Source organism: Eptatretus burgeri, chromosome 15, assembly GCF_056783735.1.
Source record: "Eptatretus burgeri isolate ZD-2024b chromosome 15, Ebu_testis_v1, whole genome shotgun sequence".
NCBI lineage: Eukaryota > Metazoa > Chordata > Myxini > Myxiniformes > Myxinidae > Eptatretus > Eptatretus burgeri.
In genome coordinates this window covers 31729788-31859363 of record NC_140975.1, presented here as the reverse complement: position 1 = coordinate 31859363, position 129576 = coordinate 31729788, and the positions used below count along the sequence as shown (strand labels likewise).

Sequence of the window (129576 nt, the reverse complement as noted above, 5' to 3'; positions counted from 1 at the left end):
TTCGATTGTTATAGAATGTCGGGATGTTGTGCCTTGGCCGCCACTTTGTTTCCATTCACTGTGAATTGGTCGGTTCGATTGTTACAGAATGACGGGATGCTGTGCCTTGGCCGCCATCTTGTTTCCATTCACTGTGAATTGGTCGGTACCATTGTTACAGAATGTCGGGATGCTGGGCCTTGGCCGCCATTTTGTTTCCATTCACTGTGAATTGGTCGGTTCGATTGTTACAGAATGACGGGATGCTGTGCCTTGGCCGCCATCTTGTTTCCATTCACTGTGAATTGGTCGGTACCATTGTTACAGAATGTCGGGATGCTGGGCCTTGGCCGCCATTTTGTTTCCATTCACTGTGAATTGGTCGGTTCGATTGTTACAGAATGACGGGATGCTGTGCCTTGGCCGCCATTTTGTTTCCATTCACTGTGAATTGGTCGGTTCAATTTTTACAGAATGTCGGGATGCTGTGCCTTTGGTTGCAATAATCGGTGGGAAAAGGTATTCAGAATGTACAGATTCCCCACAAACGGCGAAAGAAGGAAATTGTGGGAGAACAGAGTGAGGCGGCTGGGATGGAAACCGACTTCGTGGTCACGTCTGTTCCCGGTAATTCGTACTCGTACCCTGTACGTATTGATGTGTGCTGTTTTGTTTGTCATTTCGAACTTGAGATTTTAACCTGGAATTAAAGAATCACTGGTAGGCAAGGATAGGTAGACATACTGTCAAAACGGTGTTTCACAGGCACGAACATTCATCAGTGTGCCGGGTGTCCCGTCTGCCGTCATCAGTTAGTGGATGTTAAAGATCCCCCAGGGATGCGAAATACCCTTGCCCTGACTCAATGCACAATCCCAAAAAAATCATGTACAATTACCATGAATCCACAAATGACGAGCATGGCGTTTACGAATCATTTCGATGTAACTAAAATTCCAAGCAGGTGTTTATCAGTGCGAAGAGGGGAAACCGTGTGAACGAGTTCATTGAGTGTGTGCAATAAGTGGGCGTGGCCCGGGGGTTAGGAGGCAGAGCGAGGGACGGTACCTGGTGGCGGGGACGGCCGACGATGGAGGGAAAGACGGCTCGGGGGGCGTCGTCTCCCGCAAAGCCCGCCTTGCACAGGCCGGACCCGTTGTCGCACACCAAGGCTGTTATTTCGTCTTCATCACACATGATGGGCTTGAGCTTCGCGTTCCTTGTCCGACACGACAGATGAAATAAATAAATAAATAAATAAATAAATAACTTGACACTGGCGCTGACACTTATCGAAACAGAAAAAAAATTGAACAATGAAAGTACAACGGATAATTCGTTTTCGCTTTATGTTCACCACCAATCAAACTCAGAATGAGAAAGTTTTAAAATAATTTTTAACACCCTAATCACGAGTTGCTTGCTCAATGTGCTACACGTCTGGAGTTTGTCATTTAAAGTCGACAGATGAAATTGCACAAAGTTCGTTTATTAAATAAACGCAGAAACAAAAGTAAGAATTCAAGGTTCAGGTGTTGCATTTTCGGGGTCTCCTTCATGTGCACGTTCAACAGCCTTGAAAGATCATCGCCAATACACTCGATGATACCTGTATGTGTTGTAATGTACATAGTCGTATATAAGGTACGCACCTGGGATGTCCTTGCTTGCTGTCCGAGCACTCCCACGCAGGTCGGTCGGTTGGTCTCGGTGACCGGAACCTCTGTTCTTATACAAGGGGAGCTCCGTGGGGTCGCACCGCAGGTCCCTTCGTCGGTGATGAACACCTTCTCCATATTAGGGATCAGCAACCAGACATTCCATGTAAGGAGAAAGCAGTGGGGGTGGTGAATCGTTTGTGGGGCTGGGGTGGTGCGGGTTGGCGAAGGAAGGAAGACGTGGTGGGGTGGGTGGCGTGGGGTGAAAGGGTTGCGCGATGACTGAAGGCCTCACAGGAGGGTCCGTGGCACGGCCATGCCGTCACGTGACGTCGAGGATTACTTTTTATGGCCAGAGATGATCGACGCATGAATAGTTTCCCCTTTGCTGCACTCCACTCGCAGGGACATCATCATCCTCGAGGCTTCCACTGATTTTAATAATTTAATTTAAACTGGAAACCAGGGATGAGAAAAAGTTCACAAAAACACAAGACAACAAACTTTCTTAACAAATAGCTCGGACAAAAGATCTCCTTTGATCATGTTTTTCATGCTCATGGAGGTTTCCAAAACGACGGATGAATTAACCCGTGGTAGAAAAACAATGATTCTGATTTACTGAGACGAGTTGTTGGGAATTGGGGTCAACATGACCTGACACATTCCCATTGAGAGGGTAAAGGACAATTCTGAACTTGATGGTTTGTTTGTTTATTTTATTGATTTTGAGGGATTTTAACAACAAATCAAAGCTTTAATGGTCGAATGGTCAATTGTTTTAAAAGTGTTTGTATGTTTTTAGAGTGTTTTGTCTGTCCTCTACCCAAACCTGAGATTGAAATCTCACACGATGTGGAAAGGTTTCGGTGCAGGATGTGTGTGTGGGCTTGAACTGGGACAGGCTAGGCAGGAGTGTGAACTAAGACGCTTCTGGAATGATGTGGCAGAACATGGAGGTGATTCCAGCAGCGGGATGTATGGGCTTGAACTGGGACAGGCTGGGCAGGAGTGTGAACTAAGACGCTTCTGGAATGATGTGGCAGAACATGGAGGTGATTCCAGCAGCGGGATGTATGGGCTTGAACTGGGACAGGCTGGGCAGGAGTGTGAATTGAGATTTTTTTTTCCTCCAGAATTCTGTGATGGAGCATGGAGGTGATTCTGGCTACGGGATGTGTGGGCTCGAACCAAAACGCGATGGATGGAGTGTGTGAACAACTTCACCTGCAAGGACAGAGCTGAGTGCGGAGGCGATTCTGGCTGCCAGATGAGTGGGCTTGAACCGGAATTGCACGTACGAATAAGAATTTAACCCCTAGTTTCACGTCTCCAGACGCATTGGGCTGCCGAAGCAGTTTTTTTCCTTGGCTGCAGGGTACCATCCTGGATGTGTTGCCACTCCTACACAGGATACTCGAATCACTCATTCTTGCCAGTTAGCTGGTACTCGTTTGCCAACCTCAGAAGGATGACAAGCTCAATCAACCCACTTGTTGTTATTCTAACAGCATGACAGGAGCTGGAACTCAGGACTCTAAGATCCTAAGCCAGCCACCGAGTCAGGTGGCTCAGTGAAATTACCGTTACTGACCGGATAAAAGTATCAAATTTTGCATGGACTCAGGGTTCAACATAACTTCAAAATCTAGGGTGGGTACCACGCTAAACGACCTCAGGAATTGTCATCCAAACAGGCAACCATGTTCCAGACTCCTTAACCGAGCCAAAATCTTGGGTGGGGGGGGGGGGAGGAACCACTTGAGTTTCTGTGCTGGTTGTCCAGATTCCTGCCTGGTATATCCCTCGTCGAAGATGTTGAAGCAACGCATTCTGAGTCGGTGGTAAACGATGTATTGAAAGATTTCTCTTACATAATAAATCCTGTCTTATTTCATTAACAGAGGTCAGTGGGCTGCTTTTGTCATACAGGACAACAATAATTCTCTCAAGGACTTGGAAGTTATTGGAATCGGTGTCAAGTTGCAGAAATGGATGTTCTGCAATATGGACGAAAGTTTCTGTTCTATCTTGATACGCGTGCCACGTCTGCCACACTGACTTTTTTTTCCTTTTCCCCGGAAGGCAGATGTAGTGTCGCACCCAGATATTGCATGGAAGACAGGCAGTGAACTGATTTTTCTGGTCCAAGATTAGTGCTGATAGAGTTTTATGCTATAGTATCTGTAATTCCTGCCCATACCAAAGGCAACCCAGACATCCACTAAAGGCTGCATCCGTGTAAAACAGTGGACTTGGCCAACAAGTATGACAATAACATCAGTATCGACAGTGCGTACTAAAACACTTTTGCTGCCTTGCTTTAGAACATGAAGTATGCGAACAACAATCCGTGTGTCCGCTTCCTCATGATTACATTTCCCCATTTGTAAGAATGACCCGAGTGACAAAACAGACTCATCCGATGTGATATGGAGAGATGTTCCTTCTGGATGCCTGAACTGTGCAACCTTGCCAGTTAGAAAGCTGAAAAGCTCCTTTTTATTTTCTGGATCATGTAAAAAGCCTAATCAATTCCCTGGGAGCTTTGCCTGATCTGACACCTTCCTGCGAATACCATTTCCTCTTTTTTTCACAAGTAGATTCTTTTAAACTGTCTGAAATATGTGTCCCAAACTATGTCTATCTGCCTTGTATCTTGTAGATGCTTCTGTAAGTGAGGAATAAATACTTTGTCAGCGTACTCACTGAAGGTAGCAATTCCATGAGTTGGAAGACAGTGAACAATTACAACTCCATCCAGTACCTTACAGTCAAATATTCTTGGTGGATCCATTTCATCACATGGCTCAATACATTTCAGTAAGTTCGATTTACTGCCCGGTAGATGAAGCTTTCCAACATCTGATAGTGAATGTGGGAATGACTATCTCATGGGCAAAAACTCTTCCAAATCGGATTCCCTGTTTTTGCATAGCAATGTATAGCTGACAAAACAGAGCTACATTGTTTTGCACCACCTTCATTTTCTTCCCTTGCTTTGACACTTCCTTTTTATCTTGCCAAAACGAAGTTTTTGCAAGATCTGTTACTTGGTAAGTTTTTTTTTTTTGTTTGTTTGTCTGTAATCATTAGATTTTTCACCTTTATATCACTCTGCAGAGCACAATTCTCATCGGAAACTCTTGTGAGTACACATATCGTAGTATTATTACAATACCCTTCAGCACACTAAAGGTCAAGGTCACTTTGCGGTAAATCATGGAGGTCGGCAAAACCCTTATTTTTTGAGTAATTTTAATCGAATCATCTCCAAACTTTATGGGAATGTAGTATATGGTCTGGTGCTCAGCTGATTAGTTTTTGGTGGTGATTGGCCTTGACCTTCATGGTTAGCACCTGAGGTCAAACATATTTGACCCCAAGGTCAAATTTTAAAGTTTTAGGAACCATATCGTGTCGTACCTCAAATTGAACACCTCGATGAGTCCTTTCTAGATATGTCAAGGTTGAGACATTATGATGTCATTTGGTGATGTGATGAGGCAACCGCATATTTTTCATGGTTACTTTGTAGAACGATTCTCATCGGAATCTCTCGGAGGCAGATATTCCTCAAGGAGTCGCTCCTCGTGGATAGCAGCTCTGTTCACCTCAGTGTGAACTTAAAGAAGTCACACGTAGTCACCTTTTGGCAAGATACGGGTCACCCTGCGGATGACATTGGTTTATTCTGAGGTTTTCTGAACAAAGCCAATGAATTCTTCTTGATAGTATCATGAATGGAATGGGTACAGTCCTCAAGAACACATTTCACATAGTTCTGGTACTGCTTTCTGCATGTTTCCTCAAGCGCATACAGAAAGGTTGTCACCGATTCATCTGCACACGTGTGGTTGTCCAGTGAAACAAGTTCTGGGAAATCATCCAAAAAACAAAAATTACATTTCGAGACTGATTTAAGACTGGCTGTGCCTGTTATGTCTCTCCAGACTGTGCATTAGTGTCTGATTGTTGGCCATCTTGGATTTCCATGTGTCACGTGACTTCCGTAAGGCGTTGAAGGTGGTACCTGTTGTGTTCACGAAGCAGGCGGACACAGGAGCCAGAAGCAAATCTGATTTATTATGCTGCGCGAGAGTACACTGAAAAGCCTCCGAGCAGACGGGCCATAATATAAAACCCAATCACGTGACTACAAGCATCCAATCCCCATTCAGCACACTTCCTCTCCTCTAAATGGCAGAGATGAACAGACAAAATCCTCCAAGTACCGCGGGCGCTTCCTGATCCGTCCCGGACGGACGGGGCAGCAAGGTGACAGGCTCAGACTCCTCCCGACTTGGTAGAGGTGACACACCAGTAGGACTCGCCCCGTTTTTAACATCAAGAGCCCCAGGCCAACAAGCTTGTTCATTTTCCTCGGGCAGGACTGATTCAGGTAAACGTCCCGAGTCTGCTTGCCCAGTCGGCGTTGGCATGTCTGCCTTGGCGATTCAACAGAAATCAGAGGTGGGGGCACCACTTGCCCCGTCCCCATGTCACTCGGCACAGGTGGTGATGCTGAACAGCGATCATGAATTTGGTCCACGTGCCTTTTCCACACTTTCCCATCATCAGTTTTAACCAAGCAGTTGACTGACCCGAGTATCACGTAGACTACTGCCGGCACCCATTTCCAATCGTGGCAATAATCACGCAACATTACCCACTGCCCTACTTCAAAAGTGCGGACCAGTGTTGGACACAATACCACCCCAAGCACCGAGCTCCCAGGCCTCAGCAAATCCAGTCTAGATCTCAATGCAACGCCCATACAGACGCATCGCAGGTGTATCTCCGGTGGTTGGATGAACAGCATTCCTATAATACAGCAAGAACACATCAACCATTGCTTGTAGATGCACCCTCCCCTCGACGCAACGCACTCTTCAACATTTTAAAACGATTCAGCCTGGCCATTTGTTGCCAGATGGTATGGTGCTGACTTTATATGTTTTACACCGTTCCGCACCATGAAATTATCAAAAACACCAGCAACAAACTGTGGACCATTATCAGACACAAACACTTCGGGTATTCCTTTGTTTGCAAAGATTGATCGCAGCTTTTCAACTGTGTTTTCCGCCGTCGTGCATTGCATGACCACAACCTCCAGCCACTTGGATAACACATCATCAACAACAACCAAAAACATCTTGCCCTTAAAAGGACCAGCAAAATCTACATGGATTCTCTGCCATGGCCTGTCCGGGATAGGCCATAAGCACGATGCCCGCTGTGGGTTGTCGGCATCTGACTGACATGTAATGCAATGCTTAATCATCTGCTCAATGTCCTTGTCCAGACCGGCCACCACAAGAGGCTACAGGCTAAACTTTTGGTTTTAACGATGCCGAGGTGACTGGCATGCAACTCCTCCAGACAACGTCGCCTGAACTTCGGGGGAATCACCGTTGTCATACCCCACATAATACACCTTTGAGCCAACGACAGCTCTGACGCTTTAGACGCAAACGGTTGATATTCAGGTGTCGAAGGCAAGGTCGTTCCAATTCCCAGTGGAGATCGCCTGTACGACACGGGCGAGCATGGGATCGTGGGCTGATTCAACAGCCACCTGCTTAGCCGTGATCGGCCCACACTGGATTTGGCTCAGTATAAACACATCAACATGATCGGATGATTCAGACGAAGGTGGGTCCCCCTCGCAAGGCAAGTGAGAGAGACCGTCACAGTTGGCATGCTTCTCGGTGCACCGGAACTGGATAGCGTAGCTGTGGGCAGCAAGGAACAGACACCATCGTTGTATCCGTGCCACCGTCGCTACTGGGACACCTCGCTTTGGTTCCAGGATGAATTTGGAGTGGCTTGTGATCAGTCTGCAAGGTGAAATGATGACCAAGCAGGTGTTGATGAAACTTCTGCACTCCCCAGACGAGGCTGAGAGCCTCCCGCTCGATCTGGGCATATTTCTGCTCTGCTGCTGACGGTGCGGGATACAAAACAAACAGGTCGCTCGGACCCATCGTCCATCTTGTGTGATAGCACCGCTCCGATGCCGTACGCAGAGCTGTCACATGCTAAGAGCGGACGGTTATGCTCGTAGTGGACAAGAACCGTGTCCTCTGTGAGTAGCAGCTTGACACGATCGAACGCTGCCTGGTGGTCGGACCTCCATGCCCAGCGTTCCTCCTTGAGCAGTCGTGTTAACGGGGCCAACTCAGAGCTCAGGTTGCTTACGAATCTCTGGTAATACTGCGCCATACCAATAAAAGAGCAAGCTGAGTCTTGTCCCGTGGTGGTGGCATGTGCTGGATCGCCTCCACCTTCCGTGGGCCTTTCAACAGCCCTCCGGCATGATGACGTGCCCAAGGTATTCCAACCATTGTCTGAAGAATGCACACTTGTCCCTGTTTAAGCGCAGCCCACAAGCCTCCAACTTCGTCAGCACTTTGTCAATGTTGTCGAGGTGCTCTCCCGCTGTTTTCCCTGCAATGAGCACGTCGTCCAGGTAGGTCTGAGCAGGCAGGCCAACACAAACCTGATCCATTGCTTTCTGCCACAGAGCGGGGGCCGAAGCAATCCTAAAACAGAGCCGGGTGTATCGATAGAGTCCTTGACATGTGTTGATCGTCAGACGGTCACTACTCCCGGGGTCCATTTCCAGATGAAAATACGCATCTCGCAGATCAAGTTTCAAAGAATGTACTCCCTGCCAACCGTGCATATATCTCATCGATCGATGCTGAGACCCGGGTTGACCGTGGTCTTGAAGTCCCCGCATAATCGAACGTCACCATTCCGTTTCAGCACCATGACGACCGGAGTGGCCCAGTCCGAGTATGGCACCCGTTCGATAACTCCACAGGCCTCCAGTCTATCCAACTCAACCTTCACCTTGTCTCGCAGGGCATATGGAACTGGTCTTGGCTTACAGAACCATGGTGCCACCCCATCCTTCATGAAGAGCTTGGCTTGCATGCCCTTGAGTTTCCCAAGCTCGTTGCAAAACAGGCCTTGATGCTTTTGAAGAATCTCCTCCAACTGATTCTCTAATCGGCTTGGTATGGTTTGTACAAGGTGAATGACTGTCCAGTCAAGCCTGATGCAGGTCCGCCAGTCCCGACCGAGGAGGAATGGCCCCCTCCACCGAACCACATACAACTTGAGAGCGGCGTCCTGGCCTTGATAGGCCACGGATACGTCTGCCATTCCAACCGGCGTTATCTTCTCGCTGGTGTATGTGTACAGCGTGAGGTCTGACCTGATAAGCTTCAGACCGTTCAGCTTACGCGTGGTCTGTTCGCCTATGATTGACACCGCCGCACCCGTATCAACTTGGAATGTGATCGGCGTCTTGTTGACCTCCACTTCCACCATCATCGGTCGTGTTGTTGCAGGGCCAACCGAATAAAGACTCATCATTGGCTGCAGGTCTTGCCCTGGGTTGTCGCGCACATCACCGTCCATGACTCCAATGGTGGCCGATGCCACTTGACACACGCGTTTCAGGTGGCCCACCTTGTTACAATGCAAACACACGCTGTTCTTATACGGGCACACACCCCGGAGGTGTCGACCCTCACACCCCCAACATGCCTGCATGTTCACTTCGCCACCTGATCGGACGTGTTGTGAAGGCTGATCGCGGTTCGTACCTAAGGTCGCTCGCGGGGCCCGAGGCGAACGAGACATCTCATTGATCCCCAAATCATCTCCCATGGTTTGACCGGCGATGGCTCGTACATCCCTGAGGGTCCGTTCGATTGCTGACGCGGTTTTGACAGTGATGAACTCGAACTTTGTATGCAGTATCGCTGAAACCATTTTTGGGTCCTGTAAACCGGCAATAAATCGATCTTTGAGCCTGGCGAGACACTCATCCGGCATGAATTTGCAGGACCAGCAAAATTTGAGATGAGAATTTGAGATAAGAGGAGTGGGTTTCCTATTATTTACTGTTTCCATCGTGTGCAGCCTTTTTGCCTGCTGATTGCATTATTGGTGAGGGGTGCAGCGATGATGCTGTTGCAGTGCTCCTATCACCAGTGCACTGGCGCTCATTTCACCGACAGGCTGAGTCAACTTCCTGGTGTTAATTCAGTGGGAAAATGCTCGAACCCAGGACCCGAGGATCCCAAACCACAACCCTAATGGCAAAGCCAACACCAGGTGTTATCATTCACTGTTCGTGTTAGTACATTCTAGTAGTAGCAGCCATGGTTATAACACACACACACAAACACAAACGGATGCTTTTACCAATAGATGCAAAAGTTGAGTGTAATTTATTTTGTGGCCCCAGAACCAAACAAAAAATACATACTTATAATGACACTCACAGCCCATACAACTCTCAAGCACACCTCTCCTCTCCTCCCAAACACGAATAACGACTTTTTACACTTACCATGTGCAATATCAAGCCGCAGATATGAAATTCCAGTCGGTGTTCAAAAGCACAAAGGTTTGGTGAGAACACACACATCGACGAACCTTTGGCTTTTCAGGTCGTTAGGAGTTTTAATTTGGCCAACCTTTATTTGGCCAACATGAGCTTCCTTTGTCTATCTCAGAAAAGCACATCAAAAGAACTTGAGAAAAACTCACTTTCAAGGAGGAAAAGCTGAGGCCTCACAATGCTCTCATTGCCTCTTTTTGTCTTGTCCACACGTTTGAGGTTGAGATTTAATGTTTTAGCAAGCTGCTATACATATTTTCAATGTTTATAGTCTTGCTATCACTTTAAAATGGTGATTACCCATCGTTGAAGCAAAAGGAAGGTTTAATGGCCAAAACATCAGCTTCTTCTTGCATCCCATGGCAGTGAGAATACCTTGATAAACATCTGATTCCATCCATTGTTCTGCCTGTCCGCTGACCCAGATCGACACGAGGTCTTCACGAGCAAGACTCATTCTTAACTCCATGAGGTACATTCCACTTAATTTTAACTTGCGTTGATGACTCATTTATTCTTACAATGGGGTTGCAGCAGACCTGGTCCACAAAGACCAGCCTTGCGACAGTGGATTCATCGAGCATCTCTTTCCCTTGTAAGGCAGCACCTGCTCAGCATTCGATATGGGGGACGGATGACAACACCCTTCCAGATTATAATTCCATGCTTTGCGGTTCTCAGTTGTATTTCATGCATTCTTCTCTTGTACGCCGCAACATCTGTACATCTGATGGAATGCAACTTATAGGTAATGGCAGGAATGTCACCAGGGTGCTTGCAACACCTCGCCCATTCCTTATCAAGAGATGTTGTTGACACAAGACAGGATCTTTAACATCCATGTGCAGCTGACATTTCGCAGATGGATCTCCAACGTAACGTCCTTCCGAAGGACGGTGGCACCCTGCCTGCGAAGCAGACAATCTGACATTTTATAGTTGGGTCGAGAAGGAAACCCAGACTATAGAGTTCAGAGGTATGCACGTTACCTCTGCACCATCCCATAAGGTATCAGCACTTCATATGGCAGTCATCCTTAAAATCACTTGGTCTTTCACCAACAAGTGCCTGTCGTGCGAGACTGCAGAGTGGAAGACGGACGTGACACCTGCAGAAAAAGGTGCATGTTCAATGTGCCGATATCCAGTGACTTGTTACACATCACAACTTCCCATACTTGCAGTATCTTTGACCCATGACATCAAATCCTCCTTTGGTTTGATTGTAATATGATAATATCTAATTTCTTCTCACTTGTGGCTACGCTGGCATCGTGGTGGAATGTGCTCAGCAGGATGTGAGTTTTGTTCATTTTTGGTACTTGGCTCAACACCGTTACATTCCCTTCGAGTCCAAATTCAGATTAGCGAATAACTCGGCTTCATGTGCCAAACATAATTGGTGGAAACTCTGGCTTTGCTTTTTGTATTCCTTTGGTGCAAAGTGCAGTGACATACTTTCAGAGAGGTTGCTCCACCAAATGACTAAGTAAAAGAGTGGACAATTGTCACATCGATTACTGAGCACCAAAGGATTCTGCACAAGTTCCTCAGAAGGATAGACCCCCAAGAACCACATTGTGCTCTTCAGTGACAACAAACAACAACCAGCCTGCAGCAGATCAACGAATGCTGACCTTCACATGATTGCCCAAAGTTTGTCAAATAACCAAAAAACTGATAAAGCATCACAAACCAAACTACAACCGCACTTGGGAGAGTGAATACCTTTTGCCAGGCTGAACAGGTGACGTTTTGTATCCCACTGATGGGCCCGGACCTAAACCAAAATCGAATTGGCTTGTTCTTATCACGTAACCAACTCATCCAAGTGTTGTCCGAATCTGTGCACAACTTTTTTTGAGATATCGTGCTCTGTATCGGTTTGGCCCAATCTCTCAATGGTGAAGTCACTTTAAAAATGATCGGACCCAGATCTTCACCAAAATCGAATCAATTCGTTCTCATCACACACCCAACCTGTACACCAAATGTCAACCAAATCCATTCACAACTTTTTGAGATATCCTGTATTTTTTTTTCATATATTAAGAGAAAAATCAAAATAAATTTGAAGTACCAGATGCCGTGAGTTTTCAGCAATTTTAAAAACACTTTTGAAATAAAAAGGCAAAACTATTGCACACCATCTCATGAGAGTATAATCAAGTACCAAAGGTGTGTGGGTAAAGGCCATGTGTAAATAAAGGTGGAAAAAGTCCGATTTAATTCCAGGCTGCAAGGCAACAAAAGGTGAAAAATTTGAAAGAGGGTGTGGACTTTTTATAGGCACCGTAGCTAATCGAGCTTTTTCCGCATGCCCCTCGTTCCCTACCCTGTTACAACACGACAAACTGGTTTACAAGCAAGGAAATGGGTTTAAAATTGTGCAAGTCCTCCACGCCAATCTTTTGTAACCGAACTCCGAAACCTTCTCCACCATAATATCTGAAAAAACAAGTAAGAAACCAGATGAGTACAAGCTTGCTTCGAAAGTGAGACAATGGCTGGCAACACTTTGCTCGGCCCAAACCAAACTTCGTTTCTCAGGACATCCATGTGAAGTGCAATCATATATGTGGTCCATGGCTCTTGCATTGCACTAAAACCTTGGTGTATTCTGTCTATTGAATAACTACCAACATCTGAGGACAGACAGCAAAGGCACAGGACCTTTACCAACAAACTGTTTTGTGGTCCCTGTTGTCCAATGTTGCACTTTTACTTTGTTCTCTGCTCATCTACAAATAGCCTTGCAGGGTTTTACAGAATTAAAAAATCAATTTGCATTCACAAGTCCAAGCTTACCATCTACATTATTAACCTCCGCCATCGAAGATGGACGGAGGTTACTGTTTTCACCCCTGTCTGTTTGTTTGTTTGTGAACGGTATTACGGAAAAAATTCAACATCATGAATATGGCGCCATTTTGCATTTCTTCATTCATTCAACATCAACATTTGCAACATTCATTCAACATTCAACATCAACATGTTGAAAAAATTCAACATCAACCGCCGCTATGGCGGCCATTTTGAAAAAATATTTGAATTTTTGTTTTTGCATTTCTCCATGTTTTAAGAGATTTCCAACCAAAAATAAATGAATTTGTTAGAGAGAAAAAAAAACAAAATTTTGCAACTTTTTTTTCAAAAAAAAATTCGATTTGAAAAATATTTGAATTTTATTTGCATTTCTACACGTTTTAAGTGATTTCCAACAAAAAAAAATGTTAGAGAAAAAAAACATTTTGCAACTTTTTCAAAAAAAATTCGATTTTTTTTTGGGCATTTCTACATGCGCGTCTATCTAGTTTAGTTTATTCAATCGTGGTTCAGTAGAGTCTGATCCGTTATGACCTACAATGAATAGGACATCAGGTTCACTTTCGTGACCCAGCACGATTGGTGGCGGAAGTTTTGCACTCTACCGAGTGCTCCCCCTCTAGTTAAGGGTTTGCTTTGACAATTATTGCCTCCAACTTGATGGTACCCCAGAGTTTTAGACCCCTAGGGTTACAAAACCACAATTGAGGTTTTTTTTTTCCTGCCAATTTCCGAGCTGTATCTCAGAGAGTCAGCTGGAACTTTCTGAATTAAATTTTGCATCAATAATGGGAATAAAAACTATTCAGGGGTTGGCATTTGACATTGACCTAATTTTAAGGTCATGACCCAATTATAGGCATTTTAACACTTCACCATAACTCCAATAAGAGTTGTCTGATCAGAACATTTCCCTTGTGAGATAGCCGAGAGCCAGACACATTTACCCTCAATTTACATCATACTCCTCTGGGTTAAAGGTCAAGGTCAAATGGCAGTCTGAAAAACAACAACAAATCACATTTTTTGTCATCACTCAATTTTTTGCCAATGTGGAATCTCAAAGAACGCTCGGTCTTCTGAGATGCTCTTTCATCACAATCGTATACCTGCACTGAAGTTGTGCAGTTGATATTTGATTAGTGCTGCGCTTGACCTACTTTTTTGGATTGTGACGTAATTAACACATCTTTTTGATCATAACTTGAATAATTTTCCTCTGATTTTCATGATGTTGAATTTTATGGATAGATTGTACATAGGGACCCCTTTTTGTTAATTTACGCTCTATCCCGAAATGTTGAAGGTCAAGGTCATATGGCAGTCCAAACAAAATACGGCCATCATTGGATCATGGGAGGCTTACCCTTGGCGATTGCAAATAACTAGTTTTTAATTCCTTTTTCTCAAATAAATAATAAAACTGCCAATCTGTTGTCATCCCAACCTTTTTAAACCCATTTAGTGCTTATAGTTTCAAGGTTGCCCTCGAGTAAATAAAGTTATAAACCTTATTGATTAATCACAGGCAGTATTACAACCATGTCCGAAACGAACACATGGATGATGCAAACCTTATAGAACCTTCCCAAGTTCAGAAATATAAAGTCTGATGCAAATCTGACCAAACAAACAAACAAACAAACAAACAAAAAAAGTTTCAAAGACCTTTTGAGCCATTTCTTTGGAAGCTGAGAAAGCATGTCACCTATTGGTGAAATTAACGGATAAGTTCAGCGGTCAAAGTCCAATTAACCTCCAAGATTTGCCCTCCGTGACACCGACGGCAATGCAAATTCTCAAGCAGCATTATACAGCAAGTACAGGAAAAGTTTATTCTCAAACTGCTTGAACAAGACAAGCATCCAAAGATGAAAAATAAAAAAGAGAAACCTGGAAGTTTAGGGGGGGTTTGGTTAAAAAAAAAACTTCAAAACAAAAAAAAAAAAAAAAAAAAAAAAACTTCAAAACAAATAATTTTGCTTTTCAAACCCAGAACACCCTGGGAATGACTGACAAGCCATGTCTTGCTTTGCGACAAAACAGGCAAGGCTGATGACACAAAGTTCCGATCTTGGGCACTATGTCTGTGAAGCGATCGTTCCTCTTTTAATAAGAGTTTTTAGGGTCTTTTTCAAAGGATGGACAATGAACAACAGGATCTCACACGGTGTCGGTGGTGGCAAGGGAGGTGGAGGAAAGCAAAGCTCTCTCTGCATAATGCTCAAAGTTGGCACGAAGCAAGAATTCGAACACCGGATCCCGTGCCAGGTCACGCAGCTCTGATGCACCCAGAAGCACATTCACGTGGGGAAGGAACTCGGGCAATAGCATGTCTACAGGCGCGCAGCAACATTTCGAGGATCAGAAGAGCACAAGCAAGGTGACCCAAAACACAATGATGGGCAGTACTATTTAGAGATAATGTTGATAATCAAAATAAATTTGAAGTACCAGATGCCACGAGTTTTCAGCAATTTAAAAAACACTTTTGAAATAAAAAGGCAAAACGATTGCACACCATCTCATGAGAGTATAATCAAGTACCAAAGGTGTGTGGGTAAAGGCCATTTGGCTCGTTATACCTGTGTTACATGCATGATCCAAGAGTAATGCATCTCCAAGTGTCCAGAGTGAAAGATCAAAACTTTACCAAAAATAATGGGACAATAATGGAATATTCAAGGATATAAATTCACAACCACATTTCTAATAGGGTGACAGTTTGTCTTCAGTAATGAGCACATGTCAAACCATGTCACTAAAAATTCTGTCCGAAATATTGGTAAATATTGCACCGTTCTACGTTTTCTGGCCTAAACTGTCAGTAATTTCACCGGCCCATCCAATTGCCAAGGATGGCGAGAGGAACAGCACCTTCTGGAAAGGAAATGCTGCTTTAAATTACTGGAAAATATGCACACACAGGTCAGAACAAATCATTTTAAGTGTGGTTGGCGTCATCCCAATTATTTTGTATACATGGTTTAGCCACTTGTAAACTCAGTGAACGTGTATGCTAACAGTCCTGCATTTTCAAACGGACCAAGGCACTGCACCCACCGTCATGCATGAGCAATTCGAGGAGACGACCAAACACGCTGCCATTGGCGGCCTTCACCGGGTCATCCGCACGCTTGATGGCTCGCCAACTGGAACGAGTGCAAAATTATGTACAAATAAATAGAAGTTCAAATGCAGTTGGGGAGAAAAAAAAAAAAAAAAACACACACACACAATGCGATGATATCAGATTAATTTTTTGGAATACAAATGTCCTTTGTGTTCAGCTATTGCAATAGTCTCATCCTTGTGGTGAGAAAATAGAGAACAAATATAATACTGTTCCGCAAAACCAGCACGCCTCTAAGGCAATGACATCCAACAATTAGTGATCCTCAGACGGTTATCTCATTATTAATATTTGCTCAGTTAGCCCTTTCCATACGTCTAGGGGGTAAATGGGATAAGATGTGTTGCGTTGCGCAAGGCTTTTAGTTAGGTCTTCAACCCTTGATGCTTTAATCGCTTCACTTCCTTTTATTTCACATATCAAGCATGCAAGCACAAACGCCAGATCAGTGAAGTTTATACAAGGATCACAAGGACATTATGCGCAGGAGGGGGCCATTTGGCCCATCATGCCTGCGCCACACCAATACCAAATTTCATAGATCCATCAATACTCCTTCCCTTCTTGTGCAGCCTTTGGGCTGCGAACACTGGTACTCATTTTGCCGACCTCAGAAGGATGACAGGCTGAGTCAATCCCCTGGTGTTAATTCAGCAGGAAACAGGGCTTGAACTCAGGACCCAAGGATCCCAATCCACCACCCTAACTGCTAAACCAATACCAGGTTACTCGCCAGTAGGAGGAAGCAGCATCCACAGCTCATTCGCATACACGCGCCAAGTTCCTGTTCAAACGGCACGCAACAAACCAACCGACGCCTCACCTCTGATCCTCACCAAGCTTATCACCACATCACAAACACTTTCTAAAAATCCTCACACCACCTCATCACCACAAATTCCACGACCACGACCAACCACTTTTCTCCTCACGACAATTGTTTAAACCACTCCCAACGTTTCAACACCACCACCACAAATGCTACAGCGTTTCCTCTTCCTCACAACCACCACCTGGGGGCTCACCACAGTCTCTGAGGGTGCCAGAGGAACGAAGGACATTGCGAGCCGGGGAACTTTGGCATGCAACTCGAAGCGCAAACATACATTGGGGTTTGTCTGGGGTAGCTTTGGCGTGCTGCTAAATAACCATGCTCGAACGGAGCTCAGCGCACGTTGAGGGCCGGAGAGCACTCACGAAAACCCTCGGCCAATGTTAATTGTGGAGCTCTGTCGCATGGCCCGGCTGAGAAGCAACTGAAGCAAATTTCGACTCCAGAGTCTGGCGGGGTGTGGCTACGCGCCAATAGGGAAGCTTAAGGCCCGGTCACACCTTGACGTTTTAGCCAGCGATGGCAACGTATTAAAATGTATGTTAAACGCTGGCTTACGTTGAACTTTTGATGTTTTTTTTTTAAGATTCGGACGTATTCATAGCGACTTGGTCTGATGTATAACGCATTGGTAACGGACACAGAATGTTTCGTTGTGTTATAGATAACTTGTACCAACGAATGCTGAACCTGTTGTCGGCCTACACACCCGATGCCCAACGATAGTCTAACTTAGGCATAGCGCGTTGCACGCATCGCCGACGATGTCGTGACGTAGCCTATTAAAAGGCTGACGCACAACGATTCGAATCATAACTGCCGTAGAAATGGAAGTGTCAACATCGCGGTCACACCTTGGCGATCTTGCCAGCGTATGCCGACCTAAGAAAAAAGTGTCTAAAACGTTGGGGCACGTCAAATACGGTATGATTAAGTTTGGTATACGTGAGTAGAACGCTAAAGTACGCTATCATACGTCGTAGTAAGTAGAGTACGTCAAGAAATTTTAAACATGTTCAAAATTTTACGACGTACTTGCCGTATGACACACGTTCTGCATGCGATGGGGATAAGTTGTACACACGATATGTGGACGCTTACACACGTCCACAAAGGCTACTTATAAGCTACTCATAAGTCGAAACACGTCGCGGTAATGTCTTTTTTACGCGAAACTTATTTCTAACTTATGTTTGACGTGCTTTGAACCAATTCTTTACGTAGTCCCAACACCCATCGACGTATGTAGACGTATTCCAATGACGTCTTCCGGTCGACAAAAAAAATAAATTAACGTGTTTCTAGCTTACAACTGCCATATAAAGACGTGTTCCCAGCGGTTTTGGGAATTGGTATATAAAAATGGTGTTCATAAAAGGGGAACCCAACAGTGTTTTCGAGTCCTTTTTGAGTCGATGTCCATGTCAGCAGTAACAGTATCAGTATCAGTATTAGTATTAGTAGTAGTTTGTTCATGTTGGCAGTAGTAGGTGAGTGTGAGGGGGAGGGTGTGGGTTATGATGGATCGTCCTTGCGTTTAATGATTTAAATGATAAACTCAACGATTTAAATGGCTGCAACCCCACTATTGAAAGTAGACACTTGCGCTCAACAATTGGATTTTTTTTACACTCAACGACTTTTACACGGTACCACTCAACTATTTTCATTGTTTACAATGAACGATTTAAATTGCTGTCACTCGCCTTTGTTTTTTGACGCTGGGGTTTGGAAATTTGAAGCGTTTCTTCTGAACATGTTAAAACGCTCAAACTCGACTATTTTAAATAGACGCTGCCGATGGACAATTGGAATCATAGCCAAGCTAGACATCGAAGTGTGAACATCCTCGTCATGCCGAAGAAAAGTTTGAAGAATGCTGCAAATAAGTGTCCTGGCCGTGGCCGTGGACGCTGACGCAAGGACGATCCATTATACCGACGTCTTTCAGCCTATGAGTAACTTAAAAGTAACGTCTGTCGACGTGTGGCAACGATCGCGTAACGTGCCAACAACACGTTAATCATAGGTTAGAAATAAGTTTCGGGTACGCTAAACATTACCTCGGCGTGTCTCAACTTATGATTAACTTACAAGTAGCATGTGTTGATGTCTGTCAACGATCGCAGACCGTGCATACAACTTGTGGCCAGCGTAGCGGAACGTGTGAGTCATACGCCGGCATACGTCGTGAAATTTCAAGCATGAAAAAATTTGAGGACAACCAAAAAGTACAACGTTTAAAACCAACGTACAACGACGTATGGCAGTGTTTTTCAGCGTGCTCTCAATGTTATCAAAACTTACCCATAACGTATTCAACGTGTGCCAGCGTTTTAGAAAAAAAAAAATTCAAAAATCGGCATACGTTGGCTAAAACGTCAAGGTGTGACCGGGCCTTTAGAAACGCCGACCAGGTCTCCTGATCTGCTTTCTGGTCCCTCCTACACTCTGGGCTCTATAAAACACAGCAAATCAGGCTCAGTCGGACTTTCGTCCAGGCTCCAAGCCTAACCTCTTTACGGAGCAGAGCGCAACTGAGCTCGGTGAGAGGGGCAGAGCGAGCAGTTATATAGATGTGCCAGGGTAATCGACGCTCGGCTTTGGCTGGGTTCCACAGTCAATATTCATAACATTTTTACAGACTCTCACACGTCCCTGTTAAGTTTTCGCTCACGCATCTTTTCTCAGTCTGTACCTCATTCACTAAAAGAGCATGACCGATTTGCACCTTTCGCACCCATCACGCTGCAACACATTTTTGCACCTGCCACTCTTGCACTGTAGACACCCCAGGTTTCTTCCCTCCTCCCCATTCCTAAGCGATTGGGTTATGTAGGTACCTGGTGACCCAATTCCGAAGACTGGGTCACCAGGCACAATGAGGTTGCCAACACCTCAACTGCTTCTCTTTCTTGGCTAAATCCAATTTCCTCAGAGGTGTGTGTGTGTGTGTGTGTGTGTGTGTGTGTGTGTGTGTGTGTGTGTGTGTGTGTGTGTGTGTGTGTGTGTGTGTGTGTGTGTGTGTGTGTGTGTGTGTGTGTGTCATAAGTAAGATAGGAGAAGTTTATCGGGTTAACTCTGCACTGTGTCTTTTGCAAATAACTATTTTCTTTAACCACACTGACAAATTCCTTGCTTTTCCCTGCTGTACGTTTTATGAATAAAACAATTGCTGTGCCACATAACTCTTCTCATGTTGCTGTAATAAATTGCTTTGTTATAAATGTACCCAGCTTATTTTCGTCTTTTTCTTCATTGGTACAATATGCTCCACACATTAGTTTAGCGAGGAAGTTAAACTCCAACAATATATTTATTAACAGGTACATACTTGGCAGCTCCGCACGGCTGCACCTGATATGGTAAGATTAACGCAAGTATGCATCGAGGGCATGTGACCCGAATTGGCCGGCCATCCACAGGTAAGGTATCACGTGAAGTCATGTAACCCTGCCTGGATAGGCCGTGCCAATTGGTGTTCGTGGTTGCCTAGCAGCCTGCCAATGCGCAGCGTTATCTGTGCCCCGTGGCCTCAGGACCGGTCGTTCGAGAGAGACCCGAGCGCTGACCCTCGTGACGAACCTTGAACCCATAGTCCACAACAATAGATCAATAAATAAATTCAGTGGCCATTTGTAATGGCCTGCTTTACAAGTACATGACCAATTTTGCTTCCCCATGTCGACAAAAACAGTAAAATAACTTGCAATCATGATTAAGTGATTAAGCTCGACCGAAAGACAGCGGATATTGTACGACGGAGTTCGAGAAAGAGCGACTACATCCCGAGTAGTAATGGAGGACAACAAAAAGTCGTAAATAAAATGAATGTGCACGAATCGAGGATGGCCTAACGAGGGTTATTGAGTTTGATTTAGTGACTGGACGTCGGTTTTTCATCAATCCAGAAACAAACAAACAGCAGTCAAAACAACGGCAGCAAGTGTGAGGTTGTTAAAGGTGAGCGGAGTTTGTGGAAGGATGGTGTGCAGTGAACAGCAACAACTTTGATCTTCCATAAGTAAACGTGATGGCCTCATTCTTGTCACCAAAAGAAAACCTCACTTTTACAGAGCCAAGTGAAGTAGATTTCCTCAGGATACTGAATTGAATAAAGAGCTTGGGTTGTTTATATCACACCAGAAGATAGGCCATTTAACTATTAGGTATATTGTGTGGGGAGTGGGGGTGAGCTCTTGAAGTTAAATGTGGGGAAAGACAAAAAGAGAGGAATAAAGAGAGAGTGAGAGACGAAATGATCAAAATGTAACAAAAATTTTTTTTTATAATGGGGTTGCATAACAGTGAGGACGAAACAAGTAAGATTGGGAAATGGATGAGAAGAAATAAAATTAATGACGCGATTAAAGTGGCATACCACGTCTTGCCCACAAGCAAGCCCGAAGCTTCCTACCGAAATCTGTGTGAGGCCTTGTTTGGGAAAGGAATTCAATGCAAAAGTGGAGGTTGAGTGCACATGTGCCATCACATTCCCTAACATGGGGTGTTTTGTGTTCGAGACAGAAGGTGGGTGTCGCTGGCTACTCCCCCCACTGTCAAACACCACACTGATTCACTGACCAAACTACCCCCAACCAGACACCCACCCACTCCCTCAGCAGACATTTGGAGCATGGAATCCTATTGCCAACCCTTCTTTTATATAATCTTTCAATTGCTCTCCAGCTCAGATGAGGATCACAGTAACAAACACAATGCGAGGTCATTCCTCAAAAAGACAAAAATCATATCACTTTCCTCACAAATCATTCACCCCTTCATCATAATTCAAGTTCAAAAGCTGCTCTTAACTGCACGAGTCATAGCATTCAGATAAAATGAGCGGCACAGCTCTTCTACTGCACTGCTATTCGTACACAGGCAGAACCTGGCAAAGTGCATCCGAACCGGGCTGAAAGAGGCGCGAGATGGACGGTAAAAGATTGTGAATGGACACGTCGATCGTCCAACTCACTCGTCTCGGAGTAAAGCTTGGCTGAAGATCTTTACCTTGAGCTCTTGCTCAACACCATTGGAATCATCATCCTAACGAAACAACAAAAAAAAGACAAAAAGCCCTTGCACGTTGGCTGCAAAGCAGTTTCTGAGACCACCTGCTTCACAAAATCAGGGCAGAGCTTATGCAGACAGGGAAGGACAGCTGCAGATGTATCTGGGATGTGATGATAGACAATTAAAATAAAATGTACTTTTTTGAAAGAGAATGCTTACCAGTTTAACGTAGAGCAGCAGCTCGAGTGCCTTCTTGAAATCAAACTCATTCGCTTCCTGGTTGTCTTTATCAATGAACAGCTGGGAAAAATAATTAATTCAACCTGTTTTTGTGCAGCAAATTAAATAAAATAATTACATCATTAAGTGGAGGGGATGCAGGCAGCACTGCCTTTTCATAGGTAGAATTTTGATGCCCATCTCAAGTCACCCTGAGGCATTGAAGAGTCAAGCGCAAGGTGTGGACCGGTGTCACGTACAGACCCGACCCCCTCCCCTCCCCCTAACCCTTCCTGAATGTCGTTAATGAACCACGTGGGGTTTACCGACCACCAAATAGCAACACGGACATTTCCCTGACACTAGCTCAGTTTGCAAATTCCGGTCTGGCATCCTTTCAGAGGCCACCACCCTACCATCCCACAAATCCCCTCACTAGAAACAAAAACAAAAACAAAAGTCGATACCAGCCAACCTCAAAACATTCCTATGGTTCGTAAAACAAAACAAATAACTTTACAGAAGTATAGACTCTTAAAAAAAAAAAAACGCAAGGATGAATAGGGATACGATGAGAATATTCAACCGAGTTGTTTTGCCTGCAGAGCAGGTGTGCACAAATACCATTATAAGTTCACAAGCTGTGAGAACTCCCATGGTGTCGACATCAATGTCCTTTTTATCCAAGAGGCTCTTGGGAAGGGACTCTTGGTACAGCTGAAAGCCTTGTTCTGACCGGATTTCTGTGGGAACACACACGTTAACAAATGAACACAAACACGCACACGTTTGTTACTTGATGGAATTATTGCGTTATTTCTGGAAGGTGATATTTCTGCTCCACATCCCTCGGAGGATGGTGTAACCCAAGACAGCTCCCTGGGGATCTATCGTGTTTTTGTTCTACTTCAATTGATGACCTTTCTGCTTCCCTGGAAAACTCTCTGTATCACTTTGCAGACGACACTGTGGCGGACAGATCCACCCCCACCAACTCCATCGTGACAGACAGGCTGCAGCTGCGTCGCTGTCCACCGATCAGGACACATTCGAAACGGTCAACCATCTCGGATGACATTAATTGCTAGAAAGTCCCAAAAACTCACTCGGTGTCTTCACAATGATGATCAGATCCTCCATTTGAATTCTGTAACAGCCAAGGTTCAGTCTTTGCCACCCTTTCATCTTGGAATCACCTGCAACCACATCTTCAGACTTGCTTCCGGAACCACTTATTATATTGGAGACTTCCTGAGAACAAAGTAACTTTCTGTCAATGCACAGCTCTCTGAAGGCATTCTTTCACTGCGCCATAGAGAAATACCTTCATGATGCCCTCCGCACCCATCCTCGAGGCAATGGACTCCAAGGCCTGAAGAATCATCAGCAAATGACCCTCTCTTGTATTGCAGATAAGCTTTTTTTGTTCGAGATAACATTCTGTGTAAGGTAGAAATTTAATCTCGTTTCTTTGGAAAATCCTCCACATCACGAAACCTACTCTCCGGTCATGCTCTCTTCAGTAGCCCCTGCTCCTCCATCCAGGTCACATATTTTATCCCGCAATCCATTTCCTGGCGCTCAACTTCAATATAAAACAAACTCCAATCTCAAAAACTTGTATTTTCACGAATGGATTGATAGATTCCTTGTATGACAAAAGAAAATGCACCCCCAAGTACAATTTTTATGAATTTCCCATTCATTTATGAGCAGGAAGCAATGTATCACCTTTGCGGGCCCCCGGTCGATGATAAATGACACATGTTACTGGGAACGATCAGTTTAAGTTGGGGATACGTCGCTGGAAAACACGACGAACTGATATGACGTTAACGGATCAGCTATTTCACACAACAATCAGCTAAAATACAGGAGATACGTTCCAGTACTCCAATACACAATCTGCAAAGTCTTAATCAATCACAAATTATACAATTTAATGAGGAAGAGCAATACCAAATAAGTACTGCAAAAGATATATTTACACACAACTAAAAAAAATAAAAAATAACATTACATAAAACAATAAAATAAGATACCTAATAGGTACGCGTGGTTTCATGGGTACATAAATATTTATAATAGGGTATATTTGCTCACATTTACATGGGGGAGTGATGTGGCTTGAATGAGTTGAGGTAGGAAGAGAGGTGAGTGATGAAGTTATGGAGACGAAGAGGTAGAAGTGACCACCTCATCGTCTGATAGCGATTTATCGACTCAAGTCCATATTAGGGATGACAAAATGTAAACCCGATGACAGGTTGAGGTTTCCTCATTATTTTGTAGGTCACATGATCGGGCAGCAATGAATCTGATACAGAAAAACTGTGAATCAAGAAAGTTCCTGATCAGGTAGCTTGCTTTTTCCGGAATACCCCAAACTTTCCACTCATGCCCCTGACAGGACCATACGGTGAACAAATACACAACTCGGTGAGTGATCGCACAACTTACAAGCGATAATGGAAAAATGATCCACGATAAACTGATAATAATTTGCCAACATTAAAACAATAAGATGTAAAACTGATCATTAATTGTATTGGAATATATTTTTGAACAAAAGTTGTCCTCTACCATTTGAACAAAAGATGAGGAACCATTGAAACAAATACAAACTAATTAAAGTTAGTCACCATGGGTTTACCAAAGGTAGTTCCTGTTTAACAAATCTATTAGAGTTCTATGAAGCAGTGTCTCATTGGGTGGATGAGGGAAAGGCAGTGGACATAGCATATCGAGACTTTAAGAAGGCATTTGATGAGGTACCACATCGGAGGTTGTTAGCCAAAGTGAGGACTTGTGGAGTTGTTGATCAGGTAGCTAATTGGATTGCAAACTGGCTCAGTGATAGGAGGCAAAGAGTGGCTGTGAGTGGGAGGATGTCTTGCTGGGAGGATGTAAGTAGCGGGGTACTTCAGGGATCAGTGCTCGGACCATCACTTCATTATTTACATCAACGATTTGGATAATGCGGTAAAGAATAAGCTTTCAAAATTGGCAGATGATGCAAAGCTTGGAGGTGAGGTGGATAGCAGAGGGGGTGGTGATCAGATACAGGAAAGTATTGATACTTGCATAGATTGGGCAAAAGACTGGCAGAGGGGATTTAACCTGAGCAAGTGGAAGGTGTTGGGGATGGGAAAGAACAATGAAAATAGAAATTACAGGATGCAAGGGGTAATTTTGGAGCGTGTCACACAGAAGGATCTGGGGGTGGTAATAGATACGGGAGGTAAGCAGGCAGCACAATACCAGGCAGCTTCAGGTAAAGCAAAGAGGGTTTTAGGCTGTGTTCGGAGGGGGATCATTTATAAATCAAAAGAGGTGGTGTTATCATTGTACAGGAATTTAGTGAGGGCCACATCGAGAATATTGTGTGCAGTTTTGGTCACCACAGTTCCAGAAGGACATAGATGCCATAGAAAGGGTTCAGCGCAGGGCTACTAGATTGATTCTGGGCCTAGCTAGACTCAGCTATGAGGAGAGGCTGAAGGAGACAGGGCCTTTTCACTAGAAAAGAGGTGGTTACGAGGAGATATGATGGAGATGTTTAAGATAATGAAAGGTACAAATAAAATAAGAGCAGATGAATTATTCAGAGTAGACAGTGATAGAACCAGGAGCCATAGCCTGACAGTAAAGAAGAGGAGAGTTAAGACGGTAGTAAGGCAGGGAATTTTCACTCAGAGAGTAGTTAATGCATGGAATGGTCTTCCTGGAAAGATAGTGGCAGCAGAAAAAGTAGATAAATTTAAATTAGAATTAGATAGGTACGTGGAAGTTATGGAGATAGAGGGGCATGGGGATGTTGATAAGACTTTTTGGTAGTTTGAGCATTGATGGGTGATTGTGTACGGAGTGCTGTTGGTTGGAATCTTGTCAAGGGGGGTTGGGTGGTTTATGTGTTTTTAACCAAGGCCATGCCCCCTCCCCTGAGGGGGAAAAAAAGTAAATAAATAAATCCCAAAAATACAAAAATATATATTTTAAAAATTATTTTTCATTAATTAATTTTTTTTTTTTGCATTTTCTTCCTTGGATCTAGTGTAGATGGGTTAGTGTGGTGTTCGTGCAGGCATGATGGGCTGAATGGCTTCCACCTGTGTTGGATTTCCTTGTTATTCCATGTGAGAAATAAACAAAAGAGCTTCAACAAGTGAACCTGTAGCCACAACAAGAGCAATGAATCGTGTAAATCTACTGGGCTCACCACTTGTTGGCAACTCACCTGGAGGCAGACTCAAGCTTTTAACAAAAGCGAAATACAAAGAGTCAATTTTTTTTTTTCCAAATGCTTTATCAAAACTGGAACAAGGATTCCAGGATTAAAGCGTTTACACAATCGGATGGGAGCTTGGGAAGGACAGAAAGACTATCGTGATAGCTATACTTGCCCTGCAATTTCCATACCCTCTAAGGTTTCATGGAGCTCCTCTGGAGGAAGGTCAGAAGCAAGAGCTGTCAACTTGCCAAGGCTTAAAAGAGTTTTCTTCCGTGAGAAGAACTTCTTCTCTTGGCTTGCCATGTTCCGGAGGGTTGAGGACGCCTGGGAGGGCAAAAAGATCGCTTGCATCAGCTGGAGTGTGAAAACTGCAGCACCATAGCCTGCCATACTTGCACAATACAGAATAAACATTTCACAAATCGAGAGAAGGCTCACTGAGTAAATTGAGTTCACTCAAACAGACACCGTTAAAAGTCTGGGAAGTGCATGTTCAGGACTTTCTACTCGTAAGAATGGTAGGCACACCTTGCCAAATCTCTGAGTGTGGATGTCGTGGAGCCAACCGATGTGCTCGTGTGCCTGAAGAAACCTGGCGAGTTGGGAGTGCTGAGCGATAGGCTGGTTCAACAACTTTGATCGCTTGCCCTCTTCCATGTACCAGCGGAACAAAAACTCAGAGAAATTCTGCAACAAAGCAAAATTTGCACATAAACTTAGACGTATATCACAAGATTGATACTTGCAAAGTTTAAAGGTTTTCTCCATCTTTGGACACACACACACACACACACACACACACACACACACACACACACACACACACACACACACACACACACACACACACACACACACACACACACACACACACACACACACACAATTAATTACAACATACAAATAGCCAGAGTAAGACATTATTCTTAGTAGCCCGGTTTGTCAAGAACCTCTTGCCTTCGACATACAAGACCTCTATCCAATTTGAAGCAGAAACATACCATTAAATTGGAGTACAGATAAGGGATCTAATGAGCGTCTATCGCACCTTGTCGGCAAACTGGGTCATGTACCGCTGCAGCCTCGTTTGGTCATCCGTTTGCTCACATAGCCGGACAAGCAAATCAAAGTCGCAGAACTTTTCTGCCAGCACCGCCACCCTTTCATGCTGTCCCAGAGCCACTGAAAAAAAACCAGGCACATCATGGCATCACTGCACGGGAAGCAATCTGCTGATGATATCACCATGGCATAAAAATATTGGAAATTACAACATACAGTAGGGCAAAAGTAGCTCCGAGCGGCGTCGTGAAAATTCCGCCTCGACCGCGACGTGGCGCTCCTGGTTCAACGGCAGGGACTCTGTTAACCATTGCAACTGGCTCACATAGCCCTCGAGGCAGATGTCGACCAGGGACACGAGCTGGTCAAGGAGTGAGCGTCGAGATAAGCCATCCACCTCAGGGTAGATCTGCCCCAACACCAAGTCGTGTTGCTTGCAGAGGACATTGCGTATTACCTCCATTTCTGTCAGGAAAGAGTAAAAAGGCAAAATTGTACTTTGATTCATGGGTTAACGATTATATTATTGCTGGGAATCAAATAAGTGCTCATATAATCACCAAATGATAATATGAACACTCGGCATCCGGTTCGGTAATTTTCGAACATACTGGTGAAATCGGAGCTGCCCGTTTTCACCTCACGAAAGCCAAGTTTTCCGAACCGGATTAATCGTGTTCTTCTGTTATATCATCATCGAGGTGTTGCTGTTACATCCCATGCAATATTTAATGCTAAGTTAAACATTGTTTGTGCTATACTGTCGGACCCCAACGGTCGCAGGGGATAAGTTCTTGAAAAATTGCGCTTCAATGGGAAAAAGGGGAATAGGTTCCGGGCGGTTTGTGATTCATATGGGAAAAATCAAAAATCCAGTAAAAAAAAAAAAAAAAAAAAAACCCATAAATACGTGAAGCACAGGGCCGCAAATGTAGAAGCAGGTCATATTTTATGAACCATGAACACACGAGGTCTATGAATCGCAGAACTGCAAATATCGGGGTCTGACTATCTTGAATTTGTTTCATATTGTTGTGGTTACCAAATTCGCAAACCACCATTCAGGTCCCTTAGGTGAGGTATCTCGGTAAGTATATGTGTAGTTAGGCCCAAACCCGTTGTCTAGTGGGAATACATGTCATTTATGCGTGCTGCGACTCTTCAGGATAGCCGTTTTTCTTTTACTATCTTTATTTTGGACCAACCGCCATTGTCACCACCACCACCACCCACCACAACGCCGCTTCACCACAACAGCCACGACCTTTCCCGTCACACCTCGCAACCGTCGCATTGCCACCGTTCTTGCGCCGCTTGTGGGTACCGGTGTTGGACTCGTGCAGGGCGCGCGCCGAACAGCGTGTACAAAACCACAGATTTTCCACTTCAAAAACGGATCAAAAACGACACACGCCCACTTTTGTTCCGTCCAATCGGTGAGCGAGGGGCGATTTGGCCCCGCCTCCAGGGCGTTGGAGGGCGATCGATATATGCAAATTTATGGATCAAAAAGCATTCACGCCCACTTTTTCTCGGGCCAATGGGGAGCGAGGTGAAAGGTCGAAGGCAGGGGGTCAAAGATGAGAGAGCGAAGCCACGGGGCTTATATAAGCGACCGCGTTCGTCAGTCAAGTGGATGAGAGTTAAGACTTCGCGGGCGGTGGGGTTGGGAAGAAGAAGAAGCAAGAAGGAGTTGGTCGTCGTCGTGTGCGTTGGAGTCGGAGCAAAAGGGGACGGAGCTGTGGAGAGGCGGCGAGGGCAGACGAGGGGGTGCTCGCGTCGTGCAGGGAGCTGCACACCAGGGAGGCCGACGGCGCGACCTGGCCGAGGTGGAGACGCTCGTCGCGGGACTCGAGGCAGAGTGGAAATCCTCTATACCCCGAGCATCAGCAACCCCCTCCTGTTTCCCCCGCGCTGAGATAGTGCGACCAAGGGGGCCCCTTTCCCACCCCCTACCAGACACTGCCCGCGAGGCCCGCGGAGTTGAGGCACCATCGCCGCTCCGCGTCTCATCACCAGACGGGTAGGCCCGACCCGGTCTCGGCCTCAGGCCCGCCTCATCTTTGAGGGTGTTCTTTTCCTTGGTTTTGGGTATGTGTTGTCGGCGCCGTCTGTGAAGTAAAATTGTATAAGTGTTGCCGTGTGCTCGCGTAATCGGTATTAGATCTGCATTGTCGCATTTGCTTTTTGTGTAAATTGCATTGTGTTTCTTTCCTTTTCTATGTGCTTTTGGTGGAATTGAATATGTGTGCTTTCCGTTCATCGCGAATAAATGTGCTTTGTGTTGAACTGTCTCCCGCTTCGCTTCATCTTTTCCTCTATTGAATCCTCATCTTGCTTCACGTAAAGGGTTGGTGGTGGGCTGAATACGCCCGATAATTAATCGAACCGTCGAGGTCGACAAATAACACCGCTCGGTTATCCCGATAGTACGGAACGGGTCTCTTAAGTGGCCCGTGTCCGAAGTCGACCTGCGGCTTGGTGCGATCGCCCGGTCTACCCTCCGTGTGGGTACTTAGGTAGGTCGAATTTGGCGAGCAACCCTATCCCACGCGGGGGCTGATTGGCTCGATCGCGGTGAGACCGAAAGGTCCACCCGTGACTGGTTCCCGGCGTTAGTCCGAGAGGGTCACGACTGGATTGTCCGTCCGGTGGGCGACGTGCCGCGATTCGAGTTACGTGGCCGTCAGCACGCCGGCGGGCGCGAATCAGTAACACTGGTGTCAGGTCGTGCGATACAAATTCATCGCCCTCCTCGCGGCACTGGTAACGGAGAACGGGAAAACGGGCTGTCCTGTCTCCAATTAAATTCACGGGAATCGGTCCAGGGGTGAGAGAAGCGACCCCGGATTCCCTCCAAATTACGAGCGAGCGAAATTAACCCTTTAAGAGAAGCAAGATGGCGTCTCAAGGCGAGCGGGAGCCGGGGGTATTAGAAATGCATATTTGTAGTAGTGTAGAATCCATGGTCCAGGATGGAATCCCCGTGCAGGAAATGTTGATTGTGCAGGAACACGGACTCGCCCAACTGAACCCAGAGCCCGAAATAGGTGCGGCAGCGGCCGCGGTGTATGACACCTCCCCCCCCCCTCTCCACCAAAACCCTTCCCCAACCCTTGCCGAAACGGCTCAGCTGAGTGCATCCGACATGACCCAGCTATGCGCCATGCTGGCGGCAATGACAGCGAAGATGAATGCGAACATGAACAAGCAAATGGACGAAGTAAAAACGAGGATGGATGCGAATACACAACAAATAAATGCGGATATGAAAGGCATGAACGAAAAGATGGATGCGAATACACAAAAATTGGATGCGAATACACAACAAATGAACGGAATGGAAACAAACATGAAGGAAGAAATGAAAGAACTACGGGGTGAGACGCAGAACATGGGCCGATGCCTGCAGGCGGGCATGAAGGCCGTGACCAGGGAGCTGGGAATGGCGACCCCACGTGTGGGAGCAAACGAGCTGGAAGGGGGTGCAACGGCTGACAGGCCCGCGGTGGAGGCGGGTAAAAAAATAATTCGGGGGGCGTGTTGGGCGAGGGTCGTGACAGAGGAATCGACGGTGACCAAAAGGGAAAAATTAAATGGGGAGACCAAAACGTGTGAGACGAGACACGAGGTGACGACGACAGAAACTTATAAATGTATAGAGACACGGGAGACAGAAAAAATAGAGGAGAGACAACATGATGAAGACGGGGTAAGTGACGCGCACACACACACGGAGGTAGTGGAGGATAATGGGGGTGAGCTGGTGGACTGGGTGGAGACCCAATGCGAGCACCTGGATGGCCTCCTCCAGGAACGAGGGGAGGGAGTATGCCCCCTTGAGGCGAGTCACGACCAGGTGAGTTCGGTCGTGCTTTGCGAGGTTGAGGGGAGGAGTGCTGTGGACAGGTGCACGGAGAGCTTGGGGGGTATAGAGGCCCCGGAGACCCTGATGGGGACACGAATCCCCAGTGTGGTTGTCCCTGTGTGTGTGGTGCAAGGTGTGAGTGCGTCCCCGTGTGTGGAAGCGACCCCGTGTGCGAGTGGTGTGGTGGCGATGGTGCCAGAGTACGTGCTTCCCAGCACGCCGTGTGTGGATGAGGCACCGTGTGTGGAAGAGGCCGTGTGTGTGGATGAAACGGCCAGTGTGAGTGAGGAACCGCAGTTGAGTTCCCCCGCGTGTGTGAGTGAGGGACGGTGTGTGGATGAGGCACCGCGGATGAGTGCCCCCGCGTGTGTGAGTAGTATGGTTTGTGTGAGTAGTGAGGCACGCGTAAGTGAACGGCCGAGTGCAAGGGAGACCGTGTGTGTGAGAGAGCGGTATGTGAGGGAGATGTCGGTTGGCATGCGGGAGCACGCAGCCGCGTCTCCCGGGGTGAATGTGATGGAATGGAGTGTGTGCGTCGTAACACGCAGGTATGCGTGGGTTGAATGGCGACGACGGCGACATGGGAAGAAAGAAAGCCGAGTAGCGGCTGTAGTTGTTTCGCGGACCGTGCCGGGTTCACCCAGCAGTGAGCACGCGGTCCGTGCTGTGCAACGCACGAGACCACCACGTGCTCGCTTGCGAGAGTGAAGTCCCGGTCCGGAAACGCCAGCGGTGGATTTGCCGATCCCGCGGACGGACAAAGTTTCGGCAGGTAAATGGATTTGGACCGGACGGGTTCTCCACGCAATCGTGTGTGTTAACTCCAACGGGCAAAGCACATGTGTTCGCGTGGGGAACCCCTCGAGACGTGGGGCTTGTGTTTTTTTTTTATGCGCACGGTGACGTCATGGCTGCACGCGGGGTTGGAATCCGGCAGGAGGGGTATCTCTGCCGGATGGTACCGTCCAAGGAGGGACGAGGAACACGTGCAGCTGCATGACGTCACGGGCAGGTGTAAAGTGCGCGAGCTCTGAGTTGCCGCGCAGGTGCTGCGCATAGAAAAAAAAAAGAAAAAAAAAAAGCAAGCCTCACTTTCGGGTGCACAGGATTCCTGGGCAAGGGGTGGAAGACCCCCTTACCCGGGGCACAGGATGGAAACTAGTTAGGGGGAAGGGTTAGCTTAGCTAGACCGACTCCATGGGGCAGGGGTAAGTCCTCATGGAGTCCGTGGAATGGATTAGTTAGAGGGATTGTAGCCAGATTTAGGTGGGGAAATTGATTAAAGAGATTTGGAGACAGTGACAGACAGTGAATGTGTAGAGGGGATGTAGTTTAGCTACGTAGTGTTAAAAGGAACGTGCTATAATTTAAGGGACGACGTGGGAGCACGAGTTAGTTAGGGGAGGTAGTTAGGAGGATGGCAGAGTTCAGCGGTGAGTGTGTTGAAGAGTTGGAGAGTTGTGAGGTGAGTACATGTTGAGTGAGTGAGGCCAGCGGGTCTGTGTGTATGGAGTGAATGGGGAATGCATGGTGCGATGAGTGATTGGGGGGAGGAGTGACTCCCGCCCAAGGGACCCCGGGGTCAGTGTAGAGTGAGTTAGGGGGCTAGTCAAATTAACAAAAATGGAGGTCGTTTTGCTGTTGGTGGGAATGTAGGCTCGAAACCCATTTGGAGGGGTGCAGGAGCCCTGTTGACGGGCTTGGGAGCGTGGCTGCGAAAGGTGAGTATCGCTGAGTGGGTACCCCGGGCACCAGGCTAGTCGGCCGTGGTAGGCCAAGGGCCCATGGGGGGCCGGGATAGCGTAGTGGGCACGGGTGCGCCTGCTTGGTGCGGGGGCCCGGGGCGCCATTAGCCGCGTGGGCAGTGTTGTGGGCACGGGTGACCCTCGGAAAGGGGCCTGGGAGGCCGGCCTGCCACGTGTGCGTTTCAGGGGAGGTGCCATGGGGGGCACTCCCCGGTGTTAGGGAGCTGGTAGGCTCGGAGGCAGTGTAGTGCCCGGGGGTGCCATAGCGGGAGATTCGGCAGAGGGTCGTGCCTGCCAAAGGGAGCCACGTGTCCCAGCCAGGAGACCGTGTGAGGGCACGGAGAGAAAATTGGGGGGCGAGGCCCGAAATTGTGAGGACACCAACACAGGCGACGGGAATCTGGGTTGTTAGAACCAATAGTTTAAGCGAGAGGCGCTTGTTGAAAGCCCCGGGGTAGTTTAACAGTTAAATGGTTAGGGTAGATTAGGAGATGTACCCCTCCGCACCATCCATCCCCTCGCTGTCGTTGTGGGCCGCTGGACCCACTTGGTGTTAAGATCGCCGAACTCTGGGGAGGCCACCTGAGGCTTCGTTGGGCCTCGACACAGGACGTTAGCTCTCCCTTATTCCCCTCCGGGAAGGGAACGTAGGGGTTGGGAGTAGGCTAGGTGACAGGATAGGTTAGCCGAACAAGGACGATAAAGGGGGTTAGGGGACGATTTATAGTGGGGAAGTAAAAATAAATAAATAAATAAATAAGTTGGGGCTAAATTGGGGTTTGGACAAATTAAGGGAGTGGGTATGTACAGTGACAGGCAAAGGCGATAGGTTGGGAGGGAGACAGGTAGGTAGGTCCGAGCCCGCCTTCCAAGTGGCCAGCACCACCGCACTCCCTCCACCAACCTCCATTGAACGGCAAAGGCTGGCCAACTTCATCGGCTGGCAGTGTTTTGCTTCAAGGCGGAGGCCGGCCAACTTCATCGGCAGCTGTGTGCTGCAAGGCCTGTGCCGGCCAGTTCATCTGCTGGCTGTTTTTCTTCGAGGCCTGTGCCGGCCAGTTCGTCTGCAGGCTGTGTTTGCCTGCAGCGGCCTTCTTCTGCGGGCTGTGTTTGCCTGCTGCCTTTGCCATGCCATGCCCACTGCCCACGTTCACCAGCCCCGTTCAATTTTTGCTTTGCCCCCCCCCCTGTTCATTTCCATGTGCGCCAGGATCAGAAAGCAACAGTTTGCAAGCTGCGAGAACTGCCCTGTTGGCGGCTACAACACGGGCCTGCAGTGGCGGCCCGTGCACCGTGTTTGTGTCCATCCATCCATTCGTTGTGCTCATTGCGTGTGCCACTTGAGCTGGCACGGAGACTGCGTTTGTGCAGCCCATGCACCGTTGTGGTTCACTGTGTTCAGTTCAAAAGGGAAGGCCTTGGACTGCGTGTGAGCAGCCAGCCACGTTCCCTGTCACCTGCATTGTTTGAGCCAGAGACTGCATGCGGGCAGCCTGGCTCCCTGCTAACTGCTTTCTTTTTGCAGAGTTCAATGATCCTGGGCCATGGTTTAGTGTAAAATTTGTAAGTTTAAGATGTACTGTACATATGAGTGCGCCCCCGGCATGTCTGTCTAGCGCCGGCAATTTTATTTAAGTCGTCCGTGTGAGTGAGTTTGTTGAGGTAGTTACGCAGCCCTCAGGTTATTTATTTTGGGGACACGAATACCATGAATGTCGCACTCAGGGATCCGTAGGTAAAATGTACTAGGGGAAAACTACACATGATGGCACACGAGAATTTGACGACTCGGGACGAGTCTGTAAAAAGGGGAGGGGGTAGTGTTGTGGTTACCAAATTCGCAAACCACCATTCAGGTCCCTTAGGTGAGGTATCTCGGTAAGTATATGTGTAGTTAGGCCCAAACCCGTTGTCTCGTGGGAATACATGTCATTTATGCGTGCTGCGACTCTTCAGGATAGCCGTTTTTCTTTTACTATCTTTATTTTGGACCAACCGCCATTGTCACCACCACCACCACCCACCACAACGCCGCTTCACCACAACAGCCACGACCTTTCCCGTCACACCTCGCAACCGTCGCATCGCCACCGTTCTTGCGCCGCTTGTGGGTACCGGTGTTGGACTCGTGCAGGGCGCGCGCCGAACAGCGTGTACAAAACCACGGATTTTCCACTTCAAAAACGGATCAAAAACGACACACGCCCACTTTTGTTCCGTCCAATCGGTGAGCGAGGGGCGATTTGGCCCCGCCTCCAGGGCGTTGGAGGGCGATCGATATATGCAAATTTATGGATCAAAAGCATTCACGCCCACTTTTTCTCGGGCCAATGGGGAGCGAGGTGAAAGGTCGAAGGCAGGGGGTCAAAGATGAGAGAGCGAAGCCACGGGGCTTATATAAGCGACCGCGTTCGTCAGTCAAGTGGATGAGAGTTAAGACTTCGCGGGCGGTGGGGTTGGGAAGAAGAAGAAGCAAGAAGGAGTTGGTCGTCGTCGTGTGCGTTGGAGTCGGAGCAAAAGGGGACGGAGCTGTGGAGAGGCGGCGAGGGCAGACGAGGGGGTGCTCGCGTCGTGCAGGGAGCTGCACACCAGGGAGGCCGACGGCGCGACCTGGCCGAGGTGGAGACGCTCGTCGCGGGACTCGAGGCAGAGTGGAAATCCTCTATACCCCGAGCATCAGCAACCCCCTCCTGTTTCCCCCCGCGCTGAGATAGTGCGACCAAGGGGGCCCCTTTCCCACCCCCTACCAGACACTGCCCGCGAGGCCCGCGGAGTTGAGGCACCATCGCCGCTCCGCGTCTCATCACCAGACGGGTAGGCCCGACCCGGTCTCGGCCTCAGGCCCTCCTCATCTTTGAGGGTGTTCTTTTCCTTGGTTTTGGGTATGTGTTGTCGGCGCCGTCTGTGAAGTAAAATTGTATAAGTGTTGCCGTGTGCTCGCGTAATCGGTATTAGATCTGCATTGTCGCATTTGCTTTTTGTGTAAATTGCATTGTTTCTTTCCTTTTCTATGTGCTTTTGGTGGAATTGAATATGTGTGCTTTCCGTTCATCGCGAATAAATGTGCTTTGTGTTGAACTGTCTCCCGCTTCGCTTCTTCTTTTCCTCTATTGAATCCTCATCTTGCTTCACGTAAAGGGTTGGTAGTGGGCTGAATACGCCCGATAATTAATCGAACCGTCGAGGTCGACGAATAACACCGCTCGGTTATCCCGATAGTACGGAACGGGTCGCTTAAGTGGCCCGTGTCCGAAGTCGACCTGCGGCGAGGTGCGATCGCCCGGTCTACCCTCCGTGTGGGTACTTAGGTAGGTCGAATTTGGCGAGCAACCCTATCCCACGCGGGGGCTGATTGGCTCGATCGCGGTGAGACCGAAAGGTCCACCCGTGACTGGTTCCCGGCGTTAGTCCGAGAGGGTCACGACGGGATTGTCCGTCCGGTGGGCGACGTGCCGCGATTCGAGTTACGTGGCCGTCAGCACGCCGGCGGGCGCGAATCCGTAACAATATATTTCAAGGCCAAACAGTCTCACGTCGGATAGAAAGTGTGAAAATTATTTGTCTTTGTGTACTTCGTTTTGCTTCTTTCTTCCAAAATATATCTTACTTGTGCGTTATATATCAACGTTATCAGACTTCCCCCCCCCTCACTTCAAAATTTTTTATTTTTCACTCTAACGATCTCATTTCCACCTCATATTTCCCTCTGCCAACTCATGGTTATACATCCACAACCCCCCCCCACCCCTTACTCAATATCTACAAACTGATTCTTCATGAAATATAAACACTTCTCCTTCCTTTAAAAGCATTTTAAAATTGCATTTCAACCCTTATATCTCCTTCAGAAAAGCGACATATGTTGTTCTTCACCACTTTTTATTTTCTTCTTCTTCAAAAATATTTTCCAAAAGTGTTTGGCAGCTTCGTGATTGGTCCACCAAACTCCCACTTTCCCGCTCACCCTCACACCCTGCATGTACAGCACATTTCACATGCCTTCAACAAAAGATCTCATCTCCCATCGCATGATCTTTATCTCCGCTGGTCAAAGTTGGGAATTTGGAATCGGAATAAGCATTCAACCCCATCCCACCTCCTCAGAGCTTGTTACTCCATCTGCATCTCAAACCTTCCCCCTCACACCACCGCCCCCCCAACATATCTAACTGTGGACCTCAAACATTTCTAATCCAACCTGACATCCTGTAGCTGTCAATACAGGGCACTGCCGATAAAGCAGACATAATCTGTTTAAAAGAATCCTTCCTCCCACAGGATGTCCCCGAATCCTTAGTGTCTCTCCCCGGTTATGGTCTCCTCAAATTTGATAGGTCTGAAACACGCCCCGGGGGTGCAGTTGCACTTTACATCAAAAACTCCATTTCTCACTGCCCTTGAACTGATCTTACACCTCCCAACCCCCAGGAGTACCTCTGGCTGTGGCTGTGACTTCCCTTCTGCCCACACCTCTTGTTTGTCTGTGTGTTGCATCGTCCTCCAAACAGTGATGACTCCATATTTCTCTTTCAAATAACATGGACAAATTTTTAACCACTCATCCCAACTCTCTCTTCCTCATATGTGGCAATTTTAGTTATCACCATGCAAATTGGATGGGTGTTGGTAGCTCTCTCATCAACCATGGCATGACAGCAAAGGACTTCTGTGAGGACATGGGAGTGACTCAATCTGTGAACTTTCCAACCTGGATGTCTCTCAATGCTAAATCCTCCCTTCTGGACTTGGTGATGACAAACTTCCCCACAAATGTCTCCTGTTCTTCCTCTACTCCAATTGGTTCATCTGATCATATGCTTGTGAACATCATCTCTCTGGCTATTCTCAGAGAGCTGCCTCAATGCCGGCAAGACTGGCAGTTCACTCGGGCAGATTGGCAGGGACTGCAAGCAGATATCTCTCTTCAGGATTGGTCTCCCATATCAACTGCCCTGATGTTAACTCAGCCTGGTAATTCTTCCACAGAAACCTGCTCTCTCTCATGCAGATTCATCCCATCTCGTCTTCAATTATCCTACCCTTCTTCCTGTCCATGGTACACTGAATCCTGTTGTGAGGCAGTTGCAATGAAACAACTTGCTTTTTCTTCCTGGAGGGCAAAGCCAACCAAAGAATCTCACTGCATTCCAAAAAGTGTGTATCCACTCTCAGGGGAGCCAGAAAACAACAAGCAGCAGCTTCTTCGCTCACTGCTGATCTGGATAAAATCACAAACTGGTCCAACACGTGGAACATGTCTTTCAATCCAGACAAATCTCACACTCTCACTATGTCTCTTCGAAAGGACTGTTTAGAACCTCCCCCCCCCCCCATCCACTTTCTCAACAATCCTCTGGAAGAAGTCCTTCCTTTCAAGCTTCTGGGTCTCACTATCTGCCATGACCTTTCCTGGGAAGCCACATTTCAAACCTCGCCTCCAAAGCCAGTCACCGACTGGGAATCCTTCGTTGTGCAAAGTCATTCCTCGGCCCACCTGAGCTCCTGACCACTTACAAAGCTTTTGTCCACAGCCTGATGGATTACTGCTCTCCCCTCTGGGCTGGTGCTCCTGCCTCCCACCTTTCTCGGCTTCACGCTGTATAAACCAAGGCATTTCGGATCATTGGCATCTTCCACAATGAGGCTGAGTCTTTGGGCCTCTCACTCAATCACCGCAGGTTGGGCGGTGGTCTGTCTTCTATAGTCTACTCTCCAGCCTCGCCCCCCCCCCCTGCTCTCTCTCTGCGATTTGTCCCCACCACATTTCCGCAGGGTGCTCAAGGTCCCCCAACAACCCCCTTCTGGTAAAACTACCAAAATCACGAATCACTGCTCACCTTCACTCTTTCATTCTTCTTTTTCCCACCTTTGGAATAAACTCCCTCACTCAATTCATTCCCATTCTTTCCTCCAGGCCTTCAAAACAGGTGTTCACCACCATCTCTTATCATCCCCCATCCAAATCCTCGATCTTTTAGACCCCCGATAATCCACCCAAGCCCACCTCCTTTAAATTCCCTGCTTTCCTTCCTGAAAGTCCCTGTAATGTCCATCTTCTATTCCCCATCCCATCCCTCTCCCTTCCACAGATCTCCTAATGTCTCTGTTCCCCACTGTTTTGTCCTTCACACTCCCTCCCCTCCTGTCTCATGTCCTTGATGTGCTTTGTGTGTTAGCTCTCATACGAGCCTCGACAAGGTATACAAAAAAAAAATTAAAAAAATCTGTCCAACCTTAAGAATGAACTTTCAAACTTGTCTTCCTCCTCTCAAACTTAGTGGCTCCTTGTTAAGTCATTCTCTGGAGTCTGCTCCCCTTCCAACCCTTCACTCTCTTCAAATAGCACCACAGCAGACTCCGCTCATGAGATGGCCGAATGCTCCAATTCTGCGTTTGATTCCAAATATTGTGTCCCCAACCCGTCGCTCTCGGTCGCCACCCTTCCATGTCGTACCCAACTGTTCTTTGTGTCTTTTGCATCTGCTGAGAAGGTGGAAAAGGTTCTTTAAACCCTTGACTGACTGCAACTGGACCGGATGGCATCAACTCACTTTCCCTAAAAACGTGCTATGCTGCTCTTGCACATCCTCTCTCACCTCCTTTACCCATGGTCATCTTCCATTTGCGGAGAAATCAGCCAACAGCACTGCATTAAATGTAAAAGGTGCAAAATCGGATCCCCTCAACTTCAGATCTATCAGCTTATTTCCATTCATCAGCAAGGTAATGGAATCCTTCCTTTTCTCCAACAGCCTCATCTCAGATCATCAATTTGGTTTCAGACAAGGTCACTCCACATTGGACATGATGCTTGAACTCACCAAAACAATGGATGGAGGCCCTCATTTTCAGACATGAGATCAGGGCAATCTCTCCAGACATATCTCATGCTTTTGATAGTTTGACATCCTGCTTTACTCTCCAAACTCTGCCTATGCCATCTAAGGCCAACTCCACACATGGCTAACTGACTTCCTCTACTCTCGTAGCCAACGTGTGGCTCTCAACAGAATCCTTTCATCTCCTTTCCATGTCAAGGCAGTGTTCTGGGTCCAGTCCTATTTTTATAATCATAAATGATCTCTGACTCTGGAAAATCTCGTTTCAAACAATTTGTTGTTGGCTGCCAAGATACATAGTGCAGCATGTTAAAATCGGTTTTGAGAGTTTGAATATTTGAATGAGAGTTTGAGTCTATGGTTAGGTGGAGGTGCTGTGTAATGGACACGTCTACAAGGTAAAGTGTTTATCACTTAATACATCATATACAGTGGGGTATGATTAAAGTTATTCAAATGTAGTAATTCTTTAAATAAAAGCAATAATTAAATAAATTTATATGAGGATATTGCATTGCTGTGTTGATGACTGTCAGGACACAACTTTGAGGTTGTGGGTCCATTGATGTTGAGTAATCTACCGATGTGAACCGGGGTTGTGGATCAGCTGTTTGGAGAGGTTCTGGGCTGAAAGGATCGAAACCTCGATGAAGAACGGTGCCCAGCTGATGATCCAGGCAGTTGGGAAATCAGTTAATTCCTTATAAGTTAAGGTTACAACTTGAAATAACTTTTGTAAGTACTGACCAGTACATAATATATCCATGTGTGTGTGTGTCTTTCTTTTTGGGACTACAGTGCAGTAATTGATAATTATTTTGATTATCCATTTGCTGATGACATCCCTCATCCTTTAGACAGGCCAGGCCTCAGCTTCTTCCCTCTCTTCAGACCTTGACAAAATAACAAGCTGGTCAAACACTTGGGATAAGTCTTTCAATTCTGACAAATCTCACCATATCAATCTCCTCCAAAAGGACTAGCTGTCAAACCCCCAATCCACTTAACAATCCTCTCCAGGAAGTCCATTCAAACTCATGGGTCTCACTGTCAGTCATGATCATTCTTGGACAAACCACATTTCAAAGTTGGCCTCTGCTGACTGGGCATCCTCTGTTGTGCATCCTTCCTTGGCACACCTGAACTCCTATCCATCTACAAAGCCTTCATCCGCAGCTTAATGGAGTACTGCTCTACCCATTTGGCTGGCTTCCCCACCTCACATCTTGCTCAGCTTGACACCATGGAAACCAAGGCTTTCAATATCATTGGAATCTCTCGTGATGAAGCCGAGTCGATGGGCCTATTACTTTATCACAGACAGGTAGGAAGGTGGTCTCTCTGTCTTCTACAAACTCCTGGCATCCTCTGTTCTTTCCATGGTTTGTCCCTCTCCTCCACATTTTTGCAGAGCACACATGGTCCATTATCAACCTCCTTCTGGTGAAACTACCTAAATCCAGGATCACTGCTCTTTTGTCCCACCTGCGGAATGAACTTCCACATTCTCTTCAATCTCATTCTTCCCTCCAGGTCTTCAAGACTGCTGCTCACCACCATCCAAAACTATTATCGTTTCTACCCTCGTTAAACCCCCTGATCTCATTTCCAATTTTCCCAACTGAGAGCTTCCTTCTGTATCGATCTTTGCCACCCTTTGCTTCCCTTTCTGCGTCACATTCCTCCGCACAACCATTGTTTGTCGAAGTCTCCAAGTCCCATTCTATCTTGGCCTTTAACTCTGCTGCTGGTTTTCGCTTTCTCTTTCTCGTTCCTTTTGCTCTGTTACATACTGATCCGTTCAATGTACTCGCTTATCCATGAGCATAGACTATGTACAGGGAAAAAAATAAAGAAAGAAAAGGAAAGATAGAAAGAAAGATAGAAAGATGTTTGGAAAAATAATACAAACAAGAAAAAGAGCAATCAGAGATTGCAGACCCTCACCAGGACTTTTGTATGGTGTTTGTGTACTGGTGTGTGACGTAATTAATGAGACATAACTAGAACTGCCACTTTATAACTGCCAGCAGTAATGACCGGGTACCAAGACATCCCACTTTGATCGGACACCTGACCCATGAAGTTTTGTTTATTATTATTAAATTCAATTCAGAATGGGATCAAAATAAATTCAATTCAAATCAAATGGAAGACCAAATAGGTACAGTCCTGCATTGGAGTCATCAGAAGGAACCAGAACAAGCAAAAAACAAACATGAAGTCATTAGGGGGAACCTGGATAGGATTCGTATTTCACCCGCTACTCCTCGACCCTCAAACCCATCCAGGTACAGCCAAGTGAGCCTTATTTTTTTTTTAAACAAACAAAAGTATATATAAATATAAAAAAAAAGAACCCAGATCAAAAAATTAAATAATTATGGCTGAAATATCATGTGTCCAATCAAGTTGAAATTTAAAACATGTATTCCCCATCACTACTAGATCATAATTGTGAAGTTTCACGTCAATAAAGTAAGCGGTTCCAGAGAAAACATTTAATATTTTCTTAAATCCAATATGGCTGCCAGACCATGTGACATCAATTATTCCTGAACAAACGTGTACAGTGTACACCTATGGCTTGGGGAACATTTGTGTGAACTTTCCCCTCGATCTGTCCAGCCGTTCTGGAGAAGAGGATTTTTTTTATAGGTTTTAGGGTAAAACCAATATGGCTGCCAAACCATGTGACCTATGACAGCATTTGTGGTAACCTTTTGTTCCTCATGGATAGGCGGTAATACGTGTAAAGTTGCCTTGATCTGTTCAGCCATTTGAGAGGAAGATTTTTGAAGGTTAAAATAAATAAATAAATAAATAAATAAATAAATAAATAAATAAATACATACAATACGGCTGTTGAATCATGTGACCAATGAAGTAATCAATTTTTTTTTTGTGGACCATTTTAGCTAGATTAGATAGATAGATGTGGACTAGATGACTGTCAAAAATTTCCATACTGATCTGATGTAGCGTTCTCCATTTGCAATAATGATGTCACAACGAAGGCACCTGTGACGCCATTAAAAAAGTCACTCATTCCCCATGAGTACTTGCTATGTGCCAAGAAAGTTTATCCTTGGTGCGGTTTCAGAGATACAGAGGTCCAAAGTTTTTTCCGTTTTTCCAACATGGCTGCCACACCACATAACCTATGATGTCATAATTTCCATTAAAACATTCTACACGAGTCGTCGCTCCTATGGTGAAAATTGTCTGCATAGAACTTGTGTTTTTCTCCGCAACTGCTTGTGGGATGGAGACAAACAAAGCGACAGACAAACAAACAAATAGACATAAACAGAGACATTTGAAGGACATTACCACAAAACAGACTAAAAATAAAAACCACAAAGCTTTTCGTTGTGCTCTCATCAGATGAAATTCGCACAAAGTGAATGAGGTAAGGAACAAGAACAATCCAATAGACACCCATCAACAAAGTTGATTCCGATTGGACGTTCTCGACTGAAACGTCAACACCTCCCAACAGTCTAGGTGGGAGGAGCATGTTCAGTGTTCAGCTCTCCAATTTGAGGTTGCAGAGTCTGAGGTGGAGCCCCAAAGGCTGTTGCAAAATCCTCTTCATCAATGTCTGTGATTGTGAGACGAGTTCCTCTTCTTCTTTGCACAAATAAGGAAAGCAAGTGGACAAACTCCTTTTGTCGACATAACATGGGGTCCATGGAATAGATAAATGTCGCTTTCAGTATTCGGGGATGTGTTGTACTTCGTCCTCGACTCAATATCTTGAATGCATCCACATTATAATGTTCAGCAGTTTGCATTCTCAATCAAATGCTGTCCAATAGCAGATGCACACGATGTGGGGATTGATGCTGGGACCTTCCTACAAGCACGTACCAGCTGTATTCGTGAACCAATTGTGTTTTTCCTGATGGACAAAGGGACTTTGTTAGAGTCTGTCAGAGTCTGGGTAGTTCTGCCTACATACCGAGTATCACATTGGCACTTGAACTCCTGAATAATATTGCTAAGTTTTGAGGCAGGCAGAACATCCTTCTTAACTGCAGGAATCAGACGTCGAGAGGTGAAAAATATTCTTAGACGAACAGCCAGATACGTGTTTGAGACACATCTTTTGATTTGTTCCTCATATCTTTGCGACATTTTCCCTTTCCAAGGAATATTGATGGAGATTGGGCACTTTTCAGGACCCTTCTTTCATTCATCTATAGCAGTGACGAATTTGTGCAAATTTGGAACAAAAATAAATACGATTCTGTCCACCATTTGGTGAAGTTTCGTGAAGATCGGTTTAAAATTGTGACCTGGAAGCGATTAAAGGTGAGCGGACAGATAAACAAACAAACCAATGGAAGCGAACAACATACAGTAATCAAAAAAAATCTTTTTTTAATAACCAAGTAAACAAATGGACCCAAATGCAACACCCTCTTCTTCAATGAGGATAATTATCCATATATTCACAGAGTGGCACAAAATATAAGATTATAGTCCATCAATAAAAAGATCACCTAAGACCATGGTCGAGAAAAGATAACATTGTTTCAGATGTATCCATTTATATGAAGACTTCGGAGCACCTTGGTGAAGAATATCAGGACAAAATTAAGTTGCAATTCTTTTTAACGTTTTAATCAACTGAGGAATACAACCATCCCTGCAAGCTCCTAAGGCTTATATTGCTTTGCCTTTTTAGAGTTCCCATCTCAACCAACAACTCATGATGCTGAAAACCAAAGATTCAAATCCCACATATCATATGTTTTTATACATTGTCTACTTAAGTTATTGCACTGACGTCTTTGTCCTGTCTGTGATTTCACCTTGAGGTACCACACGTCAAGCCTCAGGACTCTTTGGCAAGAAAGAAGGCCGTCACATGGTTGAGTTGAGAAGGATATCCGTCCGCATCCCAGCATGAACCTTTATGGTTTGATCGTCTGTTTTTTTTTTAAGGATAGTACCGATTTAGGGGTTTATGCACAGATGTCTGTTATTCATTCCACTCATCTACCACTCTGGCTGTCGACATATTTCCTAACATTCAGACGGGCATGTTGCTTTTCTTTCTTTTTTAGCTGAATGACCGCTCATACCTAGATATTATGCTCTTTCAAAAAAATAATTAATTGTAGTGTCCATCTGGTGAAATATGCAGGAAGTTTTGAACAGGTCTCCACGTTGTCTTCTGGTCTACAATATCGTAAAGTTCAATCTTCAAAATCTAGCTTTTCATATGAGAGTTCCCTGATACTTGGGATGAGTTTGGTGGGCTGAACTTATACTTTTTCCAGTATCCTTTTATCCTTGTCCAGGTGGAGACTCCAAACTTTCAAACAATAGTTAAGGTGTGGATGAGATCCTTGGTGAGTGAAAGATCAATGTAAATAAATAAATAAATAAATAAATAAAAATAAAATAAAAAGGCCTCCATCTCAAAGGGAAAAATGAAGTTGCACCGATGACTTAATGATGTACTTATTCTTCACACAGGGATGTGAAAGTGAAAACTTTGTGACCTGGAAGGGCACTCGGTGGAGCGCATACCTCTGCCACGTAATGCCTGATTCACGAGAACATATCGGGCCCAATACATTTTTGAAATATCATGCTATACAGTACTATATTGTTTTTGGCCCTATCTCTCAATGGTGAAGAATCACTTAAAAAATTAAATAATTATCGTATCCAGATTCGGATCTTCACCAAAATTGAATCAATTCGTCCTTGCAACACACCCAACCTGTCCACCAAGTTTCATCCGAATCCGTCAGCAACTCTGAGATATGGTGCTATTTATCGTTTTTTTGGCCCCATCTCTCAATGGTGAAGAATCACTTTAAAAATTCTAGTAGTCGGATCCGGAACTTCATGAAAATCTAATCAGTTTGTCCTCATCACACACCCAACCTGTCCACAATTTCATCTGGCTCCGTCCGCAGCTTTTTGAGATATCCTGTACACAAACAGACAGAAAGGGGGTGAAAACAACCTCCTTCACCTTCGGTGGTGGAGGTAATAATCAGATGTAGTACTTCTCAGTTTTTGAAATTTGACCTCAAACCAAACACTTTCGATCTGAAGAACTGCCAATGGAATAATCAATGGATCCAAAGTCAAAGACACACGACGCCCAACAAAACAAAACACCATCACCACTATAACCACACCTGTCCAAGAGATGGACTCAGAGTTGGCTTTGTATTGCACGTTCAAGGCATAAAGGTACCACTCCTGGTTACGGTACTGCAAAGCTTTCCTCAGCATCTCCTAGAGGAAATAAATCAACAAAAAGAGAGCGATGTGTTTTGTTATTATGACACCACTGCTTTCCAAATACCGTGCCATGATGCACGGCACATCACAAGCATATCAAGGCACTCTTTGTGCATAAGCATGTGAAAACACTGTCATTATTTATACCTTTTCTCGATGATGAAGAGAACATAACATAACACTCCATAAAGAATATAAACAAGCAAGGATGGAGAGAAAAAGATAACTTACCAGAATAATATTGTTAACGAGGAAAACCGTCTGAGTGCACTCTGTCATATCCTCTCGGCATCTCTGTAAAACGTCATCTTCTTCCTCCAACAGTACTTCAATGATGTCATCAATTCGTGTCACCTGCAAGTAACGCAACTTATCCGTGACGCACGCCGCCACAGGCCTTCACAACCTCACTGTACAACCATTCATTTGAAGCCATCATCGCAAAGCAGCCCATTTGACCTGTCGGAAGGAGAATAATTACCTCTCGGAAGAAGACGTCCGCGGGCGTGAGATTTTCAGGGACGCTTACTAAGCGACGTGTGAGCACGCAACGTATCATACGTGCAACAAGCTCCGGCTGGCGTTCATGCTGCTGTTTCAGGGCTATGGCTGCCATCAGCTTCTCGGCATGTTCACAGAGGAGGCGTGCCGTGCATGGACACCCATCACGGAGACGCGCGTCACCCAGCCTTTGCAGAATCCCACGCTGAGTGGTACGAGTGCACAGTGGTTAGGATGACAAAACCTCCACACACAAAATCACATTCACAGAGACATGTAATGAAATGAAGCTCACATACCTCACGCAAGAAGCTCAAGTAAACTTTGTGAGCAGTGAGCTTGTCCTTAAGCTGATGTAGCAGCAGCAGAGAAGAATGGCTAAAACCAGACCCCTCTACGGGGAAAAATTGGGGGGGGGAGGGTGGAGTCGTGCTACAAAACGCCGATATTACATCCTCACTCATTAAAATTTGGATAATTCTGCTGGTTGAAATGAGAATAAGAAATTGGTAATCAATAAATTTAAACAACAATTTTCGGTCATATCAGGTACAAGGTAGAGGAAAAACAAACAAACCAAAATTGCTGCTAAAAACTAAGTTTCGTTAATGGCTCAGTTGACATAAAAAGGTGCAAAAACTGATCCCCTTAACTACAGATCAATTGGCTTACTTCCAAATCATCAGCAGGGTCATGGAATCCATCATCACAGTTGAAATAAAAATCTTCCTTTTCTCCAACACCAACATCTCAGATCATCAATTTGGTTTCAGACCAGGTCACTCCACCTTGTCTATGCTGCTTCTACTCTCCCAGCAATGGATGGAGGCCCTCTATAGCACAAATAGGATCAGGGCCATCGCTCTGGACTTGCAGTAACTTGTGCTTTTGATACAGTCTGGCATCCCGCCTTGCTCTCGGTCTATAGAATCCAAGGCCAACCCCACGCTTGGATTACCGATTTCCTCCCCTCTCGTAGCCTCAACGGAACCCTTTCTTCTTTCCCCGTCAAGGCTGGAGTACCCCAAGGCAGTGTTCGAGGCCCCCATCCTATTAATAATCAATGATCTCACTGACTGGAAAAATCCTCTTTATCGCTTTGCTGATGACATCACTCATTCTTCTGACAGACAGGCAGGCAGCAGCCTCTTCCCTCTGTTCAGACCTTAACAAAATCACAAACTGGTCAAACACTTGGAATATGTCTTAACCCTGAAAAATCTATCTATCTATCTCTCTCTGCCTAAACTATGTATATAAAAAAAATAGGGGCAATACCTTTGGGCACCCACCTGATAGCGGTTGGATAAGATAACCAGGGAACCACTGGTAGGTGTGGATGACCCACAAAATATATAGTGGAGAAGAATGTAAATGTGTTTTTGGGGGGGAAACACCAGATTTTTTTTTAAACGACGTCAACAAACTTTTGTACATACCGGTTGATGTAGGTTGCGGCCAAATTTCATCAAAACGGTGTGTGTGTAGTTTCAGTGAAGTTGCAAGTGTTTACAGACAGAAGGACTGATGATGCGCCATCCCATAAGCCCCCCTGAATTACGTTCCAGGTGAGCTAAAACATTTTTCAAAAAGGTCCGAACAAACTTCATTCCATCAATATTGGCAAATAGTAAACCAAAACCTGGAACACCTTTCCACACGTATATACACATCTCAAAAAAAATTAAAATAAAAAAGGAAGAGGAAGAAGAAAGAACTGGACATAATTTGACATCGCAACATCATCCAATATGCCTCTGGCAACATTAAGTCTTTGCTTACTCTAACTTTAACCTAAAACCTTTGGGCCATTTGACCTCAATATCTAATCTAAACATACGTATCATGGTACATGTACTTGGTTTAGCTCGAATATCTGACATGACCTTTTATCTCGATGCTAAAATCTAATCAGTTCATCTTTGTATCAAGTTTAGTCAAAATCCCATCACTGGTTCACAAGTTATTGCAGTAACAGGATTTTACCCAACATAACCTCTAAACTTTGACCTCTTGACCCAAATATCTAATGAGTTCATATTTCCACCAATATACATACTTAGACCAAGATTTATTTAAATCCCTTCAGCTGTTCTCAAGCATCACATTTTTACCTGAGATGACGTCTGACCTTTGACCTCTTGAAGCCAAAATCTTTTCAGTTCATCTATGAATCATAATACTGTCGGACTCCGCTATTGGCTGATTCGTGGCCCTGTGCTGCACGCATTCGCGGTTTTTGTTTTGTTTTTCTTGAGTTTTTGCGGTTTTTCCTGTACATATTCACGGGAAATGAATCGACAAAGCGAGGAGAGTGAAAGAAGGAATGCGAGCGTGCAAAGCAAAAGGAATGACAGAGGGAAGGACTTAAAGATGGAAGGAAGAGATGAGACTCGCATTTGTGCGAGTCCGCAACCCTCTCAGGCAGCAAAGCTTCGAATCTCGCAATCTTTCTACGCCCTTATCTTTCTCCGCAAGAGGTTCTACATGCATCTATTTCCAGAGAGTAGACCCGTCCTTCAGCCTCCCTCCTCTGGCTTTTGGCCTTCCTTTTTTCGTAGTATTTTTGTACTGTACATGTAAATGTTCAATTAATTATCTAATCTTTTTTTTTTTTTTTCTTTTCCAGATTTTACTCAATGAAATTTGACTTGCATAAACATCCCAGGAACAGAACCCTTATGCAAGTCGAGGACTGTCTGCATAATAAGTTCATCTTTACATCATTATACATGCTTGTACCAAGTTTGACTTGGATTCCTTCAGCCGTTCCTAAGTTATCATGGCAATGAAAACCGATCATGGACACATTCAACCCGAAAACATAATGCCTCTGGTGACAGTCAGCTTCGCTAAAAGATTTTAAATAATACAAATCACCGATGCATACCATCAGGAACAGATTTTGTCCAGCGCGGGTCAGTGGCCGGGAAATCATCCACCATGGTCTCGCTGAGACGAGCAACGACCAGGTCCAGCACTCTCGCGTCCTCCACTGGAAACTGCTTTTCGATAATACTCTGCGACATGCCGTGATCTTTCCTGCTTGGGAGAATCCATATTGTTGCAGAATACATCTGGAATGTTGATGCTCAGTACAGCCATCTGACTTATTGCAAGGTCGACACAGGTGGCTCATTTCTGCTCGAGAACAACCAAGGAGATCTGTGGTCAATCTAGATTTTAAAAATATAAATAATTATGACACTCGCAGAGCACATAGTCTCGCCTCGCACACTCATTCTAAACAAAAATACCACTGTAAACTGAACACATTATTATTACGGTCAACTGCTTTTATGGCCTAAATACCCGCATCATCCATGCACCCCATTATGTAACATACATTGCCATTATCTGTAGCTTTAATGATTATTAGGATATTTAATGACCACTTTTGGGCACATTATGGCAAGACTGCATCAATGGAGATGAATACGAATATATAAACAATATGGATACAAACAAACACGACATAATAGTGACCGAAGCATTTCGTGCTGCACTCTTCAGGGTAAAAATTGCAGCAATATTGATATAAATGATATAACAAGTTGATATGATATAAATAAGTTTGCTGCAATTTTACCCTGAAGAGTGCAGCACGAAAAGCTTCGGTCACTATTATGTCGTGTTTGTTTGTATCCATATTGAAATTCTGTAGTCCCAAACATCTGCTATATACATATTCAGATATATGAAATTTCGCATCCATCTGTTAAGTGGTTCTGGAGAATATTTTTTACGTTTTTGTTTTTCAATCCAATATGGCCACCATATCACGTGACTGATGAGGTCATTAATTTAATTTTTCACTCACATCGGGTAGATGATATGAGGATTTAGATTAAACCAATTATGGCTGGAATAACACCGCCAATGACATCATTGTTATCACCATATATACCCTATGTGGAGTTGGTGACATATGCCAAGTTTCAAGATTATTTTTCATCGAGTGGTTTCAGAGAAAACAATGTCCAAATTTCTTCCTTTCATCCAACATGTCTGCCATACCATGTGACTTTTGATGTCAGCATTATCAATAAGACATTCTCCACGGGAAGTCCCTCCTCTGTTTAAAGTTTTGCATCGATCAGACGAGTGGTTGCAGAGAAAAACATATTAAAATAAAAAAATATAAATATCTGCAAACACACGCACAGGTACGCACACCAATAGTTTCGTATTCCCTTTGGACGAGACTAAATACAATTCAAAAAACAATAAAACAAGCATACTTTATCCTGCCACCACTTTCTTAACCTTAAACACATCACGTTTGTAAAACATATTTAAACCATTCTCTTCTTCTTTCGGCTGCTCCCTTTCGGGGTAGCCACAGCGGATCATCCGTATGATCCGCATAGTGATTTGGCACATGTTTTACGCCGGATGCCCTTCCTGACGCAACCCTGGTCGCCTCTTACGACACAGGGATATAGTACACCTATTTTAACCGGGGTATACACCGGCCCAGTATACTGGTACTCATTTCGCCGACCTCGGAAGGATGACAGGCTGAGTCAACCCCCTGGTGTATTAATTCAGTGGCCCAACGGGGCTTGAACTCAGGACCTTTTGGATCCCAAGCCGCTGCCCTAACCACTGCACCAACACCAGGCTCCATTCAACACCAGACCAACATTTAAACCATACATTCAAATAATTTAATCATCTCCTAAAGGATCTTCATAACTGTATCAGTGTGTCATTGTCTGAGACTTGTGCAAGACAGCAAGCTGGGAACAAGGTCTTTGGGTGTAAGAAAGGAAAAGGTAGGACGGACCTGCATGAATGAAGGAATGCCATTTTAAGGGCCTCCACATTCTCGTCCTGCTGGTTTGAATCCCCACGCAGCAAGGAGGCTTCCAATGCTGTCATGTCCTGCAAGGCCACAATTTACCCACCAACCGTTTTCCAGCATACATGTCCGACCGAACAAGCTAGACATAAAAGGCTGAACCCAATGATCAATCATGGCATCCGGTGAAACATTTTGTAAATGGGAAATGACAAGTTGTCAAGTTTCTGATTCTTGGTGTACATTATTAGTCGTTCCTGGATTCAAAAGAAGCAATTAAAAAAAAAAATGTAATGGCAGAAAGCAGACTCAGACCTAGCCTGTTTATTCATTTGAATACTTCACTCATGATGCTGGGTTCAAATCCCAGATACTGTGTTGACACATCCATTGTGTATCTACTGAAATCATTGCCATTGTGCGATTTAGGCACAAACTGGTCCAAGATGCTTAGATCACTGCTTAAAAAAGACATTAGAACTCCTCTTTGGTGATGCATCACTACGTTTTATTCATTTATTTGTTTAGATATACATAATCAAGGCTCGTGGAAGAGATAGAACATGGGTAATGGGATGCTGGTATGGGTAATGATGAGGGGTAGGGGAGAAAGTAAGGGGTGGACAGCATGGATACAGAAGCCAAATTTTACGAGAGGTGGGGGTGGTTTAACAGTTGAAGAAAAGATCATGATTTTGGATGAGGGATGATTTGAAATTGTGGTGAACAGTTGTCATGAACACCTGGAGGCAAGAATGAGATTGAAGAGAATGGAAGTTGGTTCCACAGGTGGGGGGGGGGGGGGGAGGAGAAGAAAAAAAAAAAAAAAAGAAAGAAAGGAAAAAAAAAAGAGGAACAAATAAGTGGAGGTGAACAGTGATCATGGATTTAAGTAGTTTCACCACAAGGGGGTTGATGTTGAGATTGTGTGTATCCTACAGATACATCGGAGCTGGGGGTGAGGGGACATGGAGATGGCATAGTGCAAGAAATGAGGAGGTAGAAGACAGAGAGACCACCGACATGTCTGCGATAGCAAAGTGATAAGTCCATCGACTCAGCTTCATCGCGAGAGATTCCAAAGATCTTGAAAGCCTTGGTTTCCACAGCATCAAGTTGAGCAAGCTGTGAAGCAGGGGTGCCAGCTAAGAGGGGAGAACAGTATTCCATCAATCTACAGATGAAAGCCTTGTCGGTGGATATGAGCTCAGGTGTGTCAAGGAAGGACTTTGCACGATGAAGGTGCCTCGTCGGCATCTGGCTTTGGAGGCCAACTTTGAAATGTGGTTTGTCCAAGAGAGATCATGGTTGGAAGTGAGACCCAAGCGTTTGCGTAAATGAACTTCTTTGAGAGGGATGTTGAGAAAGTAGATGGGACGATTTGCAGTACGGTCCTTTCAGGGAGAAAGAAGAGAAGTTTTTCAGGGTTAAAAGACATTCCAAGTGTTTGACCAGTTTGTGATTTTGTCAAGGTCTGAAGAGAAGGAAGAGGCTACTGCCTTTCTGTCAGAAGAATGAAGGATGTTATGGCAGAGGGTAGAGTCATCAGCAAAGAGATAAAGTGGATTTTCCAGAGATTATTGATGAAAATTAGGAATAGGATTGGGCATCGAACACTACCTTGGGGCACTCCAGCGTTGACAGGGAGAGAAGAAAGGATTCAGTTGAGAGGCACATGTTGACTACGAGAGTCAAGGAAGTCAGCAATCCAAGAGTGGAGTTGACCATGGATTCCATAGGCAGACAGCTTGGAGAGCAAGGCGGGATGCCAGGCTGGACCATAAGGTTGAGATATGCCCAGAGGGACGGCCCTGATTTCATGTCTGATGTTGAGGGCATCGATCTATATTTGGGAGAGTCGAAACAGCATGTCAAATACCGTGTAACCTTGTCTGAATCCAAATTGATGATCTGAGATGAGGTCATAGGAGAAACGGAATGATTTTTATGTCAACTGTGATGATGGATTCCATGACCTTGCTGATGATTGGAAGCAAGCAAATTGGTCTGTAGTTAAGAGGATCCACTTCTGCACCTTTTTATGTAATGCTGCGATGTTGGCTGACTTCCAAACAGATGGAGGATGACCAAGGGCAAACTATGGAGTGAAAAGGGCAGAGAGAGGAAGCGCAAGAGCAGCAGAGCAGGTTTTTAGGACTCTGCAACTGGACCGGACGCCATTAGCTCATGAGTCAGAGTCGAAGGTTGCCAGAAACTTCTCCACCTTCGCAGATGCAAAAGCCAGAATCTAGGAGCAGTTGCGTATGACTGAGAAGGGTTTGTCCAGAGAGAAGAAGAAGAAGGAGAAGGAGAGGGAGAGGGAGGAGAGGGAGACAAAATTCGGAAGCAAACACGGAATTTAAGCATTCGACCTTCTCACAAGCGGAGTCGGCTGTGGTGCCATTTGAAATGAGGGAAGGGGTGGAGGGGAAGCAGACACCAAAGACAAAGACAGACTCGACAAGGCACCACCAGAGAGACATGTTGGACAGATGTTTTCTGGTTCTCCTGAGAAGAGATTTATTTGCCAGGCATTTATTATTTTAAACAGCAATCCATTTGATCATTATTGCCATGCTTGATAACATGCTCCCATTATGCAACTTTTACAATGAAGAACCATGAGGCCACGATTCGCATCATTGCTGGGTGTGAGGCTGTGCCACTAACTCCCTGTAATGTTAGAGCAGGAATTTGGGAGCTGTATGCCAACAGATGGAATACCAAGTTTAATGGCACAAACATTGATGCCTCATTCTGTCTGTGGAACACCAGGGTGACAGTTTATAGCTGGGTCAGAATTCGAACCCAGGCTAGACAGCTCAGAGGGGAGTGCAAGTACTGTACCTCCACACCACCCTGCCAACTCATTATTTGGCTGTCTGTACAATACAATCTTGTAACCTTCCAGCTCATCACCATTTATAAAGGTCTTAACCACTCAATTTGAAATGAAGCTTTGGAGATGGAAATTTGGACCACACTCTGTGCAGAGCATTGGTGCTGCTCAAGCAGTCTCCTTGGCAATTGGGCAAAATCCTGGATGGGTCGCCACTCCAACACAGTATACCAGCATGCTGGCACTCATTTTGCCGACCTCGGAAGGATGCAGGCAGAGTTAACCCCACCTGGTATTAATTAAACAGCTGAGCGGGATTTGAACTCAGGACCGTAGGATCCAAAGCCCACCACCCTAACAATTAAGCCAACACCAGGCATAAATGAAGCTTTGCCAAATTTAAATAACAATTAACAGGGACATTAAATACTGTACACAAGAAACTCGTGCCTTTAAGACACCAGGATGTGCATTGTTCGAACTGAGCAGGTTACAAAAGGCAAGATGGCGTTGGGTAAGCTAGAATGTAACCTATACATTAAATACTCAGAGGCATTTCCTTTTTGAAGACTGATAAATCAGTCAATACTATACATTTAATTGTTATTCCTGTACTTATCTTTGGCAATTTGGGGGTGAGCATATTAGTGAAACATCACATAAGCAGACTTTGCATGTCGTGGGTAAATATGCTGGATATTGTTAAATGACAAGAAGTAGATCAAGTTCCAATCAGATTGGTTAGTTTTGTCAACTACAATGTAATGACATCATGATCATCGAGAGGAGCAATGGATAAGATTAATTCTGGAGGGGAGGGGGGGAGGAAATGGTGGGGGAGAGAAAAGTGGATCCTACCTCAGGATGTGCGACAACACTAGCAGAGAGGGACGTCTCAACAGCTGGGGGAAGCAAAGACTCCTCCTGGCATGGAGAGATAACAACAAGGCCATGGATGAGGGAGAAGAACACACCTTGGCCGTCCACAGATCCTCCACCAAGCAATCCATCTCCTGAAATAAATGCAGAAATCCCTCATGGAGCAAAATTATTCTCAAGAAGTTTAAGCATTGTTGCATCGACGGTGAGTCAAACATCTGACAACACCATTGTTAATTGAGAATCCAAGACTTGACTGAACCCTAACCGGGAGCTGAGAAGGAGATCTTCTCCTGTACAAGGCTGGTCCATCTTGTTCCAAGCGAGCCAGCAAACACCTCCTCCTCATTGTACACGAATGCAAGTTGGCCAGCGGGATCCGGTACGAGAAGGCTGCACGCCACAGCGTCTGGATGGCCAGACTACAATGCAGAATTGTTTTTTTTTTTTTAATCTGAAGGTCAATTCATGCCCTTTGAGAATAAAATCACAAGAACAGAAATAAAAATGTTGCCTGCACGAGTAGATGTAAAGTGGTTAGAACAACAGAGTTCATAGAACACCTTACCCTACGCAGTCTTGAGAAAAAGCACAAGGAAAGGGTTACCCCCCCCCCCCACACTCCTTGTTTATTTTGACTCCATGGTTGTACCGTTAGGCACCAACATTTTTCCTGAATCTCGCTGGTCCTCCGCAGAGTTTGGGGCAAATTTGATTGGTTGAGATGGCGTAAAATTTTGCTCAAATCCTGCTAAACTGGAAGTTTTTGGATATTTAAAAGCAAGATTATTGGTGTTCTACAGCGTTCAAGTGTATAATTAAATTGCAATAATAAGTTTGAAAGGCTGGAGAAAAAACAACCACTGAATCGGAAGTTTGCTTGCTGCTGTTGATGCAACATCTTTTACACCACTTTATTCAACACGTTAAATTAGTTATTCATGCCTGTTGTTTGGAAGAAGGAAGTCCAAGATGCTTAGATCACTTTTAGATCACTTGGGTCCTTTATGGGGTCCCCACAAACAGCAAGTTTCCTATTTGAAATTATTTTCAAAGATATTCGGCTGCCAGGTTGGCAGACAGACTAAAATAATTACCTTACCCCTCTCTGTGCATGCACGCTCGGAACGAGATGCCGCACAATTTGCCAAGTTCACAGCCCAAGTACTGTTAAACTGCAGGTTTGCTCCGATTCATGTTCAAAATTCCATTGAAATTAAGTAGTTCCTCGATCGTAGACAGACAGAATCAATTGCTTAACTCCGCTTTGTGCTACATGCGTGGGGGGTAATAAGTTGATCGACATCTGGAAGGTAGGAGGGGTTGGGAGAGCCAGAAGAGGAGGAGGTAGCGAGAGGGGATTTTGCAAAAGCTTGTCATTATTAATGCACAGTGATATAATTATTATTATTATTTCACAAGGTTGTCATTTTTCATGTTAGTCAGAGGGAAAAAAGAAAGAAAGAAAGTGCTTATAGAAGGAAGTAGTGCAAGTTATTGTGATTGTCATAGGTAAACAGGTGGGTTTGTGGTTGTTGTATGTCAGAAATAGCTCATGTACAATTGAAAAATCTGTGAAAATGTCACACGCAAATATTTATTTTTACGCAAATATTTATTTTTTGCTTTGTGTAGTTAAAGCCATTTTTGTGCCGAGTTCCAGCTTTTGCGTTAAACCAACTCACTTCCTCTTGTCACCACGTTTCATCATGCAGGCAAAGGAGGTGCAAACCTACAACAAGCTATGCTCTGAGATGTTTGGCATATTTGCATTTCTAACGAGAGAAGTGGGGTGGGGGAGATATATAGCATGATACTTTGCCTTAAGATTACATGTTATTTCCACATAGCTCCACTCAAGATCCACCTGAACTTCTTCAATGACCATCAAGAGGCTGGTGCCGTATCTTTACCTCTGCCACTGAAGGTGATGGAGCTCATGTCTTCACCCCTCTCTGTTTGTTTGTCTATCTGTCTGTGTGCAGGATATCTCAAAAAAGTTGGAGACAGATCCGGATGGAATTTGGTGGACATGTTGGGTGTGTGTGACAAGGATGAACCGATTCAATTTTGGTGAAGATCTGGATCCGGAGCAGATAATTGTTTAAAGTGATTCTTCACCATTGATGGGGCTAAACTCAAATATAACATGATATCTCAAAAAGTTGTGGATGGATCCGGATGAAACTTGGCGGCCAGGTTGGGTCTGTGACCACGACAAATTGATTTGATTTTGGTGAACATCCAAATCTGGATCTGGATACGAGATTCATTTAATTTTTTAAGTGATTCTTCACCATTGAGAGGCAGGGCCAAAAATGATGTGTAGAATATTTCAAAAATGTATTGGGCCCGATATGTTCTCTTGGATCAGGCATTACATGGCGGAGGTATGCACTCTACCGAGTACCCTTCTAGTTATGACATGTAATGGTATTTGTTACTAAATGACGCTATGTGCACAATCATGAGGGATAATTTTGCCAATTACGGTTCTGGTGATTAAAAGCACTTCAGGAAGGGGAAACCACACACCCTCAATGCAGCATCAATCACTTAATTCAAGTAATGTAACCACTTGATCAAAGGCATAAAAAGACCCCACCATCACATCGGCAAGTCATCGCCCATGACGAAGCAGTGTCAAAGCTTCACTACCAATAAACTGGCCACTTATCACAAGGTTTAATAAATGCACCAGAATAAAACTGGCATGCACTATTAAATAATAAAACTTATCTATTAAATAAATAAAGCAATTTTAAAAAAAAGAGCAAATAATAAAACCTGTGCATAGAAATGTAAGAGTACTGTACCTGTGTGTATTTCAAAACCTCAATAACATAATCATCCTCGATGCGGTCTCCAACATCACAGAGGCTCACAAGTGCGTAGTTAACCAAGCAGGGCCGCTCGTCTGGCAACCACGCTGCCACCAGCATAATCAAACCTCCCCTGCATCACAAACAGGGGGAGGTGAAAACATCTGAATAATGCTCATCCACTTACACAGATTAACAGCCTCAAGTGTAAAATGTAGTTTGTAACAAGTCTGGAGACGGCGATGGTTCACGAGCAATGTACACTGTTCGCCTTTTTTATTTTTTGACCTTCGAGGGGACGCCACGGGCAACCTGGCGGGAATCGGGAAAAACGTAAATGATGAAAGTTGTACTCGAAGAGCACTACTTGCATACCAACTTTCATTCGAAACGGTTCAAAACCCTAGGAGCTCGATGCCCAATTTATTGATTTTTTTGACATTTTCTAAGTTTGTGACCTAGACCTTGGGATGAAAATGAGAAAAAATAAATAAATAAATAATAAAAAAAAACGAGCTCCGTGGGGCTATGCAGGTGCCATTGGGCTAATCAAATACCGAAACCCCTGCCAGATTCGACAAATCCCCTCAGAGAAGATGCAACTTGAAATCGGCTACCCCATAATGGCGCAGCATGCCCATTCTCCAGAAAACACAACTAGATCATGATATAAACCTCCCACCCAAATTTTATCAGGATCGGATCAAAACTCACAGAGCTATGCTCGGGACAGACAGACAGACAGACAGACAGACAGACAGACAGACAGACAGACAGACATACACCGATAACGAATATAGTGGTCACTTACTGACTCGTGAACCAATAGTCAAGTGGGTGTGTAAAAACCTTAAGTTAACACCGGCTATGGATGTCATACATTGATCTCGTAACAACGAAGCAGGCCATTTGTGGACAAGACCGTTGTAATGAATGAATTGCAACTGGATATGATGAGCAATGAAATGTAGAATTGAATAATTTATTTTTAATAATTAAAATATATCGTGCCACCAGACTCGGTGCTTTAATTGTTTGAGCGTTCACAGAGTCTGGGAACTTGATGGTTCGAACCCGAGTCGAGTCATACCAAAAACTTCAAAAATGTTATGTGCTGCTTCCTTGTTTCATGTTCAGCATTTATAAAGGATAGAGCATGGACAAACAACCATAAGTTAGATCACCAATTTGGATTCAGACCAGGTCACTCCATCTTGGACATGCTACTTCTACTCACCCAACAATGTATGGAAACCAACTCACTCCTTTCAATGTCAGAAATGAGATCAGGGCTGTCTCTGGACACATTGTTATTGTGCCAGGTTCGGGGGCGGGGATCGACCGCGAGATGGAGCAGTTGGGCCGTCTCCCACCGAACACCCGGAATTGAAGGTCGTCACCCCGGATAACTCCAAAGTCGACGGGTTGCTTAATGGACCGTGGACGCCAATATTTCGACCGCACGGTTAGGGTCTCTTTGTCCGATTCCAATTTACCTAATTAGCCGCGTGGTCGAGCTTCCGGGGGAAGCCACACCCTCGGCCGGCTTTGTCCGAACCGAGTCGCTGTTACAGACTCTGATCCGGCATAACCAAGTGGGAATTACCAAAGCCGCGCCGGTCCAAATAACAATTTACGGCACAATCGGCCTCACTACAACTCAAACCCGAACCATGCGAGGTCAATGAGAGAAAGCACAGAAAACGAGCTGGTACATTTAACACGGGGTTTATTCACAATAATCAGGAAGAGAGACACAGAGCAGAGTTAATCCAACTAAATTGCAATGTACAATAAGCAAGGCACTTATGCAATTCTATTTATAAGACTGGCCACAGACAGACACACACACCCAAAAAGAAATGGAGCCAACTGGCCTTTATTCAGACCCTCCAGCCACAGAGGATAGGAAAGCTGCGGTTAGAGTTTGGTCAGGTAGCTGGCCGCCTCGTGCGGTCTGGCCGACCCGCACTTGTGAGCTCGGAGTCCGTTAAAGGGATCGGGGTCCCCAGCTCAAGCGCTCCACATGAACTGCAATCCAACGAGCGCACACGAACCACCACGGTGGGACTCGAACCCACAGCCAGAATCCAGCAAGCAACCAGGATCCTACGGACGACCAGCAACCAACGAACGAAGACGGGAACCAAAATCACCAAGGCACGACCCCCACTCGTCTTTGAGTGCCTCGCGATTCTCTTTACCCCCCCCCCCCAACCCCACCCCCCCATTCCCGATCTTCGTCAATGATCGCTCTGACTGGAAAATCCCCTTTGTACATTGACTGACGACTCCACCCTCTGCCGTGACATCCCTCATCCTCCAGATAGACGGGCAGCAGCCTCTTCCTTCTCTTCAGACCTTGATAGAATCAGAAGGTGGTCAAACACTTGGAATATGTCTTTCAATCCTGACAAATCTCACACTCTCACGATCTCTCTCTGAAAGGAGCGTCTGGCAAAACCTCCCATTTACTTTCCTAACAATCCTCTTGAGGAAGTTCAATCAATCAAGCCACATTTCAAAGTTGACCTCCAAAGCCAGTCATGGGCATTTCCGTCGTGCAAAGTCCTTCCTTGGCGCACCTGAACTCCTATCCATCTGCAGGTTGATCGAGTACTGCTCTCCCCTCTGGGCTGGCTCCCTCACGCCTTACTCAGCATGATGCTGTGGAAACCAAGGCCTTCAATTTTTACTTCTGCAATTGCATATTGTAGTTATATCTCAGTTTGTGGAGGAGCTCAACAACACGGTGAAAAATTAACAAACCAACAAAGAATTAAAGAGAACAAGTATACATGGACAGGAACAGAAGCAATGGCTTTCGAGGGCAAGGTTAACATGGTGAGCAATAAATTTAATAACATGTATGGAACATAAAGGACAAGAGAGAAAAGGAAAGATCTCATTCGGATTGGAATATAGGTGGGGATGCAGAGGGACCAGGTGGAGGTGAGAAGGCATTTTAAAGGAGGAAGGTACAAACGTGAGAGAAATCTTCCTGCAGTTCAACAGGAAACGTATACTGAAAACGTAGGGCTCGACATTAGCAGTTGTCCGACTGTCTGGGACAGGCAATTTTGTCCATCAGACAAGAAAAACCTCGGCAAAACAGTGCAATTGACAGGTCAATTTTTAATCACCCGGAAGTTGAATAAAGTTGACGCATCTTGATCTCTAATGTAGTTATTCTTTTTCGTGTTAAGTCAGTGATTAGCAGCGAATGAGAGGATCTTTTTAGACCAGACGATACCCATGCGCCAGGCAAAACATCAAACAAACAATGGTATCACCCCCACGCACTCACAGTATGACCAATTGGGAGAGTGCAAATGGCTGATGAGATGGCTGGCGATCCCATGGATAGGCGAGGAAAAAAAAAAAGTTTAGGTTGAAAGTTTATGAGCTGAGAAAAGCAACAGAAAACAAAACTAGCACAGCACTCGGTAAAGCGCATACCTCCACCAGGCTGAACAGTTTATGTTTGTATCCCACTGATATGCCGGATCTGCATCCGGACCTTAACCAAAACCGAATCGGCTTGTTTGTGTCACCTACCCAACTCATCCACAACTTTTTCAAGCACTGCATCATGCTATATATACAGTATATCTATTTGGCTCGAACTATCAATTGTGAAGAATCACTTTTGAAATTTTAGAATCCGGATCCAGATCTTCACCAAAATCTAATCAATTCTTCCTCGTCATGCACACACACAACCCATCCATCAAGTTTCCTCTGAATCCATCCACAAGTTGACATATCACGCTATACATCTTTTTTGGCCCCAACTCTCAATGGTGAAGAATGACCAAAAATTATAGTATCTAGATCTGCCCAGATCCAGATCTTCACCAAAACAAATTGGTCCTAATAACACACTCAACCTGTCCACCAAGTTTCATCCAAATCAGTCCATAACTTTTTGAGATATCCTACACACAGACAAACGGACAAAATTAGGGTGAAATTATAACCTCCGTCCACCTTCGGTGGTGACGGTAATGAATGAAGGAATGATTTGCAATTCGTTCAGAGTGCGGAGATAACTCGGCCAGCACACGAAAAACACCATGGGATCTTTAATGTCCAGCAACTAATGCTATCAGATGGGACATCCCGTATAATGACAATCCAAGGCTCGGCGCAGTTTGCGATGAAACACCGTCCTTGCGAAGCACCAATCGGACAGTGTATAGCCAGGTAGGGAATCTAACCCAGATTAGACAGTTCAAAGGTAAGTGCACTACATCTGAGCTATGTCAGACCCAAATAATGAACAAAAAAAAAAAAAAAAAAAAAAAAGGTCAGGAATCACTACAAATCCACTATAAACAGTGTAACATACATACTCATGAGATACAAATTGTTGGTGTATCAAATTCTGTGGAATCGAACTAACTCGTGACTTGCACAACTCACTGAATCGACTGCAAATCCAAATAGCGAATCTGTGCTCTCGCCTTCATCCCATCATCTCCATCGTCAAAATTCTAGGAACAAACCATGTCAAGTGCAGGCTTTAGCAGTGAAATTATCCAACAATAAAATGCCTATTGGTAGAAGAGCAACCGCCGGATAAATCACCGATAGGAAGTGCACAGACAGCATCATGGTGTCGCATACAAGAAGCTCTACTTTCAAAGGCTATGCCATACAAAATTCAAAGGGTTAAACACAATAAAACATGAAACTATAAAAGATAGGAGCAGTTTGAAGATGGTGGAAAAGTTTTTTTTTTTTTTCAAAAAAAAATGGAACAAACTTTTCCAAAGCTATGAGGGATATTTGGTGACTTGCTGGGCTGGCAGGATGGCGTAGAGGTACACACACTCGCTTCAAAGCTGTCTAAGCCTGGGTTTGAATCCAGACCGAGCTTTAAAACGTCATCCCAGTGTTTCACAGACAAGGCGATTAATCAATGTGTGCACCATACATCGGATTGACGTAAAGCTGAGCAACCTGTTTGCCAGCATTTGTTGGTGGATGTTAAAGATGCCAAGGAGTCTCTCATGAAAAGTCGGTGAGTTATCTTCAGCACCACAAACAAATTACAAATTCCTAACCTACAGAGAGCATTGCGTGAGCGGCACAACCATACACCCTCAGCCAATGATGCTACCCTGGAACCTTGTGCTGCATACAAAACAAGGTGGTGACTTTTGTTTAGCGGAGGAGGGGGGGATTGGAGGGGTGCAAGAATGAAACAAAACTAATGAGAAGAAAGAACAATGGGGCCGACAACATGAACAGTGGCCGTTTAATTTTGAAATTCCATTTGCATCCTACATCACGATCACCATGAATTTAAATCAAGGTCATTTGCCAAGGAAGAGACCAAAAGCTTGCATGCTCCAATCTTAGCGCCAATAACAGTGGATCGGAGAGAAAAATAAAGCATTAAAAAAAAAAAAAAAACTAACGATAATAAAAAAAATATTTCAAATCATCTTCATCCAAAACCATGATCTTTTCTTCACCCGTTAAACCACACCAACCCTTCCAAAAAGTTGGCTTCTGTATACATATTGTCCACCCGTGTTCTTCCCTACCCCTCATCGTTACCCGCATCCCTTGTTTGTTCATCTCAATCTACGTCTACTTTCTCCCTCTGCCCTGCTGTTGGCGTTTCCCCTTCTCCTGCTGTTCCCCTTTTGTGGCATTGTGTCTTGATCCGTTGTGTTCTAGCTCTTCCACAAGCTTTAACTATGTATACAAAATAAATAAATAAATGTATAGGAAAGCAAAGTAAGAGACTAGCTGAGTAAATGTGGATTTGTGAAAAGTCAGATGAGGACGATAAACAAGGAAGTCACAATTAACTAATCAAAGCGGAGGAAATTAATTGAAGAGAATGGAACAGATTCATTTCAACAATAAACTACAGGTGATTAGGCACATGCCCCAAATCTACTTAAACCCCTTGGCTACAAACTGGCTGCTTCACTGCTTTGAAGTCAGTCGCATAAACAAGCAAATGGCACACACTGATGCATTCCAAAAATAAAGAGGAGACCGTTTACAAACAACTTTTCTAAAACTGCCGGTGCTCATGACTAATTAATAAGTAAAAGCTGTGACATTGTATTCAACATATTTGAAATTTTTATTGCAGGTATAAAATGTCAGTTTATGCTTCGTTTGAATTCACCTTATTGAAAAATACAAAAAATTACTTTAATTTTAACACCGCAACATCCTTTATGTAACGAAATAAAAGTAACAGTCTATTTTTCGACATGTGCCACTGTGCCAAATGATTTTATTGAGGGGTGGGGTGGGGGGGGGATCTGAAGTTTGAGGGGGCCCAGGCCTCAAATATTTTGGGAAGCTCACGATGCCTTCGACAATGAGTACGGTAACACATTTGTTGTGCATTTTTTTTTACTCATGCCGCAGTCTTAGGCAGGGCGCATGAGCATTGCGATCATCCTGAACGCGTGTTTGTCAGCAGAATAACTGAACGAGGGACAGCTAGAATCGTCTACTTTGGCACAAAGCTTCATAATGTGAACGAGTTGGGTCACCCAATCAGAATCACATTTAGCCTTTCGCGTTGGCATTGTATTCGAACCTACTTGTGGTCATCCAATAGTGGCAAGTCTTTGGCCGGGAGAGGAGCGTAGCTTGGATTACGCATGCGCATGCGCATTCAACTGGAAGACAAAGTTTTCAGGTTGTCCATTTGGCTGTCCGTCCGTAGCATTTTCATTACCACGATAACTTGTGAACTGCTGAAGGTATTTTGACCAAACTTGGTACAAGTACGTACTATGAAATAAAGATGAACCGATTGAATTTTGGATTCAAAAAGCTAAAATTCCATGGTCAGGTCATCATTCATTGAAAATTGTCACCACAATAACTTGTGAACCACAGAAAGAATTTCAACCAAACTTGGCACAAGCATAGACTGCGATACATCGATTCGATTTTGGGTTCAACAGGTCAAAAGTCACGTCCCTTTGCTCTTTACTTCTTCGGATTCCTTCTTGATCTTCCGTTTCATTATGTTTGTACCATATGATATCCTGGTGCTGTGTGGACGGTTTCCCCACTGACAGACCTCTGGTACCTTGTACATGTTGCTACATTTGAGTCTGGGGAGTAACTGTTGAAATCTATCTGTCTGGGTTCTTACCGACATCTTTGTTCTTTTCACACTTCTTTCTAAAAAATTTTTTTCACTCAAATTCTTTTTCTTCTTTTTCATCTCTTTTACTCTCTATTCCTCTCATGTGTTGTCCATCTCTCGAAGGAGAAGTGAATTCTTAAAGAAAATTTTCTCTAAGGCTCACTTGGCTGTGCCTGGATATGTTTGCGGGTTGTGGAGTAGCTGCTGAAACCTGAATCCTATCCAGATTCCTCTTGATGACTCAATCAGGGTTCGTCTTTGTCTTCCATTTCATTTGCATATCCTAACTCGAGTTGGAAGCATTTTTTTTTTTTTGTATGCCTTGGTCGAGGCTCGTATGAGAGCTAACACACAACTCACAGCAAGGAGGCATGAGACAAGAGGGGTGGGAGTGGAAGGGACAAAACATTGGGGAACAGACACAGGTGAACTGTGGAAGGGAGAGGGATGGGGATGGGACGGGGAACATGGCGAGGAGAAGATGGACATTACAGGGACTTTCAGGAAGGAAAGCAGGAGAATTGAAGGAAGTGGGCTTGGGTGGATTATCGGGGGTAGAAAAGATCGAGGATTTGGATGGGGGAAGATAAGAGGTGGTGGTGAACAGCTGTTTTGAAAGCCTGGAGGGAAGAATGGGAAAGAATAGAGTGAGGAAGTTTATTCCAAAGGCGGGAAAAAAGAGGAATGAAAGAGTGAAGATGAGCAGTGATTCGTGATTTTGGTAGTTTTACCAGAAGGGGGTTGTTGGCGGACCTTGAGCGCCCTGTGGAAATGTGGTTGGGACAAATCGCAGAGAGAGCAGGGGGGGCAAGGCTGGAGAGGAGTCGGTAGAAGACAGAAAGACCACCGACCAACCTGCGGTGATTGAGTGAGAGGCCCAAAGACTCAGCTTCATTGCGGGAGATGCCAATGATCTTAAAAGCCCTGGTTTCGACAGCGTGAAGTCGAGAAAGGTGGGAGGCAGGAGCACCAGCCCAGAGGGGAGAGCAGTACTCCATCAGGCTACGGACAAAAGCTTTGTAAGTAGTCAGGAGCTCAAGAGGGCCGAGGAAGGACTTTGCACGACGGAGGATTCCCAGTCGGCGACTGGCTTTTGAGGCAAGGTTGGAAATGTGACTTTCCCAGGAAAGGTCATGGCAGATAGTGAGATATTAAAAATAGATTGAGCATCTGTCGTTATCTCTTTTATCTCCTACTCCCTCTCTCATATGTGACTTTTAATTGAGATCAAACCAGGGGCGGACTGAGCAGTCGGGCATTCAGGCACTGACCGAGGGCGCGTGGTAAAAATAACAAAAAAAAAAAAAAAAAAAAAACAAAAAAAAAAAAAAACTACATTTTCAGAAATAGGAGAGGAAGGTGATGTAAACATAGTACGTATATTATTTGTTGAGGGTGGAAAATCGATTTTGATAAATCCCCCCCCCACTCCCCCCCCCCCCCCAAAAATACAGCAAAGTCATTCATTGCTGTTTAACAATGTCCCTGCTTTAAACAAACAACATTTACTGCTCTTAAAGCGAGTTTCAAACTTTGCAGAAAATGGTTATTAACCATAAATGTGCATTGCAAAAAACTGGGTTTGTATCCTCTGTCCAAAAAAAATAAAATAAAATAACCATCTTCACATGTATTCTCTGCTAATGTTAGAGAAATACCACAATGTTGAATAGACGATGGAGTGAATCGACTCGGTCAGTCCGAACATCCCGCAATCTCCTTTATTTTCAATCATAAGGCTAAGGTGACCACTTATTATTCTCAGCAGAAACTTCAAGTAAATGACACGGAGAAATAATAATTTTGGCCTTGTGTGCATTTTATTATACGTTATTTCAGGCCGGTTGCCTGGAACATTTCATGACGCTTTGGACTGTAATGCATGTATTGTACTGTGCAACACGAGGTGCAGCAGTTTCTGGTTTGTAAATTAGTGTATTTGTTTTTAATTCACGGTCTCATTATTATTACTATGCATATTTCTGCACAAATGTTTGTTTTAGTAAACTTTTAATTCGCACTAAGTGTTGTGCAAAAAAAATTATCTCGGCGGCCCCAATAACCCTTTTCACCCGAGGGCCCAGAATACCGTCAGTCCGCCCTGGATCAAACGCAACAGTGGATTGACGTCTATCGGCGCATTCGTGTCAAATTGCATTTCCTAGTTATTTCTTGGTTTTTGTTTTTGCATTAGCTTGATTGAGAATTGAAAGTTTATATTGAGACGTTTACCTCCCTCATATGAAAATAGAATGTCAAAGCAAATTTTGGGGAAATTGGTGCAGGGGTTTGGAAACTTATCAGGAACAAATAGACTTCTGATCAATCAGAAAATGTATCAGGAACAAATAGACACCCTGATATACAGGGTGTCCCACAAGTCAATAACCCCATTTTGCTGAGCTGTCGATCACGGAATATTTGATGAAAACACACGTTTCTAGCATCAAAATTTAGCTTCAGGATCAGAAAAGAGATGGGGCTGCTAACCCCATGCATTTGGCCCTTTAAAAAGTAAGTAAATAGAATCAAAGACAGAGCCAACGGGGTCAACAAAATTCCTGGCACATTTATCTTCCGCCCAGAAAAATCAGCTGACGCACACGTCTTCGATTGTTTTTTTTTATTTTAAAGGGCCAAATGCACGGGTTTAGCAGCGCCATCTCCATTCAGAGCCTAAAACCAAATTTTTATGCCAGAAACGTGCGTTTTCAAATATTCCACGATCTACAGCTCGGTAAAAGGGGGTTATCAATTTATGGAACACCCTGTATATACATGCCTCAGACGAGTTCAACTTTGAGCTCACAAGGAATAATGTATAATAAAACTTAGTACAGGACTACATTTACTCACACCACAGCCATGCGGCAGTACAAGTTAGCACCCTGTTGGGTGATATTGCATCAAGAGGAAACAAAAGCATGAATCAGAACATCCAGAGTGCATTCTAGTTTTAAAAAGAAAGAGCAGTTGCCATTTTGTGGTTATGATGACCACGAAGTAAATGCATCAAAGCATTTTCACTCATTCCTCTACAACTCACCCAAATTGAGTGTGTGAGCCTTTCTCTCAAAAGACTCTCGCAGTCCCAGCTGAGCACCAGCCTCTCTTGTTGCTGCCCAATTTCCCACTTGTGCAAGCCACTTGTGGTAAGGCAGTACACTGCGTCACTCTCGGTGTGCACCAGCACGCAGATAGTCTGCACGGCACCCGGACAGCACCAAAATGTGTGAAATAAATAAATAAAATAAGTATAAAAAACCCAAAACAGATTCAAGTTGTTGTTGATCAAATGTGCCGAAGGCCAATTGAAGGATTGAGCTGAAGGATTTCGTTAACTGTTAATGGTAGCAAGGATGGAGAATATAGAATGTGGAAAAAACAAACAAACACGGACACCAATTTTTAAATTCCACCTTGTACAAACTAGTGTGATGTAACGGGAAAAAAAAGCGGAGTTCCTCTTACAGGATAGTACATGGGAGAGTTTCTCACCTTGGATTCGGTGATTGGCGAGGAGAGGAATCCAAAAACAGAGGACACTCGACGGCCGATTCCTGAAAAAACACTCATGCCCTGGCCCAATGGGCGAAGCTGAATACTCGTTTCGGAGAATGACGAGAGCCACAGCTGGCTTTTCGTCGAAGCCAGCACAAAACTGCCATTCTGTAAATGGATAACATGGCACAAAAACCCAGGGTAGGGCCAATAAGGGGCTAAAATTGTAACCTTAAACCTGCTCCACCTCACTCAGCAATCATGCACATAACTACAGGAAGTTGCATGGAATTTCTTCTCTTACCTCTCCCTCAGAATATGCAAAAGGAATGATGGATCAGAACTTCCAGGAAGAATGCAGACAGGTTTCAAAACCTCAAAATTTGGGAAAGGGTGGTTAGGCAGACAATGCTCTCCAGGAAGCCCAAAAATTGAATGAAAGAATCAAATATTAAAACTGGAGTAACAGTTTTGTGTATTCTGATCGGCAGGTATTCTAATGTCCAATCAAGTGGTAAAAATGTACCACAGAGTACCCGCAGTGACGGAACGGCATTCCCAGTGTATTCATTTTTGGGAGGAAGACTAGTTCACGTAACGTATCATTCATGACAAAGAGACTTTGCTGTAATGCTTGAGTTTTCTGGGAAACAAGAAACGTTTTCTTGAATCAAATTACTAAACTTTCAGGTGTTACTACCTTGAGTGCTCTCAGGGATTTGTACTGCACTCCTCCACAGTCTGAGAAGCTCTCCACAAAGCTTCCGACCTGAGCAAGGCTGGACCAGTATCGCAAGGCACCATCTCTGCTCACCACCATCACCGAGATGTGCTTGGGGAGGCAAAAGGGACAGATGGTTGGTGCATCAAACAGGCTTTTGTTTCAATGCAAATTATAGGAACATTTATGACCAAAGCATTTACATTACATTCAGTGGAATAGGACGAGTACAATGTAAGTGGTTTACTAGATAATAAATATATTGTTGTGGTTACCAGATTCGCAAACCACCATTCAGGTCCCTTAGGTGAGGTATCTCGGTAAGTGCATGTGTAGTTAGGCCCAAACCCGTTGTCTAGTGGGAATACATGTCATTTATACGTGCTGCGACTCTTTAGGATAGCCGTTTTTCTTTTACTATCTTTATTTTGGACCAATCGCCATCATCACAACCACAACATCAACCACCGACCACAACCACCGCTTCACCACAACCGCCACGACCTTCACGCACACCTCACAACCGTAGCATCGCCACCGTTCTTGCCCCGCTGTGGGTACCGGTTTGGACTCATGCAGAACGCGCGTCGAACAGCGTGTACAAAACCACGGATTTTCTGCTTCAAAAACGGATCGAAAACGACACACGCCCACTTTTTGCCGTCCAATCGGTGAGCGAGGGGCGAATTGGCCCCGCCCCCAGGGCGATCGATATATGCAAATTTGTGGATCAAAAAGCCTTCACGCCCACTTTTTCTCGGGCCAATGGGGAGCGAGGTGAAAGGTCAAAGGGAGGGGGTCAAAGGCGAAGTTACGGGGGGATAAAAGGACGGTGTTCGTCAGTCAAAGGAGTCGTGGAAGTCGGAGCGAAAGAGTCAGCGGGGCGAGGGCGGGGGGTCGGAGGGTAGTAAAAGTCGGAACGAGGCGAAGGAGTCGGAACAGAGAGTCAAGACTTCGCGGGCGGTGGAGCTGCTCGTCGTGTGCGTTGAAGTCGGAACGGAGGGGACGAGCTGTGGAGAGGCGGCGAGGGCGGACGAGGGGGTGCTCGCGTCGTGCAGGGAGCTGCACCCCTGGGAGGCCGGCAGCGCGACCTGGCCGAGGTGGAGACGCTCGTCGCACATAATAAAGATCCTCTATACCCCGAGCATCAGCAACCCCCTCCTGTTTCCCCCCGCGCTGAGATAGTGCGACCAAGGGGGCCCCGTTCCCACCGCCTGCCAGGCACTGTCCACGAGGCCCGCGGGTTGCGGGCCATCGCCGCTCCGCGTCTCATCACCAGACGGGTAGGCCCGACCAGGTCTCGGCCCCAGGCCTACCTCATTCTTGAGGGTATTTCTTTTCCTTGGTTTTGGGTATGTGTTGTCGGCGCCGTCTGTGAAGTAGAATTGTATAAGTGTTGCCGTGTGCTCGGTAGTCGGTATTAGCTCTGCACTGTGTTTTCACTTTTATGTTTGCTTTTTGTGTAAATGGAATTGTGTTTTCTTTTTTGTGTGCATTTGGTGGAATTGTATTTGTGTGCTTCCCGTGTGCCGAGAATAAATGTGCTTTATTGTTGAACTGTTTCCCGCTTCGCTTCGTCTTTTCCTCCATTGAATCCCCATCTTGCTTCACGTAAAGGGTTGGTAGTGGGCTGAATACGCCCGATAATTAATCGAACCGTCGAGGTCGACGATAACACCGCTCGGTTATTCTGATAGTACGGAACGGGTCGCTTAAGTGGCCCGTGTCCGAAGTCGACCTGCGGCGAGGTGCGATCGCCCGGTCTACCCTCCGCGTGGGTACTTAGGTAGTTCGAATTTGGCGAGCAACCCTATCCCACGCGGGGGCTGATTGGCTCGATCGCGGTGAGACCGAAAGGTCCACCCGTGACTGGTTCCCGGCGTTAGTCCGAGAGGGTCACGACTGGATTGTCCGTCCGGTGGGCGACGTGCCGCGATTCGAGTTACGTGGCCGGTCGCACGCCGGCGGGCGCGAAGACCGCAACAATATCTATCAATAAAGACTATTTGACAAAGAGAGCAGGTGCAGTTTGTGTCGGTTAAACAAGTAAACTTCACAACATCAAAACCAAGCTCCCAAGACCGTGATGTGTTCAGACCATGCCAGACTGTTAGCAGGAGAGCCTGATGGTTGAAATGGGATTCACGTCGATGAGGCTGTTAAAACACAGGTCTGTATCAATGCTTTAACCTGGAATTCCAACACATTCTTTGGGATTCAAGGAAAAAATAATTATAATAACTAGAGAGTTTATAGAACAACTTACCCTATGGAATCTTGCAGAAGGGGGGAGGGGGAAGGGGGCATGGGAAGTGTCCTTTCAACTCTTGCCTTGCGTTTCTGAGCACAATCTATATTCCTACGAGCCACCATTTTGTCTGAATATCGATATTCCCAAATGATGAGAGCACAAGCAGCAAATTTGATTGGTTGAGATGGTGTAAATTGGTGCAATATTTTTCCAGGCACTGCTAAACAGGGTTTTTGGAAGTAGCAAGAACTGTACGCTGTACTCTCCAAGTGGCAAAAACTATCTGGAAGTCATAACCGTGAGGCCGGCAGCTGTGTGAACAGATAAGATCTGCGGACACCACCATCAAACTTATGGGGTCGATTGGGGTGATGGCCTTCCCTGTCCCCTGGACACTCTGCTGAAAAGCTGGTCTCCAGGGGTCATCAGACCAAATCAATGGGAGCAGGTCCCTCTGACAAGCGACGAGGTATTACCTCTGCCGCTCCAGGGGGGACTCCGCCCGAGACCAGGCTATTGAACACCGCCTGGTGGCTATTGAGACCAGGCGATTGAACACGAGCCTGGTGGCTCGTCCGCACCACAATTCTCACCAGCTGTACGCCCATCGCTAAACAGCTCAAGGCGGCTGCTTCCGATGCCAGGGAGTGGGTCTTTACCCACCCCGGGCATACTTATAGGAAGGAGCCGCTTGATCTGTCCTGCAGGGACCTTAATTACCTGAGATCGCCTGATGGTTTGTTGGCGTTCTCTTACTTGGGGGTATTCCTTACCAAAAGGGCAGCCAGTGGAGAATGAGGAACATGACAGAGCTTGTGCTTCCGGAGAGCAAGTCTATAATTCAATTAAAATAAAATAAAATAAAATAAAATAAAAGGTTTCAATATATATTGTGAGAAAAACCATGTTCTCACCAAAATTAGTGTCCCGCCCACAACGTCACGTGACCTTTTTCAGGCTCCCAGGGATTGGTTGGCTAGTCGGCACGTGGTGGGTGGGCCGCGTCAGAGCTGGGGCGCCATTGCTGGCAACAGACGTGGCTCTAAGATCGCGAGTGGAAAAATATATCGAGCGCTCCAAATCGCATGTTTTAAAAGCGATTTTCAAGACTCTCGACAGCACAGTCGCGCTGATCGGTGATAGCTCCGTCTAAAGGATCGAGTTAAATCGGGAAGAGTGTGATCGTTATTCCCGGTTATCGTCGAGCGGGGCTGTGAGTTGTACAACCCGTTTTTGGAATTATATTGTTGCCAAGAGTTCTGGCAGGTTTTTTTTGTGCTGTGTAATCCATTCTGTTACCAACCATTTTTGAGATCGAGCCAATAAAATATCGTGCCTACCCCAAGAGGCCGATTTGAAACACAGTGGTGTGTTTTGTCGTTCTTTGTCCACACGTGGACTGCTTGAAGCTCGGACAATAACGTCAGTATTCCGTGCTGGAAGATATTAAACCGGCGGGATCGCAACTATATATATATATATATATATATATATATATATATATATATATATATATATATATATATATATATATATATATATATATATATATACATATATATATATATTTATATATATATATATATATATATATATGACTGCTTTTTCAAAGTTTACTGCCGTTGATGCACAGTACTTTCCTTCACACAACCTTATTTAATACATTAAATTAGTTCTTCATGCCCATTTGTGTCCTTTATGATGTCCCTAAAAACAGTAAGTTTCCTGTTTGGATTGATTTTCAATCATGTTTCACTACCAGACAATAAAATAATTACCTCACTCCTCTGTGACAAAATACACACTCAGGCCAAGATTCCATGTAATTGGCCAAATTCAGATCCAGAGCCAATGTACTGCTAAACTGCAGGTTTGTGTTCCAATTACAACATGAAATTGTAATTAATACATTCTTCGATGAATGATTTGGATCTGTAGGCAACAGACAGACAGACAGAGACAGACAGTGAACCAATTTCTTAACCCAGATTTGCGTTTTGCACGTGGGATTAAAGATTAAGAAATGAAGAAGAGTACCACCAACATCAAGCCAGTATCCAAGTATGACAAGTTTTTTATTTTTTTTTCTCACCAAAATAAGTGGAAGCAAGGTGTTCTATGAAAAGGTGAGAAAATTTGGAACGTTTGGAGTTACTATATTTCGTTAATATTATCAACGCTGAGTTTTAAAGTGCAACAAAGTAGTCGCAAATATTCACATCAAAAAAAAATTTATATTTAGCAGCTGTCATGTTTTTAAATAGCAAAATTAACTCGAGCGAAGTCAATGGCGCACCATAGCAAAGCCCCACACTTCCCACCGAAAGCAAAGTTGAAAGATGGCAAATATTTCAACCATGAATGACCAAATATCAAATTTTGAGTTAAAAAAAAATATATATTTCCCCCATTTTCACCGGTGACCCTAAATCACCACCCCTGGGGCATGAAGCTGGGTGTTATAAATCTCCCCCAAAAATGACATTTCATGTGCCCCCCCCCACAATATTTATTGCATGTACGTTTCCTTAAAAAAAATATTTAAAATGTGCCCGTAATTGCATTTTTCCGTATTTGACCACACCCAAAAATGATACCACTGTTGCACCTTCGTACCATGTGGTGGACATAACTACCAAGTTTGGTGACTTTCTGCACAACGGTATAGAAGATAGTGTGACGGACGGACAGAGACACCAATTACAATATCCACCCCGCCCCCCACACCCCCTCTATTTATTTTTCTTTCCCAAAAAGCATAGGGATAATAATTCTATAACTAGAGCAAGGTCTATGATGCACACTCACAAATCTCCACACTTCCCACCAAAAGAAAAGTTGAAATATGGCAAAAAGGTCGACCAAGAATGATCCCAAATCAAATTTTTGTCCTCCCCCCCCCCCAATTTTGACCCCTCTGACCACAATTCCTCACACCCCGGGGCATGAAGGGGAAGTCAAATCCAAAAAAAAGTGACATTTAATGTGTCCGAATGTAAAACCCCTTTACCCTTCCCGAACATGCGCCCTCGATACAAACCAAGCGATCGGTATATTATTTAATTATACTGATCTTAGGACCCAATCAATCACACGACAAGATACGAGGGCCGCACCAAAAGTAATGAGAATCAGTGGAATCCACACGTTTATGCCAAGTATAGTAGAACACCAGTTATTACCAACATCTATCCACTGCACTATAAACAGGTTCGGCGCATGTACACCACTGGTGTTCCCACAATCCATCGTGACAAAATGGTTGTCAACATCGTTTTGCCAATGTGCAGCGATTCAATTGCTCATTAAGGAGAACAAGGAAATCAGACACAGGTGCAGGCCATTCAGCCCATCATGCCTGCACCACATCAACACAAGATCAAAAGAAGAAAAAGAATATTTTTTTCATTATACATTTATAAATATAGCATTTTTGTGTTTTTTATTTTTATTTTTTGAAGTTTTTAACGTTTTTGCATTCCCCCCTCTTATTCGCCCCCTAAAACTCTTAAAAACTTTCACGAAACAATAACAGGAATTAGGACGAGCAGTGAGATAGCAAACACATGTGCACAATGCATTTGTACGTACTTTATACGGCGCGTGACGTCTCAATCAACTCTGAGCGAGTCGTGTTCTCGAGACGATGTTAATGGTCACGTGACCTGTGGTTCGCTGAACTCCACTTTTGAGGGGCGGGGCATTGCAAGTTATGAAAAGCACTACAAATGTTCAAAATATTGGTCTAATTATCCCATTGTTGATTTTAAAAAAAGAGACATGGGTGATTTCTTCACTAGGAAGGTAAAGTTAATATATAAATAACCAGAAACTTTTGAATTACATGGGACCTTTAAATGCCATTAAAAATGGCAGCTGTTTACTTTACTGCCTGGCTTGTGTTGCAAGGTCTTTGAGCACTTTAAAATAAATATAAAGGACAGATAACAGAGGAAAAGAACAAAACATAACCAAAGGTTTGGTAGGGGTTTGGGAGGGGGTAGAAATTACAAGGTGGCAGGCAAGACGGACATCTATCGACACGTTATGGCGATGCATACCTAACATCACAATTAATTACTTCTGCTTATTCTAAAACACTAAAGGAGATAGCTGCACGACACTAAGCATTTATTAACCCCGAAGCATCAGCCAGCGTGTTTAGTAAAAGTCCCATAAAACATGTCGTCATAATGGAAAGTTCCATGAAACGTTCTACTAATGCAGACCAAAGTGTGATGCTCGTTTGACTGAGGATGGGTTCTTTATTAATCCATCAGAAGAAAAAAAAAAAAAAAACCGATGAACACTGCGATATAAATCAATAATTTCATACAGACGTTTCATTTCCTTCAATAAAGCTAATGACAGAGAAGTCAAGAAGTGCAGTACAAAACGCATTCGTTGACATTTGCATCCTTTGACATGAATTGCAAGGCGATTGTAGACAATGGAGAAATACATAGCATATTTGCGATTCAAAATAAGGGACGGTCGGATGGCCAGATATACCTTTGAGTTGTCTACCCAGAGTTTAAATCTCGTCCCAGCGACTAACTGGTCACCCCGTGGTGTTTCACACGAAAAGGAGACATCAATGTGTGGGCCGTTGATCGGGAAAGATAAAACCATTAAGGACCCATCTTATTGCCAGCATTGGCTTTTTGTCGACGTTAAAGTTCCCACACATGCCTTTCGCAAAGAGGAGGCGAGTTATCTCCGGCACCATGAACAAAGTCAAAACTTCTCCCATCCTCAGTCAATCGCCAGGCCTGGCCAGCCGGTTCGTGATATATTTGAGCCAAAATATTTCTCTGGCTAACCCCACAAGACATTGGGAATAATTGTGGCTGTAGTAGGAGTTTATAAATGAGATTTTAAGATGGATTTTGAGCACAATGAGCAATTGGATCGAATGAGAATACCAAAGGACAAGGGCAGTTTGACTGAACTGACCAAGAAATACAGAGAATCTGTGATTCGAACTTAGGGCTGGCAGAAAATGTTAAGGTTAGATTTATATAAAAATAATGGATAAATTATCGGCAATCATTAGTACCCATCGGTTATTGGTGCAAAATAATTTGATTTTTTTTGTTTGTTTGTTTGTTTTTTTTAAACAAAAACAGGCATGAAACTAGAGGGGGAGCACTCGGGAGAGTGCAAAACCTCCGCCGCCAATACTGCTGGGTCACTCAAGTGAACCTTATATCTTATTCATTAAATATGATGTCAACAGTGCTGACAGTTATAGTTCTTTTCGCCAACATTTTTTTTTTGGGGGGGGGGGTGGTTGGAATCAATTAAAACATGTAGAAATGCAAAAAAAAGAAATCGAAATTTTGTTGAAAAAAAGTTGCAAAAATTTTTTTTTTCTCCAACAATTATTTTTGGGGGGGGGCAGAAATCACTTAAAACATGTAGAAATGCAAAAAAAACCATTTTTTTCTCTAACAATTTTTTGGGGGAGGAGGTTGGACATCACTTAAAACATGGAGAAATGCAAAAAAAAAAATTCCCTTATCTTAATTTTTTTCTCTAAAATTTTTTTTTTGGGGGGGGGGGTTGGAAATCACTTAAAACATGTGATGTGCCCCCCCAACAATATTGATTGCATGTACGTTGACTTAAAAAATATTTAAAATGAGCCCGTAATTGCATTTTTCCGTATTTGACCTTTTGACCACACCCAAAAGGGCGGTGCCAAAAATGATACCACTGTTGCACCTTCGTACCATGTGGTGGACATAACTACCAAGTTTGGTGACTTTCTGCACAACGGTATAGAAGATGGTGTGACGGACGGACAGAGACGCCAATTACAATATCCATCACTCGGCGTGTTTAGTGCAATATACAATTCGTGAAATCTAAATGATTTGAGTAAGAAAAAAAAAATTCTTTTTGGGGGGGGGTTGGAAATCACTTAAAAAACATGTAGAAATGCAAAAAAAAAAATTCTCTAACAATTTTTTTGGGGGGGGGGGTTGGAAATCACTTAAAACATGCAGAAATGCAAAAAAAAAAATTTTTCTCTAAATTTTTGGGGGGGGGTAACAATTTTTTTGGGGGGGGTTGGAAATCACTTAAAACATGCAGAAATGCAAAAAAAATCTCTTTTTTGGGGGGGGTTGGAAATCACTTAAAACATGCAGAAATGCAAAAAAAAAAAAATTCTAAATTTTTTTTGGGGGGGGGACCAAGTCCAAAATTTAATGGCATGATCCTTGGACCATACCTAACCCCCCCCCAAGTTTTGTCGAAATCCGTCGAGGAGTTTTTCCGTAATACTGTTCACAAACAAACAAACAAGCAGTCATAGACTGGTACTTAAGAAATCATCAACTTGACCTCTGACCTTGTATAATAAAAGCTGTCTCTGGAGAAGGTAGCGACGCAAACCAGAAGTTTCTACGATGATTCTGTACTAAACCATCAAAAATCGAATGTTTTGGATGTTTGACCTCACTGTGACCTTGACCTTTGACAGATTTTGACTAAAATCTAACCAGCACTAGCCATCACCCTCCGAAATCACGTGGTGTAATTTGACATTGGTGACTTCTTCCGTTCGAGTTATCTGTACCAAACCATCAAAAATCGAATATTTGACCTCACTGCGACCTTGACCTTTGACCGATTTCGACCAAAATCTAATCAGCACTTGCCATCACCCTCATGAATCAGGTGGTGTAATTTGACATTGGTAGCTTCTTCCGTTCGAGTTATCGTGCTGACAAACAAACAAACAAACAAACAAGCAGTCATAGACTGGTACTTACGAAATCGTCAACTTGACCTCTGACCTTGTCTAATAAAAGCTGTCTCTCGAGAAGTAAAGGTAGCGACGCAAACCAGAAGTTGCTCCGATGATTCTGTACCAAACCATCAAAAATCAAATGTTTTGGATGTTTCACCTCACTGTGACCTTGACCTTTGACCGATTTTGACCAAAATCTAATCAGCGCTCGCCACCACCCTCCTGAATCACGTGGTGTAATTTGACATTGGTAGCTTCTTCCGTTCAAGTTATCTGTACCAAACCATCAAAAATTTGACCTCACTGTGACCTTGACCTCTGAACGATTTCGACCAAAATCTAATCAGTACTAGCCATCACCCTCATGAATCACTTGGTGTAATTTGACATTGGTAGCTTCTTCCGTTCGAGTTATCGTGCCCACAAACAAAAAAACCAATGTCACCCGCAGAGTGACCCGTATCTTGCCAAAAGGTGACCAAGTGTGACTTCTTTAAGGTCACACTGAGGTGAACAGAGCTGCTATCGACCAGGAGCGACTCCTTGAGGAATATCTGCCTACGAGAGATTACGATGAGAATCGTTCTACAGAGTAACCATGAAAAATATGCTTTTGCCTCATAACGTCACCAAATGACATCATAATGTCTCAAGCTTGACATATCCAGAAAGCACTCATCGAGGTGTTCAATTTGAGGTACTACACGATATGGTTCCTAAAACTTGAAAATTTGACCTTGGGGTCAAATATGTTTGACCTGAGGCGCTAACCATGAAGGTCAAGACCAATCGCCACCAAAAATTAATCAGCTGAGCGCCAGACCATGAACTATATTCCCATGAAGTTTGAAGACGATCCGATCAAAATTACTCAAAAATTAAGGGTTTCGTCGACTCCCCTGATTTGCGACAAAGTGACCTTGACCTATGACCTTGACCTTCAAAATTTTATGCGCTGAAAGGGGCCTCTATAGGACTCTGATATGCGGTTACAAAAATTTCCAATGATAACTGTGCTCTGCAGAGCGATTTATACGCGATTACAGACAAAAAATAAATAAATAAATAAAAAACATATGAAGGTCAAGGCCAATCGCCACCAAAAATTAATCAGCTGAGCGCCAGACCATGAACTATATTCCCATGAAGTTTTAAGACGATCCGATCAAAATTACTCAAAAAATAAGGGTTTCGTCGACTCCCCTGATTTGCGACAAAGTGACCTTGACCTTCAAAATTTTGTGCACTGAAAGGGACCTCTATAGGCCTCTGATATACGAAGTTACAAAAATTTCCAATGATAACTGTGCTCTGCAGAATTTTTTATACGTGATTACAGAAAAACAAACAAACAAAAAATAAAAATAAAAAAAAAACACAAGCTGACTAACATATCTTGCAAAAACTTCATTTTGGCAAGATAACAAACAAACAAACAAACAAACAGAAACGGAAGGCATCAATATACTTTCGAAATCTTTGGATTTCGTAAGTAACAAACAAACAAATAAACCAATGTCACCCGCAAGGTGACCCGTATCTTGCCAAAAGGTGACCACGTGCGACTTCTTGAAGGTCACACTGAGGTGAACAGAGCTGCTATCCACCAGGAGCGACTCCATGAGGAATATCTGCCGACGAGAGATTCCGATGAGAATCGTTCTGCAGAGTAACCATGAAAAATAAGCTTTTGCCTCATAATGTCACCAAATGACGTCATAATGTCTCAAGCTTGACATATCCAGAAAGCACTCATCGAGGTGTTCAATTTGAGGTACTACACGATATGGTTCCTAAAACTTGAAAATTTGACGTTGGGGTCAAATATGTTTGACGTTAGGCGCTAACCATGAAGGTCAAGGCCAATTGCCACCAAAAATTAATCAGCTGAGCGCCAGACCATGAACTATATTCCCATAAAGTTTGAAGATGATCCGATCAAAATTACTCAAAAAAAAAAGGGTTTTGTCGACTCCCCTGATTTGCGACAAAGTGACCTTGACCTTTGACCTTCAAAATTTTGTGCACTGAAAGTGACCTCTATAGGCCTCTGATATGCGAACTTACAAAAATTTCCAATGATAACTGTGCTCTGCAGAATTTTTATACGCGATTACAGACAAACAAACAAAAAAAAAACATACAAACTGACTAACATATCTTGCAAAAACTTCGTTTTGGCAAGATAACAAAAAAAAAAAAAAAAAAAAAACAACATAAGAAGGTCAAGGCAAATCGCCACCAAAAATTAATCAGCTGAGCGCCAGACCATGAACTATATTCCCATGAAGTTTTAAGACGATCCGATCAAAATTACTCAAAAAATAAGGGTTTCGTCGACTCCCCTGATTTGCGCCAAAGTGACCTTGACCTTCAAAATTTTGTACACTGAAAGGGATCTCTATAGGCCTCTGATATGCGGTTACAAAAATTTCCAATGATAACTGTGCTCTGCAGAATTTTTTATAAGTGATTACAGACAAACAAAAAAAATTAAAAATACAAGCTGACGAACATATTGTTGCGGTTGAGGAAATTCGCAAACCACCATTCAGGTCCCGTAGGTGAGATATCTCTGTAAGTACATGTGTAGTTAGCCCCAAACCCGTTGTTTTGAGGGAATAAATGCGATTCATTTGGGCTGCGACCCTTTAAGATAGCCGTTTTTCTGTTCTATCTTTATTTTGAACCAACCACGTCTCAACCGCCATCACACAACAACCACCAACCGCAACGCCGCTTCACAACACCAACAACGCCAACAGCCACGACCTTTACCTTCACAACTCGCTCCCACAAACATCGCATCACCGCCATTCCAAACGTCGCCATGGCCATGGACCAGCACTTTAAACCCTCCACCACCTTCTCCTCTCCTTCTGCGGCCATTCCCGCACCGCTTGTGGGCACCGAGCGTCAGGCTGTCCTGGCCTCGTGCAGGACGCGCGCCGAGCCGCGGGTGCAAATAGCGGCCTTTCCAAGGAGAATTCGGATCAGGAATGATACACGCCCACTTCTGATCCATCCAATCAGCAAGCGCGGGGCGGTTTGGCCCCGCCTCCAGGCGCTTCGGTGTAGAATCGGGATATGCAAATTCGAGGATCAGGGGAGACTTACGCCCCTTTTTCTCCGTCCAATGGGCGAGCGTGGCTCCACCCCCGAGCTCGTTCTGATCCAGAAATTTGCATATGGGTTCTCCTGCCGGACTATAAAGCGCCGAGCGCGGGGCGAATTTAGGGAGATGGAGAAAAGGTCGAGGCAGTCAAGTCGGGTCTGGAGAGGAGCAGTCTGTGGAGCAGTGAGTCAAGTCGGGTCTGGAGAGTGGCAGTCTGTCGGGGTTCGGAGTCTGTCGGGGAGCTGCAGAGAGGGGAAGCCTGAAGCCTGGAGCGCGGTCGAGGTGGTTTGCTGAAGTCGGCTGAGGAGAATTGGGGAGGAGGTCGAATAGCTCGGGTCCAAGGTAAGGAAGATGGCGGTCGGCGACGAGGTCGCAGTGGAGTCGCTCGTCGCGGGACCCAAGCAAGCCAGCTATCCTCTTTCCCCAGAGCATCAACAATTCCCCCCTTTTTCCCCCCGCGCTGAGATAGTGCGAAAAGGGGGCCCCGTTCCCACCCCACTCCAAGCAGTGCCAACGAAACCCACGAAGGAGCGCGGAGTCGGGGAATCGCGACATTTGTGGCTCATCACAAGACATGGGTAGGATCCACCCGGTCTCGCGGCCCACAGGCCCCGTCTGTCCCCTTGTCTTTGAGGGTGGCCCTTATCTTTTGCTTTTGAGTAAATGTGTTGTCGGCACCGTCTGTAAAGTAAAACTGTGTAAGTGTTGCCGTGTGCACGCGTAGTCGGTAGTAGATTTGCATTGTTGTGTTTCTTTTGTAACATCTGCTTTTGGTGCATAATTGTTGTAATTGTATACGTGTGCTCTCCGTGTGCCGCGGAATAAATGTGAATTATGTTGAACTGTTTTCCTGTTTCGCTTCGTCTTTTCTTTAATTGAATCTCCATCTTGCTTCACGTAAAGGGTTGGTAGTGGGCTTAATACGCCCGATAATTAATCGGAACCGTCGAGGCCGACGATAACACCGCTCGGTTATCCCGATAGTTCGGAACGGGTCGCTTAAGTGGCCCGTGTCCGGAGTCAACCTGCAGCGAGGTGCGATCGCCCGGTCTACCCTCCGCGTGGGTACTTAGGTAGGTCGAATTTGGCGAACAACCCTATCCCACGCGGGGGGCCGATTGGCACGATCGTGATGAGGCCGAAAGGCCCACCCGTGACTAGATCCCGGCGTTAGTCCGAGAGGGTCACGACAGAATTGTCCGTCCGGTGGGCGACGTGCCGCGATTTGAGTTACGTGGCCGCTCGCACGCCGGCGGGCGCGAATTCGCAACAATATCTTGCAAAAACTTCGTTTTGGCAAGATAACAAGCAATCATAGACTGGTACTTACGAAATAGTCAACTTGACCTCTGACCTTGTCTAATAAAAGCTGTCTCTCGAGAAGGTAGCGACGCAAACCAGAAGTTTCTACGATGATTCTCTACCAAACCATCAAAAATCGAATGTTTTGGATGTTTCACCTCACTGTGACCTTGACCTTTGACCGATTTTGACCAAAATCTAATCAGCGCTAGCCACCACCCTCCTGAATCACGTGGTGTAATTTGACATTGGTAGCTTCTTCCGTTCGAGTTATCATTTTTTGGATGTTTGACCTCACTGTGACCTTGACCTTCGACCGATTTTGACCAAAATCTAATCAGCACTAGCCATCACCCTCCTGAATCACATGGTGTAATTTGACATTGGTAGCTTCTTCCGTTCGAGTTATCGTGCCTACAAACAAACAAACAAACAAACAAACAAACAAACGAAAGTCATCAATATACTTACGAAATCTTTAGATTTCGTAAGTAACAATCAGTCATAGACTGGTATTTACGAAATCGTCAACTTGACCTCTGACCTTGTCTTATAAAAGCTGTCTCTCGAGAAGGTTGCGACGCAAACCAGAAGTTTCTACGATGATTCTGCACCAAACCATCAAAAATAGAATGTTTTGGATGTTTGACCTCACTGTGACCTTGACCTTTGACCGATTTTGACCAAAATCTAATTAGTGCTAGCCACCACTCTCCTGAATCACGTGGTGTAATTTGACATTGGTCGGTTCTTCCGTTCTCGAGTTAGTATTTTTTTGGATGTTTGACCTCACTGTGAACTTGACCTTTGACCGATTTTGACCAAAGTCTAATCAGCGCTAGCCACCACCCTCCTGAATCACGTGGTGTAATTTCACATTGGTAGCTTCTTCCGTTCGAGTTATCTGTACCAAACCATCAAAAATCGAATATTTGACCTCACTGTGACCTTGACCTTGGACCGATTTCGACCAAAATCTAATCAGCACTAGCCATCACGCTCCTGAATCACGTGGTGTAATTTGACATTGGTAGCTTCCTCCGTTCTCAAGTTATCGTGCCTACAAACAAACTAACAAACAAACAGAAACGGAAGGCATCAATATACTTACGAAATCTTTAGATTTCATAAGTAACAAACAGAAAGGGGTGAAAACAGTAACCTTCATCCATGTTCGAAGATGGCGGAGGTTAAATATAAAAAAAAGACAATAAAAATGAAAAATGTTTTTGTATCAATGGCTTTTAACTATCAAAAAATAAGCCAGGTCAGCAACATTTCCTGCCCGATCGGTAATTAGTAGGACGTAGGACACAGTCAAGGGTGTAGGAGAAATTTTTTCTCTTTTCCCCAACAGTCTTTGTGCAAAACCACCATCATACCTGAAATGAGCTCCTGTCACCATGGCAACTCACTGCAACCAATTCCACACTCCATGGCAATGTCGTTGGGGGAAGCTGAAGCTCTTTGCACAAAGATGACTGCACATGCACGAAACAGACAAATGTAAAACGGATGAGATCGCCGTGAAAATGTGTGTTACGAAACTGAACGCATCATGGACATGAAACTATCTTCCGGTGTGAACAAACGTACATTTAAGTAAGGTACTCAGAGTAGCAGCACAAGTTGCATGGACACAAGGTTTACTTGCACTACAGGTGGCAACTATAACGGCACTCGGTAGAGCACAGACCTCCGCCAGGTTGAACAGTTTAAGTTTTGTATTGCAGCGATAGGCCAAATCTGGATCCGGACCAGAACCAAAATCTAATCGGCTTGTTCTCGTCACCTTCTCGTCACCGAACCAACTAATCCAGCTGGTTTTGTCACAACTCGTACACAACTTTTTGAAACATCATGCTTTTTTATCGTTTTTCAACCGATCTCTCAATGGTAAAGAACCACTTTAAAAAACAAACAAAAATTACAGTATCTGGATCCGGATCTTCACCAAAATCTAATCACTTCGACCTTGTCACACACGCAACGTGTCCACCAAATTGTCCGAATCAGTCGACAACTTTTTGAGATATCCTGTTCACAGACAAACAGGCAGACAGGGGTGGAAACATAACCTCTGCCCACTTTCTGTGGCAGAGGTAATAAAAGGTCTGAGGAGAGTGGGAGGTGAAAGAAGTAAAGGTAAGCATCATGTATGTTACCTTGGCAGAGCAATGATGGCTGACTTTCCACACCAGAAGCCGTGAGCCACACACGAGCCAGGCCCAACCATGCTCGTTTATCTTCACAGTCTTCTGCTGCTTGGCTGAAACACAAGGAGGTTTCTTCATATTTCATAGATAAATCCAATAGAGGCGTTACAAAGATGACATTAAAGCAATGGACAGACTTTTTTTGTTGTTGTTGAACCGATCGTGATTTGTACATTGACCAACACTCCAGCCAGCCCCTCACACACATATAAAACGCACATGGCTCCAACAAAAAGTATTGACTGACCTGTTGCCATGGTAAGCGCTTCCATCACGGCCACAGGAAGGGAGGGGCCAAACGATTGCATGGTATAGTGAGGAGCTCCCTCCATGATAACTGGAGAGTATGGAGCTTGGACCAGCGAGCTCCTAAAAAAAGGAAACATTGGTAGCAAAAGAAATACTTTTCACTTATAAGTTTCAATTTACTAATAAAGCCCTTCAGTCAAAATGAGTCACAGAAAAAGTTTGTGATAAACCTCACCTCACCACACCTCAGTCTCTCTCAAATGGAAAGCTCGGCTTAATTACCTCTGCCAACAAAGGTTACGTTTTCACACCTGTCTGTTTGTGTGCAGAACATCTCGAAAAAGTTATGCACAAATTCAGACGAAACTTGGTGAACAGGTTGTGTGTGTGAGAAAAGGCCAGATTGATTTGATTTCGGTGAAGATCCAGATCCAGGAATGTTTAATTTTTAAGCGATTCGTCACAATTAAGAAATGGGGTCAAAGATTATATACTGTATAACACGATATTTCAAAACGTTATTGACGAGTTATGACAAAAACTTGGAAGAGTTGGGTAGGCGACAACAACAAGCCGATTCGATTTTGGTTCAGGTCTGGATCCAGATCCAGCCGATCAGTGGATACAAAACAAACTGTTCAGCCTGGTGGAGGTATGCACTCTACCGAGTGCCATTCCAGTTGAAAAGGATATCGTTGTTCCGTTGGTAGACAGGTATCAAGAATGGAAGGAATCAACAGAATGTTGTTCGATGCATGCTGGCAGCCATTGGAAGCAAATAAATTGACATTTCAGGGGTTAATCCCCGGGAGAAACAATATATATACATATACACATACACATACACATACACATACACATACACATACACATACACATACACATATACACATATACACATATACACATATACACATATACACATATACACACATACACACACACACACACACACACATACACACACACACATACACACATACACATACACACACACACACACACACACACACACACACACACACACACACACACACACACACACACACACACACACACACACACACACACGAGGCGCCACGAAGAGGAGTGATGCAAGGGACACATCGGCCATTTTGGAGTTAATGCCATATAGCACTATTTTAACCCTTACCCTATCATCCGAACCTATAATCATCATATCATTAAAAAAAAAAAATGTCGCTTACATCACTCCTCCTCGCGGGGCCTCATATATATATATATATATATATATATATATATATATATATATATATATATATATATATATATATATATATATATATATATATATATATATATTTTTTTTTTTTAATACAAGGAGGTCTTTCTCCATTTTCATTCAATTATTTATTTTGCTCCAAAGAATTAATGACAGAAATCAGCTTCTTCTTGCTTCCCATGGTAGTTCGCATTGCTCTTTCAACTTCCTGTTGATTTCATACATTCATTCATTCATTCCTCCCTTTCTTTATACAACTGTTATCTTGGGAAGCAATAAAAAGCTGCAAAGAAACATTTGTACAAAATGTAGTAAAACAAATAAGAAAAATAATCAGAAGGGGTCAGTCCCGGTAGCTAATCGTTTCGATGTGATGACCGGACAATGCTGTTAAAGCAGACAGCAGAATGAAAACTGTGGTTTGTTGGTCATCACGTGCAACGTCGAGTACGTTTGGAGGCTTTTGGATTAAAAATAAATAAACTGCTGTTTTTGTGCAAAAGTCTCATCGTAAAAAGATATGATCATCAAATTCTCACTGGTTTAGATTTTAAAGGAAAGAAAAGTGGACAAAAAGGTCCATGAAACTGATTTTAAAAGCCTTTAAAATAAACAAACAAATAAAGCCTTTGGGGCTATCTTTATATTAACAAGGAACATCGAGATATCCTGCTCAGACAGACAGACAACCAGAACTGCACTCGGCAGAGCACATATCTCCACCAAGCTGAACAGTTTACATTTTGTATCCCACCGATAGGCCGGATCTGCATTCGGACCTGAACCAAAATGGAATAAGGCTGTTCTTGTCCCCTACCCAACTCATCTACCAAGTTTTGTCATAATCTGTCCACAACCTTTTGAGATACCATGCTAGATATCGTTTTTGGCCTCATCTCTCAATGATGAAGTCACATTAAAAATAAAAATTCTCAGATTCGGATCTTCACCAAAATCAAATCAACTGGTCCTGGTCACAAACCCAACCTGTTCACTCATCTACCAATTTTTGTCATAATCCGTCCACAACCTCCACTCGACTGCCCCAGTTTCATCCGAATCTGTCAATAACTTTTTGAGATATCCTGCTCACAGACAGACAGACAGACAGACAGAGATAGATAGGGGTGAAAACATAACCCTCCATCCATGAAAACATAGCCCTCCATTTGGTGGTGGAGGTAAAAAAAAATTAAAAACATCTTACTTTATTGTCGTGGAAGAAATGGGGGCCCTCTCCTCCCCTGCCCCTCACGACTTCAGATTTGTATGCATGTTGAACGGGCACTTCTGCAAACATCTTTTTGTTGAAACATATTGTTACGAATTTCGGCCCGCCCGGCGTGCGATCGGCCACGTAACTCAAATCGCGACCGCGTCGCCCACCGGAACGGACAATTCAGTCGTGACCCTCCTTGGAACTATCGTCAGAAGCTCGTCACGGGTGGGTCTTTCGACCCCACCACAATCGTGCCAATCGGCCACCCGCGCAGGATAGGGTTGTTCGCCAAACTCGACCTACCCAAGTACCTGCGCTGGTAGTTAACTGGGTGATCGTACCTCGCCGCTGGCCAGCCTAGGACACGAACCGCTTAAATCGGTCCGTTCCGTGCTTCAGTGATAACCGAGCGGTGTTATCGCCGGCCCCGACGGACGTGATTATTTACTGGGTGCTTACACCCCTCTACCAATTCCTTCCGTGATGCAAGATGGAACTTTCAAACAAAGGAAAGGATGCAACAAAACGGGGAACAGTTCGACAAGTACATTTATTCCACACTCAGACAAGGCAAGCACGTATTCACAGCCATACAGTAAGAATGCAATTTACAAGCAAGAGTTACAACCGAATAAAGCAAGGTTTATTTTCATGCACTTGAACAGTTTCTACTTTACAAGACACGGCACCACGACACGCATTCACACAATAGCAAAGGAAAGACCCCCTCAAAGGCAAGGGAGTCAGACTGGGCCCGTGGGCCTAATGTGTGTGGAACCTGGAGGAGCGGCCAGGTCCACGAGACCGAAGGGTTTCACCAACGCCCTCGTGGCGCGATGGCGGGCAAGCCGCAATGTCAGCGTAGCTGTGCCTGGCTTCGTGCCCCTGGCGTGGTCGGCGAGCTCTCTCCGGCACTCCCCGTCTGCCTTTCCCATCGGCTTCGAGCTCAGTCTCCCGACTCGACTTCTGCCAACACTGCGCCACTGCCACTCCACTGCTCCCACGTGGTTCTTGACTTTCTGCCGACGTACTGAACCTTTCTTCTTCTGCGAGCTCGAGCTTATATAGCCCGGGGGAGGGGCGTATATGTAAATTTCTGGATCACAGCGGGTTCGGAGGCGGGGCTATACTACCCGATGCTCGGTCATTGGATGGATGAAAAGGGGGCGTGAAGCATTCCTGATCCGCTTTTCGGGGCGAAAGGAACGCATTCACAGCCCATGGCACGACGTGTGGTAGAAAGGCGGAGGTGGTGGGAGTTTGGTTGTTGGCAGGCGTCGTTTGAGAATGGCGGTGAAGCGATGTTTGTGGGATGGAGTTGTGGAGGTAAAGAGGCGAAGGTGGTGGTGTTTGAGTTGTAGTTGTTTGGGAATGATGTTGGTGGCGGCGATTTGGTTGTTGGGGTATGATTGGTCCAAAATAATGATAGAGAAAAGAAAAACGGCTATCTCAAAGGATCGCAGCCCGGTGAACACGGAAATTCCCTCTAAACAACGGTGGGGAAATCTAACTACACACAATTACTTATCGTCATAACTGATCCAAGGACCCTTTATGGTGTATTGCGAATTTCCACAGCCATAACAATATTAAACGCGTTCTAAAAGGCCTTTACCTAAAGCAGTGAAAGAGAACATAGTTATTTTACTAGTATAAAAGCCCATCAAAAATGACAGGTCGGAGCTATTTTATTCAACTGCAAGATGTGATGTTTCGTCGCAAGAAGCGTTATTTGAAAACACTACATTAAACTTTGGTGAACGTGCCAAAGTCTGAAGCCTCTGTCGAGCGTCAGGTGTGCTTCAATCTTCCTTATTTATTTATTGGACATCCTAAGGACGTAAATAAACACTCGTGTTACTCTGCGCGTGTTGCACACCACCGTGCAGTGAATTTGAACTCCCTGCACCTTATATTTATTGTTTACAAACAAACAACCTTTCTGTCCACCACCGTTGAAGTTCGGTTCGCAAGTCACCGTCTACAATTTGAATACAAGAGACTTAATTACTCTTTTATGAAAAATGTTTCTCGAGTTGTTTTTTTTTTCATCCTCAAAAAGAGACCGTAGTGAACACACAGTGGTGTTCAAAGATTGGCCTTTAAAACCCTACTCAAATCGTCCGTGTGAATGGGGACGGACAAATACACACCGTTTTCATATCATCAAGATTAAAACTCCCATTCTAAGATCGGGGGAGGCTTAACGCTGTTGTAGGGTTTGTTTCTACAATTAGTGGCCCCAGTTTTTAATGGCACCACTGAGTTTATTCAACCACTAGTTGTACTTAAAGAACCATTTTGGATTGTTTTTTATTACCTTCTATTTTTCTGCCAATGTCCCGAGCTGTATCATGGATCTGTCTGGGACTTTTTGAATGAAATTCTACATCAATAATGGGAAGTAAAAGTATGTGTGGTTGACACATTTTTAGGACATGGTCCGAACTGTCGACGTGTGTGTGTGTGTGTGTGTGTGTGTGTGTGTGTGTGTGTGTGTGTGTGTGTGTGTGTGTGTGTGTGTGTGTGTGTGTGTGTGTGTGTGTGTGTGTGTGTGTGTGTGTGTGTGTGTGTGTGTGTGTGTGTGTGTGTGTGTGTGTGTGTATATATTAATATTTTGGCATGCCCCTTTCTTTGTTCCACCATCAGATTTTTGTTACTGCATGAAATGAAACAAGATTTGGAACATATACTAATGATATTATTGTCTTCCTTAAGAGGCCCCTCAAAATTCGTTTTGATGCATTTTCACAAACTTCAACGGATTCCATTCAAATTCGGTACGATTATGGCTTTTGGTCCAACTTAGGTCATTGGCTATAAAGTTTTTCCATAAAACTTCCGATATTCGAAAAAAAAAAAAAAAAATAAAAATCGACAAATCGATATCCCTTATGGGATTTTCCATTCAAATCCACTCAAGTTTAAGGCCTACGGGGGACGCAAATTTCCACTTTACCCCGGGCGCTGTTTACCTCCGCTACGCCAAGCTGTTAGGCTTTCGGTTAGTGTTAGCTACCCTAACACTAACCCTAACAGCTAACCGCTAACAGCTATTCAGGAAATTTGCAAGAAAGCCCAGGCAACACCGGGCTTTATTGCTAGCCCGAGCAACGCCGGGTATTACTATGCGTGTGTGCATGCGTGCGTGCGTGCGTGCGTGCGTGCGTGCGTGCGTGCGTGCGTGCGTGCGTGCGTGCGTGCGTGCGTGCGTGCGTGCGCGTGTGCGTGTGTGCGTGTGTGCGTGTGTGTATATGTATATATATATATATATATATATATTGTTGTGGTTACCAAATTCGCAAACCACCATTCAGGTCCCTTAGGTGAGGTATCTCGGCAAGTATATGTGTAGTTAGGCCCAAACCCGTTGTCTAGTGGGAATACATGTCATTTATACGTGCTGCGACTCTTCAGGATAGCCGTTTTTCTTTTACTATCTTTATTTTGGACCAACCGCCATGATTACCACCACAACCACAACATCAACCACCAACCACAACGCCGCTTCACCACAACCGCCACGACCTTCACGTCACACCTCGCAACCGTAGCATCGCCACCGTTCTTGCCCCGCTGTGGGTACCGGTGTTGGACTCGTGCAGGGCGCACGTTGAACAGCGTGTACAAAATCACGGATTTTGTGCTTCAAAAACGGATCAAAAACGACACACGCCCACTTTTTGCCGTCCAATCGGTGAGCGAGGGGCGATTTGGCCCCGCCTCCAGAACGATCGATATATGCAAATTTGTGGATCAAAAAGCCTTCACGCCCACTTTTTCTCAGGCCAATGGGGAGCGAGGTGAAAGGTCAAAGGGAGGGGGTCAAAGGCGAAGCTACGGGGGGATAAAAAGACCGTGTTAGTCAGTCAGAGCCGTGTGTGGAAGTCTGGAGCCCGAAGCCTGCAGTAGCTGGAGAAGCTGAAGAGAGTCGAACGAGGAGAGCCCAAAGAAGAGTCCAGGGTGGAGAGTCCAGAGGCGGAGAGGCAGCAGCGGCGAAGGCAGACGAGGGGGTGCTCGCGACGGTGCCGGGAGCTGCACGCCCGAGGAAGGCCGGCAGCGCGACCTGGCCGAGGTGGAGACGCACACCAGGGATAATAAAGATCCTCTATACCCCGAGCATCAGCAACCCCCTCCTGTTTCCCCCCGTGCTGAGATAGTGCGACCAAGGGGGCCCCTTTCCCACCCCCTGCCAGGCACTGTCCGCGAGGCCCGCGGAGTGAGGCGCCATCGCCGCTCCGCGTCTCATCACCAGACGGGTAGGCGCGACCCGGTCTCGGCCTCAGGCCCGCCTCATCCTTGAGGGATTTCTTTTCCTTGGTTTTGGGTATGTGTTGTCGGCGCCGTCTGTGAAGTAGAATTGTATAAGTGTTGCCGTGTGCTCGGTAGTCGGTATTAGCTCTGCATTGTTTTCGCTTTTATATTTGCTTTTTGTGTAAATGGAATTGTGTTTTTTCTGTGTGCATTTGGTGGAATTGTATTTGTGTGCTTCCCGTGTGCCGCGAATAAATGTGCTTTATTGTTGAACTGTTCTCCCGCTTCGCTTCGTCTTTTCCTCCATTGAATCCTCATCTTGCTTCACGTAAAGGGTTGGTAGTGGGCTGAATACGCCCGATAATTAATCGAACCGTCGAGGTCGACGATAACACCGCTCGGTTATTCTGATAGTACGGAACGGGTCGCTTAAGTGGCCCGTGTCCGAAGTCGACCTGCGGCGAGGTGCGATCGCCCGGTCTCCCCTCCGCGTGGGTACTTAGGTAGGTCGAATTTGGCGAGCAACCCTATCCCACGCGGGGGCTGATTGGCTCGATCGCGGTGAGACCGAAAGGTCCACCCGTGACTGGTTCCCGGCGTTAGTCCGAGAGGGTCACGACTGGATTGTCCGTCCGGTGGGCGACGTGCCGCGATTCGAGTTACGTGGCCGTCAGCACGCCGGCGGGCGCGAATACCGCAACACTATACACATACACGCATGTACATAATAGAGGCTTGTGGAAGAGGTAGTACTCGTACACTGAACGGATCAGGACGCAACAGGACAAAAAAGTAAGGATAGGGGGGTTGAAGCGAATACAGAGTTGAAGCTTAAGAGAAGGGGAAGCAGACGAGCAATGGGTGTGGGGACGAATGGGGGTGGGGGGGGGGCAGGAAAGGATGCATGGGGTGGACAAGATGGATACAGAAGGAAAAACTGGAAATTTGGAAGGACTTGAAGGGGTGGAGGTTAACGAGGGTAGAAAAGATCATGCTTTTGGATTAGGGATGACCTGAGATGGTGGTGAACAAAGTTGTCTTGAAGACCTAGAACGATTACAAGGAATGTCTATGTGCAGGAGGAGGCCATTCAGCCCATCATTCCTGCACATGGAAGAATGAGATTGAAGAGAATGTGGAAGTCCTTTCCACATACAGGAAAAAAAAACAACAGAGGAACACATTTGTGGAGGTGAGCAGAGATCCTGGATTTTGAGAGTTTTACCAGAAGGGGTTGATGGTGGACCATGTGAACCCTACGAAAGCCTGGGAGGGGGACAAAGCAGAGAAAGAGCAGAGGGTGCCGGACTGGAATGGAGGCGGAAGAAGACAGAGACACAGCCGACCTGTCTGCGATGAAAAGTGAAAGTTCCATAGACTCGGCTTCAACCGGGGAGATTCCAATAATGTTTAAGGCCTTGGTTTCCAAGCCATCAAAATGAGCAAGATGCGAGGCAGGGGAGCCAGCAAGCCCCCACAGGGTAGACCAATACTGCAGCATGCTGTGGATGAAGGCCTTGTAGGTGGATACGTTCAGGTATGCTAAGCTAAGGAAGGCCTTTGTATGACGGAGGATGCCCAGTCAGCACCTGGCTTTGGAGGCAAACTGTGAAATGTGGGTTTTGCCCAAAACAAGATTATGGCTGACAGTGAGACTCAAGAGGTTTGTTAAGAAAGTAGATTGGGGGGGTGGGGGTTGGTAGGCTGGGAGAAGTGGGGATGCTGGGGGGAGGGGCGTGGTAGGCTGGGAGAAGTGGGGATACTAGGGGGCGTGGTAGGCTGGGAGAAGTGGGGATACTAGGGGGCGTGGTAGGCTGGGAGAAGTGGGGATACTAGGGGGCGTGGTTGGCTGGGAGAAGTGGGGATACTAGGGGGCGTGGTAGGCTGGGAGAAGTGGGGATACTAGGGGGCGTGGTAGGTTGGGAGATGTGGGGATACTAGGGGGCGTGGTGGGCTGGGAGAAGTGGGGATGCTAGGGGGAGGGGCGTGGTAGGCTGGGAGAAGTGGGGATGCCGGGGGGCGTGGTAGGCTGGGAGAAGTGGGGATGCTGGGGGGAATGGTAGGCTGGGAGAAGTGGGGATGCTGGGGGGAGTGGTAGGCTGGGAGAAGTGGGGATGCTGGGGGGTGGTAGGCTGGGAGAAGTGGGGATGCTGGGGGGTGGTAGGCTGGGAGAAGTGGGGATGCTGGGGGGTGGTAGGCTGGGAGAAGTGGGGATGCTGGGGGGTGGTAGGCTGGGAGAAGTGGGGATGCTGGGGGGTGGTAGGCTGGGAGAAGTGGGGATGCTGGGGGGTGGTAGGCTGGGAGAAGTGGGGATACTAGGGGGACGTGGTAGGCTGGGAGAAGTGGGGATACTAGGGGGCGTGGTAGGCTGGGAGAAGTGGGGATGCTAGGGGGAGGGGCGTGGTAGGCTGGGAGAAGTGGGGATGCCGGGGGCGTGGGGGGCTGGGAGAAGTGGGGATGCTGGGGGGCATGGTAGGCTGGGAGAAGTGGGGATGCTGGGGGGCATGGTAGGCTGGGAGAAGTGGGGATGCTGGGGGGGCATGGTAGGCTGGGAGAAGTGGGGATGCTGGGGGGGGCATGGTAGGCTGGGAGAAGTGGGGATGCTGGGGGGTGGTAGGCTGGGAGAAGTGGGGATGCTGGGGACGTGGTAGGCTGGGAGAAGTGGGGATGCTGGGGACGTGGTAGGCTGGGAGAAGTGGGGATGCTGGGGACGTGGTAGGCTGGGAGAAGTGGGGATGCTGGGGCGTGGTAGGCTGGGAGAAGTGGGGATGCTGGGGCGTGGTAGGCTGGGAGAAGTGGGGATGCTGGGGGGGTGGTAGGCTGGGGGGTGGTAGGCTGGGGGGTGGTAGGCTGGGGGGTGGTAGGCTGGGGGGTGGTAGGCTGGGGGGGTGGTAGGCTGGGAGAAGTGGGGATGCTGGGAGGGTGGTCGGCTGGGAGAAGTGGGGATGCTGGGGGGGGGTGGTGGTAGGCTGGGAGACGTGGGGATGCTAGACGGTCGGTCCTTGCGGAAAGAGATAGTGAGAGGGTGGCGAGACCCCCGCTGCCGGCCGGCGAGCAGAAACTAGTAGAGAATGGTGTCCTGTCTGTAGTCACATGTCGATGTACAACGAGGTATTTTAAAAAACCGTTAACCCTTTAGATTTGGACCAGGAACAGCAAATCCACCAGATTTTGTGAAACGTGCGAATGTTCATTGTGTCAAAACAGATGAAGTTAAACGAGATTTGTTAAAATAAATAAGAACCACAAGAACGAGTGAGTACCGCCTGAGGAGCGAGCGTCGTGGAGAAGCCGCAGTGACGCGGTTCGGGCTGAACCCGGGAGACATGACGGGGCTCACCCTCCCGCCTGGGGAACCGAAGCCTGGACTCGAACTTAGGCCTTTGGCTGCAGTGAGAGGTCTTCGGGTGAGTCCCGAGTGTTGACGCCTGGCTGAGTCACGCGGGGAGAACATGTTCAGGGCCGAAGGGGATGTGGGGATGTGGGGATGTGGGGATGTGGGGATGTGGGGATGTGGGGATGTGGGGATGTGGGGAACAGAGAAGAGAGAAACACGATTGGCGGGAATGTGGGGACGCCAAAGGAACCTCAGCGACACGATGGAAACTCAAACACGACTCGTACACTGGCGGGACGTTCGCGCGTCCTTATTGGACGGGACGTATCACGTGATTTGATACTTCCGGAACATCTTCACAAACTCGCGGTGAACTTCGTGTTCTCGCTCCTGAACGCGTTTTAATCACTCGTTCTCATGTTTCTTTTTTTTTCACCCAATGTACACGAATATTACCAACGTTCACGTAAGAACACATTTCTGAGTTTTCGGATAATATTTATACTCATAAATAGTACAACTGCCCTCAGGGCAGAAAATCATATCGACCACTTGCAAGAATGATTGAGAGTATTTAGGTTTCGATTCTATACCCTTCGGGGCTATCTCTTGATATTAACAAAGAACAAGTAGAACGGCACTCGGTAGAACGCATATATCTCTGCCAGGCTGAACAATTCACTTTTTATATCCGACTGATGGACCGGATCTGGAATTGGAACCGAACCAGAATCTAATCTGCTTGTGTTCTGGTCACCTACCCAACTCGTCCATCTCGTTTTGTCATTTTGCATCCACAATTTGTTTGTTTTTTGAAACACCATTCTAAATATCATTTGTGGCCCTATCTCTCAAACGTGAAGAATCTCTTGAAAAATTTATCGGATCCCGATTTGGATCGTCAAAATCGAATCAATTCGTCCTTGGTACAAACCCAACCTGTCCAGCAAGTTTCATCCGAATCCGTCCAGAACTGTTTGAAATAGCTTGTTCAGACAGACAGACAAACAAACAAGAAAGATGTTCTGCATAGATAGTATGATAACTTGTGAAATCCATAAAACAAATTTCACCTCAAAAACAATGAGTGGTTGAATTCAATGATAAAATATGCAAATCCTCTTCAAATTTCGAATCAATCGGATGAAAATTGACAATTTTAGAAATGTGGCCTACGTCGCCATTTTGGCCTATGTTGATCGTTCGGCCAATGTTGACCTCAAAAATAATTGGCTGGTCGATTTCAGTGACCTGAAATGTAAATCCTCTTCAAATTTCAAGTCAATCGAATGAAAATTGAGGATTTTTAGAAATACCACCCAAGTTGTTGACCTTTGGCCTACGTTAACCCTTTGGCCAATGTTGACCTCAAAAATAATTGGCTGGTCGATTTCAGTGACCTGAAATGTAAATCCTCTTCAAATTTCAAGTCAATCGAATGAAAATTGAGTATTTTAGAAATACAACCTAGGTTGTTGATCTTTGGCCTACGTTAACCCTTTGGCCAATGTTGACCTTAAAATAATTGGTGGTTGAGTTCAGTGACCTGATATGCAAATCCTCTTCACATTTCAAGTCAATGGGATGAAAATTTAGAATTTTAGAAATTCCACCTAAGTTGTCGACCTTTGGCCGATGTTGACATTTTGGTCCATGTTGACCTCAAAATAATTGGGTGGTTGAGTTCAGTGACCTGATATGCAAATCCTCTTCAAATTTCAAGTCAATCGAATGAAAATTGAGGATTTTTAGAAATACCACCCAAGTTGTTGACCTTTGGCCTACGTTAACCCTTTGGCCAATGTTGACCTCAAAAATAATTGGCTGGTCGATTTCAGTGACCTGAAATGTAAATCCTCTTCAAATTTCAAGTCAATCGAATGAAAATTGAGTATTTTAGAAATACAACCTAGGTTGTTGATCTTTGGCCTACGTTAACCCTTTGGCCAATGTTGACCTTAAAATAATTGGTGGTTGAGTTCAGTGACCTGATATGCAAATCCTCTTCACATTTCAAGTCAATGGGATGAAAATTTAGAATTTTAGAAATTCCACCTAAGTTGTCGACCTTTGGCCGATGTTGACATTTTGGTCCATGTTGACCTCAAAATAATTGGGTGGTTGAGTTCAGTGACCTGATATGCAAATCCTCTTCACATTTCAAGTCAATGGGATGAAAATTGAGGATTTTAGAAATACAACCTAGGTTGTTGACCTTTGGCCTACGTTAACCCTTTGGCCAATGTTGACCTTAAAAATAATTGGTGGTTGAGTTCAGTGACCTGATATGCAAATCCTCTTCACATTTCAAGTCAATGGGATGAAAATTTAGAATTTTAGAAATTCCACCTAAGTTGTCGACCTTTGGCCTATGTTGACATTTTGGTCCATGTTGACCTCAAAATAATTGGGTGGTTGAGTTCAGTGTCCTGATATGCAAATCCTCTTCAAATTTCAAGTCAATGGGATGAAAATTGAGGATTTTAGAAATTCGACAGATCTGTTGACCTTTGGCCTATGTTGACCTTTTGACCTCAAGAACAATAAGCTTATTGCTTATGACAAACTCTACCATGTGGTGAAATTTCGTGAAGATCGAGTTTAAACTGTGACATGTAGGTGTTAAACATAACAAACATACAAACAAGCCGGTAGGTAACATGGGTGGTCGCGACATAATTGCATACTAGTCATACAGTTTTTAACAAAGAGGTTGATTATAGTGCGCATAAAAGCCTGGAAGCCGATTTTTGATTTTCGAAAAAAATAATGTTTTTTAATGATTTTCAAACATTTCAAAGTCCCGTTGCTAGGCAACGGTGGCGTCCAGAGCCACTGTGCTCAAAAGCAGAGAACTAGATCCTGGTATGAACCGACCTGTCAAGTTTCATCAAAATCGGTTGACTCCTCTGGCCTCCAGAGCTGTCCATTACATACAAACAAACAAAAAAATAGCACCGCAAAGCGGGCGTAACCCCTCAGCCCCTTGACGCAAACCAATTTCAAGATGGTGGCCATATTGAAAATCGCAGCATGGCGCACGCACGCACACACACACACAACACCAGATCAAGTGCAAGTAGAAAAAAAGAAAAAAAAAGAAAAGAAAAGCAGAGCACCCCATCTGTGATGTCATTTGACATTTACTTTGCAAAATAAAATAAAAAATAAAATCAATCTGTCAAGCCATTCTCAAGTTATTGTCTGGAAACCAAATTCAAGATGGCTGCCCCAGCCACCATATTGGATATCGCATCGCACTGCATATCGAAAGGAACCTTCCTCTACCCAGCCCCAACACATACTGCAAAATGGATTTAATCGGACAAGGCGTTCTCCTCGAAATTGACGGAAACCAAAAGTTGACAGATGCCCAGACGGACGCCCGCCGGACAACGCCTGTGACAATACCCCTTAGCCCAATTCGGGCTGAGTGGTAAAAACTGTAGGACACGTATTGAAAATACCGTACACGGTTTTTCGGCCGCTGCATAGCAACGGGTGGTTGATTAGCAACGAAACTCAAACGTGCATACTCCCAGCCAATATGGCACCTGTTCGCCAAGTTTCATCGAAATCGGTTTGCTGGTTTGTGCTGTGGAGCCTCGCGTTGCAGACACACACACACACACACACACACACACACACACACACACACACACACACACACACACACACACACACACACACGGAAAACCCGACAATAAGGGTACTCTAGCGACCACCCAATAATAAAGATCGGTGCCTTCTGGGTGACGTAGAAAGCTGAAATTTTCTGTGCCGATCGACATCGAAGCCAGTACACCAGAAAAGGTCACAGGATCGTCGCATAATATCCATAAATGAAAATATAAATAAATGGAAAAAAAATTAAGGAAAAAAATGCAGGTGAGTGACCCGAGACAATGGGGAAGCACGGTCATTTTGTGTGCCAACAGGGATCGAAACCCATACACCAGGAAAAATCACAGAACCATCGGATAGCATCCGTAAATGAAAACATAAACAAACAAAAAAATGACGGTGAATAGACACCCAATTTTTGAAGGACTACCATTTGAAAAATAAAACCTAAATCAAAAATCGGCTCGAGTGAAATTTTCTAAATATCTCGAAGTGTTTAATTCCGAAGTCTCGTTTCTTCACATTCAAAACTGTAGGACAAGTATTGAAAATACTGTACGCGGTTTTTCGGCCACTGCATAGCAACGGGTGGTTGCTTAGCAACGAAACTCAAACGCGCACATTCCCAGCCCATATGGCACCTGGTCGCCAAGTTTCATCGAAATCGGTTTGCTGGTTTGTGCTGTGGAGCCTCGTGTTGCAGACAGACACACACACACACACACACACACACACACACACACACACACACACACACACACACACACACACACACACACGCGCGCACGCACGCACGCACGCACACACGCGCGCACACACACACACACACACACACACACACACACACACACACACACACACACACACACACACGGAAAACCCGACAATAAGGGTACTCCAGCGACCACCCAACAGAATAAGCATGCAACCAACCAATACACTTGAAAAATCTTCGATTTTCGCAAGTAACAAGCAAGAAAGATGTCGTGCAGAGCATGATATTTGCGAAATCAAAATAAATAATAGTTGCAATGGAAACAGCTGTTTGGTAATTTCCTCTTTATCTCTTTGCTTATGACTCCACACTCTGCCGTGACATCCCTCATCCTTGTGATACGTGGCAGCCTCTTCCCTCTCCTTAGACATTGACAAAATCACAAACTCGTCAAACACTTGGAATGTGTCTTTCAATCCTGAGAAATCTCACACACTCACTCTCTCTCCCAAAGGACAGTTCCACAAACGCTTCCATCTACTTTCGCAACAATCCTCTCGAAGAGGTCCAGTCACTCAATGTCTTGGGTCTCAGTCTCAGCCATAATCTCTCACATTTCAAAATTGTCCTCCAAAGTTAGATGCCGACTGGACATCCCACATCATGCAAAGTGTTCCTTGGCACACCTAACCATTTACAAAGCTTTCATCCGTAGTCTGATGGAGTACTGCTCCCCCCTCTGGGGTGGTGCTCCTGCCTCACACTTAGCTCAACTTCATGCTGTGAAAACCAAGGCTTTTAGGATCATTGGTATCTCCCGTGATGAAGCTGAGTCTTTGCGTCTCTCACCAAAGGCAGGTCAGTGGTCTGTCTTCTACCGTCTCCTCTCCGGCTTCGCCCCTCCCCCCCCCGCTCTGTCCCCCCTATATTTCCTCAGGGTGCTCATCGTCCACCAAAACCCCCATTCTGGTGAAACTGCCAAAATCAAGAATCACTGCTCACCTTCACTCTTTCATTCCTTTTTTCCCACCACTGGAATAAACTCCCACACTCTCTTCAATCCCACTCCTCCCTCCAGGTCTTCAAAACAGCTGTTCACCACCATCTCATATCTTTTACCATCCAAAACCACAATCTTTTCTATCCCCGCTAATCCACCCCAAACGGTTTTGAAGATCCGGATCCCAGAATTTTTCAAGTGATTCTTCACCGTTGAGAGATGGGGCGAAAAACGATATTCAAAGTTGTGGACAAGCTATGACAAAACTTGATGGATGAATTGAGTAAGTGACAAGAACAGAGCCGATTCGATTCTGGTACAGGTCCTGATCCAGATCCGGCCTATGAGTGGGATACAAAACATAAACTGTTCTGTCTGGCAGAGGTACGCGCTCTACCAAGTGCCATTCCAGTTGGAGCATGTATTCCTGAATCTGTAGTTTCATTGAGTTTTGATTGGGCAAGATGTCTTCAACCTGTACAAGGAATTGAATAGTGTCATCGTCGTTTTTACTGAAAGTTTTCTGGAATTCTACATCTTAAAGAGTTGGACATTGCTTGAGCTTTGCTTGAACAGAAAACGGGAAAGGAAGCACAATATATTTCGCTTCAAATTCACGCAAAAAAAAAAAAAAATGCACAAATTACCCTAAAACAAGCTTTTTAAACCAAACAAAAGCAATGTCTGACTCAACTTTCTGTTCTGCATCACCATTCTGAAGCGAAAACGTGTGATTTCATTGAAATAGTGAGTATTTTAGCTTCAAATTCGCGCAAAAAAATGCTCAAATTACCCTAAAACAAGCTTTTTAAACCAAACAAAAGCAATATATAAGTAAAATTTTTCGATTTCATAATTACACTTCCACAATGAAGTAGGCTCGGTTAATTGTGTGTTTAAATTGTGTGATTGTCTCTTTGTGCACCAACTGCTCAAAATATTAATTTTGTTTGGTTCTTCTGCACAAAAAGGTTGCTGACCTCTGCACTAGGCCATCCTGCCATCCATCTTCATCAGCCAACTTTGCTGCTTCTATATGGCGTTAGAAAAAAAACCAAAAAACTCTTGCTTCATTACAAAGCTCAGTGTTGTTTGCTTCAATCCTCGCCTGAAAATGAGTGAAATCAAACATTTTGAAAATTTCTAATTATTCTTACCAAGATCTAAACATCACCATAAACAATGTAATTTCCTTGTAATGCATATTGATAAGTTGTTTAAACTTTATTTGTTTTTCATGATTCACATTGGATTAGTTACATTACTTACCTGCATATGTGGTGTGTCAAGATCTGAGGGTCTTGAGTTCAAGCCCCTGTCAGGCCATTGAATTAACACCTGGTAGAGTTGACTCAGCCTGTCATCCTTCCAAGGTCGGCAAAATGAGCACCAACTTACTGGGGTAATAAATAACCATTCGGGGTAACCTGCGTCGGAGTGGCGACCCATCCAGGACTGTACTCCTTGCCAATGAGACTGGCTCGGCAGCCCTGTGCCGAAAGGAATGATATAATTTGCTGTGTTACATATCCACCTCCAAGCATCGAAGTGGGTGCACTAGTTACCCAGAGGATGCCAGGGCACAAAACAAATAAAGACACCATTGTGCCCTTTGTGGTGTTTTTCGGGTGAAACCAACATACGACAAGAAACAGAAGGATAATTTTATAAGTAATATTTATTAATCTATTAATCTATCTTGTCTATCTTAAAAAACAATAATAATGATTAAAAGCCACCCTTGATGACTTTCCTAAGAATGCCCAAATTAATAAGGTGCAAACGTCACAGATATCATTGCAGCTATGAGTTAACTCACGACTCTCAAGGTGGCAACAAGTTTGTAAAATAAACCAGCAGATTATAAATGAGTGAAGGATTGGCAGTGAAGCCATTCAAAAGAATCTCGTTCAGAGGGTGCACACAGAATCAATCTGACAGGCTAGTAGCATCGTGAAAGTCCTTCGAGGGTGAAAGCCTTGTAACGCTGGAGCATGGAGAAGAACCTGAGTCCACAGGCCAAATTGTCTCAGAGAGGGGTTGAATTCAGCACTCCAAACTGTGAAGGACAATGCGTGACTGGAAAGGTGAGGAGTGAGTGTAGGAACAGGCAGGTTTCCTTTTCGATAATACTTGCTTTGAAGTCATTGCTGAGACAGCAACAGGGTAGTAGATTTGATGAGTAGACAAAGTAGTAGGTTAGAGTGATCAACGGATAGCGGGGTAAAGTTGGGTATGTGTGGTCAGGGAATGTTGTTGTCGAAGCATCCCAGGCTCAGCATATAGTAGGCTCCCGATTCTTCCTTTACTGTTTTGAGTTGGTTTTAAAATTAATTTCCCCACATGAAATTCAGCACAGTTCAGAAGACTGTGCCTTTTCTCCTTTGTCTCCTCCATTCCTTCCCTTTATACATTTTCCCTCTTTCCTGCTTTACGCAAACTGCCGGTGTGTTAAATATCTTTCATCAACTGCGAATGTCTCTTTCATTCTCATTTTCTTATCATTGGTAAGGCCATAGCAGCATTGTTGGTTGTCATTGCTGTGGCCAATTCAACCTTGGCTCGAGTCATTGTGACATTCAATAACCCAAACATGACATTCAACAGCCAAAACATTGATTTTACCCAGTACAATTAAATTTCACCCACAGCACAATTGAATGTTACACTGGTCCATAATCCTCTGGTGAAGTAACACAATTAATATGTCCTTAACAGCTGTTTAAATTAATAACATCATCTCTATTGAGTGCAACCTATGGCTGCTGATTGCATCATTGGTTGGGACGTGGCTATGCCGCTGATGCAATGTCCCCCTTACCAGTGCACTGCTACTCATTTTGCCGACCTTGGAAGGATGACAGGCTGAGTCAACCTCCTGGTGTATTAATTCAGCGGCCCAACAGGGCTTGAACTCAGGACCCTAGGATCCCAAGCTGCCACACTAACCACTAAGCCAACACCAGGCTACAATAACATCATTATAGACGTATATTCGACCTTTGTAGTGCTATTGAAATTTATATAAGTAATATCAGATTCATCAACCATCCTTGCTGCTTATATCTGTATATGACACAAGCAAAAATCACTTCTGCTTCGCTGTGAAGGTCAGTGTTGGATTCTTTGGTTTGAACCTCTGCTTAAAATGAGTGAAATTCAACATTTTGAAAATTTCGAATCATTCTCACCCAAATTTCAACATCACCATAATGTAAATATATTGTTAAGTTGTTTAAACTTCCTTTATATAAGATGAGGATTTGTAATACCGGGTAACGCTATACGACACACATTTACGAGATGGAATTGGGGTCTTCCCCCCACCTTGAACCCCTTCCTTCAGATATGCTACCGAGACAGAAACCATACTTGCTTCTAAGATAGAAGATATGCTACTAAGCCAAAAACCTACCTGAGGCAACATGCAAAATTTGGTTCAGTAGTTATTTTATTTTTGAAGCATATATAAACAAATAAACAAACAAGTACAGGTACATTCAAAGTACACCGTCTTCATGCCAAATAAATAAATAAATAACAAATCCTGCAGTGCGTGACATTGCCAGGGCACCTTCGGCACCCGGCGATGCCACCATGCAGCACATGGAGACAAAATTTGGAGGGAGCGCTTTACAATAATTAATTGCATAATTAAAATAAATAGATGATAATCGTAAAATAATTAATTTCTTAATCAATTGGCTAATAGCATACCAAAACCACCACCGTTTCATCCAAATCTGTAAATTTTTTAAAATCAAGTCATGCATCGCAAAATGAATAATTAATCGATCAATTGATTTATCAATAAATCAAAAATACCCTTTGTAGCCTTGTATCACTTATCACTAAAAATATCACTTGTACACTGTCGTGTCCAAATATCAGCTTCCTCGCTCAAAAGGTGCCTGAGATATTGCCCAGATAAACAAAATAACTTAGTAATTAATAAATCGATAATAATTAAGCAATTAATCAATTGATTGATTAATCAAAAAATAAAAATTACTGTTATTGCGAAAGCACATCTTTACTATTTACCCCAAATTTCAGAATCCTCGCTCAAAGAATGGCTGAGATATTGCCCGGACAAACAAGAAAACAAACAAACAAACGGAGTAAAAACTGAGTACTGTACTCCCTTCCTTCAGTGCCTAGCGGTGACGTCATGCATCACCTGGATATGAAATTGGGAAGGAGCGGTGTGCAATAAACAAGCAAATATACAGTACATACAAATTCACTTTTATAGTACAGATGCAAATTAAATTGACACGTGGGAAGAAAAGTGAAGAGAGCAATAATTTTTTTTTATTAAAGTACAAACTTTGAAGACAATAAACACTCCAAATATACTTTGAGTGAGAAAAATAAAACAACAATTTAAATAAATAGTATAAAAATACATGCTGTTGTAAGCACTGTAATAAGGATCATGTAAAGGGAAGAAAAATCCGAATTAAAAAAAAAAAAACCCTCTGCCCTGGTTTTTATTTGGGTGGGGGTGTTACTATTAAATGATCAAGAAGTCAGAAATAAACATACAAGTTTATTCAAATCACATGATGATTGAACATGTGGGTCTAATATGCAACTTTCAAAATGACATATTTTTTCCCCAGAATGCTCAGCGAACATGCGCGGGAACCCCAGGAAATGTTGGCATTCAGGGAATCATTAAGTATATTGTGTGTCAGAGATGGTAATTGTTACTTAAAATGGCTCACAAAGCTTCTGAAATCAGCTAAAAAAAACACTTGGAAAAATACCTGAAAGAAAGAGCTGTGCCTCTGCACAATGAAAGACTTGGAGAACTTTCTCAGCTCACTGAATGGGCAGCTGCTCGTGCTGCAAACTCCCGACCATGTGGGTCAGTGCAAGGCCCGAGTGAAGGGGCATGTGCTACACAAACCCCGGACACATTGCTATCAGTGAACAGACCGTTTCTAGATTAGGAGCTTCCGAACACCAATGGGAAGGACATATCTGGGCCTCTTAAATGTACAGGGTAAGTTTTAAATTATGATACATATTTATGATTAATTATGGTGGGAGGGAGGAGGGGGGAGAAACGGGAGCTACATTTGCTGTGAGGACTGTTATATATATATATATATATATACATACATATATATATATATATATATATATATATATATATATATATATACATATACATATATATATATATACATATACATACATATATATATATATATATATATATACATATATATATATATATACATATATATACATATACATACATATATATATATATACATATATATATATATATACATATATATATATACATATATATATATATATACATATATATATATATATACATATATATATATACAGTCAAAGCTCGTTACTATGCCACTTCGCTTCTATGCCACTCTCGCTATTATACCACTTTTGCTCGGTCCCGACAAAATTCAATACAAAATAAATTTACTATGCCACCCCCTACTCTCGCTACCATGCCACTACTGTGTGACTGTTAAAAGGCACGAGTCGTGAAAAAGTCTGTATTGCGCAGTGCTCGATATCACACTCACGTCCAAAGGCGAAGCGACGAACTACAGTCCAGCTGCGCACAACATAACTCAATACGTACGCGCATAGTCAGACTGTGTCAAAACACGCGATTCTTCTCCCCGATGCCAGCCACAACAAGCCAATCACAACACGCACAACGAGACACAAAAAAGCGCGAGCACACACACAGACACGCAGGCACACGTACAACAGTGACATCATTTTTTTTCAAATTCAGCCCATAATGTCAGCTCAGAAACGCAAGCAAACCGACTTTACGCTGAAGGAGAAGAAGGAGATCATCGATGCCGCGAAGAAGGAGCCGAATCAGTCCAAGTTGGCCAGGGAGATTAGCAAGAAATCGGGCGTCGAAGTGAAGAGAACCACCGTGAAGGGCATTCTCAGCAAGAAGGATGCAATCGAGGCTGCAATCAAAGCTGGATTTCCATCGAAGCGCATGAAGTTGACGCAGGCTCACGACCCGAAGCTTGATGAGGGAGTGCTCATGTGGCTGAAGCAATCAAGAGGACAGAATGTGCCTGTCAGCGGCGATCTGATCAAGGAGAAGGCGATGAAACTGGCCGAGCTGATGCACATCCCAGACTTCATGGCGAGCGACGGTTGATTGGGCAATTTCAAGAAGCGCCACGGCATCACGTTCAAGACAGTGCAGAGCGAAGCTGGAGTGGTGGGATTCACAATCCCTTCTTGAGTGGCAACAACAGGTTCTCCTCCGGACGTTACTCGGGCAGTTCTCCGCAGACGACGTCTTCAACCTGGACGAGACTGGACTCTTCTGGCAGCTGCTTCCGAACAAGACCATGGCTTTCAGGGGAGAGCGGTGTACTGGAGGAAAGAAAAGCAAGCAAAGGATCACTCTTCTGGTTGGGGCAAACATGAGCGGCAGCGAGAAGTTCCTCTTCTGGTGATTGGCAATTCCAAGAAACCCCATGCCTTCAAGAACAAAGAGATCCCGGTCAATTACAAGGCGAACTCGAAGGCGTGGATGACGGCGGAGCTTTTCGAGGAGATGTTGCATGCGTGGGACGGACGACTCGGCCAGCAGGGACGTAGAGTGCTGGTCTGTCTCGATAACTTCTCTGGCCACCCTCCCGAGCTCGAGCTGAACAACATCCAACTGGTCTTCTTCCCACCCAACACGACAGCCAATTCGCAACCAATGGATCAGGGAATCATAGAGAACCTCAAGCGCCACAACAAGAAGCTCCTGCTATGCCGCCGGCTTGAGGCCATAGACGAGGGAAAGGAGTTCAAGTTCACGTTGCTCGACGCTCACACGTCGCCCGGCGTGTTGGGAGCAGGTCGGCAAGTCGACGATCAGGAACTGTTTCGCAAAGGCCAAGTTCATCGAAGAGGAGATCCAAACTGAGCCACAGGATGCGGAGCTGCCCGACATCTGGGAAGCTCTGCCTGCCGAGGAAAAGATGCACGAGAACGAGGAGATCGAGCTGTCTGACTTTCTCGAAGCCGACGAGCGCCTCGCGACTGGCGGGTATTTCACGCTGGAGGAGATTGCGGAGGAGATTCTGTGCAGTGAGGAGCCGGTGGAAAGCGAAGATGACGAGGTAACTGTCGAGGAAGAAATCGTTCCGTTCGAGGAAGCCCAGCGCACTTGTAGCACCGTCCGGAAGTTCATGCAGCAGAGAAGCGGGAAGCCCGGTGTGATGCAAGCGTGCGATCGGCTAGACAACGAGATGCACGAGATCCGCCGAAAGAAGATGCGCCAGCCGACGATTCTTGAAAGCTTTGTGTGTCGTGAATTTCTCGCCATGCCATATGTTAGTGTGTGAACTCTGTTAGTGTGTGTATGTTCTCCGTTCTCTTAGCTTATACAACAGTCGTGCCTTTTACTTGCTGGAATAAATTTTGTCGAAAGATTAACTACAGATGGGTAACTTGAGAAAATAAGGCCGTTTTTACAAAATCTCGTTACTATGCCACTCTCGCTACTATGCCACTTTTGCTCGGTCCCGACGGGTGGCATAGTAAGGAGCTTTGACTGTATATATATATACACATTAAAGGTTGTATTATCTGGCATCTTCCAGACTGAGGGGGTGTCGGATCGTCAAATTTTCTGGTTACTAAAACGTCACATTAAAAGAATAGACCACAGTTGGTGTCAAAGCCACCCAATGCTCGCCTGTTTATACATTTATCGTTTTTAAAAGACTCGTCTAATAATTAATATTTTTATAAAGCATTGCAGTGAAGTCTGATCAAAATAATTTTAAAGCAATATATGTATTTGTTTATTGTAATCAGTAACAAGAGCGCAAGTGAGCACAATATATGCCCGAACAAGAAGGTATATGCAGAATTGTGCTACTACGTGGAAAACAGCAGCCTGGTTGCCATGGAAACCACTTTAGATGACTAATGTATGTCGCGACATACCATCTCCAGAGTCTGTACCTATATACCAGATATGAAACGTGAAAGTTGAAAACTTTGGGAGTTAGAGTGCGGACAGAAACGGATGGAAAACAGCATCCTGGTTGCCATGGCAACCACTTTAGATGACGAACGTATGTCACGACACACCGTCTCTCCAGTCTGTACCTATGTACCCAATATGAAACGTGAAAGTTAAAAACTTTGGGAGTTCGAGTGCGGACAGAAACGGATGGAAAACAGCATCCTGGTTGCCATGGCAACCACTTTAGATGACGAACGTATGTCGTGACACACCGTCTCCACAGTTTGTACCCATGTACCAAATATGAAACGTGAAAGTTGAAAACTTTGGGAGTTAGAGTGCAGACAGGAACGGATGGAAAACAGCATCCTGGTTGCCATGGCCACCACTTTAGATGACGAATGTATGTCGTGACACACCGTCTCCACAGTTTGTACCCATGTACCAAATATGAAACGTGAAAGTTGAAAACTTTGGGAGTTAGAGTGCGGACAGGAACGGATGGAAAACAGCATCCTGGTTGCCATGGCAACCACTTTAGATGACGAATGTATATCACGACACACTGTCTCCACAGTCTGTATCTATGTAGCAAATATGAAACATGAAAGTTTAAAACTTTGGGAGTTAGAGTGCGGACAGGAACGGACTGAAGGATGGACGGACAGACAGACAGACAGAGACAGACAGAGACGGACGACACATAATACGTCCCGATATATATATACATACACATACACATATATATATATATATATATATATATATATATATATATATATTTATATATATATATATATATATATATATATATATATATATATATTTATACAAATATATATATACATACACATATATATATATATATATATATAAATATATATATATATATATATATACATACACATACACATACATATACATACACACATATATATATATAGATATATATATATATATATATATATATATATATATATATATATATATACATACACACACACATATATATATATATATATATATATATATATATATATGTATATATATATATATATTTATGCGCGTGCGCGTATGTATATATATATATATATATATATATATTTATATATATATATATATATATATACATATATATATATACATATATATATATATATATATATACATATATATATATATCGGGCGCATAAAAAATAGTGTGGTAGATAAAAACATTACAAAGGAAAAAATAACTTGCACCAAAAGTTTTAACATTTTCACGCTCACGCTGACGCAGGGGGTATCGCTATAGCTCTCTGTTCTTCGAACAGGCGAGCTAAAAATTACATCTCAGAATGGTATGTAAAAAAAAGAAATGGGTAAAAGAAGCAGAAATTAACATGCATAAAAAAGAGGCACAACATTAAACTAAACAGTGCACTCACCAATCAAGCATCAGCATCGCCTGCGAGATCTGGCAGTTCTAATGGTTCATCAGTTTCAGACAGGCCTGATGATGTCGATGAGGTCAGTGTGGATGCTGTGCTAGCACTGTCCAGATCTATTACCGTATTTTCACGACCAAAAGGCGCACCGTGCCAAAAGGCGCAGTCTAAGTTGTGTGTGCCGTTCCTGTATTTGACACACACATAAGGCGCTCCTCACGATAGGGCGCGGGTTTTATATGAATATCCTCTACTACGTACGTCCGCCGTACAACAACACACTCACACAAGCACACAAGTGTGCGTATTTAAAAATAGATCGGGAGCAAAATTGAGTTTGGTTGTGCTTTATTAAAGTATTAGTTACAAAAATACTAAAACAATCAAATACCGGTAATAGTCTTTAATCAAATCCATCGAAATCCTCATCCTCTGTTTCGGAATCGAACTGCGCTAAACCCAACCTAGCAGGTCCACCTTCCTCGCCGTCAGAGTCACTTTCTGCACCGTGCGGCTCCTCCGAAATGATGCCGGCTTTAGCGAAAGCTCGGACAACAGTGCCAGCAGACACGTTAGCCCAGGCATCAACAATCCAGTGGCAAACTGTGGCGTAACTCGCCCGGCACTGCCTTCCACCCTTTGTGAAGCTGTGCTCTCCTTCGGTCATCCACCGCTCCCACGCCGCTCGCAGCCTCACTTTGAACGGCCGGTTCACGCCGATGGCTCGGCTGGATCCGTTTGTCGCAGATGTGCTTGCTGCAGTAGGAGCGGAAGTTTTCCATCATTTCTTGATAATCCGCCGGACGTTGCTGCGCTATCGTAGTCCTGGTCCGGATGGAAAAATGGCACCGTTTCATGAAGCGAAAGCACCAAGACGGACCTCCGTGGAAATGTTCGATTTTCATTTCCTCCGCTATCGATACTGCCTTCAGTCGGATCGTGACCGTCGAAACGCTCCTCCCACTTGCTCTTTGCTCAACGATCCACTGCTCAAGTCTTTCCTCCAACTCTGGCCACCTCGCCTTGTTTCCACGGAAACTCAGCTGCGTCTTCTTCACCTGTCGCAGCTCGTTTTCCAGCTTCCTCCACTTTCGAACCATCGACTCGTTGATCTGGAAATTCCTCGCCGCGGCTCGATTCCCATGTTCCTCCGCATAGCTGATCGCCTTCAGTTTAAACTGAGCTTCATAAGCGTGTCTCTTTGCCATTTTCGGGGTTGTTAAAACAGCAATGTTCTGCATACCGCACATACCTGTTCTTTTATACACACAAAGGGCGCACTGCACTATAGGGCGCGTCGCACATTTTGACAAAAATCTAAGACGTTTATATGCGCCTTATAGTCGTGAAAATACGGTACAAGCTTGAGGCTTTCTTGAAGAGCTTTGTTGACTTGCTTGCATGACACTTGATTCTTCTGCAGAAAAGTTGAGTGCATGACATGGAACTGCATAACTTCTTGCACTGAATTTCAGCAAACTTCACAACTGTCTTGAAAGTTTCAGTAGTCACTTTCTCATTCTCAAGTGGTCCTTCGGTGCCTGATTTACGTTCCACACTCTAACTTTGAGGATTCACAACTCTTAATAATCTCAGCATCAATTAGCGCATGCGTCATCTCAATCTCAAGATCAATTCAAGATAGGCTGGTACAGTGTGCAGTGTCTGGCAGTGGCTTGTGCTGAAAAACACAATTTGCTTTTTGTAATTGAATTACTTAAGTCACCACCAAAAACAGAATAATTCTGCTGGGTTTGGCCTCTGTAATGGGTCATTGGAATGTTTGGAGAGGGTGAGAAGAAACCCTGCCCATGTCAGCCTCTTCTAGTATTGCCCTCCCCCCCCCCCCCCAGATGCCGAAGCACAATTATGAGTGGTGAAGCAGGAAGCAAATGCCATGCCTAGTCCTAGTCTCAGATAAAGTGGCCACCAAACGGTATTCATTCACTTTGGTGGTACTGTATACACTTGAAATATTTTACTTTTGGTGGGGAGGAAGACACTGATTTGGAAGCACAGACCCTCCTGTTGCAGCTGTTTGGTATCTGCATATATTTAATGGAGTGTCTTGTTTCTTCCTTCTCAGCAGTCACCCGTATTTTTGGTGAACGAGCTGTCTTCCACAGACCATCCATCCTGAGACTGCAAATGCTCCATCATTTTAGAACTGAAGTAATTTCCTCTGAACCTGCAAAAGAAAGAAACACAGAGAGAGAGAGAGAGAGAGAGAGAGAGAGAGAGAGAGAGAGAGAGAGAGAGAGAGAGAGAGAGAGAGAGAGAGAGAGAGAGAGAGAGAGAGAGAGAGAGAGAGAGAGAGAGAGAGAGAGAGAGAGAGAGAGAGAGAGAGAGAGAGAGAGAGAGAGAGAGAGAGAGAGAGAGAGAGAGAGAGAGAGAGAGAGAGAGAGAGAGAGAGAGAGAGAGAGAGAGAGAGAGAGAGAGAGAGAGAGAGAGAGAGAGAGAGAGAGAGAGAGAGAGAGAGAGAGAGAGAGAGAGAGAGAGAGAGAGAGAGAGAGAGAGAGAGAGAGAGAGAGAGAGAGAGAGAGAGAGAGAGAGAGAGAGAATCTGTTATCAGAACACAAACAACATCTCCAGTGCAGCAACGGCTGAAAGGTGTTTTGTAAAGAGACAAAAAACAATCGAGATGTAAAGCAGCCACGAGTAAATGTGTTTTGCTGGATTTGTAGAGTATAAATTTGCAAGGACACAAAACTACTAACAGGACGTAAAAAGACATTAATAATAATAATAATAATAATAATAATAATAATAACAACAACAAGCCGGTAGGCAGCGATGGGTCGCCGAGTATGGAAACTAAAAGATATAGAGCAAAATGGATGTCATATAGCGGATAGGGAATCACCTTAAGATTATATGCATATCAAATCTCATCCAGTTCCATCTACTAATAACTACTCAGTATCCATTTGAATGAAAAGTACCAAAAATGCGGTTTGAAATCGGAAATCCCCAAAATTCGAGGGGGTGCTGTGGGTGAACAAAGATGTAAATCGAAAATCTGGCTCGATCCTTTGTGCACAATGTATTCCAGACAATTAGTGTGAATTTTCATGACCATCCGACCATAACCCTAGGAGGAGGAGCATTTGGCGCGAAGGCACCTCCAGCTCTCGCATATTATTGATTTTTGCACTAATTGACCTTTGACCCCTGACCGAAGCGAAATCAGTCAATATGTCCTGAGGCAAAGTTGTAGTACTCATTGAGTACCATGAACCTGCAATGTTTCATTCGTATCGATGCACTCACCTGGTCGCTAGGGGGCCTTCAATTTTGGCCAATTTTCGTGCATACCCTAATTGTAGGGGGCGCTGCAGGTAAAGTATTCCATATATCACAAAAACCGGAATATATTTGATAGAGCATCACCTGTAGATCATTCGTGCCAAATTTCATAACCCTACGTGGGATAATGGCTTTCGGAATTGATTTCGCGTGAACGGTACCGATTTTGAAGGTTTTTCTGTTGTTGCTGGGGAACCAAAGCGTCCCTAGCAACCATCACAATTTCCAAAGCACTAGGTCATAAGATGTACCTACCACCCGAGTTTGGTCAAAATCCACCCACGTTTACTACCAATTATGCTGATGACAAACGAACAAACTTCCAAACAAACAGACAGAATTACTGACAATAAGGGTCACCTATTTTGACGACCCTTATTAGCGGTTGGGAGTCAAAGGTCAGGGGGGGTCACGACATTGCAAAATGTGCGGTTTTAGTCATAACACGGTCAATTCTTATCCGATTTGCATGAAACCAACACCAAAATGTTGACTGTTCTGTTCCCCACACTCCAATACCAATTACAAAATTAAGAGTACAAAGGTCAAGGTCGAGGTCATGAAAAGGTCAAAATCATCATTTTGCCATAGTGTGGTCGATTTTTATCCAATTTGCATGCAACCAATGCCAAAATGTTGTGAATTCAATGCCCAATCTTGTGATATACGATATGACACAATGACGTCATTACCTTTGTTAGCAGTTTCAGTCAAAAGTCAGGGGGGTCAACGACCTTTATTATCATACCGCGGTCAATTCTTATACAATTTGCATTAAAGTAGATTCAAAATGTTTAGAATTCAATTCCCTATCCTGTGATGTGTAATATTTGACAGTGACTTTATTGGTGAGTTTAAAGCATTTGGGGGGGGGGGGGGGTGTCACTGAACTTATTTCTTATAATGTGACCACTGACCAGTTGTCATCAGATTGACTTGACACCGACACCCAAAAAGCTCAGGGAGTTCATACAGAAATTGTACAATGTACATGAATCAGTGTCAAACAGCAGGAAATGTAATGTTTTTAAGCCATCATAACACATATGAGATGGCAGATGTGGTATGGGATTAAATACCCTCACAATCAACGGTTTCTAGGGGGGGGGCAAAATCTAGCATTGGCGAAGGTATGCGCTCTACTGAGTGCCCGTTCTAGTTTCAAATGCATGAAAGAAAATTTCCACAACATTGTAGATGCGTTCCTAGAAAGTGCAACATTAAGCAAAATGACAGAAAGCAGACAAGATAGTCCCATATACGTAACTAGAACGGGCAATCAGTGGAGCGCATACCTTCGCCAATTTTATCTAAAATCTAAATAAAATCGATTTCGAAATCTAAAGATTTCGTAAGTATATTGATGACTTCCGTCATCTGTTTGTGTGTTTGTGTTTGTTTGTGTGTGTGTTTGTGTGTTTGTTTGAAGGCACGATAACTCGAGAACAGAAGGAGCTACCAATGCCAAATTACACCACATGATTCAGGGGGGTGATGGCTAGCGCTGATTAGATTTTGGTCAAAATCGGTCAAAGGTCAAGTTCACAGTGAGGTCAAACATTCGATTTTTGATGGTTTGGTGCAGAATCATCGGAGAAACTTCTGGTTTGCGTCCCTACCTTCTCCAGAGACAGCTTTTATTAGACAAGGTCAGAGGTCAAGTTGACGATTTCGTAAGTACCAGTCTATGACTGCTTGTTTGTCTGTTTGATATTTCTGACGTTTACAACTTACAAGCTATAAATAATAGCAACATAAAGCTGAAAAGTCACATTACAATTAAAAAACATTGCCCTGTTGAGGACTGAAAAATAGCCCCCACAGGAGGAGTGAAAATGAGGGATTAAGGGGAAGGGGTCATGGCCCCCTTCCTGAAGTGGTATGGTCATGGGGAACACAACTTAAGTTAACGGCATGGTCCTTATATTTCATGAAGAGTTTGGTCTGCATCTGGCTGTCGGTTTCTGAGAAGATGTTACAATTAATTACCTGAATTTGAGTCAAAAGCCCCCATTTCAGCCTCTTATAGGGGAAAGATCAACTGTTACAACCTCCATTATGTTAATTCTCTTTTATTGCATCCCTCACGTAATGTCTTTAATCACATCTCTGAAGTTAAAAATTTGAAACTCCCAGTTTGCAATACATGATCGTGTTCCATCAATCGTCCTTTTTTTTTCAAACTTCAGTGCCAATTCACCACACCTCCTTAAATCTACCTTCTCCTTACCCATACCATCTTGCCCCTCATCCTACCTCCGCTCTTAGCGCCTCTTCACCGTCTTCTGTTTTACTATCAGCTCCTCCTCTGGTGTCCCAAACTGTGCAGTGTTCTAACATCTGTGGGCTCCATTCTAACCGAACAGATATCTCACACTCTCTCACAATCAGTACACACCTCAATATTTCAAACATGCTCTTTCTTTCCTCTCATCAAACCTCATCCTCTTCCCAACGCTTCAAAAATCTTGTGCCTCCCCCTGCCCACTCCTTTCTTCACTATACCACTACCAAGTCTCATCCTTCCCCTCCTCCCACCTCTTCCCTCGCCCTCGGCCATGCCTGCTCTCATCATCTCCCCTCCCTCTCAAAGTAACACTCACCTTCTTCTCCCTTCAAGCTTGATTCTCACCTTTCTCAAAAACTCACCCCTCACAATTCTCCCTCCAATCTCTACCCTCACTTCCCCTTCTCAAAGTTGCCCCGTCCTCACATCCACAAAGCTGGCTCCTTTCCCTGCCCTCTCTCTTCCAACTCATTCCTCCACCTCCTCCAATCTTCAACTTCCCTCTGACCCCCTCTATTAGTAGTCCCCCACTGTGCCTCATCCCATCACCATCACCACTCATCCCATTCTCCTCCTCATCCAGCCCTCTCCTCCAGCTCTTCTGCAATCCCCCACACACTGTCAACAACTCTCCCTACCTCCCCCCCCTCATCCCTCGTCCTACACTCCCCCTCCCCTCCTTTCTTAACCGTGTGGGCCTCAAACATCTGGGCCCTTCGCTCTAACCTGACATCTTTCCATACAGGTTGCCACTGACAAACTAGACAGAATCTGCTTAATAGAAACTTTCCTCCTTCAAGATGTCTCTGACTCCTTAGTATCTCTCCCTGGTTACTCCCTCCTCCAGTATGACAGACCTGAGCCTCGTCCTGGCGACGGAGTTGCTCTCTTCATCAAAAACTCTTTTCCTCACTCTCCATGCACTACCCTCACTCCCCCACATCCCCAGGAATACCCCTGCTACAGCTTCTCCTCCACTCCCACCTCATGTTTATACGTGTGTTGTACTTTCCACCAAACAGTGATGACTTCATTTACACCTTCTATCGTCTCATTCCAACTCTCTCTCCCTTTTACAGTTTGTTGTGACTTCACTTGTCATCATGCCAGTTGGCTAGGTGTGGGGACCTCTCTCACCTGTCATGGCACTTCAGCAAAGGATTTCTGCGACTCATTGGGACTGACACATCTGTCAACTTCCCGACCCGGATCTCAACCAACGGTACTCCATCTCTTCTGGATCTGATTTTGCCAAAACCCAGAAAATGTCTGCTGTTCTTCTTCTGCTTCCCCAATGTCAGTTCAACCTTGCTTGCTCTTTCATGAGCCTATCGTGCTTGTAGAGAGAGAAAAATGAGAAATTAGAATTTCACATGAATGGCTCAATGGATATGCCTCCGCCTATGTTAGATGTCAATCCATTGTTAGGTTTGATCTCAGTTAAAAGTCACATGATAAACTAGACCGGCAAACCTCCGCCAGGCTGAACAATTTAAGTTTTGTATCCCACGAATGGGCCAAATCTGGATCTGCTGACCTGAACCAAAATCTAATCAGCTTGTTCGCGTCACCTACCAAACTCATCCACCAAGTTTTGTCATTATCCGTCCACAACTTTAAGAAATATTGTGATATACATTGTTTTTGACCCCATCTGAGCTCAAGTATTTGGACATCGGTATTGCAACACTCACTGACGTTTGGAGAAAGGATAGTGGTGAGATCATGGCAGGTGGTTACACCTACTATTGGTCTGGTCACTTTGATGGTTACCATGCCCAAGGAGTTGCTGTAGCTGTGTCCAATAAGTTGACTCCAATGATAATTGAGGTAACACCGGTCAATGAGCGTATTACGAGACTAAGGATTCGTCACTCCTTGGATGTCGTTTCCCTGATCTCTGTTTATGCTCCGAATGAGGCGAGTGAGCTCACCGTGAAGGACGCATTCTACGCCACGCTCGAGTCTGTGGTTGATCAGTGCCCCAAGCGAGAGTCTTGCCAGGTTTAGTCTTATCTTGCGGGATTTAAGTGCATCGACTGGAACTGATAGAGATAGTTATGAGATGCGTGTTTGTCCCCATGGGTCTGGAGCTGTGAACCAGAATAGCACTAACTTCCTTGACTTTGCAAAAAGTCATGGACTGAGGGTGACTGGTTCATGGTTTCAGCACCCACAAGCTCATCACTGGACTATGTATTCCAACGCTGGTGGTATGGCAAAGGAGATTGACCATGTGCTCATTGATGGTCGCTGGAGGATGATCGAGAACAGCAGGGTCTAACGGAGTGCTCAGTTACTCAATACCGATCACAGGCTTGTGGTAGCAACTCTGAAATTGCAGCTAATATCTGGGAGAATCATTGCAGCTAAAATCAGCCTCGGCTGGATGCTGGCAAGCTCAAGAATGAGAGGGTGGCTGAGGAGTTTGCAAACAGGCTGAGTGGGGATTTGGGGGCCTGGGTGCTTTGGGGGATCCTGAAGAGTTGTGGAGTGCCTTCAAGACCACCATCCTTGATGTTGCCGGTCAATGTCTTGGAACACACCGTAGGGCGAAGAAGAATTTTATCTCTCCAGGGACACTGGATACCATTGACCAGAGTCGCTGGACCAGGCTTAATGGCAGAGCTGAGCTGTTCAGGGAGTTGAAGCATAAAACTGTACCTGTGCTGATGGTGGACAAGGAGGCCTATGTGCGAAGAATTTGTGAGGAGGTAGAGTATCACCTGTGGTTAAGTGATCACTCATCCTGCTTTCAGAGGAATTCATGCATTGCTTTCCTCCAAGACCATCCCTCGGTGTACTGCAGTGAGAGCGGAGGGTGGTGGGCTCTTGACACAGGAGTCCGAAGTGAAGGCCCGCTGGGTCGGTTACTTTGAGCAGCTGTTACAAGCTGATCCACCAGCTGTTGTGTTGGATGTCAGGGGTGTTACTATCCCAATTGCTGACCCTCCAAACAACTGTGATCCACCTTCGTTTGTGGAAACACAGGCTGCGGTGAACCGGTTGAAATGGGGTAAAGCTCCTGGGATCTGTGGCATTCATGCTGAACTTCTCAAGGCTGGTGGAAATGCTGTACTCATGTCATTGCATGCAGTTCTGTGCTCTGCCTGTAACACAGGCATCATCCCAACTGACTGGAAGAGGGGCCTTGTTGTCCCTCTCTGGAAAGGAAAGGGTGATCACCAGGACTGCAACAACGAGTGAGGGGTGATGCTGCTCTTAGTGCTGGGCAAAGCCTTTGCTTGGATAATTCTTGATCGGGCACCAGCGCTTGAGCACCAGCGCCCAGAGCAGTCAGGATTTACACCAAAGAGGTCAACGATTGACCGTATCCTTGCTCTTCGGGTCCTCGCCGAACGCAGACGAGAGTTTCGGCAGGGGCTGCTTGCAGCCTATGTTTATCTCTGTAAAGTGTTCAATTCAGTGAATCGGGATGCCCTCTGGAGGATTCTTGGTCTTCGCGGGATGCCACCAAAACTGATCAATCTGATGTCTGAACTATACTTTGGTACTGAGAGTACTGTGAGATGTGGTGATACCATGTCTGACTTATTTCCAGTTGTTAATTGAGTTCGTCAGGGGTGTGTACTGGCCCCCACACTTTCCAGTGCTTGTGTGGACTGGATTCTGGGGAGGATGTCGGAGAGATCAAGCTGCGGTGCATCGTTTGGGAATGTCACAGTTGATGGTTGACAGTTGACATTGACGAAGTCATCTTTGCAGAGAATCTGGATATGCTTTTGGGGGCCTTCGAGGTGCTGAATGAGGAGTCTGAGCCGCTGGGATTACGGGTTTCCTAGGTCAAAACTAAGATCAAGGCTTTCAATGACATCTTGGATGCTGCTACTTGTCTGTACCTGCTTGTGGTGAGGATGTTGAGGTCACGGAGAGATTAACTTTCCTTGGCAGCGATATTCATGTACCTGCTGGCTGTGAGCCAGAGGTCAAGAGACGTCTGGGTCGGGCTTGGAGAGTCATGGATTCAGTGGATCATGGAGTGTGGAGCTGCCGGTACCTGTGCAGGAGGCCGAGAGTCTGAATTTTCAGGACCTTGGTGCTTGAGTCTTGCTCTACGGAGGTGAGGCTTGGACTCTGACCAGGGATCTGAGATGGAGACTTAATGCCTTTGGTACCAGGTCTCCGGAGAATCCTTTGCCATCGCTGGTCGGATTTTGTGTCCAACGAGCAGTTGCTGAGAGCGACTCAAATGAGATTTGTTCCCTGCATAGTCCGTGAGAGTCAGCTGCAGGTGCATGGACATGTGGCTCGTTTTCCTGACGCTGATCCTGCTCACCAGATTCTCTCAGCGAGGGAGCCTCGTGAGTGGAGGAGGCCAATGGGCTGACCACGTACCTCCTGGTTACAGCAGATTGATCGGCATCTCAAGGAGACGGGGATGGGCCAGGCATCTATCTGCCTGGGGGATGGCCAGACAGAGGCCCCTGGAGTACCGAAGGAAAGTGGATGCAGCGACTCGCTGCTCTGCCGCATTCTCCCATACCTGACCTGACCTGACCCCATCTCTCAATGGTGAAGAATTACTACATGGGACTGACTCAATTTGTGACCTATTCAACCCAGATTTATCCCAATGGCAAATCCTCCCTTCTGAACTTGATAAATATAGGATCGAAACATTGATGAAAAACAGTGCCAGCTGATGATCCAGGCAGTTGGGAAATCAGTCATTTGCTTATACGTTAAGGATATAACTTATAATAACGATATATAAAATAGCTTTTGTCAGTACTTACCAGTACATAATATATCAGTGGTTGTGTGTGTGTGTGTGTGTGTGTGTGTGTGTGTGTGTGTGTGTGTGTGTGTGTGTGTGTGTGTGTGTGTGTGTGCGTGCGTGCGTGCGTGCATTGTTATGTCTGACTTACTTCTTGGGACTACGGTACAGTAATTGGTCTTTATTTTGATTTTCCCACAAATGTCTTCTGTTCTTTCTCTGCTCCAAATGGTTCATCTGATCATATGCTTCTTAAAATACTCATCTCTCTCGCTGTTATTAAGGAACCACCTCAGTGCTGTCGAGTCTGGCATTTCACTCAGGCCGACTGACAGGGACTTCAAGCGGCCATCAAACTTCTAGACTGGTCTCCCATCTCTTTTTCCTCCGATATCAACTCATCCTGGGAATTATTTCAAACAAACATTCTCTCTGTCTCTGTCTCTCAGATTTATCCCATCTCGTCTTCAGTTGTCCTACCCTTCTTCCCGCCCATGGTACACGGAAGCTTGCGGTGAGGTCATCGTCCTGAAACAACTTGTCTTCGCCTCATGAAAGGCAAATCCAACTGAAGGCAATCTCAGTTCATTCCACAAAGATCGGAATAAGTGTGTCTACCCTGAGGAGAGCCAGGAAAGAACATCTTTCTAATCTCAAGTCCGAACTCTCAAACCTGTCTCCCTCCTCCAAATCCTGATGGCACCTACTTCTGGTGGATGTTCCCCACAATCTGCTTCTGGTGTATGTTCCCCACAATCCCCTGCCTTACCTCAAATGGCCACACAGGTGACACTGCATGTGAAAAGGCTGAATGCCTAAACTCGGTGTTTGCTTCTAAATCTTGTGTCCCAAACCCATCGTTTTCTGCACCCACCTTACCCAGTCACATCCAGCTGGTCCTGAACTCTGTGTCCTTTTCTCCTGACAAGGTGGAGAGCTTGCTGTCAAACCTCAACTCTGATTCTGCAACCGGTCCAGACGGCATCAGCCCACATGATGTAAAACCGGTTCTGCTGCTCTTGCTCACACTCTCTCGCTTCTTTCAATTCACCCTCTCATTCGTTAAAGGTCAACTGCAATCTGCTTGGAAATCAGTAAACATTACCGCTCTGTATAAAAAAGATGCAAAAACAGATCCCTGCAACTACAGACCAATCAGCTTTCTCGCAATCATCAGCAAGGTCACGGAATCCATCATCGCTTCCAACATTAAATCCTTCCTCTTCTCTAATGGCCTGATTTCCAATCATCAATTTGGACTTAGAACAGGTCACTCTACCCTGGACATGCTGCTTCTGTTCTCCGAACAATGGATGGAGATCCTCAACGCCAGATATGAGATCAGAGCCATCTCTCTAGACATATCGCGTGTTTTTGATACGGTCTCGCACCCCTCCCTGCTCACCAAACTCTCTTCCTATGGTATCCAAGGCAATCTCCACTCATGGATCACAGACTTCCTCACCTGTCGCAGTCAATGTGTGGTCCGTAATGAAATTCTCTCATTCCCTCTTCCTTTCTAGGCTGGAGTTCCTCAAGGCAGTGTTCTAGGCCCTGTCATTTTTCTGGTTTTCATCAATGATCTGACTCTGGAAAATCCTCTTTATCTCTTTGCTGATGACTCCACCTTCTGCCGGACCATCTGCAATCCCTCAGACCGGCATGCAGCAGCTTCTTTGCTCACTGCAGATCTGGATAAAATCACAAGCTGGTCCAACACGTGGAACATGTCTTTCAATTCTGACAAATCTAACTCTCACTATATCTCTCTGAAAGGATCCCCCCATGCCTCCCCACCCAATCTACTTTCTCAAAAATCCTCTTGAAGAAGCCTTTTCATTCAAGATTTTTGGTATCACTATCTGTCATGATCTTTCCTGAGAAAGCCACATTTCCAAGCTGGCCTCCAAAGACAGTTGCCAACTGCGCATCCTCCATCGTCCAAAGTCCTTTATTGGCATACCAGAGCTCCTTACCTCATATAAAGCTTTCATCCGCAGCCTGATGGAGTACTGGCTTTCTCCCCTTTGGGATGATGCTCCCACCTCACACCTTTCTCAGCTTCACGCTGTGGAAACCAAGGCATTTAGGATCATTGGTATCTCCCACGATGAAGCTGAGAGTTTGGGCCTCTCACTCTCTCACAGCAGGCAGGTCAGTGGTTTTTCTGTATTCTACTTCTCTCTGGCCTTGCCCCCTCTGCTCTGTTTGTGTCCCCTCCCCCCCCCCCCATATTCCCGCAGGGTGCTCAAAGTCCGCCAGCAACCCCTTCTGGTGAAACTACCAAAATCAAGAATCACTGCTCACCTTCATTCTTTCATTCCTCTTCTTTTTTCCTGCCTTTGGAACAAACTTCCACACTCTTGAATTCCACTCTTTCCTCCAGGTCTTCAAAACAGCTGTTTACCACATCGCTTGTCTTCCCCCATCCAAAACCATGATCTTTTCTACCCCTGTTAATTCACCCCAAACCCACCTCCTTGAAATTCCCTGCTTTCCTTCCTGAAAGTCCCTGTAGTGTGTCCATCTTGTTTACCCCATGTATCCCACCCCATCCCTCTCCCTTTCACAGATCTCCTAATGTCTCTGTTCCCCAGTTTTGTGCTTCCCTCTCCCTCCCCTCTTGTCTCCTGCTCCCTGTGCTATACATTCTGTGTTAGCTCTTATACGAGCCTCGACAATGTACACAAAAAATACCTCCTATAATCTCCAATACTTACCAACAATCCTTTCAATTCTCACAGACTTTTATACTCTGTCCAATTGTAGATTTTCCACATCTGCAGTTACCTTCTTTCTTGGTCATCCTGTCTTTTTGCATGGCCATCACCAACCTGTCCCCTTCCATCCCATTGTGCTACCTGTCTGGGTGTCTTCCTTTTTATTTTTGTCCTATGTGTCTTTCCCTTATCTTTTCGTCTGTGCCATATTTCTGCTCCAATGCAGTGCATTGGTTTCCACCACTGGCATACGTATATCTATCTCTTCCATGAGCCATGACCTCGAGAAATAATAAAAAGTCTCCATGTAAAATGTGGTGATAAAAACAACAGAAAAAAACAACATTGTGCTCGAGTTCACGTTTACAAATATATTACACTAGTTATTAAAACATCAGTCCACAAAACCAACATACAAAAAAAACCACATGTGCACACACGCACAGTTCTGGTACGGCTGAGCTACTTGTGCAATGTCAACTCTGGAATACTGTAATCAATCACGTCCACACTTTCAATCTTGGGAATAAAAGACAAAAAATAAAAATAAACAATAAACGCTATCGCAATGTTATCCACATGTTTCTGGGATATCAATATGGCCCATTGTAACAGTTACAGGTCTTCTCTCTTAGCCCTGCTCTGACATGTCATTGAACAATGGCCTTGGAAAATGAGGAAGAATCTGCCGAGACAAAGGGCCTCTGACTGCTTGTACATCCTTGAGATGGTGGTGTATTGGAAGTTTGTAAATCGATGAAACTGTTCAGAAATCATACTCAAAAAGTCAGCTGTTTATTATGAGTCAGGATGTGTGGGAGGGGAGGAAGAGGGGTGGTGTTAAATCAAGAAAACTATAATATTGTTACGGTTCTGGGAACTGTATGCATACAAAACATACAGTTGTCCCGAAGTTAGTTATGCCGTTAAGTATATGTGTAGACAAATCCCGTCCTTGTGTTTAGTGGGGAAATTAAAGGGGTGCGTTGTGATGTTTTTTTAGTTAGGCTAATAAATCTTTATACCCCCTCCAACAACGTACCACTGTTCACCCGTTGTCTACTCAGACTCTCGCTTTCCGAGGCAAAATCTTTGTGCAGTACCTTTTTGGCGAGTCCAGACACGGGTGGAGTGGGCAGGCTTCTCGTAATGGCCGAAACCCCACCCAGAAAGGGCGGACCCATGGAAGCCCCGTCCAATCAGGGTGGATAGTGACGTCAGCTTCACCAAGGCCCCTCCCCGCTGAGGGAGATCTATAAATTATGAAGCAACCCTGAGAGCAAAGAGTGTTGGAGTGAGACAGTTCGTCGGCAGTTAACGAAAGAAAGGAGGAAGGTCGTAGAGTGGTTGCGCTCTTTGGGGGTCGTTCGTTTTGAGTGTGAGAGAGCTGGGAAGACCTCGACCCGACCTTGACCGGGTGTCTCGTTGGGTCCTGTCTGCAGCCCTGATCCCCGCCTCGGACTCCGCTCTACTCGACCCAGACTCCTTCGCAGACACGGTCGCCACGCGTGCGGCCGTGGACCGAGCCGCATGACCATTGACAGGTGTCGCACCACGGTGCATCCCTTCCCTCCAACGTTCAGGTACCCAAAAGAACTGCGACCTCAGCTCACCTCCCTCTCTGGCTGCGGGGGGTCGTTTGCCATACAACTGGGTTTATTTTCGTCTGAGTATGCGTCTGAGTGTGTGGTGCTGTCTTTAAGTAGAATTGCATAAGTGTTTTTATTTGATCGTTGTAAATCTTGCCTGTTTTATTCCCGCGTAAGTCTGCTCTGTGTCCTTCTTTTGTAAGTAGATTGTAAATAAATTATTGCAGAAATGTTCCCAGTTCGTTTTTGTCTTTTCCTTCATTGGTCCAGCATGGTTCGGATCTGAGTTTAGCCGGGTCTTTATCCCTGATAATAATCTGTTCATTCTTGCCGGTACGTTCTTGGCAGGTCCGCTCGGCTGCATCCGAACCGGAAAGGTAGTTGGTAGTTGGTAGAGTGATCCGGTTTGAGCAAGGCGTACTGAGGGCATGGTTCCCTGGTAGTCGCAACTGCATGGTTAAGGAGGTAAATGGATTCTAGACAAAAAGACCCTACACTACGCGGTGGAGGTATTGGCGTCCACGGTCAGTTAATCGACCCGCCACGTCACGGAATTATCCGTGAGCGACGGCCTACAATTCCGGGAGTCTGGTGGGAGACGACATAACGTCCCGCACCTCGCGGTCGTTCTCGCCACCGGACTCCGGCCCACAACAATATGTGTGTGTGTGTGTGTGTGTGTGTGTGTGTGTGTGTGTGTGTGTGTGTGTGTGTGTGTGTGTGTGTGTGTGTGTGTGTGTGTGTGTGTGTGTGTGTGTGTTGGGGGAAAGGGGGTCTCATATTCCACCATATATGCATATTTAACAAATAATAGATGGCCTGAAATCTCTGCAACTATTTTGAAAGCTTCACTAGAACATTCAGTGCTGTCGTCTAATTATGCGTCTGGTGTCACGTGACATCTTTCAGGGTTTGCCTGGCATTATCTTATTTGAGAATCAAGGTAGAGTGTGGTGTGTGATGTTCAACAACCAGAAACAACAATGATGTCTCACTTACATGATCTGCTTGATGCTCGGGACGCAAGAAATTCTGAAAAGAATAGGAAGCGCTTCATCCGTCAGGGAACAGTAATCAAGTCTGAAACAAAGTTAATGAGAAACTGAGGACAAAAGAGTTCAAGTGTTTGGTGACACACTTTACCCATTCATTGCATTCCCCCAACTATAGACCCAAGAATGTGAAAACCAATTCCTACTTCTGTGATTATTATTCACCTTTCTACTACAGAAGTTTACAGTTTGGTTGCATTTATTACCTCCAACACCAAAGGTGGAAGGAGGTTACGTTTTCACCGCTGTCTGTCTGTTTGTCAGTTTGTTTGTGTGCAGGATATCTCAAAAAGTTGTGGACGTACTTGGACACAACTTGGTAGACACGTTGTGTGTGTGTGAGAAGGAAGAATTGATTAAATTTTGGTCAAGATCTGAATCCGGCTCCAATAATTTTTGAAGCGATTCTTCAACATTGATAGATGCGGCCAAAAACAATATGTAGCAAGATATGACAAAAATTATTGGGCCTGATATATTCTACTGGATCAGGCATTGCGTGACAGAGGTAGGCATTCTACTGAGTGCCGTTCTAATTATCATTTTAGTCATTTATCATTCACATTGGAAATTTTTGTTGTTGTCAAAACCATGGTATTTGAATCCTGCAAATAGTAAAATCAGAAAAATCTAGAACGGAACTCGGTAGAGCACGTACGCCAAGCTCAGCAATTTACGTTTTGTATCCCACTGATCAGCCAATCTGCATCTGGACCTTAACCACAATCGAATCGGCTTGCTCTTGTCACACACCCATCCTCTCCACCAAATCCATCCATAACTTTTTGAGATATTGAGCTATATTTTGTTTTTGGCGCTATCTAGAAATCGTGAAGAATCACTTAAAAAATTCTCAGATCCGGATCTTCACCAAAATCATATCAATATGTCTTTTTCACACACCAAACCTCTACACTAAGTTTCGTCAAAATCTGTCCACAACTTTTGAAGTTATCCTGATCACAGTGTGGAATAAAAATAATTATATTCATTTTATTCTCAATTATATTCACTTGTTGCTGACTGTACTTTTTAAAATTGAACACAGCATCATCCTAGAAGGGCACTCAGTTGAGCGCATACCTCCGCCATGTAATGCCTGATCCACAAGAACATATCGGGCCCAATACATTTTTGGAATATCATGCTATACAGTACTATATAGTTTTTGGCCCTATCAATGATGAAGAATCACTTAAGAAATTAAATAATTCTTGTATCCACATCCGGATTTGGATCTTCACCAAAATCTAATCAGTTCGTCCTTGTCACACACCGAACCTGTCGACAAAATTTCATCTGGATCCATCCGCAACTTTTGGAGAAATTCTGCGCACAGCCAAACAGACAGAAAGGGGTGAAAGCATAACCTCCTTCACCTTCGGTGGCGAAGGTAATAAGGTCTTACTTTTGTACTGGAGTCAAATGACTGTCAGTAAATTCTCCCCTCCCTGACAGTCTTTTGACCTCCATCGTGATATAGATGAACATACAAGTAAAGCAGAATTGTCTCTTACGAAATCTTTTGTGCTTTTATCTCACTGAAATACATATGACCAAGACGAGTATCTCCAATGTTTACGTGGAACTGCCCAGCTGGTGAAGAGAAGAACGCCTTACTGCCACCCCATTGTCTGGTGGAAATTAAATAACTCCCGGAAAGCTACTGCAACAGACGCCTTGCTGTCTGAGGGAAATTAAATAATTATATTGGCTTTTGATGGCGAAGGCCTTGCTTGCTGCATGAAAACATGCTTGGTGTTTTGAGAATGCATGTTCAAAGTACTGAGCATAATATGTATCCCTCCACCCACTCACTGCCTTTCCTCCCCAAACTTATCCTTTCTTCAAGGCTGACCTGGCATTGAATCTGCAAACTGTTTCCATGAGCGTGTCCATATCCTCCCCTCCCTCCTGAAGTGGCCGTGTGTTGCAGTTCTTAGTCCTCTTCCCTTATGCCTGTCAGCGCTCCCCTTAATTAACCCTTGCCAAAAGTCTCACCCTTCCTCGTCTTTCCTGTCAAAATAGTATAAAGGGCGTCGCCGTGTGCATTTTGGGCAGAAAGAGGATCGTGTTTGATGTTGCTTGTGTCTTGTTTTTCTTCTTTCTCCATGCGCACGTTTGTTGTTAATAAATGGTCTCAGACTCTGACAGAGAAGAACTGAATTCGTCCACAACAGGCAGACAGACAAAAGAGGTCGGTATATTCTTCTTGTTGAAAATGAGATTTAAAAAAAAAAAAAAAAAAATCAAAAGTAAAACAAATTTTTATTCCCAGGTATATTGTGACATTAACTTTCCATCCTCACTTCGGCCCACATTTGGAGAATAAAAGCACAAATAAAGTTTCAATGGCAAATTGAATTTCCATCAGATGCAGAAATTATAATCTTCCCTTCTTACCACACCACGTACAGCAAGAAAACCAACTCACCTGAGTTCCTTCAGAGTTTCTGGGGGCACCAGACTCTCCGCCAAACTGCCAAGGCCCTGATCACCAATACGATTCTCATCCAAACTGGAGGAATAATAGAGAACAGGACGTCGATCGTGGTATACTAACCGCCATGGGAAGTGAGGACTATCAATACGTCATGATACCTCAATCAATGTCACGGTGATTTACGGTGAGAGTAATCCATTCATCTGTCAAGCAGTCGTGTATCTGTTTAGCATTACATTGTCTATTTCCATCAAGTTTCATCCTAATCTATTTCAGATGCCATTTATATTCTTTAAGCACATTGCAATCATGTCACTTTTCTTAAACAAATAAAAAGGGACTCTGCGAGTACAGCGTCATCCAGTCTTGAGCAAATGAGTTATGTTGAGCATCGTGCGTTGCAGTTGATTTGATTTGCCTTGTATAATTGCATTTATGTTTCGGAAAAAAAGTGTATTTTTCATGGTGCAGGTTATTTCTAAAGGTGAGACCTGAAGGGTTTTGGTGCTTTGCTGAACCCTACAGGATGGTGCGTACCGCGTAAGGTAGCACACTTGTCCTTTCGGCTGACTGGTCTGAATTTGATCCGCAACCCACCGCTGAACTGCTGGATCGGCGCTTCGCAGGCAGGTTGTCCCTCTGATGGACATTAAGCTGGATGTCCCGCCTGCGAGCATTAGTTTGTGGACGTTTATGATCCCACAATGTCCTTCGCGAAGAGGAAGGGAGTTATTGTCGGCACCTTGAAAAAATTACAACTTCTTTCCGCTTTCAGTCGGTTTGTGCAGTCCTGGACAGCTGGTTCAATTCACACCAAAAGGTTTCTCCGGCTGACCCCACGAGAAGGTGGGAATAATTGGGGTTGTTGAAGCAGTGGACTGAGTAATTGTCTGGTACTTGGGTGGCGATGAATATCAAGCGATTTATAACAGGAGTAAAGAAGGAAGAAACAGCATCAACAGCAGTTGAGAACTCACTGGAGAATCTCCAAGTTGCTCTTCTTCATAATCTTCTTCAGGGGAGGACCTGCATTGGCACTCAAATTGCAGCGGAATAACCTGAAAAAAAAAGAGAAATCAAACTGTGCCAGGAATAAAGAAGGGTCATCATTTTTTATTTATTTTTGTATACAATGTTGAGGCTCAATGCAATGAGGAGCTGCAACACAGCTACAACCGAGCCGTAACGGCATGAAAAGAACAGGAGATATAATTTTCTGCTTGTGAGAGAGGAGGGGTGGGGGGCACACCAACAGCATGGGTGAGGGACAAAATAGAGGGAGACGTGAAGAAATAAGTGATGTGGGGAAGAATGGGGGCAAGGGGAGGACACAGAGGGGTGGCGGTGAACAAGATCGATATAGCCACAAACTCTCAATCACAGAAGTGGAAGGAAAAACTATAAACCTGGAAAGAGGTGGATTTTGGAA

At 44.7% G+C, this 129576-nt stretch overlaps 3 protein-coding genes and 1 pseudogene across 9 annotated transcripts in view; all 4 read right to left on the bottom strand.

Moving 5' to 3' along the window:
* LOC147011851 (actin, alpha skeletal muscle-like) overlaps positions 1-1852 on the bottom strand; it is an 18769-nt gene extending 16917 nt beyond the window's left edge. The window contains exons 1-2 of the mRNA XM_085857263.1: positions 1632-1852; positions 1048-1198 (exon numbers count right to left, since the gene is read on the bottom strand). Of these exons, the coding sequence (XP_085713389.1) occupies positions 1048-1176 (129 nt within the window). The 5' untranslated portion in view covers positions 1177-1198; positions 1632-1852. The remainder of the gene's footprint in view (positions 1-1047; positions 1199-1631) is intronic.
* A 1450-nt stretch (positions 1853-3302) lies between these two features.
* On the bottom strand, positions 3303-4770 carry LOC147011850 (uncharacterized; annotated as a pseudogene).
* Positions 4771-14806: 10036 nt separating this feature from the next.
* On the bottom strand, positions 14807-95603 carry NUP133 (nucleoporin 133). 2 transcript variants are annotated; one of them, XM_085857259.1, is made up of 27 exons: positions 95507-95603; positions 95183-95351; positions 85202-85323; positions 84904-85007; positions 84121-84219; positions 69290-69421; positions 68587-68757; positions 68135-68290; positions 62376-62446; positions 57945-58083; positions 55397-55550; positions 55108-55262; positions 51396-51493; positions 49497-49648; positions 46906-47000; positions 46587-46811; positions 46337-46459; positions 46000-46099; positions 27597-27845; positions 27367-27500; positions 26847-27005; positions 26507-26642; positions 22712-22830; positions 22088-22168; positions 21831-21901; positions 15951-16039; positions 14807-15223 (listed from the first exon to the last, which is right to left on the bottom strand). In XM_085857259.1, the coding sequence occupies exons 2-27, from the start codon at positions 95245-95247 to the stop codon at positions 15051-15053; spliced, it is 3372 nt and encodes a 1123-aa protein (XP_085713385.1). In that variant the 5' UTR covers positions 95248-95351; positions 95507-95603; the 3' UTR covers positions 14807-15050. The 2 variants fall into 2 exon arrangements, with proteins under 2 accessions (XP_085713385.1, XP_085713384.1); XM_085857258.1 differs by having other exon boundaries at positions 95183-95577.
* Positions 95604-109761: 14158 nt separating this feature from the next.
* The window catches only part of LOC147011848 (NACHT, LRR and PYD domains-containing protein 3-like), a 64305-nt gene continuing 44490 nt past the window's right edge, over positions 109762-129576 (bottom strand). For all 6 annotated transcript variants that reach the window (XM_085857256.1, XM_085857257.1, XM_085857253.1 and 3 more), the window contains 4 exons: positions 129125-129205; positions 128139-128222; positions 125652-125732; positions 109762-112200 (listed from right to left, as the gene is read on the bottom strand). In XM_085857256.1, the coding sequence (XP_085713382.1) occupies positions 112095-112200; positions 125652-125732; positions 128139-128222; positions 129125-129205 (352 nt within the window). In that variant the 3' untranslated portion in view covers positions 109762-112094. The remainder of the gene's footprint in view (positions 112201-125651; positions 125733-128138; positions 128223-129124; positions 129206-129576) is intronic.

What these genes read in the sequence shown, in the direction of transcription:
- NUP133 (XM_085857258.1), bottom strand. Translation starts at nt 95,373, where the DNA reads ATGTTCTCCCCGCGTGACTCAGCCAGGCGTCAACACTCGGGACTCACC. An exon ending in TTGGATTTGCAGTCGATTCA is followed by an intron (nt 58,084 to 62,375) that starts GTGAGTTGTGCA and finishes TTTGTGATGCAG; the next exon opens with GGGAGGTTTGATTATGCTGG. An exon ending in GGAGCTACTTTTGCCCTACT is followed by an intron (nt 27,501 to 27,596) that starts GTATGTTGTAAT and finishes GTTTTTTTTCAG; the next exon opens with TGGCTCTGGGACAGCATGAA.